Source organism: Grus americana, chromosome 6, assembly GCF_028858705.1.
Source record: "Grus americana isolate bGruAme1 chromosome 6, bGruAme1.mat, whole genome shotgun sequence".
NCBI classification, from domain to species: domain Eukaryota; kingdom Metazoa; phylum Chordata; class Aves; order Gruiformes; family Gruidae; genus Grus; species Grus americana.
The window spans coordinates 41,184,595-41,300,800 of record NC_072857.1 but is presented as its reverse complement, the minus strand read 5'-3'; the positions used below and the strand labels follow the sequence as shown (position 1 = coordinate 41,300,800).

Genomic DNA, 116,206 nt, shown 5'->3' with positions numbered 1-116,206 from the left:
CAGCCCCAGCAGTAATGCTGACCCTCAGCATGAGCTACGGACTAATTCTGCCACGAAGGATGTTCTCCATCCTTAGCACAGCTGCGTCTCCTTAAAACCCTCCCAAGCCTCTGTGCTGAACTTGCGCTTGCAGACGTACCGACAATTGCACGTTCTACGGTAGAGCCAAGACTGGAAAACGCTCAGGTCCTGATCCCAGCGTCTCACTACTCGGCATTAGGACACGGGCTTGGCAATTAAGGCCTATCCTTCATTTCAGAGAGATCATCCAGAGGTCAGGCTGCTTTGTCACCCACCTGAGATTAGGTTGCTGACAGGAGAGCGTATGCCAGGAAATCTCCGCATTCCTTCAGGATGAGCAATAACCCTCCTTCTGACACAGGCTAGGCGCCATCCAGTTTTCACTCTAGATGATCCTCTGAGAATTTTCTTAGGCTAGTTTCACATAGCACTGAACCCCTCTTAGTTGCTGGTAATTCTACTCGCTCCCAGCTAGCCCAAGCGAACAGAATCGCTGTGAGGCCACCAACGCACCAGCACGCTTCCCAAGGTGGCAGGAAGCGTGCCGAGCACTATATGCAGCAACATCACCTCAGGTTTAGCACTCCAAGCAAATTAAACAACGAAGCAACTTAAAACGTGTTTGGGAGGGGAGAGAAGTCCAAATTAACGTAATTCCTCACTTCTTTCCTCATCCCACCACTGCTGCAGATGCTCTGCATTGAAAAGGTGACTACATTTTTACCTTCTGCCAAGGCAAGGCTCAAACAGCCTCCCTCGGAGGGAGCAAGCTCAAGCAGTTTTGGAGCCTACCAGCGTACTTGGAGGCTGGGAGTCCACAAGCGTGAAGGACGCGGCTGAATACCAACAGAACCAGGACCCTGGTACGATTTCAGGCTTCACAGCGAGGAGAGATTTGCTTTTGGATGCGGTTGTGGTATTTCAGACCAAACTCTCAGACATGGGAGGTGGAAGGGAACATCCGTAGCAACTATCAGTTGTACGTTGGAGCAATGAGTGCTTGAGTCAGCGATTTGAGACCACAAAAGACTTGACTAATGCAGACAAAGAAAATATTACTCCCCAGTGCCAGATAAACATCTGCACAGCAGATGCCACATCAGCTTCTAGGTGTGAAGGTATTTGCATGCAGCAAGGAGCTTAAAGTAATCTATTTTGTAATCCATTTTGCTGGGGAAGGGAGAAATGTTTTCTTTGGGTTTTTTGGTGGGTGGGGTTTTTTGGGGGTTTTTTTGGTTGGTTGGTTTGGTTTTTTTGAGAAGCACACATATGATTAGCGTATAGGTGTCCCATATATACTGGAGAGGGCTGGCCTTTCGTTGCTTTTATTACATCAAAAGGAGATGTTACAGCCCATGCACGCAGGAGACAGAGCAAGCTCCTAGAGGAACAGCCCAGGAAGTTCTTCTGCCCAGCCATGCCTTTGCCTAGGCCAGGAAGACATACACATCTATGTGAGAAGACAAAGGCCACAATCACTCGAGCTCAGGAGTTTCAGAAAGCAGCTAGGCTGTCTCTTTCCACCAGCTTTTAAATGAAGAGTCATGGTTCTACCTAAAACCAGCACAAAGGTGTGAAGTCACCCCTATTAGGAAGAAGATGCTCAGCAAAAAAAAAAAAAAAAAAAAAAAAATCACTCGACTGCAGCAGAGAAACAGATGACACAAGGACTCTGTGCATTCACAACGAAGGGAGGAGTGATGTTCCTAATCCTCTTGATGCAGGCAAAGCAAAACCACTGTGAGAAGTGAAAACAGCCCTTCCTCTGCTGGACCTCTGCTCTACACCTTATTGGCAGCTTCCACCTCCTTCTACTCCCTGCTGCTGGTACAGGTAATCATCGAGGGCTCCACGGACTACTTGTTGTCATGTTTGAGAGAGAAATCCCTACAAATCAGGTTACCTTGCGGCAATCAGTCAGGAAAATTAACAGAGTCAAACTGGATGGGAGAGCTGCTTGAAAGAGAAAAATCAGTTTGTTTTGCAAGGAGGGACCGTGCAGAACTGATAAGGAGCCACCGATCAATTCTGCAGCTCCCATGACTGCCACTTACTAAGACAGACAGCTAAGTACTAGGGAGCAGAGCAGCAAAACTGCAAACCAAGCCAGTGCACGTGCGATGGGAGCGGACAGGGAGGGAAACAGATCTTAAAACCCAGCTGATAACTTTTTCCTAAAGGAGACAGCTTTATTATGTCCGCACATTTCAAAGACTTCTTCAGCACTAAATGGCACTGTTGTATTCCACCAGATATCCAGCTAATTTTACAATTTCTGTCTCAGAGCATTCACCTATTATTTTGATCCAGTTTAGCACAAAGCCATCACGAGCACGACAGAAAACACCTAGCTGGGTCACCAGCACTCAGGCAACAGGCATCTCCCCCAGAGGCCTCTTCCCACCTGTACCAGAAAAACTCAGCTGGAAACAGGGAAGGAAAGACAAAAGACAGGGAGAAAAACACAGTTGGTTCCAGAACTGCAACAAGAGTCTCTGATGGGCAGTTTGAAGCAGCCAGGAGACTCCCTGCACACAGGGCTGCTCAGTCCTTCTAATCCTGCTGATCCAGGCTCACGGATGAACCTGTGCTGTTAGCCCAACACACGCACAACACCTCTTCAGTACCTTCACTACGTACGAAAGGCTGTCCTACGTGACTGCTTCTGCAAGAACAGCTCCTGCTGCCTGTTTAGACATGACCTGCATATGTCCGATGCAGTCACATCTGCAGCAGCAAAGACGCAATGGAGCCTTGGGTTCCCCACGCCCAGGATGTTAACTGGCCTGAGCACACAGAGAGGACCACGCACAGAAAGAGCTGCCTGGGCAAGTCTCTAGATTTCTCAAGCACTGAATTGTGAACGATCAGCCCAGTACCTCCTTTCCAGTAGGTCCGTTATCACGACTACACAGATGGATTGGCCAGGGTGTTCTGGAACTATCTAGGCAATTAATGACTAGGTGTGCATCGAAGCACAGCCCTTATACCAGCCTACACCGTAACCAAAGAGCAAACTTGGCAGTAAAGCCTTAAAAACCCAAACCCCATGCCCCCCAAAACTGCACAGTAACCTTGCCCTTCCCAAGGGTCCGTTTCCCAGGAGAGGAACGCATCAAAGGTCTGTGCTAACCTGACCTTCTTCCAAAGCCATCAGTATCTGACAATCACTGTCATTAGCTCCCCGCAGCCCCCTCCAGCAGCGGTCAAGTACCCGTTAAAGTTAGATTGCTGGTGGGCTAAAACTCGAGCTTTTGGATTTGTAGCAAGACACCTTGTCCACAGCTGCTGCACCCCAGAGAACAAAGGAATTAAGTGCCTTTATTACTTTGAACGAATCAATAATTAGCTACAAGCATTACAGAAAATTACAAGCAACCAGAGAGCAAGGCAGAACAAACAGATGGAGTAATGATCCTTTAATAGCATCGTTATGAGATGATACCACACACACTGGACACAGTTAGGTGTCTGAGACAGTCCTCCCAGCGAGCTCTAACACATCAGAAGGTGGCTATGGACTGAGTGCACGCATTTAGCAGCTGATGAGCTCATCCAATGGCCGTTTGACGTCACAGCTGAAAGTTTAGGGAAAAACTGTCACTTCCTTACAGAATCGTTTTCCATCAGAAAGAAAAGGAAATGGCGTCAGGTTCGTTCTTCACACGCTGGATCTTTGAATCTTGATTCTTCTCGTCCTCCAATCTACTTTTAAAAAAAAGAAAGGGAGAGGAGGGAGAAATGTCATAGCTCAAAATTTGTCTCATACTTCAGGAAACTAACCAAACATCCATGGCCTCGGAAAAAAATGTATTCAGCTTCACGGAGTTGCTTATTAATTTGTTTACTGTCAGAATCACACCATCAGGAATCTGTAAAAAAGAAACCCGCAGATGTAAAACACAAATCAGCACATATTGTAAGGTCTCAAAAGCAGAGATGGTTGAGGCTATAAGCTGATGTATGGTCTTCTGAGAAATGTATCTGAATTAAGAGCTACAATATGCAGAAGAAATTTGAGACGTGTTTTTCTAAGGAAACATGTGACTGCTTCTACAGCAGTCTGTAGCCTACACTGTATCTTCAGCAAGTTTGTCACCATGGCAACCTGAAATTTTTCTGTAAGACAATTTTGTTAGTAAAATTTTAAGGATAGATTTGTGCCAGAAAGGAGTGTCCGCACACGTGGCAGTGACAGACACAGCGACCCTCTGAGAGCAGCTTGTCCAGGAGCGCCTGGGTCCTGCCCAGCCCTGGAGATGGGGGATGCAGGCCAAAGAACCAGGACCATCACTGGGCACCAGGTCACAAGAGAAGAAAGAGGAACATGTGTGAACATGGGAAACTCCAGCTCAGTTTAAGGAAAAAAACAATCTTCCCCCAAGAGTGCTCCGACACTGAACCTGGAGCCCAGAGAGGATGAGGGATCTATATCCTGGGATATTCACACCTCAGCTACACAGCCTCATGAACCTGGCCTTGCTTTGAGCCGGGGCTGGGCTTCCAGAAGTCCTTCCCAACCTGCGTGACTCTTTGACAAGCTCATTTCTAGCATTTGCAAAATGCCACATTGAGCGGTAGGCTGGAAGACAGCCCAGAGCCCTTTCTGTTCCTCCAGTGAAGTCCTGTTGATGTTCTCCAGGAATTAGATTAAGGGGCTTGCAACCAGGCCTCAGAGACACAGTGAAGTCTAAGGAATCATCCAAGCTCGGCATCCTCCCGAAGCAGGAACAATGTCCTCAGTGCAGCAGTGGGTCTAATCCTTCAAAACAGATCCAGAAGAGGCAGACAAAAAGCAAGGCAAAAATCACTGCCGTTCAGAACAGCAACAAGAGATTGTCACGGCGATTCTCCTCTCTGCTGTAACACCTCTGCTTTATCGCCGCACCACAATCTGACCTGAGCATCAGGAAAGGTCTGCTTTGGTTTCAGTCCTTCACCTCCGGACAGATGAAAGCATGCTGTCCTCTCCGCTGCAGCACGTCGCAGATGTCCGGTGGCACCAAGGCCATCACAGACAGACTCCAAGGCAAGAGGAATATAACGTAGTCTGTCATTTCCTCCACATTGCCTGAGCGATAAATTGCTCTAGCTCTCACTCTTAAAGCTGATCCGATACAGAGCTCATGCACTATGCAACAGATCCTATTCTGCAGGGATTTTCCTTCCCTCTGATGCTTCGCTTTTTTTCCCCAGAAAGCCATAAGCTGCTTTCTGAGAACTGTAGAAAGTGGAGTGGGTGAATGGAGAGGAATAAAACCCCCAAAGACATAATATATGAAGCCATGAGAATACAAAACTGGAACTGAAATTAAGCAGCTTCTTAATGAGGACACTGGGGATGAAAGCTCTTCTTTCCATGCCCCAGGAGGGTGGTTACGCACCCTGCTCCATTATTATTTTTACAGAAGACAAACAAGCATCCATTTCACTCTGAAGGCTGGATCCTGGATTTCTTGGGTATGAGAAGAGGCCCTATGCTGCCAGTTAGTCGTCCATTAAAAAAAACAAAAACCCACAACAACCCTAATATTGAAGCATGACAGCCTATTTACTTGTACTTTTGCAAGGCTGCTAATCACCTTGTAACAACTGCCATCACCACATCCCCGCCAGCAGCAAGCTATGCCAGGTGAGAACTCAGCCAGAGAGTCATTTTAAGAAAAATGTAGAAAATTCAAGGAGGAAATCACAGCCCCTTGGCTTGATGCAGAAGGAATTTGATTGTCTGTAAAAAGAAACCAAACCAACACACTTTCCTTGTGTGATTAATGACAGTGAGAGAAAATCAGTATTCACAATCTACATGTATATTGCAAGCAAAGGCGGGAGCTTTATTCTTAATTTTCCTGTTCAAGGAAATGAAGCATTGCTGGCGAGACTCCAGACATAAGTCACAGGTCGGACTCCACCCTGCACTAAAGACAACTGCCTTAGGCAGCTGATTTTGGAACAGCGGAGCGTTGGGGCCCTTTTCTTTCGCTAGGTGTTAGGTGAGTTTGAGCCATTTTTTCGGCTCCTTTTTGCGATTCAGAGCCACAAACACCATTAAGCAGATTGCAGCTTAATGGAACCCATAATTCCTTCTACCTGCGCGCACTCAAAAAGCCTTTCGTATTGCATGCGTGCTAAACAGCATCCTTTCAGAGCAGGAGTCCCTCCTCCCCAAAAATTTCAGCAGGGGTTTGACTGTATCACTGACATGCCCTTTGCTGACACAGCTCCAGCAAGCTCTGCGCATACCTTGCAGACCAAGCTAACTAACGACCTTAACGCCTGCTGCAAGCCAAGGTTGTCAACCGGCGATCAGCTGTTCTACAGCAGCTGGCTTTCACTCGTGTGTCCAAGCTATTTGTCGGAAAGATTGGTCCACAGCGTGACATGTGAATTTTACAATCTTCCCAGTTCCAGAGATGCGCTAGGAAATAAATCCAGAAAATCTGATTAGGACTTGTCACTGAAGTAAGCTCATTAAGCATTGATGCGGTTCTTTCACATGCAGTTTGCTAACTCCCATGGGCATTGGCAGACGGGTGGCTCTCAAGACTGCAGACTTGAAAAAGTTCTTCTTTATATAACCGTTGCACTGATTTTTTTCCCCTTGAATATTTAGTTTGTTCTAATAAATAAAAACAGCCTGAAAGCACCAGTGAGATCATTTAGCCTAGCTTCTTGCATAGTCAGGCATAGGATTCCCCTGAAACAATTCCTGTAGCCAAAAAGATAAGAAGATCTAGTTCAGAAAACGTAAAATCCAGCATGAAAAACTGTCAGACACTTGCCTTAGTAATTTTTGCAGCCGTCAGTTACCCATACTGTTGCCTAAAAAAAGAAAAGAATCACATTTCATTTCTTACCTGAACTTGACTAGCTTTGCCTTTGCCAGGTTCTTTGAGTAAGAGATGAAAGTCTTTATTATTAAATTGCTGTTTCTCCAGCCTCCCCCAAAATATTCTCAGCTAGGCTACTGCTATCTCAAAACACAGCATGTTTTTCCCATGCCCCACCAAACTTCACAGTACAGCTTGTAATAATGCCAGCCATGATCACACAGGTAGCAAAACACAGGAAAAAAAAAGCCATGAATAACTTTCCCTGGCCTCAAACGTATGAAATAATTTGGATACGTGTGGCTCCAGATTAAACCCACAGATGAAACCCTCTAATTCTGGATACAGGTGAAATTGAGAAGTAAGACATCTCTCCAGACTTTACAGCTAATGAGTCAAATCAATGAAAACAAAAGAAACAAGGAGTTTTGAGGGGTTTTGAGATTCTTCCTTATCTCCTGTTGTATCTGCCTCCGAGATGTCCAAATCCTAGGACACTGGTATGAAACACAGCTCCACAAATGACACTTAAAACCTCTCTCCAACAGGAAGCAGAAAGTATTAAAACTCAAAGTGCACAGGATTTCAAGAACCATAAATTTCTCCCCATTTGTTTCATATTCCCTTTCAAGAAGATTTTACAGCTTGCTTCTGGTTTAGAGAGTTTCATTAGGCATTAGATCCAGGAACACAAAATGTTTTGAATTAATTTAAGATACCTGGCATTTCCAAATACAAACAAAAGGATGTCTGCCCATTTCGAGCTCACAGACCTCCTTCCCCACAACTTTCCCGGAAGATTGGTTGAAGAAGGTTCAACCCAAATTCACCCAGCCAGACTGAGACAGTTTGGTTCTCAGAAGCCAACAATGGTCAGGCATTTACAAAATTTGTCCCCCTCTTCTCTGGAGGAGAAAGTTAACCTTTTGCTACTCTTCATTGAGCCTCAGTTTTTCCACACTATCTCCTTGGATTAAAGGTACCCAGAAGGACACAGAGCGCACGCCAGAATCCCACTGCAGTATGCACAAGGAAGTTGAAAGACATTTAGAAAAGTTAGAGATTACCATGAAAGGAAAGACAGTGATTAAACCAGCCTATCACCTTTACTGGCTCATGGATAAACTAAAATAGCATATGGATTTAATGAAACCATTTTTACAAACAAAGACCTGACCTAGCAGAATGACTGGGTTTTCCTTTCATATCTAGTTTCTAGGAGAGTAGGGGGTATGTCTCCTTCAGCACATATAGGTTTACCACGGATATGCTTATGAGTAACATGTGTTAGTTTTTGGTGAGTCATCGGTGCTAAATTACATCTAAAACTGTCTTGTTTCCAATGCGGCAGGCCTGAATTGAGCTCCACACACATGGAGCATTCAGTTCTGGCACTCTCTTCCAGGACACAGAGCAGCCAACAATACGTACCCAAGTGAGCGTGTGAAACCTTTTTAATCACAAAGACATAGTGCTAAGTAATTTCATCTTCCTTTCCCAACTACTTTAAAACTGTTTAGCATGCCAAAGAACGATCTCCGTTCTGTGTTGCTAAAACTCTTTCAAAACCACTTCCCTTTAGATTAACTCCATAAGATGGCAAGTAAAATAGCAGCAGCGATTAGAGCTGCTCCCACCCAGAGCCTCAGAAGTAGGTCAGCAAAGGTGGTTTGTGTAAGACAGACCTTGCCAGCTCCAGTGAATCATGGGTGCCTTTCATTAACATTCCCATTAACTGGGCTCCAAAAATCTCCTTACAGCTCCTCTGCAACAAACACTTCCCCTGGGTAAACTGCATCTTGGTTCTCCCAGATACCTTACTACTACAATCATTTTTTGTTTGCCGTACCGTGCAGCCTTGGGGCCCTATTGCATTAGATTTGGCACAAAGACACGGCTGTTCCTCCAAGAATTTGCAATATAAATAGACCCAACTAGCCGTGGGTGGGAGGACAGCACCAGCACAAAGATGGGGGTAACTTACCGAAGGACTGGGGCACCCAACGACTCATGGGTGTCTTTGCCAGCACACAGCCAGGGCATGTTGCAGATCCCACAGCCAAGTGATACACCCCTGCTAAGGGCAACCAGTTTGGATAAGGTTCAAAGTGTCCCCAAAACATTATCCAGGACTCAGGCCAGCAGATTGATATTCTTGCGCACCATTGACACTACCTGCACGCCAGGACACTGGTGTTTGTGTGAGTATATGGGACGGACTACTCAAGACTGAGTGAAAACTGTGAGCTCCGTAGCTGGGATGTCTTCCTAGGAGTGAAGCAACAAGGGGAAAATCGAGAACACCTTCTGCTGCCTTGACAACTGGTCAGGGCCCTGTTCTGTGAGCCCTCCCGTGGGCACCAGAGATTGCCACTCCATCAACATTTGTCGATGGTGCTGATAGTGCTGTTTCTGTCACTGAATTTCCCCATAAGCAAGTCCTACAAATACCTAGAGTAAAATAGCTTTTAACATGCTCGCAGCCAAGAACCACGATCCCAAAGAGGTCCTTTATCCTGAGCAGCCACTTTCCCACCCTGCTGTAAAACCTGCAGACCTAGGGTGCGTAAAAACTACGCTTGGAATTGTACTCACCCGATCCGCATTATTCAATCTTGTCAGAGCTGAAGTAGCTGGGTTTATGCCAGTCTCCACGGCTGCCACCTCTTCCCCTCGAACGGAAGGCGTCAGGAGCAAATACCTCTTTTAAAACAAGAGCATGGAGACATACGTGAGCGTTATATGCTTTCAAACACGTGTTCATTCAGCATGCTGCACACCATCAGGACAACCTCAAGGATGCACATAAGCACTAGTTACAAGAGCACGGATCTGGCAATCCGGAAGACGCATACACAGAGTGTACAAATCTCGGCGCTGCCCTACTTTACAGCCTAATGCCCTCGCCGCTTCCCAAGTGAGACACCCCTCTGCACAGGAAAAAGCAGCTGGCCATGACCTGAGCAAATAGCTGGTCTTCCATATTTTCTTCTCCCTCAGACAGATGACCTTCAGATGGTCCAAAAGGCAAACCAAGATGTGCTGGGACAGTCCAGCACAGCAGAAATGGCTTACCTTCTCTGCGACTGCTGCCTCGCCTGTTGGGGTTCATTATCGGCACACGCATCATCTGTAAATTAAAGACATTTCTTTAAGAAGCTCATCTGTCAAAAAGTCCACCTCTCCTTCACTTCCTCAGGTACTATGTGATCACTGAAGCAATTCCAAACTTTATTATTAATTTCTCTGAAAACAAGATGACTGCTGACACTATTGCAAAGCAGTGCTGTCACTAAGGAAGCCTGCGGTTGCAAACAGGCTCTCGGGTCAAAACCTTTAGTACTTCATACCTTACCTGACCATACTGCAGTGCAGGTACAGCCAGGAGAGCAGAGCGAGTCTGTTGCGGTCACACAGGGCATCTCTCTGCCTCATTTATCCTAAATTACTCTTTTAAAAGCTCTCTGTACTGTTTCGTTGGTGTCTATCCCAGTAACATGAACCCACCACAATTACTCTTCCTACCTAAATGCCACCAGCACTACGGGAGCTATGCCACCTCAGCCAGGCTGAGATCTCTTGAATTGAGTTACAGCTCTAGAGCAAGAACCGTGGAACACTTGCTGCAGCCCTCTGCAGAAAGAAATACTTTCCTTTTCATGTGAAATAATTCCCTTTGGCATTTATTCCTTATTAACATTGCAGGAAATATATTCCCCAGTAGGACTATTGGCAGCCGTACTGAATTTTAAGTGATGGTTAAAGACGACTTGCAGGAAGATGTCTGCTTGTAAAAGCAAGTGTTTATACTGAATGCCCTATTAAACAAGAGTTATGCTTAACCCACAGAGGACAGACTGAACATCCAAGACTACGTTACATATTTCAGTACTTCACACGCAGTCTTTCTGCTCTGCACATCAAGACTTCCTGTGGTGCACTCACTAGCTAGCTCTCGATAGAGATTCTGAACAACTGAAACTGAATTACAAGCTAATTTGCCAATTCAAACCAAAAGAAGGTGACACAGAATCCTGTTTGCTTCAAGTTATTCATTTAGTCACTTGCATCTTCCAAAAGTAAAAGCCGTCCATGACCTCTGGCACCTTGCTGGTGAAACTATCTTTGTTCCTTGCATATAATCCTCGAGTACAACACTCGCTGTAGATCTGTGTTGTAATTGCAGGCACCCAGTTACAAGTGTTAGTTCATGGAAAAAGCGGACACCAGCATGATTTGAAAACAGCTAGCAGGAATTCACAGGTTGGGTCAGCATTTAATCACACCTTAAAAACCAAATAAGAGCTCAAAAAGGGAACACAAATCTCAGCAGAGCAAATGTTCTTCAGCAATACTGTGATTACATGCTCAGCTGAGAGCTGGGTTTGGTAACAGAGCCAGAGTCACCGGTATTTGTTTCTAAGATGTGCCAATCACTTTCTCCAGGCACATACTCTATATGTCAACGAGGAGAGAGCGTTGGAGTTGGTGGATGTGCCAGACTGCCGCAGAGATTCGCACTCTCCCCCGGCATCCATCAAGCAAGGTCAAAGCTCTCAGCTGATGGAAAATGAAGCATTACAGGAGACAGCTGGATTTCAAACCATGTTCAAGTTTCTGATCAAAGCTTCTAACTGCTACAGGAGCTGCACTTCATATATATACACCTGACTTCTTGGAAGAGGATAAGTGGAATTTTCACTCCCCCAGCTAGCAAAAAATCTGTTTTCCTGCTCCTTACCTCCTCGCTGCTCATCGATTCGGAGCTGGATGTGCCACGATGGCACTGCACGATAACGTTCGAGATCAACTCACCGGAGACTTCCACACTACTTCTGCAGAAAGCGGTTGGCTGTAACAGATCAAAATAGAGCAAATCTCGTAAAGCGAGCTACTGTGCAAACCTTCTCATGGGAGTTTCACTGATGGGAGGGAACCTGTACAGGGATTTTAAAATCAAATTTCAAAAGGAAGAAACTCAAGCAAGACTATAGACCTAACAAGTTATTGGAGCTGACTGCAGCCAGGCCAATATATTCTGGCAGTATACAACTACGCACAAGTTATTGCTCCACTTGCTAATACACAAGTTATTGCGTATTAGTTGTAGAAATCTTGAGACTGCTAGAGGCAGAAGAAAATCTGCAAATTCTTGTGCATCACCAAGCACAAACAGAAGAGCTGTGCAGAGCTATGCCGATAGTAGCTCCAGCTCTAGAAGTTAAATTACCTTTAAAGTTGTCTCTACGATTTGACAGAAGCTCCAGCCAAACTTGACACCCAAGTTTGGAAAACAGAGATCCTCACACTATCTTTGGTACCATATTGCCCCAACAAGAAGAAGGACGGTGTCTGTTTAGGATACAGTGATAACTTCGCAGCAGCCAACCCTTGCGTCTTTAAAGAAAACGTAGCAACAACCGCCAGTTCCTTGTTGTCTCATCTACATGCACACAAACTACTTAGCTCCAGAGTGGTGATACTCAGAGACGCTTACCCCACCTCCTGAGGTAGTAGCACGACTCATAAGCTACACAAAAAGCCTTTGTGCCGTCTCTTCAGTGCCTTCCCAGAGTCTCTCCTCTTCCTTAAAGTCCCAGGAAGGACAGATAAGTTTGGCAGCCATTCACAGAGGAAAAAGAGGAGAGAAGAGCTCAGCTTGGAGCAGCACAAAGAACCAGAGAGAATCTCTGTGGAAGTCTGACACACAGTACGGCATCACTGCGCACAGGGCCTCAGGAGCGACTCCATATGCTTTGCAAGACTTGTGCAAACAGTTAGGACACAACCACTCAGAAGCTTGCAGCGGGAGCCACGTTTTGTCAAAAATAACTGCGCGCAGATAAGTATGGATTCAAAGATGATGTATTTACACCAAAGCTGGTCACCTAAGAATCAGAGCGCAGCAAGAGCTATATCAAGAGCCTGATCTGTGTTTATTTCAGGCTGAAAAGAGAGTTGAAGAGCTGAGAAAGATTAGCACTGTCAGCACGGAGTAGGAATCTGCGCTATGTAAGAAGATAAGCCATGATATGGTACCTAGGTGCACGATAGACAAAAGCAGGTCAAACCTTAGTCTTTCGACCTTCTTATCGTAGAAAACAAGCCATACTTTCCTTCCAGGATTTGGTCCCAAAGCACACAGACACTTTCACTACATGCTGCTCCAAGACACGCATCCTCTCTTGCGCCAGCAGCGTTTCAACATGCCCCGAGAACATCCTGCACAGAGCAAGGGCTTCCCATTCACACCAGAGGCACTTACCACGAAAGGCCCAAGTTTGAAGTCACACGTGAACGGGTCTCTCCCTGAAGCTTTCGTGCACACAGTTTCACGGATGCTGAACTGTAGCTCTAGCCTATAAGCGTTGCTGTTCCACATGTCAACCTGGTAAAAGGACGACCAACACAATGTATAATCAGTGCCTGTCATTGTTGTATGCCGACTATCTGGCAACCTTGCTTCTTTGTCAAGAAGCAGCAAGACATAAGGGCGTTATGGGCCAGTGCCTAACTTAGAGCGGATTACTCCATGTGGAAAGGCTGTTTTACTGTGCTCAGGAGTTACTCTTAGGCAGATTTGGTAACAGCAACATGGAACAGCTTTCCACAGGGGTTTCACTTGAAACATCACAGCCATTGCAAAATCCTCCTACTGCTCAGTGTCGGTTGTGGGGGGGACTATAGCTGTCAAAGCCCTGCCCCTGCATGCTACCCCCTCTTCTGTGGGAACCAGGCTGCTAACAGCTCTGCTGTGGATAGCTAGGCTCCTGGGAAGTCTATTGCAAACACATGGCTTGGAAAGAAAAAAAATCACACAACTGCAAAGCCATTGAATTAATGCAGTTTATAGTCACTGCTTGTCAGCTCAGGTGCCTCAGTGGGCAGCATGCGTTGCTACACTGCAATCTTCAGAGAGTTTGGTTGCTTTTGTTGACACATTAGGATTTTCACCTTTCCTTCTCAGAGTCTAATCAAGATGGGAGACTCAACAAAAAAGACAAACAGCAAAAACCCCACTGCTTTCCACCACTTCCCCCCCCCCAAATTAAATCAATCCAAAAGTCATCTTATCATTCATTCTTGCAGAAGACTTGATACACGTCATCTATAGAAAGAGAATGGTTCTGAGGATGTTCAGGTACATGGACATGCTAACTTTAAACTAAGAAGCTTAATTCCTTAACTCTGGGTATCCAATGTATTTCTGAGCAACACAAATCAAACCAGATAAGGGTTTCCTGCCTGCATTTAGACACTAGTAGGCCAGAATTGCTGCATAGAGACAGATGATGTAAATACAGATTGGAGAAAGAATCCTCAACGCAGTTGTGGTGGCATTTAAGTAGCAGTGCAGATGTTCAGCTGAGACCTTCAGATGAATCAGGTTACTTCATGCCCAAAGCAAAGCAGTTAGCTGGAAGCATTTAAAACCAACAGTTTTGAACAAAATCTTACAAGACATCCCTCAAAGATTTCTATTCTAGGGGTGGAAAGTAGAAAATTCAAACTCCTAAAGTATTTTTAATTAAAAAACAACATGCAAGGAATATTTAGGTTCCTAAAGCCATAGCTGCAGATAACGCCCCAAACCCACCCTCTTCCAAGCAACATCAGAAAACTCCAACTAAATCTGGGTTTCCAGAATTGGGTGAAAAAGAATTTTCCACCACGGCAAAGCATATTCCAGGTAAAGGCTCTCCGTTGTCTGCGCACTTACTCTTGTGACGTGGCTCCTGACAACACCGTACAGGTTTGTCCCCCAAGACTGAGAATTGATCCTTGCAATGGAAGCATTGAGAGCCTCTTCTGTGACAGGGAGCTCGTAGTCGTACACTGGAAACCCTGAGGCGGAGGCACAGTTCCATCAGAAATTCAGCGCGGTCTTGTACTTTTCTTCCCTAAACCACGGTAAAGAAGAGGACGTGGCTCCATTCTGAGCAACTTACCTGAACACGAGAAAACGCTCAACGTGAGGACAAAAATTAAGATCCTCATAGTGTGCCTTCCAAAATCCGTTGGTCCTTTCCCTTTCTAAGCAAGGGTTTCCACTGCACGTTCCTCTGTCTTTATATAAACGCAGCCTTGATCCTACACCTGACCTTCCTGTGTCCAAGCTCTGCTACAAACATTGCACTTTAAACAGAATCGATCCGAGAGTAAATATTTGCTGTCAGCTTTTCTCCACTTAGCAGTAGTTCTCTGATAAGAGATGGGCTGCAGTGTCTTTTTCCCAGGACTGCAACTAAAAGGGAGCACTGAATTCCTGATATCACCATAGCCAAAGGCAGAATCTAGTTATTTGGTTCACTTTTAGCCGTTAGTTTTCCATGCGGTGAGTCAAGTCTTTCCTTAGCATCGGACCCAGCACCTTTGCGTCTTGGCAGCAGCTGACAGCACTTCCAAGAAGAGGGGACAATTCCCCAGCACAGCATGGGAATCCACCAACGTAGACCTGACCACCACCACCCTGCAGGCCAAAGCATCCCACAGAAGCCTCCCAGGCACACAGCAGACCCTTGGGACATCCCAGGTCTGCTAGCCTTGCAAGCTCCTGGGACCTCTGCTTTTCGGTACGTGCCAGAAGAGCTCCCACGTTGCTGTTACTCTTGCCCAGCTAACTGAAGAAGCAAGTGGCTGTGGACATTTGGTTTCCCCTGTCAGATCCCCCTGATGCTCAGGCTTCAGTTCCAGCACAGAAATTAACGGGATTTTTGGAAAATTGTGGCCTGACTACAGTACTGAAAACATCATAAGGAATTAGAGGGACGAGCTGGACAGGACACCTCAACTCTTAGCTAACTGGAGCCAGACTGCAACGGGGCAAAGTTATACCCTCTCCAACACACAGCACTTGGTGGTGTTGGTTTCCAGAGCCACTGAAACACTTCCAGGAAGATTCAGAGGTGCACCGGGGTTTTAAGTGCTCAAAGGCCATCCATGGGAGTTGGGAGGGAAACTGCTGCCTTCACGTTCACCCACTGCTGACTGTTCACAAGGCAGAGATGTGTCTAACCATATTCATTTTGGAGAATTGTGTGTGAAATTTCTCCACTAACCTTCGAATCACAGTTCCACTTCAATTATGTGGCACAGGGTCATTTTAAGAACTTCCCAAATGACAAGCGCTCAAGGAGAGACATGGGAGCATGCAAAGTACCAGGCCTCAGATTTGATAAAGAAGAGGATAAAGTTGCCTCTGGGTTGTTAAGTTGTTGGATTGCAGGATGGCAGCTGATCACAAGGTTGGACACTGCGGGGATCTGACTCCTTGGGTGACAGAGGTTATCACCTACACTGCAAGTACTGTAAGGCAAAGACCTGCAAAGGCTTCTAAAGACACAACAGAAACAACTGCCCAGTTGTGGGCCTTGATGGATTCATTTCCCATTGTTGCTGTGACATCCTACAAAAGGAACCTGTTGAGCCACGGTACACCTCAGGAAAGAGTTTGTCCCCCAGCTGGTAGAGCTGCACATGAGCACAGAGGCTGTGCCAGGAACAAGCCATGCCGGCGGGGGACACACACACAGAGGAACCTCCCCGGAGCCACATCAGTGGCTAGTGCCACACCACGTGTGTGCCATCCCACCCAAGCACTGCTTTGGGAGAGGTGGATGTGGGTGCATGTTCCAAAAAGGGGTGGGCGTTTTTTACCAGCCAACTTGGATTTCAGCATTGGGAACATGATCAAAAACGCTGATTGAAACTTTGCCCAGTCACAAGCCGGAGCCTCTTCTGTACATCCATCCTCCTTGTTCACTGCAGCTGAAGACGCTCTTTCCTGGCTCTTGGACACACTGTAGGGTCTGTCCTTCCTGCGTCCCAGTTCTCCTTAGCTGCTGTCCGTACTACGGGGAGACCAGTAGTGTTCTACAGCCGTGCCAGAGCACCACAACGCGGAGGATTTAAACTGAGCTGGAGATTCTAAGAACAGAGTCTGTTGCGCTACGCCCAACTCTTCTGCAACCAGAGCCAAGACCACGCTGCCTCAGATCAAGGAGGAAACCTTCCGATACGCTGTTAGACCTGCTTCTACAGTGGTTTCTCTGCAATCAGTCGTGCTGCCGCTGCAGTAATGAAACACAAGAAGTGAGACGGCTCAAACCACTCGAATGGAAAGAACTTGGCATTCGGAGCCCCAGAGTCCTTATTGTTTTCCAGCATGCTTCACCACCGACTTGCTGTGGTAGTGTGGGTAACATTTAGCTTTCAACTTCATCCCTAGAAAAGGAACCATCTGCCTCTTGCATGTGGGGACCAGTTAATATTCCACCAGAATTCCTAACTGCCGAGCCACAGCGCTGTAGCCAGTCCAGTAGTAATTTTAACTACTCAATGGGGTTTAAAGATTTTCCTCTCAAAGTAGCTACTAGGAAATGCTGCCAGCAGGATTGTAGTAATGCTGAGCAAGGCTTGAAAATAAAATTGTTTAATGAAATGAAAATTCCTCTGCAGAGCTCTGGCTTTGCTTTGCAGCATCCAGAGAACGGAGATGTTGCTATTCCACCTCTCTGAATCCTGGTTCATTAAGTCTGTAATGAACTCAGTAAATATTTCTTCTGTCACTCCACAGATACGTTACACACTCCAGTAGATTCATGTTCCAGCAAAATTGGTTTCACCCACTGTCCATGTCAGAGGCGCATTTGGGTTGAGGGCACTCAACCCAGAGACAGGAGCTGGGGAAGAGACAGCAACTGGGGGTGGGCAGGATGGGAATGGGGAGAAGGGAGCGTCAGTGAGGAGAACAGGCTCGGGCACGTGCTGGCAGGAGGAAAGGCAAGCCTGAACAGGGCACAGCGTTGTCCCCACTCCCAGGTAATGCATCCCCAGGTACCACCCACCGAGTGCTAACAGGCCAGGTGGAACCAACAGGAGAAGGATGGTTTACTTCTCTTTGGGAAAGGGGGGTGAAAAAAGCATTCTTGGGAAATCTCTGCTTTCAGTAGATTTAAACAGTGAAACCAGTTTTATGTTTTCAGACTCAAAGTGTCCCGAGCTCTTGGTTTCTGAGGAGGTCTGAGGTTTTCGCCACATTCTTTGGACTGGAGACTAACTGAAGCGTCAAGTTAGAAATCACCACTAAATTTGCTAAGAGTGACTGGAATTCAACCTGAAATTCAATACTTCGCAAAAGGTCAAATTCTTGAACCCAAGAGTTCAGTTATTGGCACATTCAGAACAGAACGTTGTTGTTTCACCTATGCTAAGGAAACACCACCAATACAGACCAAGGGTGATGTGCTCTTGGAAAGAGCAAAGCATCCTTCCCCTCCTCTGGAGACCAGCCCCTGGCACATGCCAATAAGGACCCTGTCACGAATTACCAGGTGCTAGAAGACATTTTGGTGAGCAGAGCCTTTGCCTCAAACTGAAAACAGGGCAGAACAAAGGGAAGAAGGTGCAAAAAGTGAGACAATAAGTGTTTCTGACGTGTTGCCTGCTGCCGCCTTCCACATCCTCAGGAATTAAACGGGCTTCCATGGGAAAGTGACCCAGACACCACGCAACGCTGGGGAGAAGCCACAGATTTGAGTCTGCAGCTTTACAAAGGCTTCCAATTGCAGTGGCAGAAACGGAGCTCACAATGTCTCTGATCAAGATAAGTTTTCTCCCCCTGATTAACCAGACCGAAGAAGTTTGAGAAGACTTTTAGAGAGATCTCACAGAGCAGACAGAAGCAGCATATGGGCACAGACATATACATCTTTTTAGAAAGGACAAATGTTATAGTTAAACCCCCAAGAATACAAAACCTCTTGAAACTTGAGAGGGGGTGAGATAGAGAAAGACTCTTCTAATTTAAGGAATTTAAGGACTAAACTTTGACTCTACTACCAGCAAGTTTCAGATGCCAAGCAGCTTGAGGTGGAGGGCAGACATTGTATCCACTTTAATCGACGTAGCAAACAGATATACAGTATTTAAGAGAAGAAGAAATCAAAGAGCTTCTGTCAGATGACTATTTCCAGACCACTTTCACTCCTAGCAATCAAGTCAGCTCTGTTCCCAGACAACTGGGAGAACAATAACGTCTCTTTGTGAGTGAAATTTTGATAATTACAAGATGCGTTTTCATTTAAAATGTAAATCGTCCAGCATCATCACATGGCTGTACTCTGAAAACAGCCTAAACAGCATCCCAGGCACTGAGGAGCTATTCCTGATCCCTTGTTTCCTGGACATTCAAACGACAGATGAAAGTTAATGATGTCCCTTCGGATAAAAAGAAAACCTGACTAAATGCAAAACAACATGTTCTTTTTTATTTCCCCCCCCCCCCAGCTCTCACAGCATGGCATTGACAAAACCAAAAGGCTTCCTAAAAGTTCTTCTCCCTGGGTATCTTCATCACACATGCAGAAGACTGTTGTACGGACATCAGTTGATAGAGGTAGGAGAAAGGCTTCTAGATGTTGCTCAGACTAAGAGGGGCTTTGAGACCTGATCCATAGTTCATAGACACCAACAGAGACTCAGCTTTGATTCCCTTCACATCTTGTCTTGAGAAACTAGCATTCGATCGTACAACCAGTGCAGACGCTGCCCATGGGCTGACGAATGTTCTCCAGCCCTTGACCACCTGGGATGGAAAATAAGTCTTTTTTCTTCTAATTTCTCTAACTGCTGTCATAAGATGGGACCCTCTGCCGTGCTGGCTGCATTTCTCAACCCCACATACAGCTTTGCACCGTAAAGCACTTGAAGGTTTGGTGGTCAAAAGGAGAGTAAAGTGAAGACGAGTGAATACAGTGACACCTCAGCTTCCCACACCTACAAAATTAAGGATGAGACCAGATGCATTTCGTAAGTCTGGAGTTTATACCACGGCAATTCTGTACTCTGCAAGGTTTGCTGATGCTCTGGGAGAACTCACTGAGTTCTTCTATGTCAACAGTGAAAACCAATGGAAGTCTTAGTTTTACAAAAATTAAAGGAAATATGTCAGTAAGTGCATAGAGGCAGTGCCTAACCCCTTTTGCACTGCACTTCTGAGGGGCACCGAACACGCTGGTCTAATGAACGCAACCCAAACCTACACGGTTTCTAACTGCTGTCGCTGGAAGTGGACTTTGAGAGTGAAGCAACAGCAAGCACACATCACAGCAAACAAAGCCTCAATAACGCACACTGGGTGACTGTTCCGAACCATCACAGGCTGCAGCAGAATCTCAGGGATCTCACCATTACTCTGAGCCTTTGAAACTTTAAATATTTATATTTCCTGTGCCTGCCAAGTCAGCAGTAATAGCTCTTACAGGGTCACTGACATAACTTTGTAGTTGATGCAAGGCAAACATTACCTCGAGACCCAAAGATTGTTACCTGAAAAGCCAAAGAGCTATTCCTCTTTGTTTTTCTTTTTTTTTTTTTTTTTTAAAGTTTTGCTGACCATACTGATAATTTTCAAGGTTTTCTCCCTATCTCCTGACCATGTCCCCTTCCAGCTTCTTGTGCACCCCCTGCCTCCACATTGTCAGGGCAGTATGAGAAGCCGAAAAGTCCTTGACTGCTTGGCAACAACTAAAACATCAGTGTGTTATCAACATTATTCTCATCCTAAATCCAAAACACAGCACTATACCTGCTGCTAGGAAGAAAATTAACTCTATTCAGGACAACAAATGAATTTTTAGTATGAATTAATTTAAAAAGTTATTTCTTTGAAGGTACAATCTTCTCTCAATAAAAAACCTAGAATATTTTTGTAATGTCACAGTGGCATTAAGATCCATAACCAGAAAAAGCAAAAGTCCAAACAAACTTAAGGATTCTCAAATGCTAAAGCTGTCATTTTCATCTCTGTTTTTTAGAGTCTCCAAGTAGTTACACAAGGTTTTAGGCATTACATAAAAAGTCGCTCAAGCTTTAAATCAGCATATATTTTAGATAATTACTTAGTCGTGAGCAGCAAACCCAAGAATTAACCAAATGGGCAATTCCAGGCACTCTCTTGTCTCATGTCCTGCACAGCAGCAGCCTGGCCTTTAGCAGGGGACTCCAAAGTCTCCGGGTGCACATGAAACCACAAAGACTTTCCCATGCTGAAAGGGACCGATCTGGTGCCCGGGGCTGGACCGTATAGGGGTGAGTTCAAAATAACAGAGCAAAGAAAAACCCAAGAAATCACTTTTGGTCCTGGTTCAATAGATGGTTTCTGTAAAAAACCCACCACCAAAAGCAGGGATGCAGGTAGCCCTTACGCTCTTTAGAGACGCTCCTAGGAACAGCTCCGTTGTGGCGACACTGAGGCAGAGGCGCTGACTGCAGAAGGTGTTTACCTGAGACCACAGAGAACAAATAATTGCAAAGAGTAGAAGGAGAATTGGAGAAAAACGTACAAGGAAAGAGCACCGCTGCACACCGGTCCCTTGGGGAGTGCACACCACGTGACAGAGGCCTTCTGCAAACCCACCTCTTGAGGAGAAGCCCTCAAACATAGAAATCAGGTGCCCAACGTTCCTCTTCCCATATGTGCACGCACCTCCAGGCAACCCAACCGCTGAGCACAAGCACAGTTAGGAGTGGGCACAAAACTCAGGAACAGCTTGGTAGCTCCTTCTGTGCTGATCTACTCTGGATCCCACCACCAAGCCTTGTCCTCAAGACCCCTTTCCACCAGCATTGAGAACACCACAGACCCTGCTCTCCCAGATGAGACATGACACGAGCACCCGTGTCCTCCCTGTTGAAAAGATGCAGCTAAGTGGTGTATTTTTTTTTTTTTAAGACTCATTTAATTACTTGGAGCAATTAGTTTTATGAATTCATTCAAGGGCTGTGCTTGGGCCTCTGACAATTGCTTAAATGAAACAGGCTGAAAGGGACTTGCATGCCTGCTGACACTTCTTCCTATGAATTGCGGAGGATCACACAGCTGAATCAACTCGAGTTCCAAGTACACTACTCTCACAAGAGATATTACCAGCCCAATCTTATTATTCAGGCCAGGCTACCTCAGCTCACGTGTTACAACTAACAGAATTAAAGCCCAAAGCGGGGATAAGGCCTGTCCTGCCCCAGACACACCTCAACTCCAGACTCCTCAGGAGACAGTCCACAGCCGGTCACATTCTCCTTACAGCAGAGGTGAATCCCAAGCAGTCTAAAAATTTACTTTTCTTTTTTTACATTACATTTTCTCCACCAGGAGCACACCTCAGCTCTGGTACATCTTGTTCATTGACAGATTCCCTGCTGGCACCAACACACGCCAGTCCCACCTACCATCTTCTACCTGTGCTACAGCCTCCTCCTGCCTACTCATCACTAAGATAACTAGCCACAGTGAGGAGCAAGCGTCCCGGCTGCTAGCCCGTTGGCGACCAGAGCACGGAGCACTAATCCCGTGCAAAAGCAACATGATACAGAGCGCTGCATGATGCAGACAGACCACGGTGTTGGCCAGCTGCTTCCCACATCTCATATCCTCCTTTTTGACAGGCTCCCTGGACCACCTGGCCCCATGGGATAACAGCAAGGATAATGGTGCTTCTTGGTGCCATAAGGCACCCGCCACAGCCCTCCACGCCATCAGTCTGCCCTAATTCTGCCAGTACTGTGCAAACAAACCCCATCCAAACTAGACACAGGCCGATGTCCTGCAGGGAGGGGGCACAGATGAGGCTCACTATGAGCCCAGGCAGCAGGTTCACAGCAGCAGGGACCACTCCTGATAGACACCCGCACCCTGCAGCCCACCTGGGACCCAGAGCAGATCCTGGCTGATCACAGTCAGCAGGCACTTTGCTCAGTCACCTGTCTTCCGAGACAGAGACTTTGCAGCACTACCTTAACTTCTTGTAGTTCTTCTGTTTCAACCACCTCCCTTGTACATGCACGTACACAAAGATTAAAACCTCACCTGCTGGGGCAGCACCACGGGAGCAGGAGTGGGATCTGGGTTCCCTATCATGCAACACAGCTTTTGCACAGTGATGCTAACTGATCCTCCCTGGTTCACGGTTACGTCCACACTTCTTCCTCCATTCACTCTTGGAGGAAACCCTTGAAATCCTTGGTTTGATTTCACAATAAACTCACAAAAGTTTATCTGCAAGTATCTGTCAGCATCTTCAAGCATCATTCACCACCCTCTTCAACTCTGCTTCCAGCCAAATTGAGCAACCATTTCCAAGTGAATTCGCCATTTCATCACTTGCAGTCCCTTCCCAGGCAGATAATTAATTTGTCAAGTTTATTTAAGTGTCCAAATCATAACATGCTGTACTGGGTCTGACTAGGATGGAGTTAGTATTCTTCATAGCAGTTAGCACAGTGCTGTGTTGAAGATTAGCGACCAAAAGAGCATTAGTGGCACATGGATGTTTCAGCTGTTGCTGAGCAGTGCTTGCACAGCATCAGGGACCCCTCTGCTTCTCATGCTGCCCCCCCCAGCAAGTGGGCTGGGGCAGGCAAGAGATTGGGAAGAGACAGTGAACCTAAACCAACCACAGGAATGTTCCAAAGTAGTCGCTGGTCAGGGACTGGCCAAACTGGTGATGAGTGTTTGCTTTTACACCACTTTTTTTTTTTTAAACACCCTTCACCTATTAAACTGTCTTTATCTCAACCCAGAAGGGGTTAGGATTATTTTTTTTTCCCTTGCTTTTGCCCTTCCCATTCTCTCCCTCATCCCACTGGGTAGGGGCTCAGCTGCCAGCTGGGGTCAACCTGCCACAGTGGCATTCATTGCAATCCATCACCAACTGGGATACTGCCTCTGGTCCCCGAGTGGCTGCCTTTGGCGGAGAAACCTGTTGCAATGGCCAGATCTAAGTAAAAAAAAAAAAAAACCACCAACACAAAAACCAATTACTTTTGGGCTTTTTTTTCTTGCTTTTAAGTGGAGATTCCCAAACTGCAAGAGGCTAGGCCTTAAGGGAAATATGCTGTCTTCGAGCAAAAGTTATCCAAAGCAACTAATTCTATACAAGTACAGCTCCAACAAGGTAGGAGCACTTCGCGTGTTCAAGTTTCCCTGAAGATGACATTTGTGGGAGTCAGCTATCAAGTGTTCCCAATCTAAGAACATCAGCAAGTATTTACAGTGATGCAGTTTTACATTTACACCCCAGCATAAGTACTAGGGCCCCATCAGCACACGTATCCATGCTGAGTAGAAACATCCCAAACGCTTCATAGTTCAAATTCTACACTGATACCAGTCACAACACAAAAAACCCAAAACTTTTCTAATATCCATACAAAACCTCTTAGATATAATGTCTATTTGCTCACTATTTTCTGAGCAGAAAAAGAAAGAAAGATGAAGTTTGTGAATAAATTATTCATGAGAAATTAGCCCTTTCTTTTAGCCAAAAGAGGTTTTGTAGAAAACCAAGAAACGCTTCACCTCTAGCAGTTCTGCTGCAGCCACAGCTGTGCGGTCACAACCTCATTCTGTGTTTTTGCTCCTGCTGAAACAATCCTGTATTTATAAATCTGAGATTTCACAGAAAGCAAATTTATTGCAATCAAGGTTTAATTACAGCCTGTGATTAATTTCAAAATTACATAAATCTTTTTTCACCATACCTGCATATCAGCCACCAGCCTAGGCAAGTAGAACGCTTTCAACTTTCACTTATATATCCTTGCTTGAGCCACTATTTTTAACTGTATGTCATTTTAGTGTCTCCGAGACCAAGTCCACACTGCAGATAAAACACACTGTTTTTCAGCTATTTACCATAAAAAGTAAATCTATGTCTTTTAAGCAAATACCTAAAAAAAAAAAAGGCATTTTCTATGATCTCGTTAATATTCTTTTTCACAAGAAAGATTTCCTGACAGCAGAAAGCTTGTATCATAAATTAACAGGGAGATTATTAGATTTACATGTTTCTTAGATGACAGTTTTACAATGTTGTTATTGGAAATACATTAACGTCCTACACACAAAAAGTAATAGGAATGGAATGAAGCAAGAGCTACTACCCACTTAAATGGGGGATGCAGGCAAATAACTTGATGAAAAGTTGCCTTGAGACAGTATCATATCAATGTTTTAAATCAAATTAATAATGGAAAAGCAGGAGACAGCCAGGGGCAAAAACATGTAAGTCACCTCCTTTGTGAGGCAATACAGACTGCTTTATTTACAGCACCCAGGCACTGCTTTCACGCCGAGATTCCTACCGCAGATGTCCCTCCTGACCGAGGGGAGCAGCCGCAGGCATTGCCCGCTCCCCAGGAGCCTCAGATACCGGCAGTGGGCCAGGCTGCATCCTCCCATCCCTGCCGTTCTCCATCCCGTGCCAGGGCCACCACCCCTGGGGACAGACGCGAGACGTTTCCACAGGAAAGTGCTTTGTACCATGAGATGTGGAAGGCATCCGTGAGGTTGGGGAGACCCAGGAGGACAGGTATATCCTGACCGATATCTGAAGGAACATCACTGGCCTTGACGTGTAGGTACCCAGGAGAGCTTAAAAGCAGCTGCCTCAATTTCCAGGACAGCCCAGTCTCGACCAGCCATCCGCATGCGGATGGAGGACTGCGAGGAGGTTTTGCTGGGACCAGGGTGACGGGACTGGCTGTCTGAAGGCCGACTTGTGTACATGTAGTAACCCCTCATATACCCACAACAGTCCGGTGTCACCCTGAAACCAGGCAGACAGACCCGCACATGCCAACAGAGAAGAGCAAACAGCACCCAGCATCTTTCAAGATGTCCAAGTCGTGCTTGTTCAAGAACATATCCTGATTTTCAGGTCTGCTAATGCCCAGCAGTAACAGCTGCCAAAAACGCCTCCCTCATTCTCTCCAAGGTGCACAGAAAGGGCCAGTTAGCAGGAAGCTTTGGGTGCCAAACCTTCCAACCCTTTCCCGAGGCCAGGGACGCATCAAGATCAGCTGGCACCATAGAGAGAAGGACTCTCCAAGGTGCCTGATCTGCACGTCCCAGCTCTGTGCTCGCTCTGGGGCAGAGCAGCTCCCAAGGAAGAGGCTGTGCCTCAGAAGAGGCGGCACAGGCCCAGAGAGATCGGGTGCCGGAATATCATGACATGAAATTTATGCTTCCCCAGCTTTGTTAGTGTGTAAAGGAAGTAAAAAGCAGGATAGACCCATCACCTCTTGGGACACAGCAGTAAAAGCCAAGCAAATGTGTATTGCCATGGATTAAAAAAGCCTAAATAGAAAAGATGTGCGTAAGCGTGCAGGTAAAGGCCTTTTAACTCTCAGTTTGTGCTGCTGTATTGAACTGACCATGTGCCAGGAGCTGGTCAGCCACCAGTGAGTGTATTTAATGTTGAATAATTGAGTAACAACAAAGCAGTCATTTCACCCGGCAGGATTTCTTTTGTTGTGACGGGGTTGTGTACCCCCCCCGCCTTGCTTTGGGGCTCTCAGCTGGACAGAGATGCTCAGCCAAAAGGTGGGTAACAGACCCTGCTGGCGGGTGCTTGGCACGGACCATGTTTAGAATTATAGAACCATTTTGGTTGGAAAAGACCTGTAAGATCAAGTCCAACCATTAGACATTTAGAGTTGGTCTCTGCATCTGCAAGGAGAACCCAAGCCTGCTTTTCACAGCAGCGGCTGTGAAACGCGTTCTCCCCTCCCCTGCCCCTCTCTGAAGTGCAATGGGCCGCCATGTCAGTGGAAGAACCACAGAGAGATCAAAGAAAAAAAAAAAAAAAAAAAAGGCATTTGTACCTAACTGACCAGGAACATTTTAGGAAGCCAGTCACAAACCCACAGCGCAGCTTCCCCACGACAGCCCCGCTGCACGCTTTCCTGCCCTCGGCAGGGCTGAGCCCAGGGCGTTCCAAGGGCAGGGGAGGGAGCGGGTGGCAGGGAGCCCCGCAGGCCCTGCATCGGGTAGTCCGGGTTCCACAGCCACAGGGCCCATTCCTGCTGCCCGCGCAGCAGCCGCGGCTGGGGCTGAGCTGCCGTGGGGCAGGGAGGGACCCCTGGGGGGTTGTGGCTGACCAGTGAACGCTGGCCTCCCCTGCCAGGGCAGGCATGACGCCCGACCGGCAGCCAGGTTGTTCCGGGGTTTGGAGGGAGCAGAGGGCTGGGTGCTCCCCTGGGAGCTGTGGGGCCACCCTGCCGCCAAATCCCAGCTGGGCCGGGGCTCTGTCAACACCTCCAGGCTCGGGGAGGAAGAAGAGACAGGAGGAGAGCCCGCGGGGCCGCACGCCTGAGGGAAGGCAGCGTGTGTGGGGTGCAGGCTGGCGGCGATGGGCTGCAGCAGCGGGCAGGGGTGGATTCCAGGGTTCTGAGTTTTCAGAACACGGTCAAAGTTACAATCACCATTTTGCAAGAGAACAGATCACCGGAGCTGCTGGCAAGAACACTGCAGATTTTATATATGAAAGGAATGAACTAAAAAGCACAATTTTCACATTCAAGGCATACTTATGACATAGGAAAACATAATTTCTAGAAAGGAAACATCTCAATTTATGATGCAAGCTAACTGCCAGAGAAGTCAATGAAAACCTGAGTCCTTTATAAACTTTTTAACAGCAAAACACAAATATTTCCACATGTAAACAAGTAATACTGCTACTGGTAGTGCTATATCCCCCCAGGATCATGCAACACACGGCATACAGTAAAGTTAGGCAACATGACGCAGCAAGAAGAGAGCAGCAACCTTTCCGATAACACCTCATCACAGTTTTCCCTGTAAAACTATTCCATTTTCAGCTACAAAGACAAGCAGAGCAGCAGCTCCAGTAAACGATGCATGCACATGCTGGCCACCTCGGTCAGTAAGCTGCACCCTAAAGCAGAAACATTCCCCACGTGCAACAGCGCTTCATATCCCTGTACTGAAGCAAACACCAAAACACACAAAATGGTCTGGTCTTGCCTTTGCCATCTCAGATCAACGTGTTTTCAGAGCAGACACAGACTGGGACATGCTGCTGTGCCCAGGGGCAGGTCTGCACTCCGGCTGCTGTCTCCAGCCAGGCAGATGGTTGTGTTTCCACCGGTCGAGGTGACTCACCTGGGGAGCGTTCTGCTGCAGCAGAAATTCCCTCTCCACCTCCCTAACCACTCATCTGGAGAGCTCGTGCGGCACCCGTAGATACTGCCTGACAGCCCTCAGACTAGCTGCGAGTCATGGTAAAGCGTATGGACTACGACTCATCGCCAAGCAAAAGGAAAATACCTAAACCTTCAAAATCAGAGATCTTGGGAGATCATTCCTAGACACTGGGGATGAAGACGGATACAATGCTTTGCAAAGTAAATAAATGTCGTGGCTTCCCTTCAGCTGATAGTGCACCCAGTTATGCCAGACAAAATGCCACTAAATTCAGCTGCTGTTTTAGACAGAAAGCAGAAGTAGCAACCTCAGCATAGCAAGCAGGACAATATTGAAAGCTGACCAACAATCTCTTCTCCACTTCAAGAAGCAAGCAGATGTTTGAACGAGTTAAACAAATTGCAGTGCTTCAAGTATACAGATTATCACTAAAGAAACAAACAAGGACTGCACACAAGGCCTTTGGAAACTCTTTCTGGATGAATTAAATCTCTCCCGTGCGGGTTTGTAATAGCTGAGCTTCTGCATTGCTACACAGTTCCAGGTAGAGCGGGAAGAAATCCACCCTGTTCGTGCAGAGTCCGAGATGCGGGGGCATGGTTGGACCAAAGGCTGTCTTTCCTCCAGGGGATGATGCTGAAATACATTTTATTCCGGCATGCCAGCATTACAGACTTCAGCAGGTCCAACAGACAGACCATGCAAGTAACAAGCTAGATCTGGTTACTACACGAAGGAGAGGGGAGGGAGATTGATTCGTTAAGACAAGCAATTAGTGGCTAAAGGAAACCCATGAACAGGCCCCTTTGAGTGGAATTGAAAAGGAAAGTGATTTTGGCAGCAGCGGCAGAACTCTTGGAATTAGGAGTGCTTTTTAACAGCAGCTGACAAGGACTAATTACTGCCATTGAACATCAGGGGACACAGGAAAAAGGAGAGCTTGGGTAACGTGGGAGTCCTGCCAGGAGATAAACAGTCATCTTAATGTTTTACCATCATCTTGCAACAAGCAGAAAGGGCCATTTTATCAAAAAAATGGAAAAAACAACAAAAAAAAATCCGAGTAACTCCTGCTGAGACATTGACACTCTGGTGGATCAGTTACCATTTGCTCGGTGGTTACTGCCAGCTCAGAGAAATTATTCTTGATGAATTGGTACCTGTGTGAGCAAAAGAAGAAATTTTAGAGTAGAGCTCCCAGCCCACCTCAACATTTTGCTTTCATCCTCATGACATCAGCCCAGAAAATCAGATGTCTTGTGCAACGCTTGGGATCAAGAAGCTCTTTGCAGCACCCATCCAGACCACGGGGTCTTAGCGGAGTAGCAGAGATACTAGTTGTCAGGAAGCGAAAGCAACACCTGCAAAGTACCTGGAATGGCCAATCCAGCATCACCAGGATCACAACTGGGATGCCATCTAGATAGTTTACCAGGCATAAAGCAGAAAGGGACTCCATCTTTTCAAGGCACTGGTTATCCATAACGAGAGGTTGGTTCCATAAGCTCCATCACAAACAGGTCTCCTCTTTGCCAGGCCTCCTAACCATAATTCATTCACTCCTTTCTACAGAGCATTTGTTAAAATTTCCAGTCCCACTTGTCACCATTCCGTACACTCTCCGGCCACTCCATGATTTTCCTTGAAGTTTAATGGTAACACTGGATGCTGTACCCAACAGAGGATTCACTGCACTATAAGCAGCAGGAGGATTATTTCACACATCTCTCAGACAACAAAACACCAGCTATTTAATATTCCATTTCAGACACTTTTCTGCAGAACTGCTGTCTCATCAGGTTTTCCCCCATTTTGTGCCTGTGTAGCCAGTAATTCCCAGGTAACTGAAAAATCTGCATTTGTGCTTACTGAATTGCAACCTATTTTTCAGCCAAACTGCAACTACCTTTGATGTGAGCTGGCACTGTTGGACTAGATGACCTCCTGAGTTCCATGATTCTACAGCCTACTCTCTAGGTGACTTGGAGTTTACTGCATCCAAGAAAACGTCTGGGAACTGGCCATCCTCATAGATTTTTAGTAGGTGGTTGCAAGGCATTCATAACTCAACTGAACTTCAGGCCAAGAGAATATGAAGTTATCCCTCAAAAACGATGAGACAACTGATTCAGGAATGTTTGGCGCAGGTATAAGTCATCTTGCAGAAAAAACCTCTATAGGAGAAGGAGCTGGGTTCTAATGTTCAGGCTGATCAGATCGTTCCAGATTATCCTTGTCAACAGCTACGCTTCTTAACTTGCTGTCTTTAACAAAGACAGAGTTCTCTGCATCCATCGATGTTCTGCCTTCCTTTCACATCCCACTGGAACCTGTGGCTCCGACTCAGTTCTTCTGCAGAACACGATGAAAAAGGACACAAGGCTCACAACTAGACACTGAACTGGAGCTCTGGAGACTTTGGGTCAACTCTTCACTCTGCGGTTTATCGTACAGGACACAGGAAGTCTATAGTGATCTGCCATAACGCCCCACTTTGACAGTGGGAAACTAAATCATATTCCTACCCACAATTCTGTCTTTTCTATCTGGTTTTTAATGTTCTTCAGAGTTAAAATGAACCAACTGTAAAGGATCCAGCACAGCAGCTCCTAATTTTCCAGAGGGCCTCCAGCACAAAGACAACTGAAATAACCTTGGGTTATTCAGTTTCTCAAAGGTAAGGGAGCAAAACAAGATATTTTAAATCGTGCCAAGAATTGTTAGAAACACCAGATGGAAAATTATATTTTTCAGGAAAAAACAAATGAAGAAGAGAATTTAGCTCTTATTTCTTTTCCAAGACAACATCAATGCAAGCATCAATAATTCATACTAACTCTTCTTCCAGAGATACACCAATTTAACATCACAAATGCTGATATAACTTATCCAAGTCAGAGAACGGATTTAAAGAGGGCTTACCCTTTTCAGGTAGCTGCTCTTGGATTTCAGCTGCATTCATTTGATTTTGTTGGAAATCTCTTTCAGAAGGCCTTTCAAATCAGAGAGCTTAAAAATAATAATAAAAAAAGAAGCTTTGTTTATGTAAAGTCAATCTAACACGTTCCAACAGATGATCACAGCTTGGGATGAAGGGAAAGAACAAAACAAGCAAGCAGTAGCAAGTACCTTAAAATACCGTACGACATCAGCAACAATAGGCATAAAACCCCTTATCTGAGCTCCTGCCTCCCCTGTGGACGCCAGCCACCACTTTGAAAGCAATAACCGACTGCTTTTTGTATTCTGTAGTCACACTGCGGTGGCAAATGAAGCAGTGTTAATATTGCTTTTCACAGGAAAGCAATGCTAATAAGTAATATGAGTAACGAGTAATTGCCTCTCCAAATATTATACCAAATGCAACAGTGCTTGAAAGGATACTCCCAATTACAGTTTTCATCAACGCAATTAATGCGGTGAGCCCTAATGCATATGTATTTCACCTAGTTAACAAGCAGGCGTCATGACAGCTACAAGCTCCCAACTCTACTCCATCTCCTCGCACTCCTTTTCAAAGCAGAGACTGCAGATCCGCGGAGTTTCATGGAGCGTTCCTTCACGCAGAGCTGCCTTCAGACCCTCCCCGGGCCATAACCAAAGTCCATTTTTCCTCACAAGGTCCGCGTCAAGTTTAAAGAAAAGTTGAGCCCATGACCAAGGCTTGTGCCTAGGACTTAGTTACATCCTCAGACTTGGTTTTAGGACATCGTCTCATGTGAGAGCCAGTGAGATATCCCTGGAGTGCCTTGCTGCTCCTAAGCACCGGCCTCAGTACATTTCTGGCGCTAAAGCTGAGGGCATGAATAGACAAAACAGTTTGCTGGAGGGCATTCCCTCACAGAATAAGAGGCACAATTTGAGTTTCACTTTTCAGTAGAAAAATTAAGGTTATCTCATTTCCTTTCAGTTTCAAGAGGAGCATCACCACACACATACTTGGTGACTTACCATTTCCATTTCAGTCTTGAAATCAAGCTATTATTTTGCAATCTAAATTACCTGACAGCAATCAAAAGAAGTATTTTGAAGTATATGTGGGCCTTTTCACCCCTGGACTTCTAAAAAGGCTGTTCTTCACACCAAAGCAACTGCCCACATCAGAGGCAAAATACATAATTCAATCAAGCCTCAAAAAATACCCATTGCAAAAGTTTTTTTGGTATCACAGTCCTAAAAGCTATACTTGTGTGACAGTTCTGATAATGGTGTGCTCTCTAGTAGATTGGTAGCTTTATATTGCTTCAACACAGGATGTTTCTGTGAATCAGAAGAGAATTGGTCATTTTAATCCTAATTAATTACCCTGCAACACATATGGAGCATCCTTTGTTTACCTAGGAGATGCTATCTGAAGCACCACCAGGCTTGCCACAATATATCTGAACTGCCGCTTCATTTTATAAGCGGAAGTTAAACGACAACAAAGTAGGATTAATTACCTCATGCATGCAACACTAGAAGCTAAACTTGACAGAACACGTGTTTGAGAAGGGTATACTCTTAAGCGTGTAATGCCCCTTCTTCCCATCTGTGTTGCATGGGCCTGTTACACAGCAGAATATTGCAGTTTTATAAGAGTTCTTTTTTCTTCTACTCCATCCAATAGGGAATACTGAGAAACGCTTCTTCAATGCTAAGCAAGTATCTTTCTACTTCATTTTCCAGCACAATATGAAGCTATATATAGAATCAAAGGTGCAAAGGAGCACGTTAAAAAAGCCCAATTAAAATGAGGTCCCAGCGATAGTAACAAGGACCACACGTGACTCCCGGTGATGCTCATTTTCCTTGTGGACCACTACCTGCTTTACCAGATAAAAGCACAACCCCCAGAGCAGTCAAACACAAGTACCTTTGCATCCAGTTGTCGGAAACGATGCACCATCCTGAAAAAAGAAAGGACACAGAAGAAAGGACTGAGTCCAGCTGTTAGAGAAGCCTTGGCTAACCACCCCGTCTTTGCAAACCTGTGTGGTGGAAGTCTATCTGGAGCTAAGAGATCTAGCCCTCATCTTTGGCCAAAGAGCGGAGCTGAGGCAACTACTGAGTCTCAAGTTGTCAGAAGACTGCCAGTCTTTCATCCTTCCAAGGAGGCAGGGCTGCAGGCGGTTTGGTATTGGTTTTATCGCAATATATTAACTAACATACGAATTAGCACTGCGCTACTCCATCTGCCTTGTCAAGACACTTCTGCTTCCAGTATAAAAGCTATTTTTTGTATTTATTTGTTGTTTTATCCAATGCTGAGTGCCTCAGGGCAGTCTTAACATAAACATTTACTTGCGGAAAGGAATGTTCGCAGCAGGGGCAGAGGGGCATAGAAGAGCCTGGTCTTCCCCATCCATTCTTAGCAGCTTTTCTCTTACATTCGATTTAGGGAAATACTCAAGCTGCTGGAAGCTAGCCATAAAATCATGCCATCATACACAGCAGGTCACTGTTGCCGTTTTCTAGCTCTCTTTACGTTTCTCTTTCCTGCAAGAAAAATAGCTTTTCTTTCTCTTTCTATCACTCTGTAAACACCGAGACAACTCCCAAAGATAAAGTATCATGATCTGGCAGTCAAAGAAAAGTAGTCCAAGCCACCAACCTTTGAATACCATCATTCCAAATAGCATCTTCCCCTCTCCAGAGGTCTTTCCTACTTACTGTATTAAGTACAGACCTCCATAGAGATTGATGCCATGGGAATACTTGGTAATTCCAGATGTAACACTGAATATTCTCTGCTAACAGCATTAATGTTACAAAACTGGTCAGCTATAGCACTGCTTTCCACGATGAGACCTCAAAACACTATAGGAAGACTATATTTTCTCCCCTGGTGGTAAAATAGAAAGACTCAAGTGCAGAAAGGTGAAATCATTTGAGAAATACTGTGACAGACATTTGGAACAAGCGTGTTTAATACATCTATCCAGCCACTGCGTGCATAATACACCATTATAGCTCCTGCAATAGTGCCATTAGCATTTCATCAGCCCAATCCATTATTTCTGAAGACAGTTTGCAGCAGCTGACAAGAAGAGCCTCATTTTACTTAAAAAGAAAAGGCACATTTATGCTGAGTTTATTTATCTACTCATTAGTTTGTAAACATTTAGAGCTGCTGAAAAGTTGCCTTCTCTAAAAATATTGAACAGAAAGTTAAGAGAGTGAAGACAAAGAAGGGCAGACGTACTCTTCTGATGAATCATTTGCTTTGGTATTGATTTTGACAAGGTAATTTTCCTTCATGACGGCTTCCCATGCCAGAATTTCATTGTCCTCATTTTTTGAGCCTGGAAAACGTACGGGAAGAAAAACAACACTAGATTCAGTTCGTTTGTCTTTCCGATATTAAGATGCAAAAAGGCAGGGTTAGTGCTGGCACTCAGAGGCTAATGATTCCCTTCTCTGCATCCAGGGCACTTGCAGCCCCACTTCCCACCTGTGACACAGCTCTGACAAACACGACATGAATGCATTTTACTGTATACTCCTGGCAACCAGAGTTGGTTAAAAAAAAAAAAAAAAAAAACCATGAACAAAAAACACCCCAACAAGCTCCAAAAGTCTTTCTGTAATTTTTTGAGTCTTGGTTAACACAAGCGCTTTGGGAAACGGCAGCCGCTTCAACAGGCACACGACATTCCAGAAAGTTCTTACCCGGTTTTAAGCTTTCCCTTTGTTTCTACGTTATCCCATATTGGATCATTAAGAGTAACACATGTTAAGACAACGTGTTGTATAACTTATTATTGAACTAAAGCATTTCAAAATGATGAAGCATTGCCTTCTTTAAAAAGCATCTCTGCTCAATGCAATTAAAGAGTGACACAGAGCAAACTCTGAAGCATCAAAGTCCTCCAGGATAATACTTCTGCATTTTAGCCTGTTCCAACAGGACAGCACAAACCACACAGGTTTTAATAATAAAAAAAAAGTTGGCCAAGACAAAAGAAGTCCCATTTCCTCCACCCAGTGCTCCTCTGACCTCTCACAGCCTCAGTTGTTCTCCCAGATTCCAACAGGTATTTAAGCACCCAGATCCCAACCATTTCCCTAAGAGTTAAGTGGGGAAGCCAGGATTTTGCAGTAGTCAATACATTAGTGTGCCTTCTCCATGCAGCTCTCAGTTCCTGTCACCAGCTCAACCACAATGATATTCTGGCTCTAATTAATTCTTTCATTTCCTTTTAGAACTGTAACATCAACTGTAAGTCACTTGGGCAGAAATATCTGCAGTTAAACAACCTCCCTAGCAAGGAAATCAAACAGTGATTTGGCCAGCCAAAACAGTTTAGTCAGTGCTAAGGAATTTTATACCCCAAAGCAGGCATCTTTCTCCTAAACTAGTAACAAATCCAGCCTGTGCTGCAGGGCAACAGTCAGGTTGCTGATGGATGGGAATAACTCTGTCAATTAACTCAACTTATCTTCTCTCATCTGCTTCTGAATGGCACTTTATAAAAAAAACCAAGAGAAAACACTCCATTTGTTGGAGGGGAGAAAAAAATTCTTGTTAAAACAATTCCTATCTGTGCCCTCAGACAGAGTAAATGAAGGGGAGGACTCAGCCACTCCTGCATTTTTGAGGCAGGTTGCCCATTTGGCCATGCCCAGAGGGCCAGGAGACTCTGCATTCTCTTCCAGTCACTCACCAGCAGGCAGAGGAGCCTCTGAAGATCATTGTGCTCTACCAGGCTGCCCTACCAGCTGCATTAGCTGGGAGACTGTAATGGCAGGACAAAAAGAAATGTAATTCCTGAAGGCTGAGTGGGAAACGGAACTGAAGATCACCTCTTGTGCAAATTACCTAAACGGTCAGAGCATGCAAGATCAGGGATCTCTGCCACCTGGGAGCAGCGCAGGAGGGATGCGCTGTCAGGTGCTAATGACAAATGGAACGGTTTACTTTTTTCATGCAGACCATGAAGACAACTTTCAGCTGCTGCAGGCTCTGGATGAATTTATTCAGCGGTCTAATACAAAAGATAAAAAACCCAACAAAACCCCAAAACTGCTACGAAGCAGCATAGGCAGCCCTAAACTGATAGGATTAATTTGAAAACTTATATGTACATGAGGTAATTCTGCCTCAAAATGCCTTGGACAAGAAAGCACTGGATAACTGTGCACAGCACTCACTCAAGCAGAGCAGGTCTCATGGTAGAACACAAAAGCGCTCTAACCAGAGCAAAACCAAAGCTATTAGAGGGTGGCGATCGTGACAATGCGCAATTGGAGTTTTAGCTTAAGGAGTTAGGAGTACAATTCCCCAGATCCCAGAGAGGGTGCGCCTTGAGAACTGAAGGAAGATTATGGCTGAGCAGCAGCCAGGGGCTTTGATTTGAATCTTATCAAAGAGATTTCCAGCAACACAGTGGGTTTGCATTTGATAGAGAACAGGAATGAGCTGCTCCTCATTTCCAGTACAACCACCTCCTCCGAGGACTATGTTCCCCTTGAAAATTCCCCAACACGCTGTTGTAAGCACGCCGTGCCGTGGAAGAGTTGCAATGCACCTGCCACAGAGCTGACTTCTAGGCAGTAGGGAATAATCCTACTCACAACAAATAGATGGCTCTTCACTTTCTTTCTTACAGCAGCATTTGAAACATTTCCTCATCACCATGAATATGTAGGCAAAGATGACAAAAGGGAAGGGGATAGTCAAGCGACTGCAGTATTCTTGGACCAAGAAGTAACGCTGAAACTTCCACACCTGGTCGTTGTTCTCTTGTACTGATCCAACAGTGTAACTAACAGGCAAAGAAAGAGAAAATACATACAGCATTAGTTATTCACCAAACAACTCCATCAGAGGCAAGTAACACAGCGTTTCTCTTTATTATACCAGGGCATGTTTTCATAAAGTCATCCTGGAGCTGGTAATTTTTACTCATGAGAAGGTTATTGAGTCTGTCCTCCTTTTTAGAGAGGAATTTGAAAATGAGAGGAACTAAGTAGTGAAAAACACCCCTGAAGTTACAAATAAACTAAAAAAATAGGGACAGGGAGAAAATACTCCACATACTTTCTCTACCTTTGCTCTAGGCAATTTTCTTCCAGCCTAGACACATGAGAACAGGATGCTTCTTTGCAAGATACTGTGGCTCATTAATTCATCAGCTAACTTCTAAGCAAAAAAACCCCACCATCCTAAAGACAGAACATTTACAAAAAATGAAAAGCTCCTGAGGTTTTTAGTAGAGGCATTAAGAATGCTCCAGGCATGGATCAAACCTACTGTACCAAGCACTGTACAAATCCCGCAAAGCAACAACCACAAGAGCAAACAGCTCTCAGACAGCCTGACCTTTCATTGCTGACATTAAATGGCAGATGGATGTTTCCAAAACATCTGTGTTGAGATCCTAACAGACCCTTAGATGTGATAAGCTAAAACCTTCACCTGGTGGAAATTATCTTTTGTTTTAGAAGATAAATACGATCCTGAATTTCAGAAGTATCTAAAAATGTAATATTCATCCTTTTCAGCTAATGCATACTGGATGCAGAGAAAAAGTTGGATTCTCTGTTGTTAAAACAATATAGAATTGAATTACAACATATAGAGACACTGATCCAACTGGTGTGTAGACATCAGCATTATTAAAGATTGACAAATACTATGGACACGCTGGTCTTGGGAGGAGCCATCACAGATTCACACGTTTCTAACTGCATCAAGAAAAAACCACCTGGGACCGCTGTTTGCCCACCAGGCTCCCTGAGTTCAAGTACAGTGCTGCTGCTTGATCAAATCATCCAGGCTCCTGTTAAACTGAACTATGCAAAGCTCCGAGAGCGTCATTAGAGAATTCATGCTGGGTCCTTCCACAAAATAAGCTCAGCTGGCAAAAACTAGCTTTTTACTAGCATAAGTGTATAACCCAGAGCTTTTACCATTAGGTGCTGTTAAAATAAGTGTTCTAACAAATATCAAAGGCTTCTAAGCTAGAGCCGGCTTACTGCTATCCTTTCCTTTAGCAATGTGCATTGCTTTCACCCTTTCTAGGGAGTATCAGCATTGGCCTCTGTGCCCAGGTGCTGTGCAGGTTAGGAAAACACATGTACAATAAATAGATATGCTGCACCAGTCCTACCTGCCTTGCCAAAAATCACATTGCTGACCGGCTTTGGAGCCTAGGTCAGCATGGGAAAGAAAGGTTCAGAGCAGAGGGGAGAGCAGATCCCAAAGCTGAGGGGTTCTCAACTCATCACACTAATACATCTCTCCTCAGGCCAGGAAACACCGGCACTGTCATTCAGAAGGGAGGTCTCTCGAGGCAAACCAAGAGTCCTTAGCAGCTCCTGTAAAAACTCTGTTGCCAAAGCAAATTCCTGCCAAGTCTGTCACTGCCAAGGTACCATCAAAACACACAGAAAAATAAACATGATGGACCTCAAGAACAATGCCCAGGGCTTGTAAGTATTTTTGTTACGCTGTAAGGGAGCGTAGAGCAGAAAAGCAGCAGGGCTGTGAAGAAGAACAGAGCCACAGCACCAATCCAACTGCGTTCACAAGTCAGAAGTGAGACAAGAGGGCAACACACTCCAGAAGTCTCACACGAAGGACCTGCCATTATTAACTCCACTCTGTGTCAGAGCTTGCAGTGTAAACAATAAAGATTTCTGGAAGAAGCTGAGAAGACTTTTCCCTGCTCTTGCTGGTCCCAGTGCAGTCAATATATATTCGATAACACACGCAACAGCCACCATTTTTATTTGGCAGTTCAGTGCTGGCGACGCGATAAGGTCAGCAGTTACCAGCACCACATTGCAGGTGTCTGATCCATCCGCATGGTGTAACACCTCACAAGACACCCCAATAGGCCTCCTGACCGGTAGACCCACAGACAGATAAATTACCACGTAAAAACAGAGCTGATGGCATTTTTCGAGACAAAGTCCTTTTGCATGTCCCAAGGAGATGCGGCCCATTGCCTGCGGTACAAGTCAGAACAATAAATAGGAGGTTCACCAGAGCAGTAACACACCCATCATCACCACGCAGCAATTCTGGTTAATAAAACCATCGTGTCATAAAAAGACTGCGATAACAACTCACTTATTCAGTCTTGCAAGGTCAGTTGTGCAGCAACTCATACTTGGTAAAGCATTGACCCCATGTGAACCACTGCGGTTTGTACTCAGGCCACTGTGCAAAGGATGCTTAGAGAAGTAGTAAAAGGACAGGCAGCAATCCATCCCCAAGACAGTGTCCCAGTTTTGATCAGACTTCTCTGAGAAATGCTGGATAACCCTGCCTTTGGTCACCTTCCCACACTACCCTTCACTTGAGAGGTCTCTTTCAAGCTGGGAACCCTGTTCAGACTACTCCCAGCAATTCCTCTGCAAAAGACAAGATGACCCCAAGGCCATTTTCCAGGACTTTATTCTCTTTCTCAGAGGGATATTGATACAGAGATGACAAGCAAGTGATCGTTGCTTTATTACGTACCCAAACATGGCCACAAGCAGGTTCACAAGGAGGATGTTAGTGGAGAGCATGTAAATGCAGACAAGGGGAATGGTAATCCATTCCGGGAAGCGGGGTTGGTTGTTGGCATCCAGCTCCACGCACAAGGGCTTGGATTCATTCCCAGAAAAGGTGCAGCGGTCAAAGTTGTAGGTGGTACCTCAGAGGATGAGAGAGGAGAGCAAACAGTGAGCCCTCTTCCCCTCTTTCTGTTGGGTCCAGCCTCAGATATTGCCACTGACCACAATACGTGCGGCGGCCTCCTCCTTCCCCGCCCTCCCCATCAGACATAAAACCTTGCCTTGTTGCTGCTTGGAAGAAAGGGTTCAACACAGGACAGGACAACCACTGAAAGGACAGAGCTTTCCACCTGCCCAGGAGAGCTTCCCACAGAAAATAGGTACCATCAACATCATCGGGGTACTGGCCAAACATAGCCAGGTATGGCTCGTAGATGACAGATCGAAATATCCACTCCCAGCGGTGCTCGTTCTTCCTCAGGATGCCTTGCCTGGCCACACCAAAGGCCACCATCCACACAGCAAAGAGGAAGAGGAAGAAGAAGACATCTATCATCTGAAAAAGGACAACAAGCAAATGCATCAGCACCCCCCTGCGTGCCTGCTGCAAGACACATGCCTTTTTTTCTCCCCGATTTGATATTTGGGTGGAAAACAAATATTAGAAAAGCCTACACAGCATCATTTTAAACCTCATCCCTTTTGAAGATGGCTAAACAAGAAAAAGGCGTACAGGAAACAATCCTGTGTTGTTGCTTCCATATCGTAAGGCACTCTAGGACCAGGCAATCTCTGGATTTCAACTTTGCAGCAGTGGCACAAGGCAAAATAAAGGCTTTCTGGGTAAGCTGCAGACCATGCTATTACTCCTATTGTCACCACACAGCTGGTTTTTAAATTCCACATATGTCAGTCCTTTGCTATGGCACGAGACAACCCAACCACTGCAGAAACACAGAAAGACAGAGAAAAACCTCTCCTAAGGCCCTCTAGCAATGCTCACTTCACATGCCCTTTGAGTGCCATTCCCCGAATGCTCCCCATGTTGACTGCACTTCAAATCTCTCTTTTTTGGAGTGTATGTGGTGCGTGCAGAGGTACCCCTGGAAGGAAGATTCAAGCAGATGTACTCCAGCTCTCCAATGCTCCTCATTCCCATACCTACAGCAAGCCATGTGGGTATTATCTGGACCCTCACTCTCTTCCTGTCATCCTTCCCAGTCTGCTAGCAAACATCCCCTCCAGCTACAAAGGACAGAATCGGTCAGGCCACTCCATGAGAGGCTCCTCACCGCTCGCTTCTCCAGTTACTAGTGTGATGGATGCAGTGGAAGACAGAAATCCTCCTCCTATACCATTTATCATCATTGCTTTGTTTGGGAAACGCTCATGTGAGCAACAAGAGCGATGGACTACACCACTGAAACATTTGAGACATGCAAGACAAAAGCAACCAGGAAATAAATCTCTTCTGTTCTTCAGCCTGATCTTTATTCTCTCCCTGTGCAGAGGGAGAGAAAAAGGCCCTGCTCTTAATTAGGTCCTATTTAAATCTTAATTAATCCTGTTTAGCAGATTTAAGAGAACGGGAGAACTTGCTGCCATCATCAGAATGGTGGTGATATTCACTCTTGAAGAAAAACAAGGCATCACATCATTTATTTAGACTCTCTTGAATAGCTGCCAGAATCTTACCATCCTCTGCAGCATAATAATTTTGGGTCCTAGATTCCTGCTAACTGTGAAAATATGGATCAGCCTCAGAGTAAAAACTATGTAGTCCAAACAGAAAATGACTCTCCCAGAATACCAAGAGCTTTCATCAGATGAGTGAAGCCTGATGGAGACAGTAAAAGAAAAATGAAGAGAAGCGTTGGGTAAAGCATGCAGAAATCAGGTAAAAATACACTGAAACAGGGAGTGGAAAGGAATAACTGGAAAACAGAGCACTGCTATCCAGGGCCCCATGCCCTCTCCCACCCACTCCCACCTGATGACAAGTGGTAGAACTGGTTAATGCATGGCTTCTAGCTAAGGGTGTCATCATCATCACTGTGGCTCTCTTCCCCTCTGCAACTCTTAACAGCAAAGAAATCGTGTACCTCTAGCTACTCTCACAGCCCTTCAGAACCACCACGGTGCAACGACCACTCTGCTGCACCGAGGCAACAAGAACGAAGTTACAGCCGACTGAACAATGACGCTGTAAAATGCGCTTCCATCATTTCTTTGGTTAACTCACCTGTTCACGTAAAACAGTTTATGTGAGCTAATGACATTGTGTTAGACTACTGTAGGTATAATTACAGTCCCCTTAAATACAACACACTAAAGCTCAGAAAGCCCAGATGACTGTCCTAAATAATCACTAATAGGAGTCAGGGAAAATCCCAAAGAACTTCTGAATCTGAAATATTAGCCACCTCACCCTGCAACTCCCTCTGATATGCTCTACATAGCCAGTCGTGAAGGCACTGTCAGGAAACCTAAGCCTAAGTCACCATCTCCTGAACACACTCATCCAAACCTAAGCATTAAGAAGGGCGGTCACGCTGGCCCAGAAATATCTGAGTTTAGGAAAGCCACCCTTAGATTCCAGGGATAGACTCAACTTCCAGCACACAAAAAAGAGAAAATATTGTGTACAGGTGTTCCCTAATTATTTTATTTATTTGCTTTTAAAGATTTAGAGTCAATACTCAGCAGTACTGGAGGCCTTCATAAAGAACAGGGAGTTTCACAAACACGTCGTTTCCCAAAATCTAGTTACAGGTTTTAGTCAAAACTCAGAAAGGAAGCAAAGCCATTAGACGGCCACAAGAAAAAAAAGCCCAAGTGCTACTCACCTGAACACAATGCCTGCTATGAAGTAGAAGATTGCTAGCGTATCCATAACATTCCAGAGATCTGAGAAATACTTACTGCCATTCATGTACCACTGGAAAGGAAAAAGAGCAGAAAGTAACCACCACACAGCACTGGCCAGTGACACGGGGAGCTCGTCCATCTCCCCTCGTCTCTCCCCACTGGATGTCCTCAGGGGTAAATATTCCACCCACTGCAATAGTAAGGATTGTTTGCTTGCCCAATTAATTTTTTGTCACACATAACAGGTACACCGGGGTTCAGATTGCATTTAATTTCCCCCCAAAAAGAGGGTTGCATATATCCAGCAATGCCAGAAATTACTGGCAATACGTTTTTACTGTTAGCTTCTAATAGAAGTATGGGTCAAGATTTTCTATGTTTAGAGCTGCTTAACACCTTTTCTCCTGCAGTCCAGATATCAAGCTAACCAGTCCCAGCGCGAGAGCATTAACCACATCGGTGACACAAACACTGCACCATAGTGCGGGTTACCGTGCTCAAAGGACATCACCCAGCCGCATGGGTGCTTGCACGCAGGGAGAGGAAGGAGTAATCCTGACACAAGCCGGGACTGATGTCCTTAGTGCTCACGTGTGCACTCACGTGCTGCCAGGGGACCTCAGGGCAGATCATGGCACGCTCCGGCAGAACTGCTGCCAGCGGGTCAAAGGAGTCTCGGTGCGACCCGCTGCGAGCGGATGAAACAGTGCGGGAGGCAGGAGGGTCAGCGTTTCGGGGCAAAGTATTCTGGCTTCTCTTTCTTCACAGAGCTCATTCAGTCATCTGTCCCTGGCTACACACACATGCTTTTGATCAAAAATGCAGATTTAATCGATTCTTTCAATTACCTGGCGCTCTGTTTCTGAATTGCAAGTCTAGTGAGAATCTCTGCCCATTCCGTGACTGGTTCTGCACCCTGGATCCAAAGGTTGTGCAAGAACCAACTTCGGGATCCAGTTCAGAGTAGTAACTTAAACAGGAAAAACCTCTGCCAGGCCTGAAGAAATAGACTGAATCCCTGATCATAATTCTTTTTTATTTTCATTGAAGTGATCAAAGCTTAGTAGAGTACTGATCGGCAAATCTTTCTCTAACTGCCATATCCAAGGAAGGCAATTCTGCTCTTAGTACTTGTACAGGAAGCAGAGATCGAGGAGAGTTTTCTTCTAAATGCAGAAAAAACTACAAGTAGAGAGCCCCACTTTGCTATTCCAGTTGCACAACTGTTGCATTTTCTTCACATGATAGGATGCATTGCTAAAGATGGACAGTTTTGGCAGCTACCAGGGTGTCAGGCTCAAGATATTACCAGACACTATTTCAGCATCTTGAGACACACACACACACCTTTCTTACTCCTTAAGGGACATTGAGCACTGAGTGGGATGGTGTGTCTGACACCCATGCCATTGGGTTGTCTCTGTCTAGTAACTCCCTAAATCAAACATAAGTTGTCTTGCTATACGTGACAGCGAAGCAGTCTTTCATGTGAACAGCTAGACATGTAAGGTCCAAACGTCTTTCACAAAGCATATCGCTGCACTACAGCTGTATTAAATGCAGCAGGTTTAAGCCTGATGCCTCTTCTCTTAAGGGCACAATTGTGGATGGAGAAAAGGAAACAGGTTTTGGTCTAATGCAGGAACAGCAAGAAAACAGAGGCGGATGCATGTAAGCAAGCGAGAACAACCGAGACTGCAGTACAGTTCAGTCCTTCAAACATCAAGCAGTTCCCACTGCTAAGAGTTAACGTGCGCAGAGGTTCTGTCCAGGTTCCTTCTCTGTTTGAGAAGACGAGCTTTCCTGAACACCCCACAAGTCTACCCACTCACCTGGCTGGAGGCTACATCCTTGTGGCTAAGAAGGTAGCAGGAAAAGGGCATCTCCGATTTCACTATTGCCATGACAGCTCTAAACGGGACATGAGAAAGTAGCTCTGCCTAGTTAAAAATCTCTAGGACCATCAGAAGGGAAAACAGGGCTGAGCCAGGGGCTTACAGTTCAGATACAGTTCAGTTCTCCTGAATGGTGAAACAATCTGCTTTACATTTGGAGCAGTGTCTAGTAGCTGTCACTTCCACAGACACACCACTCTGATCAGAGGGCTGATTTCTCCCCAAAACTAGTTATCCGACTGCAGCGGCTGCAGTGGGACCCCAGGCAACGTTACTCATGCTTTTCCTTTGATGTGAAAGCAAAATCTGAGACATGCCTCTTTTTTTTTTTTTTTTTAAACATTAAGGACACAGCTACTATTTTGACTGGAGAGTTAGACTAATGTACACACAATCTATCTCGGAGGAAGCCAGGGAGAAAGTTTCTTGAGAAGCTTAGAGGATTGGGACACTGCTCTGTGTTCTGCCCCTTAGCAAAACAGGTTTGAAGCCAGGACACTGCTTAAGATAACTTCAGATCTTCAATAAAGTCTCTATTTTAGCTGCCTCCACTCCTACAATCAAATTGGTACAGCCTGGTCACCAGCTATTAATGGGATTACTGGGATCTGAAGCTGTTCTACCTGCTCAGGGTAGTGAGAACTAGAGACATTGGTAGGAAAAAAGGTTTCTATCCCTAAGGCTTTCCCCAGGACTTTTGCTGGGTACACACGGAAAGTGCAAGGACAGGTCCAGAGACACCAGAACCTAAATCAGCAGAAACAAACACTCCATTAGTGTTTTCATCACAACAGAGTCTTTTACTTTTCCCCCATTTTCCTTAGCAAGTAAAGTTGCCTTAAGCAGGGTACCACCTTGACTATTAAAAAGGAAAAAGACCACACAGCAAGTTAAGCACAGCAACATCACCGCTCCGCAATGTCATTTGAGCTCACGTAAGAAGTGTAATTGCAGGGTGGTCTGATCCAGATCACCCACAAACACTCATGCGGAGACTAATCCCTCGCAGGACAATCAGAAAGCAGCGCAGCACTGAAACCACACGCTCATTTCTCTTCCCATTTTCCCAGCATCTTCCCACTATTCTGAACGCTGACCGGTAGAGACCAGCTTGCCTGAAAACCAACATATTTCATATGTCCCCTTACACATGAAGTGAGAAGAACATCAACTATGCGGCTGGCTACATAGGCAGTGTCGCACGCTGTTCCCGCACCACACCAGCACAAGCAACGCAGACAGTCCAAAGCTGGTCCTTGGGACTACCTGAAACTAGCAAAAACTGTATTTATGATTAAAAGATAAACAGAAATACAGAATGATATGTTGCTTATTGGTCAAAAAAAAAAAAAAAGAAAAAAGGGGTTGGGATGTGGAAAAGAGACAGCAATCACTTGATCTAGAGGGATGCGTCCAGATAAATGCCCTAAACCTCCTAATGTCAACCGCTTTAGTGATCTAAGCCAAGCACTCCCTGAGAAACATCTCCACTGGCATCAGCTTATCCACACAGCTTCAAAGGCAATACGCATTCCTCTTGGTGCACAGCCACTGTAGCTACTGGGGTATAAATAGGAATTAAACATCATGAGGGGAAAAAAAAAATTTAAAACATATCCATTATGCCTTGAGTTGCCTGAATATATCTCCAAGAAGTGGTTCCCCTGTAACTTAGAAGCAGCCCTGCACTGCCTTACACTACTAGGGGGCAGAAAAATAACCACAAGGCTTTTAATCTAGCACTACACATTTTTGGTTTGCAAGCGCTGCCTACTTGTCTCACTTCATCACAAAGCAGAATGAAGACCAGCACGTAAAGGATGATCTCCAGGACGGTCGGTTCCTTCTGGAAATCCATAAGCAACACGTAGGCAAAGAGCAACAGGAAAGCGATGTAGAAGATGACATTCCAGGAGAAGACCACAAAGGGGGAGGTGAAGAAAGACACATAATACAAGAAGAGTTTCTTACTCTTCTCCACAGGCTTTTTCCTGAGGAATTAAAAGAGGAAAGAGGTCTCAAAACATAGCTTTTATGCCTGGAAACATTTGTGCTCTTCAAAGTGAAAATTAGAAAGGCACAAAGTCTAGCACAGGACATTACTGTAAAGGTAATGCCATTCCGCATCCACTGATTTCAGGCACACAAGTACATTGGCACATCTTAATTCCAGATCAGAGTAAGGACATGATCTGTCAAAAGCTCATTCAGCCATTAAATATCTTTATTGCCTAGAATCTTGGAATGGTTTGGGTTGGAAGGGACCTCAAAGCCCATCCAGTTCCAACCCCCTGCCATGGGCAGGGACACCCTCCACTAGACCACGTTGCCCAAAGCCCCATCCAGCCTGGCCTTGAACACTGCCAGGGAGCCAGGGGCAGCCACAGCTTCTCTGGGCAACATGTTCCTCAGGGCCGCTCTCAATCTATTCTCCTCCCAGCCTGTAGTTGTGCTTGGGATTGCCCCAACCCACATACAGGACCTTGCACTTGGCCTTGTTGAACATCATGTGGTTCATACAAGCCCACCTCTCCGGCCTGTCAAGGTCCCTCTGGACAGCATCCCTTCCCTCCAGGGTGTTGACTCACCACACAGCTTGGTGTCATTGGCAAACTTGCTGAGGGTGTACTCAATCCCACTGTCCTTGTCACCGACAAAGACATTAAACAGCGCCAGGCCCAATGCCGACCCCTGAGGAACGCCACTCGTCACTGGTCTCCACAATCTGAGAGTGATTGAACACTGGAACATGTGCCCCAGAGTGGCTGTGGAGTCTCCAATCCTTGGAGGAACTCAAAACCCAACTGGACACAGTGTTGGGCAACCTGCTCTAGCTGAGCCTGCTTTGAGAGCACGGGATTGGACTAGATGATCTCCAGAAGTCCCTTCTGGCCTGAATTGCCCTATGATCCTATGATTAATTGACTTGCTTTGCTTCTGCTAATGAGAAGCCAGTTGATTACCTGAATGAGATGAATCCACAGCCTATTAAAGGGAAGAAGAACAGACACAGTATAATCTTCCAGTTCTTAGTATCTCTTGAAATCTCTCCATACCACTGCTTGGAAAGGAAATTCTGCAGGGAAGAAGAAAATATCTTCATTAGTTCTAAGAGCAACAAAATAACCTAGGAATGTTATTAGAGGACATTTGATTTAGTAAAAAAAAAAAAAAAATAAATGAAATTGATATTCCCATCAAAATAACTGAGATTCCTGCTTCAACAATACAGAAAGCTTTCTGCATCAGTAACAGTGTGCTGGTTCCCAAGTCCGGCCATCTTGCAGTCTGCACGAGGAGGAGTTCAAAGTGAGACCGAGCAGGACCTGACCTGATTCAAAAGGCACGTTACGCTAGGCAGTACATCCACACCGTGCGTACCCGGGAGTTGTGCCAAGGGAGAAGTCACTTCAGGCAGTCATTATCGTCCAGCTCATTATGATTTACAGCTCTAAACCAAGTCTTCCCCTTCTGACATAGCATTTGTGGGCAAATAGCCACCTCCTGTTTCCAGGAGGGGAGTCACGCCAGCCACAGTCAGTGCTCTCTGGGATGCATTTTGCAGTACGGCAGATGCTGGTTCTGTGAGCATGCTACAGGACAAGGTTTGCACGCTGCTGCTGTGCAAAGCTCAGCGTTCACAGGGCTGGGAAACCGCAGCCGGGGGCTCTCACTTCCACGAGGACAGCGTGGCCTTTCACAGACCGTTCGCGTGGATGTAGCATTTTCACAGCAAGAATATTCACTTTTTTTTAAGCTACCCAGCTCACGAAAGTTACAGTAATCTGTGCACCTTCTTTTCACTGACATTACCTGCACCCCTGGCTGTGCAATGAACTGCTGGTCTTTAGCTTCCACTGCTAGCTCCAGACAATTGCTCCCTCCCCAGGCTTCGCAGGAATAAGTCAGCAGCTGCTCAGCGAGATCTTCGTCATTGCTATAGCACTCAGTGAACAGCTCTGGAAGAAAGAGGCAGCCCCACACTGAGCTCCAACTTCGGACTCAATTTCCAACCAACTTGGGTGCAATGTTTTCAATGACAAGAATTCTTTCCACATTTTCAGCATGGTAAAACAATGTGTGCATTGCTTTACAACCCCACTTGCATGTATTAAGCTTTCATACAGAATTCACATGTGGATGCAAAACTGTAATACTGAATCAGCTCACGCAGAGATAGCACTGAGTTCTGCAATAAAAAATTGAATAAAAAAATATTAACTTCTCCTACTCAAATGATTCTATCTACTTGTTTCCTCTTCTTTTAATTCATTTAGCACTGATCTAATGACTTACAGTCAGTCTCAGTAGTCCCATATGAACAGGGTTGAACAGCAAGGGCAGAATCTGATGCTTTGTCACTGGGAAAAGCATTGCAGACATAGGTGTTTTAGAAGAGCCACGAGCATCTTATTCTGCCCATAGATTTTTGCCACTAACAATGCATGTAGAGTGAAAAATTATTTCTCTTTCCAGATCTGGACGTTGCCCACTCAAAGACAGTCCTGTTGGGGTATCTGTGACAGAGCACAACTGTCCTGAAGAGCGATCCAGCCTCTGATAAAACACACCAGCCCTCACCAGAAGCTCTTCTCTTCAACAGCACATTTTCCCAGGCATTTCACAAACAGCAGCGTTACCATAACCACGAGGATGCGCACAAAGCAATGCTTTTGGCTGGTGTTACCACATAGGCTGCAATACGCAGACAGATCTTGACAGTCAGACTTCAATGGAACCCGTTCACTTCGCAATGTCTCGCTAAATAATCAGGCCTGAGGGATGTAGGTACCTTAAATAAAGTCTCTTTAAACAGTTTTTGCTTTGTGAAGTAGGAGATAATGTCTGGTAACAAGCAAGATATTTTCACTGTAGCCTTGTGCTGCTGCTTAGTGGACAGTGAAATAGCTTTGCTGATATACACACAAATAAAAATAAGGCTCAAGTTCAACAAGTCAATCTAGTCTCCATGAGCCCCAGAAAAGGAACAAATACGGTCTGCTTTTAGGAGCAATAAAACAATAGCCATCTGAGGAGATTTTCAAGATTTGGCTAAACGAAGCCATGACTGAAGTGATTTAGTCCTGGTGATGACACCATCACAATGAGAAGACCGGACTCCAGAAGCCCTTTCCAGCAAGGTTTCCGTGGTTCCCAAGTCAATGTGCGGGGCTATTACACCTTAACCGTCACCTAATCTGACTTATGGTGATGACAACAAATTGCTGGGTGGCAATACAGTTATAGACCCACCATCTTCTGCACCAGGCAAGAAAACACGGCCATAACCTGCAACAAAGCCCCAGAGGCAACAGCATAATGTATTTCCTTCCGAGTTGAGGAACCAGGGTCCTGCTCCACAGGGTGTACCACTGATAAACTCCAATTTGTAAGTTGCGGGTGCTACAAATTAATCCCTGCTCTGGTATCTGCCAACTGTGCTGGCTTTCATTTGCATGTTTCCCTGAATAATTTGCAGAATAACTAGACACTGAGAAAACATTATTGTTCACAAAATGGAAGTCCTAAGAAAAAAAGAGAACATCTCCCTGCTCTCTTGTCACCCATTACCCTCATTAAATATGAAATTATTGGTCACTCCAGCCCATGAGATGCAGGGCTCAATTCTGAATCACTGACAATCCTTGTAAATGGAGAAACTGAAGGTCATACAAAGGAAAAAAGAAAAAACCTGAGCTAGATCTGCATTCTCAATAAGCAACAGTATTGCTTGTCATCTTAGAATAAGGTATATGACTTTGCAGTTCAGAATTTAGGAATTCAATCCACTTTTTCCCTGCAATTTATTCTCAGTCCCTAAAACTACTCCTGCAGATTTGAAGGATGGCCCTTCTCAACCTGAATATTACCAGCACTCATGCAGAAAACTTCTCTTATTCTCCATTCTCCTTGCTATTTCTGGGCACCCTTCTTCAGCTGTGCCATTAGAGCTAGGTGGCTTTTGTTCCCAACGAAAGCAATTCTCTACCAACCCCCCCCCCCCCATTTTTGGAGGCAAACTGTTCAGACAGGACACACAGTTTCTACTGGGAACAGATGGCATGGAAGAGATTTCCAAGCAGCAAAGACACATTTTGACATTAAAGGGAAGCATTTAATGTTAGTTATCTAGTTTTCTAAATAAAGCTTTCTTTCTACTTCCTTTTGAGATGTCATTTCTCTTCTTTATAAATCAGGCTGAATTTCTGGGCAGCATTTCAGGCAAATTGAATGAATTATCATGCCTTGCATTTCGCTGAATAAAACCAGCAGGGTTATCAGTTTGTTTTTCTGCATATAAATCAAAACATCACTATGCAATCATTGCTACACATCGGATCTGGAGATCATTAAAACAAGTAATGTTCCAAGAAAGGAAACAATTTCCTGTCCCCTTCTATTAAGTTTCTAAAGGACTTAAAGGCGGCACTTACCTACTGCTCTTGTCTCATACTCATTAGCGAGTTCCTCAGACTCACCAGCAGCGTTTATATCATTCTTCACCTTCGCCATGCTTTTCAGGAGCTTACTGGCCCCGAGGGCTGCCAAAGTGCAACCTCTGGTCTATGGAGAGAGAATCAAGTCATGCAAAGCCCTCTGTGAAGGGAACGTGATAGATTCTTTAAAAATTATGCCCTTGTAGTCACGAGCCACACTACTGTTTCACTGTCCACCAGTCTGGACCAGTTGGGTGTACCCTGAACTGCCCAGACTACATTAGGCCCTTCCATTCAAAACATCTGTTCTGAAGCAGCACTCTGTTATGGACACGTAGACCAACGTGAGCAGGAGCATGCAGTAGCTTTGCTTGCGTTAGCCTCACACTCACAGCCTGTGAATTATTTATTTGATACAACAATCACTAAATGTACCATCTAATTAAAATTAGAAGTGGATTTCCATCAAATACCTGGGATCAGAACACATGCATGTTGTGGAATGGGTGGGAACTCAGCACCCAAACTTCAACGTAGATGAGAACATACAACTACGGGTAAATGCTAGCTGGAGTGCTGACTCAGACATGACATTAGGAAAGTATGAAATCCACACCCAAGCACAAAATGGGTAATATTAAACCTACGTACAGAGCCATCTAGCAATTATCTCTTGTGGTTTTGTGTTTGAAGATGGATCCAGAGCCTTCTAAGGTCTACAAGCCAAAGACAAGGGAACACCACTGTGCTGTTTGCAAAGAGGATGTGTTGGGTTTGCGTGGCAGGGTTTTGGTAGCGGGGGGGCTACAGGGGTGGCTTCTGTGAGAAGCTGCTAGAAGCTCCCCCTGTGTCTGACAGAGCCAATGCCAGCCGGCTCCAAGACAGACCCGCCACTGGCCAAGGCCAAGCCAATCAGCGCCTCTGTGATAACATAGTTAAGAAGAAGAAAAACACTTAGGGAGAGAGAGCTTTTGCAGCCGGAGAGAGGAGTGAGAAGATGTAAGAAACTCTGCAGACACCAAGGTCAGTGCAGATGGAGGGGGAGGAGGAGCTCCAGGCGCCGGAGCAGAGATCCCCCTGCAGCCCGTGGTGAAGGCCATGGTGAAGCAGGCTGTCCCCCTGCAGCCCATGGAGGAAGGATGAGGGGGTGTAGAGATTCCACCTGCAGCCCGTGGAGGACCCCACGCCGGAGCAGTTTGCTCCTGAAGGTCTGCACCCCGTGAGAGGGACTCCATGCTGGAGCAGGGGAACGATGAGAGGAGTCCTCCCCCTGAGGATGAAGAAGCAGCAGAAACAATGTGTGCTGAACTGACCGTAACCCCCACTCCCCGTCCCCCTGTGCCGCTGAGGGGGGGGAGGTTGAAGCCGGGAGTGAAGTTGAGCCTGGGAAGATGGGAGGGGTGGGGGGAAGTGTTTTAAGAGTTGATTTTATTTTCTCATTCCTCTACTCTGTTTTGCCTAGTAATAAATCAGATGAATTCCCTCTCTAAGTTTGGTCTGTTTTGCTTGTGACGATAATTAGTGAGTGATCTCTCCCTGTCCTTATCTCGACCTACAAGCATTTCGTTATGCCTTTTCTCCCCTGTTTGGTGAATGAGGGGAGCGAGAGAGTGGCTCTGGTGGGCACCTGGCCCCCAGCCAGGGTCAACCCACCACAGAGGAATAAAGGAGAATTCAACTTACTTGCTCCCAAATGACTTTAGACAACTCTTTCTTGTTCTGAAGAACTGACCAAATAAACAGAGCTTGCAACGGATGCCTCGTGATAGGACACTCATCCTGAAAGAAAGCAACAACTCCTCAGACCTAAACTCACTAAACTCTTTCCAAATGGAACAAATCCTAGCCTGCCACACTCCTGTTTTCCTATTTTATTCCTGAGAGAGGATCAAGTGGACTGGCTGTCAGCTATCTGTCCCTTGCCACACACTAAATTGTATTTATATTAAAGCCTTCTCTTTTCCTATTTCCTGTAGGAGAATCAGCCTCCTTGTTTTTCCTTAAGTGGGTATTAAAGGACATTTGGGTCAAAGTCACTTTCTGCTTTAACCCAAGTAGTTCAGATGGCCTCATTCCCAGCTTGCCTTTGTGTTTAGGTAACACAGATTAACAGCCTCTAAAAGGAATACTAACTGTATACCAATACACCTTCTGTGCTTAAGCAAGATCCAGAACTTCACAAAAACTTAATCAAGGAGGAATTTCTTTGCATTAGAGCAATTAGCACCTCGGGATGGCAAAGCCATCACAAAATGACTCCTGAGCAACACAGCTTTTCAGAACCACAACCTTCAGTGGAAACTCTCAAAGCTAACCAGCATTTTCAAACCAAGCTTCCCCTGAATGTCACACGTGTGGCATCGCATCTCTGAAGTCAACAATGGATTTCAAAAGTTTCCTATCTGATGCCTGAGCTCCAGTTTTGAAACTCAGACCTGGATCTAATGTTAGTTATCACGGTACAGTAGGTCTAAAGAAGTCTGGTTCTACCTGACAATGAAATAAAGTCCAGAAGGTGCCTGACACCCTTGAACAAGCAGCATTTAAAGTACAAGAGTCTGTACCAAAATATAGGGGTCCAAAGTTCCCATGCCCAGCTGGCACCTCTGTACCAGACTCTGAATTTATATCGGTAGAAATTACAATCATACCAGAGCATTGATCACTCTAATAGACAATATTTTAACTCAACACCCAAACTCATCCATTTTTCATGTAGTTAAATGACCCTTACACGCATTTGTAAAACAGGGCAGTATGTTAAACATAAAACAAGGCTGAGACTGTTAAAGCAAATCCTGCTACACCAGAAATAAAACCTAATTTTTGTTTTTTCCTTTCCTGGGACGCATAGTGGAATCAAACCATTCATCACTTACTGAAAGATCTATCTCCATCTCATCCTTGCTATTTTTGTCATCTCTTTTGAGACCTCTTCGGAAGTCTTCAACCATCTTCCACACAAATGTGAGAAGTGCATCATTATAGGAGTTCTTTGCAATCTGCAGGTTCTTGAACACCAGGCTGCTGAAGTTGTTTGTGTACAGCTCTCTAAGGACCTCTGTGGTAAGGAACTTCCTCAGGTTCAAGCCATTTTCCAGGAAGAGACGGACAAATTTGGGCCTGTCCTTCACTAGGGCTGTGAACATGACATCCTGTAGGTCAGCAGACTAGGAAGAAATGGAAAATCAAATATTAGGGAGCACATAAGACATGTAAAGCTTACCTAATGGCACAACACATGTGGCCAACTGCCACATTTTCCTTCATGCTGCCACATTTTCATCAGAATCAGTTTTTCTGTATGCAATTGCCTTTGTTGGATGGCCTAGAGTGCTTCTGGCATGGGCAGATAACCTTTGCAATCAGTGATGCCACTGTAAGGAGGAATAGACACTCTTACTTATTATCTGAGAGGTTGGGATGCTGAGATAGCAGCTGCTGTTACGATGTCTCTTTTCCCACTGCTCCCCTGTCCCACATCACTGTACTCAGAAGCGGTCCGTACCTCCCAGTTTCGGTCATTGGTGAAGATCTCATCACTGGCCAGGTCCAACTGGTTCCACTCCAGCAGCAGCTTCAGTTGCCCGTTCCAGTTATCTCTGTCATGTTCATTGGTGCTGAAAGCTGCAGAGGAGGAACAATCCTCTAGGTAAAAGACCAGAGACAGAAGAGCTTCTTGGCATACTTATCCATCTCTGCTTTTCACACTCTACCTGACAAGACCCCTACCAAGTGTCTGTCCCCAGACTCACGCACGTCTTCCTGAGTGGGTTTTAGAGGATGCTGGAGGCTTAGAGACATACCTATGGTCCAACATGGGCCACAAACAAGCTGCTAGGCACACCTCATCAACCAAAATCAGCACAGTATTTCCTCCACACTCCTCAGTGTCCGGCATCCACTACGCAAAGGAAATTCTGCAGGATTCCCACTGGGGCCTGACACAAGAAGTGTCATGAGAAGCTGTAATGTTCATAGGCTTTCTCCATGCACAGACAGGAAAATGAGGTCAGCCCAGTGACCTTCACGGAGTACCAGCTCTGCTCTGTTGGAGTAGTAGAGAGCCCAGGTCTGGATTACTCACGGTAGTAAGTAACTGGGATTTGAGTTAGGAAGCAGCCCTGCACTTTGACTGTTAATTAACCAGTTACTTCTCTCCCTGCTGAATGCCAGCCAAACCTCTTCAATCCACGTATGCCAAATGATTTGACGTGGCAGAACGCCGAGTAATCCACTACTGCAGTATAACCAGAAAAGATCCTTTGCCTGGCTTCCCAACTCCCTGTTGCAGTCCATACTCGTGTGCTACTCTCCGAGATGCGATCCCAGCATCCCCAAAGCTCTGCTGAATGCCTCCCCAATTATATGGACTGGGTTTCGATCTCACCCACGCTAACAGATCCCACCACACCACTTCAGGTGAAGACAAGCTCCACACTGTGGCAGGAGTTTAACTCTAGAGAGATGGCATTGCTCTAGGGAAGGCTGTTCTAGAAAATAAATAGCCATCTTTATCTATTAAAAAAACCCAAACAACAAAATAAAACAAAAACAATTACTTGCCTTTGTACAGAGCAAAAGAAATGGCATTGCTCACAATTTCATCTCCAGCTTCTTCTATTTTGATAACTGTCAGTAAATGAGGGTTCTCAAGGACTTCTTTGATCTACAAAAAGGAAAAGTTTAATTTCAAAGCAATCTCAGCTGTTTAGTAGTTGATCTCCTAGAGCATCTTTAAAGGAAATTTCCCTCACATTGCAGCAAAGCTGCTTCTCATCAGTCCTATTTCCACATGCAGTTAAAATTTAATCAAGTCCAGATAGAAGTAGATAATGAGATTTATTTTAAAGTCACCAAAGTACAAGATTAATTATCCTCTGAACATACAACAAATAACTGTGATTCCCTCTATGCAGAACATCATAACCAAAATGATATAATCTCAGTAATTAGAAACTACTCAAAGAAAAGACAGCTTGTGACAGTACAAGTTTCAACAAATATCTAGCAGTTTATTAGAGAACAGTTTCTACCTCCTCGTGCTTTGTCAAAAACAGATCATTTCTCACATAACCAAGCCTTGCAAAGTTACTTTCATTCTAGGACATGGAAACCAAATAACCTTAGCCGTTCTTGACTGCAGGACGAGGTACGCTCCAAGGCAGCTCAGCAGAAGTTGGGAAAACCATGGCCCTGTTTCCTAAGCAGGGAAAACTGCCTTCAGCAGCTCCACATTCCCCAGTGCAGAGCTCCTCCTGGAAACCAGGGGTTCATGGTCCACTCAGAGGGCAGTTGTTGTTCTTCAGGTTTGGATGCCACAGCCCCCAGGCTCAAAGTGTGAATTCAGACTCATTTTTTTCCGACTTGCAGGACTGTCTCTGCAGAAGGCCATGCCCTATTCCTGCCCTTTTTCCTGCAAGCTTCTTGCTACAGAAGCAGAAAATCATTGACGTTATAAGATAGCTCTGGAGATCCCACTGCTCAAAACAGGCTCAAGTGGAGCTGGTTGCCCCACAGAACTCACAGGTTGTCCCATGGACTCACCCTGCCAAGCTCTGACCAAGAGTTTTGACTCAGGCCTTACCAGAAACAATAGCTCCTTAAACTTCAATACCAGAAGCTTTGTTTGGTTTACATCAACGAAAATATACACGGGAGTGAGCGTCTGAATTCCTCTCCGGGGTCTGCAAACAACTTGCAATGACACTTTCATTAAAAAAATTAAAAAAAGTTAAGGGGTAGGGGGGAAGCTGAGAAAAGGGGCCTTAAGTGTACCGAAAGCAATATAACATTTTCCATCCCCCATTACGAACTGCAACTGAGGTTTGAATACGCAATCACTCCCCACTGTCAGCGTGGGTATGAGGTAATTAACCAAGAGAGGAGAACAGAATCAGACCCCAGCATAAAGCATTGGGCAGTTAATTGAGAAAGTCAATTAGCTCAAGTTAATGGATTGTTCAGTGAGCTGAAGCGTTGTTGGAACTGAGAATTCTGAAAAATAACAGAACATTAAGATCTTTCTGAAGCTCCATTTTCTTCTGTTCCTATTAAGGAGAGCAGAAATATATCTAAACCCAGGTCCAGCTGAAGGTGAGGTAACCAGAGAGTTACAAGTTTCCTGAGACCGGTCCAAGCAACCCAAGATAACAGATGCTCTCCTTAGTTCTCCAAAAAACGCTCTTGTAATAAACAGTTACATATGGGATCGTAACAGTGACTACATCCTGAAGGCTCTACCTCTGCTCAAAGAGGTTGTGTTGGGTTTGCGTGGCAGGGTTTTGGTAGCAGGGGGGGCTACAGGGGTGGCTTCTGTGAGAAGCTGCTAGAAGCTCCCCCTGTGTCTGACAGAGCCAATGCCAGCCGGCTCCAAGACGGGCCCGCCGCTGGCCAAGGCCAAGCCAATCAGCGCCTCTGTGATAACATATTTAAGAAGTAGAAAAACACTTAGAGAGAGAGAACTTTTGCAGCCGGAGAGAGGAGTGAGAAGATGTAAGAAACTCTGCAGACACCAAGGTCAGTGCAGATGGAGGGGGAGGAGGAGCTCCAGGCGCCGGAGCAGAGATCCCCCTGCAGCCCGTGGTGAAGGCCATGGTGAAGCAGGCTGTCCCCCTGCAGCCCATGGAGGAAGGATGAGGGGGTGTAGCGATTCCACCTGCAGCCCGTGGAGGACCCCACGCCGGAGCAGGTGGAGACACCTGAAGGAAGCTGCGGCCCGTGGGAAGCCCACGCTGGAGCAAGTTCCTGGCCGGACCGGTGAACCCGTGAAGAGGGGAGCCCACGCCAGGGCAGGTTTGCTGGCAGGACTTGTGACCCCGTGGGGACCCCACGCTGGAGCAGTTTGCTCCTGAAGGTCTGCACCCCGTGAGAGGGACTCCATGCTGGAGCAGGGGAACGATGAGAGGAGTCCTCCCCCTGAGAATGAAGAAGCGGCAGAAACACCGTGTGATGAACTGACCGTAACCCCCATTCCCCGTCCCCCTGTGCCGCTGAGGGGGGGAAGGTTGAAGCCGGGAGTGAAGTTGAGCCTGGGAAGATGGGAGGGGTGGGGGGAAGTGTTTTAAGAGTTGATTTTATTTTCTCATTCCTCTACTCTGTTTTGCCTAGTAATAAATTAGATGAATTCCCTCTCTAAGTTTGGTCTGTTTTGCTCGTGACAACAATTAGTGAGTGATCTCTCCCTGTCCTTATCTCGACCTACAAGCATTTCGTTATGCCTTTTCTCCCCTGTTTAGTGAATGAGGGGAGTGAGAGAGCGGCTCTGGTGGGCACCTGGCCCCAGTCAGGCTCAACCCACCACAGAGGTAAAGAAAAGCAAAAGAAGAATTTGCTGGTGTATGTCCAGTGTTGCACCTTCAGCTGCATCCCATGTACGCACTACTACTAAGTCAATGCTTTATTTAGCAAGAGTGTCCCAATAGAAATGGTGTAGGGATGCTGCTGTGATGAAATATTGACAAAATATAGTAAGGCGCTAGTCCTGAAGGCCCTGCTCCTAGTCTGTAAGGGAACTCTGTCCTGCCTGATATCTTAAGGGATGCAGGACAACAGAGAAAAACTTTTGGAACAAATGAGAGAATCCTGAAGTAGATTTGCTAAAATCTGGAAGTCCACGGTGTAGCAAGGATAACCCTTTGTCGCCAAGCAATCCAGCAGGACTTAGCAGCACAAGGCCTGATTCACCAAATACTCAACTTCTCCACCTTCACAAAGCACGCAAGAGAATCAGGACACCAACCAGCACATCAGCCAAGAGGCACATCCAGCAGGAACTGCAAGCGCCCAGGGAGCAGACCGTTAAAAGACATCTGGCCTTAGCTCTCTTGTGCCCAGATCTAAATCCAGACACGTGCTGGTTCCAAAATAATGCGATTTCCTGCCCCTTTTGTTCCAATTCCTATAAAATAGAAGAGTTTGGAATTTTTCTTTAGCTCCTGTTACACACACACCTCAGGGATACGTCACAGCAAGGAGCCCCGCACATTCTATAGGTATCACCAGACAGCAACATCCCTGATTTGAAAGTCACTGGCTGCTCCTGTCCTCCTGTTTCTTCTACCCTTCTCCCAATTTCAGCCTCACCCAGCCATAGCACAGACTTACCCATTTGATCCAGCTTTCAGTCTCCTCTTCCGAGAGCCTTGAAATAGTGCGAGGCAGATACCTGAGCAAGCTCTCCTTGACACATGAAGAAGCAAGAGTGCCTTCTGTCTCCATCAAGCTAGCGATAACATCGGCAATCCGGCCAGAGCCTTCCACCACAACACAAGGAATCTTACTCTTGATGGCCACATTGATAGACTAGGAAGCCAAAGAGAGAGAGGTGATGACTTGAAGGATGACTGTGTTATTAGAGCCTACTATTCAGTAAGAAAGCCTAGAGATGGTAGGTTTGACTTAAGTAAGATAAAAACACTGCTCTGGACCATGGGTTTCTATTATACCACCCACTGATACCTTACCAATGACAGCTCTTTAAAAACAGCATTCATCTAACGACAGAGGGCTGTGAAGAACCTCACAGCAACTGAGACACAGAAATGACCATCTGTCAAATTTTAGAGTTGATTAGCAGATCAGGAAAATTGCACACTGGAAATGGCATTCAGGACACATTACAACTCTGCCTAGTTACCATCACTGCTGTTTCATGGCACAGCATTGCTCAAGTAACACCACAGCTGAGGACAAGGGCACTGGATTTATTTGCTGGAGATACAAGCAGCAGTCTTTTACACAGAGATCACTTCTGTAGCATCATGAGAACATTGAACTCCAATGTTACTGAATGTCTCCAAGTAGCTACTTATGTGATTTCTCACACAGCGATGTTGTATGTGGCTTCTCAGCAAGAAAAAGAAAAGGTGTTGAAATCATGATGGAAGAACCATTAGCCCTCCTGTTGCAAAGACCACAACAGGAGACATTTATTTCATTTGCATGACTACCATTGAGAACAAGCCACCAGAATATAAGCTGCCAGCAAACTGTACAAAAGGAGTCAATGCAAGTTATCATCAACCACTGCAAAGACAGAATGTCTATTAGCTATCTAGAGATACAGCTTCATGAGAACAAAAAAAAAAAAATATCAACCCAGAGTCATCAAAACTGTGAGCACATTACTCCCATCAATTGGATAGCAGGTCTGTGATAAAAGCAAGATGTTTTTTTCTTACCAACTATATCAAAGTGGTTTTCTTAAGAAGGGTCCAACTAAAGTGCATGCTTTACATCACAGGGAGTTTAAAATGGAAGCTTGAAACAGTTTTACTTCTCCTCTGCTAAAGTTGATTCCTGTCATCATGCACAAGCCAAAGAAACAGAAAGAGGGAGTCTTTCCTGGCCAAAACCACTAAGATCAAGGCATGGCAAGGATGGACGTCCACAGCAGGGAACCTGCTGTGTCTCTTTGGGCTGATCAGAGACTATTTACTCCTTGAGAAGATGGCTTCACCTACAAACGAGCAAGGTGGCAGACACAAATTTCTCTGTACTAGTAACACCAATAAATAGCCAAGAGACCAGCATGAACCCTTAACGGAACTGCCAGTTACTTTTCAGAGGAACCCCTTGCCAGTATTTATGCATTTGATTTAACAATGTTTTTATTCATTCTGATTAGAAAGCTAGCCAGTCTGTGTTACACATCATTTCTTAACAATGGGTTTGAGGTCTCCATAATATACCTGTAATCACAAGGCTGCCCAAGTCACTACACTGCATGGCGTATAGAAACAGCTCCTTCAGTGACTGCCAAATCCTCTCTTAAATAGTGGTAATTTCCAGCTAAAAGGAGAAATGGGCATATTCCACATATCACTTTCAGCAAAGCTTTGCTCTGAAACCTGAATTGATGCCTTTGTTTCATCTTAGGCCCTCTGATTAACACATTGAGCTCTGCATCTGTATTCATCTACAACCCACCTGTGGGCAAAGCTCAAATTAATCATGTGAATGGAACCAAAACACCCAGGAAACATACAGGGAGGCTGGGATAATGATCTGAAAATTTACAGAGTGGTTCAGACTAATTGATTAATGTTAGCCACGAAGTGGGAACAGAGACGGTGCTTTGAATTCACATTGTTTGTCATCCTGACAAGCAAAACCTCAATTAACATCAATACTAACAGCATAGCTGTGGTCAGAACAGGTAGTACCGAGATCACCTCTTCAAGAGATAATATAAATATCACCCTGCTTCAGTTTTACCGGCCTAAACACTGACATACTCCCTTCATTGTACACTACCTCTTGTAAAACCCAGCCCCTCTCCCAGCTCCTTCATCCCAGGCTACGGCAGCTCTTCTTGCTGATAGTCAGAGCCATCTCATCCTCCCTGTCGCTGTTCCCTCCCCACACAGCCCCACTGCATGCCCCCTCACTTTGAATTCCCCGGTGCCAGGTCCCTTTGCTCCCCCAGTCCCACCCTCCTCACTCAGGCCACTCATCTTCGCTCTCACAAGGTGGAGGGGGAAGTAACAATCCTGGGTTTTAACACCGAGACCGGAACTCATCTCTTTTTCCTCCCTCCCTAAGTGTTACTTAGACATCCTATTTCAAGAAACTTCTTTCTGCCTTCTCTGTTCCATTCATCCTCTTCCTACCTGTTGTCTATTTGAAGACGATGCCTTCTCCCTTCCCCTTGTAGGCTGAGAAGGGTCAGAGTCAGCAGAGCCCTCCTGCCTTGCTCAGCTGCCCAGATTTAAGCTAGATGCAGCCTACAGTTCTCAGGAGCAGCAATGAAAAGTCAGTTTAAGCACGCTCTGAGCTGGAGTATCTCCAGAACAAGCTAATCCTCCCCGTGTATTACAAGAAAGCACTAATATCCCCTGAGCATGGGTAAGCCAAGTTTTCCCAAACCAAAGTTGAGGCAACTTTGTATAAAAAGGATCAAGAGCTACATGGCTGACAAGATTCTTCTGACTCCTACTCAAATAAACACAAGAAACAAACATTTTTTGTGCTGGATTTGTTATGGAAGAATTGAGGCAACTGAACTGTCCCAGCCTAAAGTCTTCCAGGATGTTGGGCTGAGATAGAAGCTTTGCACAGAAAATTTTAACTGAAACAAACTCCATAAACTTAAATGCAATTACAAGCAAGTTTTTCTATAGCAAGTGCCAGGCAAGCTTCAGTAAATAATAGGACTGGCTATTTATCATGTTGTTTGTGGAGTAATCGGTCTTAAACATTAGAGCAACGTCCCTACTGTCACTCCTGGAAATAAGTAAAAGACATCAACTTACTTTCAAAGTCTCTTTTCCTCCACCTTGGGCAAAACACACAATCGGAATCTTCCCACCATAATTAGATTCTGTGAAACATGCCAAAAGAGAAAGGGAAAAAGATTCGACCCACTAATGCAGTTTGAACAACTTATTTTTCCTGAGTACAATGAAAGAATTTCCAAGTAGTTCATGCAGACACTCCGATACCAGTTTACTGTTGATTTTGCCAACTCTATTAACAGCTCTTCCTGTTTTTAATGAAAACTTCATTTTCACTAACATTCTGTATAGCTGGCTTCAGACACCATTCTCCAATGGATGCTTTTGCCCTCCTAGGAATCATAATTTTTACTAGCTCCAAAGTCCCCCAAAAATGTGATTTTATTGTATTCACCTACTGCTGTGGCCATTTTGACTCTAGGTGCAAGGTTCTTCTCACAAGTTGAGGATTCAGAACCTCTGACTTCACATTTTCAATCATAAAGGAAAGCTAAGTATCCCATAACTCTAAGAGCTAGTGTTTGAGACATGCCAAGTTTCACAATGATTCTGGGTTGCTTTGTCATGACTAACAGCAAGTACGCTTCAGCTGAGGTAGACAGTAAAAAAAATTAAAAAAAAAAAAAAAACACACACCACAAAAAACCCCCACACAAAACAAACTTTAACTAAGAATTTCCTGACAAGGCTTTTGATTTTTTTTCCATTTTAGCGAAGAAGGAGTTGAAAGAGAAGTTATTTAGGAGCCAGCTGCAGATGGATCAGTCACCCTGACAAATTAATATTTTGGAAAAAGCCCAATTTCATCTCCTGTGTTCTTGTGCTTCAGCTACCTGGAATTCAGTGCCAGGTGGGAAATATGCAGAAGAGTCAGTCTCCAACAGACAGCTCAGCAGGAGAGGGCTGCATGGCTGAAATGGATCATTGCTGTGTCCCACAAAGGACTATTGTCACATACAGAAAGAAAGATGAGGGGAAGGGTATTGCTCTGAAGAAGCCTGACTGTGCCTGGAAGTACTCAAGATGGAATGCAGTTGACACATCCCTTTCAGCTCAGCATCCAAAGGATGCTGCCACTACTCTTCTGTTCCCAGCAAACCACTGTGCATCAGCCCCAAAGCACGCAAGGACTAAGGAAAAGGAGGTCTGCACCCTGACGTTCACACCTACCTGGGATAACCCGCTCTGAAATGTACTTTTCTAATTGAGTTCGTACTTTTGCCTCAATGGTGGGGTGTCCGTGGGTGCCGTTATCAACCAGTAAGAGATGGGTGTGATTATTATCCAGGCAATAGAGGGGGTCTCTCTTGAGATCGTCCATTATGTAGTGGGCCAAGTAGTATCCCTAGAAGAACAAGCACAGCGTTTAACAGAGATGCAAGGGCAGAGCATGCACAAGCCTTCAAAACCAAGCCAGTGACAGCTGAACCCCTAGCCACCAACTATTCCTCGTTAGTTAGGAGTCTGGATTTCCTGACTCAAGACAGCACTCATGGCAGTCCCAACAGCAACAACAGACAGTGAGAGAAACCCCGTGCAAAAGCACAGCATAAATATTTGCAGAGGAAGTTGTTCTTTACAAGAGTGGCCTGATTTGATATGATCCTCTCCTAGCTTCACCTCAGCCAATGGACCAGTGGATGTTATTTGCAACAGTTCAGTCCTTTCAGAGATCCTGTTAAGCAATGCGTGCTTCCTTCAGCCGCCAGAAACATTAAATCTGCGGCAAACTTATTTTCAACACCTCACAAAATTTTTTAGGTTGGAAGGGACCTCCTGAGGTCATCTAGTTCAACCCTCAAACCTCCTTATAGCCCTCAGTAAATTAAACTGCTTTTCTTTATCTAGCAGGATGGTTTTTAGACACGTTCTATAACATTTAGTGGACAAAAGACAGGGGTATCTGACAGACAGGGCAATAGTATCAATGAGCAAAATAAATAGCAGCAGCAGCAGCTACAACATGTCTTAGCTCATGAGAATCCCCACTATGGGGAACTGCGTAGGGATTTCACAGCAGCTATAATAATAATAATATCCCCTAATAGTCTGCCAGATATGAAATTAGAGCAGCTTAACTTCCACACAGACATGCTGAAAACACATGCTGGTCCCCCCGACCAGACCTGACACATGTGACCATCTCAAACATGAGAAGACTTTAGTTTCCTCCTGCTCTGGGAAGAGCACGTGATGTTTCGTCTCACTGCTACGTACGCTGAGGAAAAGCTGGTCCCAGGTTAAATTGTTTGGGACACAGATCAGGCTAAGTGGACAGACGTGCTTCTACATTAACACTGCACTGGAAAACATTCTGCTGAGCTCTGCTGTACCAGAACATACAAGCAGAGCTTGACCAACCGCTCAAGTCAGTCATCACACGGCTGACAGCATCAGCCTAGCACGAATACTGCTATCGCTGAGAGCAGCAGTCAGAGACATAATCTGTGTAACAAGCAGCCGAGCCTCCTCTTTCTTTCCTCCCCAATCCATACACATTTCTTACATCACTATCACCACTGCGAATCAGACTTTCTCGGTTGGAAATCATGCCCCAGGCTGCTATGCCGATAGCCACCACATTCTCCTCCGAGCTCCGACTGATGGTGTTGTCTCTGACCACTTCTCCGATGTACTTCATCAGCCCGTAATGCGTGCCTCCTGTGAAAATCCAGGCCCCTGGGGACAACACACAATAACTTGGGACAACGTAGTGGAATATCCACCCTCTTCGTGTCTTACCTCTGAGACACAACCACCCCATCCCCTCTCAAGGCCTTACCTCAGCCATTTATTCTTCGGTTAAACACAAACGATATGCTACACAACTTACCTTATGTTATCATGGACATCCTGATGACTAGCTCTCAACCCTATTACTTCCAAACTGTCAGGTCACATTTGCCCTGAGTGCAGCAGCCAAGCAGAAACAAACCGAATGCTCTGCTTCCCTGCTGACCCTTTGAGCTGCCACCTCTCCAACAGTATTACACAGCGATAAAATAATACAGACATATATGCAAGTCTTTACCTTTGGACTGGGCAATGTAGATCAGCCTGCTGAATATCTTGCGCATCCGGGGCTTGAGTGCAAAGTTCTTTGCACCTCCGGTGACGGAGATGACGAGGTTAGGGGTTTTCAGGTGCCAATGCTGTGTCATGAGATCATAGAGCGTTTCGGTGTCTGTGTCGCATGACAAACGGATGTACTTAGGTGAAAGAAAAGAGGAGAAACAAAGAAGCAAGAGATAAATAATCATAGCTGGGAACGGACCAGGAACTGCATTTTCTCCTCTAACACACAGTCTTATTCCAACAACTGTAGACAATGGGTAAAGTGATGATGAACCAGAGCTTAAGTCTTTGTTTCTTTCTCTAAAACATCTTTATCCTCCCCCTACAACCAAACACCCATTACTAGGGGTTGCAAGGTGATCTCCTCTCTTGACAGATCGGTGCTCAGGTCTGGAGATAAGGCACAGTCTTACTGCGAGCAGAACAAAAGCGCTAGTGTCCAACCAGCTGTGACTGCTGGCCCCAAGATCTCCCAGCTCCACCGTTTCCAGGTTCAGCCCAAAATTGCAGCCTGGTCAGGGAGTACCACAGCGCCTCAGGTTGTACTACCACCTTCTGCCATGTACATCTTTAATTTGGCAGAAACTAAATTGTATAGTCCCAGAAATAACATTTTTGCCATTCTGTGTAAAAGTCCATAGGCTTTGTACTGATTCTCAGGATCTCTTTGGCCTGAGTGGAGTACAGTCGTGACAGCCATTGTCTAGCAGTGTAATAACTATTGTCTACGTTTGATTTGCTTTAGGTTAGAACAGTAACAAATAGTTATTCCGTGGAGATTGAACAATTTAAAACCAAAATAAAAGGTGGCATGGAAGAATGCAGACACCAAATGACAAACGTCTCAGTCTAAAAACAAATCACAATGGCCAATAACAGTCATTATTTGAGTGCAACCTCGTGAATCAGGTAAAACTAGTTTTAGAAATAACACAGTTCTTCTGGTTGTATTTGTAATTCAGAAACACTGAAAAGAGCGAGCATAAGCAGACTGTCTTGAGAGAAACCTATAGAAAGAAATCCAAGCACACCAGGTCCAAGGAGGATGGGATCCCCGTGATCAGTGCTGAAATCATCCCTTCCAGACCTCAGGAGTCAGCATAAAGCCTCCAAACCCTCCTTCCACAAGACGAAGGCAAAAGCACTGGCCTTGGGATTCAGAGGAAGACGGGAAGGGTGAACAAAACACCAAGGAAGTTTACGGTATAACAATTTTAACTGTAACAAAGCTCTTTAGAGCTTGGATTATGGATTAGTGGTAGCATTGTCATAAGTGAACTACTAATCATTACACTATTAAAGCCTTCATTTGACTAGCTACAGATTCCAGGCTCCATGAGCATGGTGTCCCTATCATAACACACCCATAACAGCATTTTAAGTTATCACATCACAACTTGATCAAACTTGTAGTAAAGCTTGAACACTGTATGAGGATGCCATAAAGCACACTAGATACATAAACTGGCTTCAGAGGGATCTACCGGCTTTCCACTTTTGTAAAAGGCTCCCTGGCTTTTTTGCTATGCTATTTAAAAGCCCCTTTGCAATTTCATCACTGTTAATAGTACAGTGTAATGGACTTTTGGAAGACAATCATGGCTTTACAGTCCATATCAGGGGATGAAAAGGAGTAACTTGGACCTGAAGCATAGTGGATTTTGTGTGGATTGCCCAGTATTCGCAGGAGAGTAAAACCAAGGGATTAGTTTGAGGAAGAAATGTCTGTCTGAGAGGCATTTAACCTGAACTAAAGAACATATTCATCTGTTCCGGGACGGGTTCCCGGGAGGAGTTATTGCGTCTGGCTCAGAACAGCACATTACAGAGGAAGCCTCACAGGCTCCAGCAGCTACACGGGAGAGCTAACACATCTTCTGCTCTCAGAAGCATCAGCCACGTGAAGCCTTGGATGTTTTTCAGGAGAGGGTCCCCCACCACAGAAGAGGAGAGCCTGCCAGAAATATTAACTGCTCCACAGAGTCGGGAAGCCATCCCCACAGCAAATCTTGTTAGCTCTGCAGTTAGAAGGCATTTCTGCTAAAACCTACTGATAACACAAAGTACCGTCTATCTGTATGACTACCTTTGTTCCATCAACAGTTAAGGTTTCCAGTTAAATGTCTTGTTTTCATCTATACAAGTCGTTTGCACCTATATAAAAGCAAGTACCAAAAGATGAAGCTGAGTTGCCCAAACAGCTTAACTCGTTCTCATACATCATCACGGTGTATAATTGCAAAACCACTTCAGTTACACCTAAGTTTCATTCAACGTACCAGCAACTAGACATCTGGCACTTGCCACCTAGAGCCCTTTGCAGGCTCTACTCAAGCAGGTGAACCCCTCCATTCAGCCACTTTCTTTCTCCAAGGTACAACGGTGCCATCTCCTGGTGCAGCCGGCTGGTGCACCCCAACCATCACGGATCCAACCCTCAAATGCAGGTGATGCCAAGTGTATTTCAGTAGCTGAACCCAAGGGTATTCAAGAGAAGCATTTTTTTTTTCTCTCAGATTAAGGGCTACCAGAACATAAAATACAGCAACTGCAATGTCCTTGGATGTTACAGGATCTGAGCAACACTGCAAAAATAAGAGTGTGCAAGCAGGACTTATCAAATGTAGAGATTTTATTGGTCTGTTCACATCTAATATTTCTGCTCCAGACTTTTTAGGACTCGTCCATCCTAAAAAAAAATTACAGTGCAGGGTATAAAACTTCCCACCCCTCATTGATAATATAGTCTGCAACTCTTCAGTTACCTTGGGTTTGAAGTTCTCCCCACTGTGCACAAGATAAAGAGAAAACATTTTGCAATGTTTAAGACCAGCAGGTGCCTTGCAATATAAGGAATGAGAATGGGGAATAGAGACATAACTCCAGCAAAAATATTTAGGGGGTGGGTTAGACTTACATACAGCATTTCAACAAAGTATGCTTTGAAACATGCACAGTGGCCTTGAGAGTCAACAACTAAGGGCACCCAAACCAATCTGCAGGGTGGAAAGGGGGACACATCAGGTAAGAACATTTAAGCTTTGAAAACTCATCAATTTCGCAAATAATTTCTTTCAGTAAAGGTACACAGCAGTTTACAGCAGCAGTATGAAGCTGAAATATGCATATCAACTAATATGTGCAGTACTTGGATCTGTTTAAGCGTGATTCAAAACCATCAGTCTTCCCACCCAAATGCCTCTCATTTCTGCTACTTTGCATAAAACAAACCCAATTAATTTACATAGCATGCTCTGATTTTCCTCATTTATTTTGATTGTCTCAAGCAAGCTGCACTGGTGGTAAGTATCAGTCATTTAGAAGAGGCAGATGAGCTCAGCCACATGTGACTCCTCACACACTATCAGTATAAATCATCAGAAACAGCAACACCCACTATTTTCTTCTTTCTACCCCTCCACTGTCCCTACACCAAGGAAAAACAGAGAGGGTGTGGGACACAGAAGCCCCATTCGCAACATCCCACAACATCCTTCAGAGTGTCTGGTCCAAGGCCTAACATACAACTGTACAGGAAGGAGCACTGTACATCCGCAGACTGCGATGATCTGCACGTAGAACAGCTGGGGAGGAAGGGAATATAAGGCAGCAGACTCTGTAGGCAGGCGTTGGATGACATGCCGTGCAGTGTTAAAGCCATTAGAAAGCATGAGTGATGATTTTACGGAGTAGCAAGCAGGTATGCGCAGCTTCTGCACCAAAGAGTACAGATCCTCTGAAGAAAGGTCTTACATCCCTACAGATATGAAATCCCTACGGATATCACCTCATGGACCCTGCTGCAGCTTCAAAGGCAAAGCGTGTTACACACGCTCCCATCCCAAGAGCTGCACTGGTGCACACCCTCACATCATTTTCTTTCTAAAGCATGTTAGTCCATGCTAGAAAAGTGCAACGTTCCAAAAACCAGCCTTGTCTTGGCATTAAAGTCAGACAGTCAGGAACAAAGCATCTTTAGCAGGAGCTTGATCATTCAGGCACTCAAGCTTAGTGGTGAAGCCAACGTGACAGAGATGGGTAAAAGGCTACGATGCTGCTCCTCAACACCACGCGGTTTCAGCATAGACAGGGACTACAAAACAGCCGCTGTAACTGCACACCGACATAGTCAGGGCACAGAGTCCCAGTGAGAGACATCACAGATCTAGTTTAAAATTATTTCCTCCTAGCCCAAGACCTTCAGAATTGTATTACAGGGCAATTACAATAAAACTAGCTACATAAAAAAAGAAAAATAATTGAGCATCACCCCCATTCACCCATTCTTCTGCCACGCCTGGAAACAGATAACCTCTTTTCACTCCCATCACTGGCCTACGAGACAACACAGAAGAAGTTATTCTTTGTTACCTATTATCAAGGCTTGAGAAATCTGCTTGTCTCCTTTGTAGCCTAACTCCTTCCATTCCTATTAGAATAAAATCGACTTAAGCTTCGCCTTCCGTGCTTTTCAGGGGCTTCCACTAGCGCTGGATCGAGGACTCTGACCATGGCTCACCCAACAGGGGCTTGACCCATACCCTTAATACAATGACTTACCTTTCCTCTTTTTCCCATGTTTTCAAACTGAATGTCCCCAAAGGCATCGGTAGGAAGTTCCTTAGTGTGCTTCTTGTAGTTCCATTTCTCATTGGTATTAATCTGAGTGCCCTCTATGTGTTCGTTTTCAGGGTATCCGCATTTGCACAAGTTACCTCTGAAAGAAGGATGAATAGACAGGAAACCCCGGAGTTATCACCCTGAGCTCCGAGAAGTGAGCTCTGATATATTTATTAACAAGAGACAGAAATTTTTCACAACTGACACCACCTTCAAAACTTCTGCTCGGTCAGGACATTGCCAAGAAGAGTTCCTCTGAGCAAACGCGAGGCCAGCAGAACCCGGGGTGCCTGCAGCAGCAGTCACATCCAGCGCAAAGCCTGGGAGCAGGGTTGTCCAAACGCAACTCGACAAGCCAAGCAGCAGCTGGTGAAGCTACGGAACCAGTTGTGCACGGGACTCTACGGGGATTTGCTACCTAACAATTGAGCTAATACCTGACAACAGCTAAGAGGAACCAATTTGTAGCTGAGACCAGCTCCTAATCCATGCTTCCTCTCCCTGTACTCTGCTTCTGTCTAGCACTGGGCAGCGGAGTGGACTACGTCTCAGGAACCAGACTGTGCTGAGAGAGGAGCTGACGCTTCTGCATGGGCCTTACCTGTGTGACCTCTTTCGTTATCACTAGATGATCTTTAAGGTCATTCTGACCCAAACCATTCTATGATTCTATGATTACAAACCAAGTTAGGTCACCAGCAGCTTCATGTGAAACCCTACAACTGCACAAAGAAATGAAGAAAAAGAACCAGACTTTGGCATCAGACACCACCAGAAGTGACCTCATCCGCTGCTAACCTGATGCATACAAATGGTTTCTTTCCCTTTTTGTGCTCTCAACCAGATACGAAGAGTTCACCAAGATGATTAATTACTAAGTGGAATCATTTTCCATGCAAACCCAGGGCCTGACTGGCATCTAAGCATGCCCAAGACATATTCACGTCAAAGGGAACAGACATCTGGTGTCCGAGCAGATTTTGCAGGCAGTCTGTTGTGTTCCTAGCACACTTCCCCCCCGCACCACCCCATCCGCTGCACGGCATGGCGTGCAGTCACTACCAATGCCCTCCTCACCAACACCGAGAAATCTGTACTTTGGTTGTGCACGGCTAGTTGGGAAAGCTAGGAGAACTCTTTTCCTAGAAAAGCTGCAGCCCAGACCATGAAATCTTCTGCACAGCCTATATGCACAATAATTAATGTACAATAAGTACAATAAGCAATGTCAACAGCAATAGGAGGGAGCAAGTGAGGCCCCTACGCTCTGAAGTTAACAAGCACCATCAGGTAAACACTTGCACAACGTTGATCTTACTAACAGCACAAAAACAAACAGATGGGGAGGCAAAGCAAGAGGAACAATGCTTTTAACAGCACTGTGCAATTTGGCAAGATACAGAGGGGAACAAGAAAAAAAATAAAAATGCATCAGCCCAAAAGGATTAAGATGAGGACATTAATTTGTGTGCTTATGGTGACAGTTATAGTCAGCCTGGAGACTGCAAACATGAGATTGAGTAGTGCCCTCCTGTGAAGATTGCTGTAAAGGTAAGTCACAGCATGCCTCTCTGAGGGAGAAAAAGCCTGTACCGTTTCTCCTGCTCTGCTGTAGCTTGCAAATAAAACCAGCTTACCTTAAAAATAGACAAAAAACCCCAGCAAGTGATAAAGTATGACTTGCAATCCTTTCCCAGTGGGCTTGTAGGAAGAGAACCAGCTGATAAGAACCAGCTCTCCATCTTTTGTTGGTCCTTTGCCAGACATCCCATTTTAGATGGCAGAAGAGGACCCTAAGTAAGACTTTCTGAAATGAGACTAATTTCCCTCCCTCCCTCTCTCCAAGGCATTTTTCCTCCCAGCTTCAGAGGAGAATGGAGTTACTGAGCGCTCTCGGAGCTCTATATTAGGACTTCTGCAGCTGCATTAGTTTGATCACTTTTCTCCTGAGATTACAAAAAAAAAAAAAAACCCACCAAAAGCAATGTTACAATCCTCAAACCTACATTGCATAAGTACTTGTGCCTGAATACAGAGCAAGTATAACATCCTATCTTAAGGGAACATCAGCCTGAGCAAAACCTAGCAGCTGTATCTCTGCTGTAAAGGCTGCCGCATGGAATTTATGATTTGGGTTTAAAAGGAAAATTTAAATTATGCAGAGATCTGATACATGCATACATTGTTATGCAGCAATACCAGTGCTGGTACTGCATCCCTAGAAGCGTTATGTGTTGCCACAATTATGTTTCAAATAGGGAATTTGATATTTAAGCCCTTTAAGAGAGCTGCAGGAAAGCATGTTGATGGAGTTAGTGTGAAGGGTGGGCCCCTCGTTTTGCACCAAGTTTGTTGTAGAGTAACTCAAACTGATATATTTACAGTTTTTACATGAACTCCTGATGGTCTAGAGCAGTGGCCTCCAAAGTGGGGGGGCGCATTAAATAAACTTAAAAAAAAATAGTGTTTGTTTCATCTTTATCTCATCTTTTTTCAATTGCTATTTTTGTGTTTGTTTTATAACGTACGTAATACCAGTACAGTAGTGAATGTATATAGTTGGTAAATAAACATATATTGGCAGGTATGCTCAATTTTTTTTTATTGATGGGGTGTGCAATCAAAATAGTCCAGCTCTAGACCAGTGGCCTCCGAGAGAAGCACTCCAGGTGCCAGACTGACCATCAAACTTCCAGCTTTTTTGAAAGCACGGCTGCAGAATACCCCGGGGAAATGCAAACAAGCAGCAACAGCAAAAAGAGTTGTGCAAGCGAGACTGAGGTGAGGTTGCACTGTTAGATTCAGACTCTTAACAAAAGAAACCAAAGAGTTTGCTCCCTGCCCAACGGCTTTGCAGGCAGAAATACCCCTGTTCCCCCCACCCGTAAAACAAGAGAAAAATGTCTGCTTACGTTGACTTGGTGTCTTTTGTGAAAAAGACACATTCTCTCTTCTTAAAGTTTTCTTGGATGAAGTTGACCAAATCCTTGAAAATAATTAAAAAAAAATTACTTCCAGTAATTCATAAACCAGAAGAAACCTCAGTAACAGCATAGTCAGTTTAAACACAAACTGGTGCAAATTCTTAAATCTCCTTTCTCAAAGTGGATGGTGAGAGGCAACTAGAAAGCACTGATGGGAATTGAGCAGACACAAAAGACTACTAAAAATCACCAACAGGCATTCCAAAAACCACGTGATAATCATTTTTTTCATATCTATCAAGCACAATATATACCAAAGAGGCAAAAGTTATGGCTTCCCCCTCCAAAAAGAAATCTTGAACAGCAAACCAGATTCGATAGCCTAAGAGTTGCTGGAGAGCCTATTTTAATTTCAGCTTTTAATCCAAAAGGCCCACGTAGAAAAGGTCTCACATGAATTCAGTGGCACAATACGGTTTGCTGTAGTCTACAAAGCATTTCTATTTGCGTGCATTGCTACGTTTCCAAATAACTTGCAGCACTGATGAAATTTTTCACACAGTGCTGAATTCTGGTCTAGATACTGCTTAAAAGACTAAGGCAAACACTGTTTCTTCCCAAGAAAAAAAAAAAAAAAAACACTCACGGACATTAAAGTTCTCTGGGTAGGGGCTATTTTAATTCAACACACAAAGACCCCAGCAGGAGACCTGACCAACTAAAGTCATGCTTTATGTGAGCGCAGTGGAATGCAAAGTCTCTCCAGGTTGTTTAACCATTAACTCCCACATTAACCTTGAAACTCTGCAAGCGCAGGGGAAGCTTGCAAACTTGGGAGATGCAAATTCACTCCTAATCTGCCTCTGTAAACTAGGAAAGCAGAAATAAGGCTTCTTGCTTGCTGATAAAGGTTTGGATTTGCAAGTTTTAGCTTGGGATTAAAAGGGAAGACATACAGCTATACGGTTTAGTTTGCCATTTTGACAGAACACTTGTAGTTAAACAGCAGTTAGAGGAGGTTATTCCAAGTAGAAAAGCATTCTTTGAAAAGGACTATAATATCCAAAACAAAGAAAAATGGAAGAGAATATAATTAGCCAGTAAAAACCACAATGATATAAGACCCCAAAAAAATAAAGGGAGGGGGAACCACTTGCTAAAGCCCTAAGAGCTAGTCATTAGGCCTCTTGCAAGCCCATCAGAAGCAAGAAATCTGCCAGACAATCGCTGTGATCAGCAAATGATTGAGGCTTTTCAAGGGATATTTAACATAATTAGATGTTGTCTGCCTTTGCCAGCGAGTTGCTGAAGAGGTTGGGATTCCTCTTTGGAGAGACAGATAATTTGTCTCTAACTGAAATGTGAAAAAGGATTTAAACCCAGAAGCGATTAAGAAAGTACAAATAAAGAGTTACAGGGATGGAAAGGAAAGGAATACATCCTTAGACTTTCACCACGTCAACAAAGCACCGCTACTGCTTGAGGGGTCACGGGGTAGGAAAACTCCATAAAGGGAAAACGGACAAATCAATCATCCTTCTCCTGACACGACCCAGTTCCTGACCACTGTGGCCCCCTCCCAAGACAACACCCGAGGATGTACCAGATACTCACGGCGTCACTGCAGGACACATCTATGCTGCGAGACATGCTGGAATAGAGGAGTCTGGAACTCTCAAAATTGCCATTTCTTCGGTGTCGCATGGTGCCCATAGAAACCTGAAAGAGCATGGCAGAGGGGGAGATGAAGGAGCAACGGTCATTTCTTTCACTAGGTAAAAAACCAGCAAGGACACTTCGTGCCCTAGGAAGGCAAGTGAGAGGTTATTTGAACCCAGCGAGAATAATTAGGAAGTATTAGGAATTGATTCCTAAAATGTGAAACTATCAGACAAAATTTTTTTCTCTTATTTCACACCACAAAGAGACTTTCCTCTTTCTTTCCCCACTCCAAAAGGAACTCCAAGTCAACGTGCTTTGAGAAAGGAACACACTGCATATGCCATCCCATTCAACTCACTGCCACGTGTTAACTCTTTCCCTTCCCATCTCTGATGGGCGTGCTGAGGAACTCCTGCTATTCAATGAGCTGCCCCTAATCCAGCCTGTTTACAAATTAAAGGGACTATTAAGAAGAAACATTTCAGTCCCAGAGAAAACGAACTGCAGTGTACAAAGCAGTTGGTCTGACAGTACGCCAGAAGCTGAAAGTAGATGCAGCACCTGAACACGGATCCCTCAGGTCTCTGTCCACTTCTGCGACGAGGTTAGTCAACATGCGCGATCTGAAGAGTAAGTGGATTTAAAGTTTATTGGATCCAGAAGTTAACAAGTCACCCTTGGAAGCAAACACACTTCAGTTGCCCTCTAGAGCAGATGCCTGCATTGACCTCACTGCCTTTGAAGGAGCATCACTTCATTTGCACCAAGGCACAAACCAAAATTTTATTTAGGCTAACAACAAATACTTCAATTCCCTTTACATTACTTTGCAAAATAGCTACTGGAAAAAGGCTTTTCCTGAAAGGAAGACTGGCAGCCAGCTAACATGGTGAGCTCAAATTCTACTTCTCCTTCCAACAGTTTCCTCTCCTGCCTCTTCCTCTCGCTGTGCACACTGGGCTTGCCTCTCAGGCGATGCTGCTGCTGCATGGCAAAAAGCATCCCTCCCACAGGAGCACGCGTTCTCCAGCTCTGATGAAGCATCCCTGTGTAAATCTATCATTTCTGAGATGCAAAAACCCACAAGTGTGAAACAATTTTCTTGGTGCACTCAACAAAGTAGGAATGGCACAGGCAGCAGGAAGCTGCTCCCAAAGCAGGAAAGAAAAGGCAAGTTTCCACAAACACATATATTTATACTTCACATTATTGTAAAAATTCTTTGAAAAACATTTCCTTTTAAGGGGGAGCATGATTGACTCAGCGTTGTTTGCTGTGCATGGTAGAAGCCCACAGCTACCTCCCCCCCCCCCAAATTCTGTGGCAAGCCTGGGATCTCAATCACTCTCTATCAGCATTAGGTGATGGAAGAGCGTGGACAAAGCCCTCTGCCTCCTTCCCACCTTCTGCACGTAATAGGAGCGATTTAAACACAAGAAAAAAGGCTGGAAAGCGCATTGAATTACATCACAACCTGAGTAATTGGCACAATGCAGTTGTCCCTGACTTCTGAAGTTGTTTAAGTCTCATTTATTCTGCACTGATTTAGTGTTGTATCAAAGCAGGATGCCTAAAAATGTCCCTGTGCTCAATTCAGGCACAGGTTTTAATTTGACCACATAGAATCAGTACCTATGGAAAGCCACCGATCACCAAAACTTTGGAGGAACAAATGGGCATGATGAGGGAACAGCAATGCCCATCTCTCCAAGAATGGCCTAGAGGACAATGTTTCAAACGGGGCTGGCATTATTGTTCCAGAGAGAAGACCCTACTCAAAAGCATGGATCCCTCCAGAAAAAGAAGGAAGGCTATCTACCCTCTGCAAAACATAAAACCAGTTAAAAAAATCTCATCTCGGGCCTCCCAAGGCAACACTGAGTTAGCTTGCATGCTACATGAGAATCATGTAATATCACAATTCAGGCAGAAACATAAAAACCTGGTACGTGGTCTGGCCGTTTGGTTACATTTCACATGGACTCCACAGGCACCAGAGCTTCTAACCACCTTCTACAGACCCCAACCACAAGGATTCAGGATTCTCAGCCCAGAGGAATAACAACCGAAAAAAAACCCAACCCTTTCCTTGGAAACCCAACAGTGTATAATCTCTTCACATCTCTTCTGAATTTGTTAGAGAGGAAGTATTCTGTGGAGAAGTCCTCCATCTCCTATCACAATCTCTCAAACACAAATTTTAACTTCAAAATACTGATCCAAAAGTAACTTCTCAAAATACAGTTGGGTTGGCCTAAGCCTTCTGTGTGGGAACTCATTTCAGCTGCAGATAAATGTCAGGCTATAGACACTTGCCCGAGGTTTCCTGAGCACAATTTATTTCCTCTTTCGGCACTGCAGAAAGGTGTTATGCTGTTTTTCTCAAGTAGAAACTGCAGAAGAAAATAGAACACCCTTCTGCTTTGAAGTTCTTCATCTCCTTTCCGTGGCTTTATTTGCCCAGGAACTGCAAGGGTCCGTGGAAGGAGAGAGCATCATGTTCCTTTAAGGGTATCTGCTCAAGGGCCTTTGCCATGCAAGAAAGGATAAGAAAAGGAGGAAGCCATAAACGAGAACAAATAGAGAAGAAAACCTGACTGACAGGCAGTAAGGGAGGGAGTGCCAAGACCCAAACCTCCTCAACCACACTGATTGATAAGAATACTTGGAATGTGGGAATGTTTATTCTAGCAAGGTTATCTGATGGGGCGGACTTGGGAAATGGGATACTAAGGGAAAGGGGGAAGCCAAACAAAATATACAGAGGCTCAAACCTGGCAAGCAAACATCACGGGGACAAAACCAAGAAATACCACCTTGTCAGTCACAACAATTGACGGGTTAGCAAGAAACTTCACACAAAGTGGGACTTCACAGCTGGTAAGGATGCAAACCTGAGGTTCAGGAATGTTGGAGAGGGGTGGAGAGGAGAAGGCAGACAGGGAAGAACAAAGGAGGAACAGGCAGAACGGGGTATAAAAGGGGCCCTTTGGGGCCGGTTGGTGCACTTGTCTGGCTGAGCCCTGCGCCTGATCACTGCAGTCTCTCCTGTCTTCTTAATAAATTATTTCTTAATGATCCAGGCAGCAATGCTGGGCAGACAGAGGCCATGCCAGTGCTCAAGGGATCTGCAAAGATGCTGTGCTTGTGAACCCCGAGGGTGTCGTGTGTGTGCCTGCACTAGTGACCTCCTATCTGGGCTGGCTGAATGGGAAGATGGGCTGTTGAAGGAACACCCGATTGCCATAGTCGAGAGCTCCATTAAAGGAGTATGAAGCACTAGAAGCTTGCCAAAAGCAGTCAAATAACCATTTTAGCTGCCGTTTCAGGGCCAGTGGAGCCCTGTGCTGGGCATCCATGAAGTGAGGTCCAAGGAACCACCTGTGAATCAGTGAGGGACTTGGCTAGCATCACTCATGCACCAACAGTTGCAAGACCAAACACAGTGGCTCTGGCTTTATAGTCTGACTCCAAAGTCTGGTCAAACAGAGCCTGGCTTTACCTCCTCTAAATATGGGACCATCTGTTGTTGGTCCATAGGCCTGCCTGGCTTTTCACAAACCCTCCGAACACCGAACAAGTCGAGGGTCCTGCAGGTAATGGCCCCCTTCCCTGCATGACCCTGACTTCAGAGCAGAAAAGAAAGGACCTGGTAAACAAGAAGTTCTCCAACAAAAGACTGGTAGCTCTTATGTTGCATTTCCAACGGGACAAGCTACAAGATGACAGCTGACCTTGGAGTTGGGGTTACGACTGGTTTCACTCAGCACCCCAAACATTTTAGGATTCCTCCTTCCCTCCGCAGGCAGCACACGAGCTTTGCACACTTTACCTAGTGCAAGGGTGGTTCCCAGGCACGAACTGGAAGCAGAGAAGCAACTATCAAAGCTCTAGCAGCTCCTACAAAGACACGCTGCTGGAGCAATTTAGATGGCTACAGCCACAAAGCAATCATCCTGCTCTTGTGAAGTGTTAACCGAGAGAGTATCGTCTTTAAGAACACCAGATTGTTTAAAATAAAGCAAAACCATCCCCCCACCCCCACTTATTTAAGACTAGCAACTGTGCATCGGGAAACATATTTCCTAATAACCCAGTAAGCAATTCTTGTCATTTCATACAATTTATGTTTGGTGTAAAGATGTTATTAAAGCTGTAATTCAGGATAAAAGTTCCACAGGGAGAAATACATTTTGATCTGGATGTATGCAACATTTATTGGCAGTGTTACTTGTTGATTTGTTTAATAAGTTAACACTGGAAAAGTGACTATGGACATGACTGTACAGAGAGAAGATTAAAAGGAAACAAGGGCATTAAATTATTCAACACACTAAAGGATTTCAAGTTTGTCTCACTGCATTTGTAAATAATTGATAAGAATGAACGTGCTGCAAACAAACTGAAAAGAGTTAGTGAGAGTGCAAAGGAACCCTGAAAACCCTGGACTTAATTTTAAATCAAAGTTTTGAAGAGCTGCATGGATACCTCAGTCTTTAGCTGATATTTGTGAGCGAAGCTCATTAACTCCACGAGTGTTAGAAATAACGCAGCAATCGTACATACTTTAAAAGATGTGACACAGCTGCAGTCTACGCAACAGGCAAACGCAGTTCATTTTCCATCATGTTTCCAACCCGTTAAATATATAAGACGACATCTTTAAAGCACAGACCAGTGCATTAAAGCATAACCTTCTTAAACTAGCACATTGTGAGAGTAATAACCATTAGATAAACACCAGAATAACCCTTTAAATATGAGACTATTAATACGACTTCCACAGCACTTGAAGGAGCATATTCCAAGGACAGCTTCAGCCTGGAAGTGATTAATAAAAAAAAAGAAAAAAGTGACAAAATAACTAGTTATAAAGAGACTTTAATAAATAGGCTTTTAAAAACTTGTCTGCAACTGAAAAAGCAAGACTAGCTTCCATTCTCAGAAAGGTTTCTGATAAATCTAACCACTATTTGCATTAACATAATTCTAGCAACTGGCTTTATGTGAAAGCTTCCAAAAAGAAAAAGGATGCTGCCAAACTTCAGATGCACAGCTACCTCAATTTCAGCCTATTAAAAGTATACACTCTTAAGTACAGAAAACCCAATGCCTCATCACCTACCACTGTGGAGCACTTACCAAAGTCTCCAGGCTATGCCCCAGCAATCCTACTGAAATCATGACTTGAAGAGGAAGGTTTTGATATACTTCAGCTTGCAAAGCCCCACCTTTTTTATGTGTGTCATGCTTTCCTTTTAAGGGAGGCACGGAGAAAGAGATAGTGCACAGGAGCAAGCAACGGCAGGATTGTTCACCACTAATGAAGGCAGGCATAATTGCAGCAGGATGCAGGAAATAACAGTTGCAGGTTATTTGTAGGAGAACAGCGATGCCTCTGTCCCACCTGCTGCCAATGCACTGTAAAACCAGTAACAGTACTGCAGCTAAATTTATGCAATCAACAGCACTATTAAAAAGCCAGAAGTATTAAAAAATGCTTGTGGGAATAATTAGATTTTAATGTATCAAAAGATAATGAAAGAGTTCTAAAATCAACACCTATTAATTTAGTTTACTACAAGGTTGTGGAAACACTGGTGAATACAACAGAGGATTTCACAACAACTACTATTTTGACCCAACAAACATTTTACTCTCAATTCCTTAATTTTTTGTCTGACACACATTGGTGTAAAGTCACCTGGTTTCCTTCTGCCTTTAACTTCAAGCTATTCATTTTGGTAAGAGTCATTTTACTGCTCTGATATTCACAGCGACTCCTTGGGGACGCAGATTGTTCCCAGTCCATCCTCCTTGCAGAAACCAGAGCTATCCGGTGTGCTGCTTGGAGAACCTTCTACATCCTTCTAATCACCCGCTTTGGACGGATGTCTCCACCTCCCACCAGCTCAAGCACTCCCCCACAATCTGATTTTACTTTCCACTGCAGCAGATAAGCACGCAAGGAGAACATGCATCCAGCTCTGGGTCCATAAGCAATCCCAGAGCAGTGGAGGGAAAGAACAAAGGCCATACTGTTCAAAAGCCCCAAGAAAAAACAATTATCTGTTGTAACTAAAAATCTGCCGTTGAAAACACAACCATTAAAAACAAGCTGAAGTGTTTTGAGGTTCTGTTGATAGCCAAATGATCGCAGTGCCACTTCCTGGTAATCAGGGGTGTCTCCGAACTCTGCAAGTACATTCTGAAGTGTGATCCCAGAGCATCCAGACCAAAGAACCTGCTGCCACGCACTGGGCTCCCTCCGCTCACCCAGCTCCAGGCTCTTCTCCCCTTGGAAGACAATTAGAGGGAATCATGCACATAGGAATCCTTTCCCAGCACGCAGTCAAAAGGCTAGGACATATAACTGGCTAACCACCAAAAAAGCTCAGGAAAAGTACTTCTGCAGTTTTTGCAAGTGCAGGAGATGTCTTGGATGCGCTTCTCTCCGCAGTCATGGTGAGGCAGGTGCTGCTACTCTGCAAGGACCTGCAGCACAGAGGCGAACCAACCCGGCCAAGTCCTTATGCCAAGGGACACTGGCAGAAGAGGGAACAGAGCTGGATTTTTCCAGCTGGCAGCCTGGCCTCAGAGCAATCTTTCCTTCTGTGATGGAGATAGCTTTATTTACCTTGAATCTCATGTTACCTTGGCATATACGCATCTGCATTGGCAGGAGTTTTCACTTAGGGGCTTAACTTCACACCGAGCATCTAACGGCTGACTGCCCTACAATACACACTGCCCACAGCAATTAACGACTTACAAACACGCACTTCATTGCTCCATCGTCTTTCCCTTTGGCTTAGTTATCGAGTTGGTTCAACTCTGAAATAAGTAGCAATGGACTGAAGAAGCTTACACATTAAATGTTACTAGGATCACAACACGATAACCACACAAAACTAAGGCTTAACTAAAGCCACAATGCCTGTGATTTCACACACGTCTCTCCGCTTCCCCTGCCGTGTCAGAGAAGTTAGCACACGAAACCTACCTGAAGCTGAGAGTAAAAAGCGGTTAAGAGTTTAAACCATTGGAGGCTATTGCAGTTTGCATTTTAGTTGCTGCGTGCTGCCAAACCAACGCAAAAAGTTTTATTTCATTTCCTCACTCAACCCAGACCCAACAACGTGGGATTGCAGGTTCACCATCCCCAAAAGAAACTTTTCCTAGAGCAGTATATGCCAGGGACCTTCAAGTCAGGAGGGACCACCATCCTGCCCACCTCTATCCCGTGTGTGTTCAGCCCAAAGACACAACTGCTCCACTGCTCTTAAGTGATCCACTGCTCCTAAGAAACATAACAAAGACTTGCAGCTAATCCTGAGAGGGAGCTAAATCGCTTCTGTCCATCAGATTTCACAAGAACAGAGTTTTCAAGGGCAAACAGCAGCAATATGGCCATGCATCAACATTACTGAAGGACTGAACGTGGGTCTTCATTGTGGTTTATACCTGCAGTAAATCCCTTGGTCACTGCCCCGTGAAACCAGTCCGGCTGATAACTCTAAAGAAGAGAAACTACCGAATACGTAGACGGGGAGCTCAATCATCCCTTTAAAAAAACGTAGCTGCAGAGTTGGGGAACAAACCCTTCTGCCTGGTCCTATTTCCATAGCAAACCTGGAGAGCAGATGGATTTTTGGGGCCACTTTACTGTTCTCTCAAGTGTAGCAAATCCCCTCCAGACCTCAAGTAAGAAATTGGGCACCACAAGCATAAGTCAGAGATGCTCTCTGAATGCGTCGGGAAGTTTTTAGGCTATCTAGGCAAAGGTGATCAATATTTTTCAAAGACAAGAACTCCTCCACTGGCAATAATTCACACTTCCCAGCATTCCTGCATTCTTGGTCTGAGAATACACATGCGAGTATTCCAAACCTATAAGTAATTATACCAAGTGATAGCAAATACACTAATATTTACTGTATTCCAGCAAAATCAGGTCTGTCTCCACCGCAAAGATTTCAGTAAGAACTTGTCAAACTGCACAGAGTTTGCTGTCTTTCCTAATTCATAGGAAGTATGAAACTCCAGTTTTGGACTAGAGGTGAATATTTGCGAACAATAAAAAAGACGTTACTACGGATCCTGGCTGAAGAACTACGTTTCTCTCACCAAAGAGGAGCGAGCCCTCATCCTCAGGATCAGCATTCAGACCACCGGTGTTGTTATCTATGCAGGAATCAAAACACGGCAAGCGCCTGTATTACTAAGAAATGAAAATTCACATAGATATGAAAACATTTTCCATTGTACTGAGAGCAGAGACTGTAAGGAAGAAAGATGCTTCTGCATGCAAATAAACCTTACGATCCTTTGAAACAAAAGAAAGTATAAAGTAAGAGAGCAGATTTAAGGCAAATGGTGCCTGAAGAGCCACAGGGATTTGAGAGCCCTGCAGCCTCTGCTGTGCAGAAAGCCAGGTATTACGGGATTCATTTCAGTGGTTGGCAGTAAATCACTTGCTATCCCAGGACCTATAAGGGCTTAAAAGAGGCTTTTTATCGGTGAAGGCAGAATTGACAGTGCACCTGTGAAGTTAACCAACATATTAAACCTCTTGTCAAGTTTGTTTTGTGTGTGGTTTTGTTTGTTTTGTTTTTTAACTGAGGTAGTCTCACTTTACCACACCAAGTGAAATTTTTAACACTAAGGAGACTGTCATGGGCTGACAGCATTAAAGTCACCTGTACTGGCCATGAAATCCTTTTTCAGAAACAAGGTTGTTTGGGTTATCTGTTCCCACCTGAAACTCAGAGAGGAGCCCAAGCAAAAATACAGACGAGTTTTGCAGCACAATGGATCAAATGGGCAAAATGGTGAAATTCTTACTGACTGCTAATCACCACCCTTCCCTAGTCTAAATTCTCCCCATGGATCACCAGAGAGAACAAAATGCCAAATACCGTCATAGACCAGCCAGGGTACTGACTAATTACAGAAGCTAAAACAAAGTGTTACATGGAGATTCACAAAGAACATTTCTATCATAGAAATCCCTCTGGATTTATTTTGCTTTGGCTACAAGCTGTTAACACTGTTCCTGATTCTGAGCAGGAAACAGACACCGATGCAGTCACACATAGAAGTTCATTTACTGTGTATGACCTGCCTTCTGTACCTCCTTTTATTGCTTGCTAGAACGACCCACTTTTTCCCTTTTTATCCAAACTGCAGAAACTCACCTTGAGCAGGGATAACAGCTTGTGTGGCTCCTTACCCTTTCTGTGTTGTGATTTTGGATTCATAACCACTGGGGAGAACAAAACTATTTCATCATATTTCCAGCTTAGATACTGCTTTTCTCAACAGCGTTAGAAGAGAAGGGGGAGAAAGGAATGAAAATTATTAGATGTGAACTATGAGATAATACTTTAGCACCTTGAACATAATTAGCATGAGCACAACAAAGCTGGGGAGAAATAAAAAGAATTATCTGCCATTCCAACTCCATGCCCTTTGTCTCTCTACCTCACCTGGCTCCTTAAATGCCCAGCTGTTCTCAGCAAAGGTGAGAAGTTCCCTGTTTGGGACTTTTACCACTTCCCAGCTCTGGCTAAGGAGAACATCTGAAGTTGCTCCATGGGTGGCAGATCAATACTCTGGCAAACCCACAAAAGGATTGAGGTAATGCAGAAGAAACTCTTCAAGTCAAGCAAAAGGACAAGGACAGGCTTCCCCCCTCCTCTTTTTTTTTTTTTTTTTTTTTTTTTTTTTTTTTTAGCAAAGACAGACATCCAATTCCTATTTCTCTGTGTGTGGACCACAGGGATGCACCTACCAGCCACTACAACAAATCTCTTTGCTTTCAGGTAATACACAGAATTTATTGGCTTAACCTCTGAGTTATATGAAATCCCAGTAAAACGAGGAGCTGCAGAAAGTATTCTTCATTGCAAGAGAGATCAACAAACCTATTCAAACTACACCCAAGTCCTACCTGACACGTAGGTGTGCTAAGTCCCATTACAGTACAACTTGGGCAACAAAACCACTGATAGCAAAGCTTCTTTGGGGATCGGGTCTTTAAGAATCTTGGAAAAGCCTAAAGAGCACTTCTCTGTGGAGACAACCACTCAAGAGACACGGTTCTGTGAGCAGGCAACACTTTCTGGTTCCTCAGTTCCTCCTGTATTCAGGAAGGCAGGTGCACTGCTGGAGATAAACGAAGGTTCATAAAAGATACCCAGCTCCAGTGATTCTTAGTCATTTTGAATGGAAAACCTTGTAGAATGGCATATTTCCGGCTGGTTGCTCAAGTCACAAGGATTTAATATTAATTACCGAAAGCAATTTTGTTATTTTTAGCCATTTGCCTTTCCAAGGTACGTAACAGAATATTCTATCAAGTCTACAATGCCACACTAAAGAGAACAAAAGCTAGTGCAAAATGGCAATATTTTGGCAATTACAGCTATTTGAACTGCTCAAAAAGGGATTATCGATAAAGTCCAAATCTATTAGAAGCACTTCTTTTTAGTCTGAGTGCCCAGCTAGGCTCAACTTAAAGAGGACAGGCTGCTAGACAAATGTGTGACCTTGCAAAGAGAGAGACCTAGCATTATGGGACCTTGAAACCTGGGTTACAACAGAGCAGAAAGCTACGGTCCTACCCTCTCTTATTACCTATCCTGCTGTCTCACAAGCATTTAAAATCCTTTTTAACAATTTAGATTCCTAAATGCGGACACTTGTATTTAGTTGAAGTGTGAGTGCACTGCATTTGGAGAACAATGGGTGAAATCATTCTGATATGCATGTTAGCTCAGAAAGCTTTAAAAGTGCATTTTGGTGTGAAATATTAATAGGTATGAACAGAACACTGTCAGATTCTTTCTGTAAAAGCCTTAAAAATAAAAGAAATCCACCAAAAAGAATTATGTAATTTTCAGCTTATGAATGTTCAGAGTAACTAGCAATTGGGCACCTCAGGCTTTTATGCACTTAATTTGATGGAAGTGTTCTGAGAAAGTGTTCATCAAGCTTCAAAAATGAGGAGAGAGGAGAAGAAAGAAAAAGCTTAAGACACTGTAGATCAGCTAAAAAAAAAAATCCCCCCAACAGCCCGCAGCCTCAAACACAGTCTCAATCGAAGACTCGCTCCCACCAGTTTCAACGCAGTAGGCTCGCAAACTGCGCTTTGCTACAGCTACACGGATTTCTTTGCATTTAACTAGGATCAAAATAAAAATGTGAATTAACCCAGAATAATCCGGTTGATGACTATCACAGGGAAGTCTACTGCAGCTCTTCAAGACATGGACTCAGCAATGAAAGCTTTCAAAACCAAAAAAACCCTAGAAAACCCCCCCAAATTGAAAGTAGTAATAAATTCTCGTCACATTTGCATCAAAACTAAACTTAATCAAAACCACCTTCTTTAAAAGGAACCACATATACTTCAGGAATAAAGTATATTTGAATATATCCAGAATATTTAAGAAAAATATCAAGTTAATTTTTTTTTTTAAGGCTTATTGTAACATTGTTGTAAGATTCAAAAAGTTATCCTTAGTAATAACTGGTATCGCTCCCTGTTGTAAAGCTCATAACCGTGACACGCTAAACAATATAGTTTTCTATTTTGAGAGTGGTTTTATGCATAATATTCATAGGCCTATTTTGCACGCACTGAGATCACGTACATAAATCAAAGCTATGTGGCACAAAGACAAGTGGTAACACCGAAGAAAAAGCTTTCATAAATTTGGATTTAATCAAAAAAACCCGCTCCGTTGAAGAAGTACATCTTTTACAGAGACATATTACTAACATATGCTGTCAAATTCATCTGATCATATTCAGTCAAAGTGAACATACGCTTGTGACTATTTCAGTCTGCGTCCTCTGGAAACTGGATGTAACGTGCACACCTTGCACATCTATTCACATTTCACACCACTATGCAGATAACCATGTGCATCGCCAGTAGGCATTTCATTATCCCCCACTTAATCAGAAATCCAAACACAGTATCTTGGATAAAATGCCTTTACTCCATGGAAATCACAGAATCAGAGTCACGTAAGTGGAAAGGTACCTCTAGAGGTCCTGGTAAATCAGAACTGAACTACGCACGGCTCAATATCTCAAAGAACATAAATCCCACAACCTCTCAAGACCCTTCTTCTAGTGTTTGACCACTCTCAGGACAATTTCCCCCCCCACACACACACTATCTACTTGCAATTTCCTTTGTTCCAACTTGTGTCCACTGCCCTATTCCTGCACATCTCTGAGAAGTCCGGATCCATTTTCTCTACACCCTCCTGTTGCAGATACCATTAAGATCCCCCAGCACTTTCATCTCCACCTCTCCTCATGCATTATGTCCTCCAGCCTCAGCCACCTTGGTGGCCTCTGCTTTGACTTGCTTCATTACATCCAGGTCTTTGGATGAGCCTCAAACTGCAGCTAAGGACTTTTTTTATTAACCTAGGACAGGATTTACCAGGGAGAGGACCAAAACCACGCAGTCAGGTAGGTACATACCCCTTGGCAGCTTTTAGGAACACGCTGCCCATCACCAATCCCTGACCAGGTGACAAGTCCACCAGAAATAACTTGTCCAAGGTCTGTTGATTTCTGTTTCTGCTTTCCTGCTGCCACAGAAGAAAAAGGGACAGCAATCATCCATCCCATGGGGGTAATACGAAAAGAGTGCCTGGAGACTTGTTCAGCTGGAAAGCATGGTTGGAAACACAGGTCATCCAGAGTGATAAATTCAGGGTGCCCCAACTTTGTGAAACCTGCATTTCTAGTAGCAGATGCTGGACTATTGCTCCAACAGCACAGAACAGATGTTGGCACAGGCTAAATTCACTTCCCAGGCTGCAGTGCCCGTTGGAACTAGCCCAGGTGCAAATGCAGCTGTTGTAAAAGAGTGGGACTGTGAAAGACACTGATGTTTCTTATTCATTTTTCCTCAATTCAGTCACTGTCTGGAGGAACCGACCCTAACTTGCATCCATCTCAAGCTCTTCTGTACAATAACACAATTCCACTGTATATTTTGTGGGAAGCTGTAACCTGCCCCCAGACACTCTAGGATTCCAATAATCGGAAAGACAACACAAGAAAGAAGCTCATGGATTTATAGTTAACCTGGGGCTGATACGCATAGGAGGGAGAGAATAACGTTAGACTCTCTGAGGCAGAGAAACCAATTTCTTCGATGCTGGCAGACACCCATTAAGGTGTGTAACCACAGACAGCACCCACCTCTGCATTGCAACAGCCCGACCACAGCATCGCACGCTCCGCCTATCCACGTCCTTACGGCCTCCCGGTGACATTTCCCAGCGCGTAGTCCGAGTGCACACAGTAAACACGCATCTTTTCAGGTACTCTGTAGTTGACACCTCACTTGCCAGTGGCTCTATTTACAACATGGGGACTCCTGAGCAGACCTGCTGAATGAAAAAAAAGAAAATAAATCAGATGAAGTCCCTGCTCATCGGCCTGCCAAGCCCCGTATGTTTCACAAGCAAAACTGGGAAAGGGATGATTTGACAAACCACCCTTCACGCTTGCTTTGGGTTAGGGAGCTCCTGTTTCAGAGCAAGTACCATATCTTGTATCGACAGCGGCCTTTTGCCTAAGGAATTTGACTGCAGAGCCACAACCATCTCAAATCAGCTGTGTCATTCACCCCAGATCACTCTGAACAACTTGTTTTCTAAAAACAATGTCGTGATGAGAGGTCAAGGACATCTTTATGTTTTGCAACAGAAAAGCTGAAATAGAAATAAGGAAATAGTAGGTGGCAGGGAATGGAGAGAAGACAAACAGACTACAAGAAGCTTTGCCAAGTCCACAGGGAAAAAAAAAAAAAAAAAAAAAAAAAAAAAAAAGAAAAGCCACACTCCAGGCTTGAGGTGGGAAAACCTGACTGAATTATCCACTTTGAGTGGTCTTCACACAGAAGACCTGACTCTGCAAGCTCTCTAAAATGCTTTACATTACCTTGTATTTTGTTCTCAGCACAGCTGCTGCTGGAAAGTCAGTCTGAGAAAAGTAGGAGGACAGGAGAAAACTGCTTCCAAGAAATTTAGCTCAGGTCAAAGTCAGCAAGAACTGCCCACCAAGACAGGAATGTTCAGAAAAGTTTTGAGCTAAAAAGAGTCTGAAAATAAGCAGCACTAAAGGCAACATTAATAGACAGAGCTAGCAGCTCTGACAAGAATTTCAGCACGCAGGGAGAAGCGAGGAGGAAGGGATACAGTCAATGGAAAAAAATCCCCTGGAGGCTGAGGTCAGACTGATTAAGACGCTGTTTCAGTCAATATCCGCTGAAAACCATAGTTGAAAGCAAACAAACACTAAATATACTTTTTGAGTCTTACAAGGAAAAGACTCTCATGGAAAATCTATGAAGAAGCTTCCAAGTAATTATAGATTAGCAAAGGTATATTTCTTTCATTGACCATTATTTTAATTATTAATCAGCTGCCCGCTGTCAAGCTTATGTGCTTAAAAACACTAAGCAATCTGCTCTTCACAGAGGTAGTTTATAAATTTGATTTTATGTCCATCACGCAGCATTGTAATGAAAGATAAGCAATTTAGAGTAAACCATGAGTTTGATCCACTCACTTACATATTTCATTGTTTTCCAAAGACTATAAGGAGCTTGGTGTCTGGGGAGGTGGGTGCCTTTGGCGGACTTTAAGGAGAAGAACAGCATAAATCTAAGGTTGGGCACAAAGGTGAAGTGTACGACCTGTCCATAGTTTCACTTCTGCAGAGGTTGCCACTTCCGAGACACCCCCTGGACTTCACATGCAAGAGTGGAGAAGAATACAAAGCATCACTTTAATCGAAATCAGAATCTCTAGTTGCAGTCAGAAGCAGCAGCAAAAAGGGGATCAGAAACACCCCTTTTACTCTCCCAAGTCTGAACAGATACCATCAATCCTGCCCATAAACGACTCTCTAGAATGCACTGGTATTGCACACACATTTCTGTTAGGGTTTGTAATTCCTCCAACTATTTCAGTACATCTTTAGCAACTCAGCAGTACAAAGCATTCACTTATTCTTTCTCCAATACGCTATATGCACAAGCTTAAAGATGACTCAGAATCCCAGGACTAGAAGTTTCCTACTAAGGACAGTAACTAGGATTAAGCGTGCTATAGTCTGGTGCTGTATTTATTCAGTGCTCTATCTATCCTGGTGCATCAGTAACCTGCAGTGAAGCTAGGAACAGCTCTCTGGCTCCCATGCTCCCATCAACCTGTGTCCCAGCTGGAAGCGTTCCCTGAAGAAAGAAGTTTCACAATACAGCCACAATACTGAAGAAGGTATCATCTTAGGGTGATCAACAGGGCTGAAAAAAGGCAAAACATCCCCAGAGTTTAAAAAAAAAAAAAAAAAAAAACCAAACAAACCACAGCTGCTTCTCAGTTATGTTCTCAGGGGCAACATAGTTCCCTTCAATGCTCTCCTGATGTTTCTTATCATTGTAATTACTTCTACAACTAGAAGAGACTTTAACATAGCAGGTTCATCACCCTCAAAGTTGAAGAGGAGCCAAATGTGCCTTCAAGCCAAGGATTTGGGTTGCCTGACTGCCCACAGAGCTCTGGGGGCAGCAGTCGGGGACCCAAGGGGTGTTCAGTCCACCGAGGGACACGATCTGCAGATAAGCTTCTGCGGGGGAGAGATGGGATCCACTACTAAGTAGGGCAATGGTATTTTTGCCAGTAGAGTGGAGGAATTGGTAAAGAGGGCTTTAAACTAGGAATGACCAGGGAGAGAGAGAGAATTACCAGCAGCCCTGGGAGAGACTGATGGACAGGGTTGATGAGAAAAGGCCAAAAAAATAAAATTAAAAAAATAAAATTAAAAAAATGAGCAAACCTGATCAGTCACACCAATTGATGAGGGCATGTGAGAACATTTACTCCAGCCAGGTTATCTGACTGGGGGCCCCGTCAGCTGGGAAACCAAGGGAAAAACGGGGAAACCTGGAACAAAATATAAACAGACACAGACCTGACAAAACCACCATGGAGAAACCAACCTCACCAGTGCCATTAATCCATGGGCTGGCCAGAAACCACAGGCACCGCCTTCCAGCAAGTTCAGCATGAGGCAGGAACCATGTGTGTCCCAAAAATCAGCTACTGGGGGGGACACCAGTGTGAGTGAGGAGAGTCAGAAAACTGGTGGAGAGGAACAAGTTACAAATAAAAACAAAACATGGGGGAAAGGAGTTTGCTGGGATTAACGTCCCTGCTTGCAATAGTAGACTTGGCCTGTAGGGAAATAACCCAGTTGATTTAGTTACCTTCCCGGCCATTAAACCCTACGGTTAAGTCTATGAACTAAAAAAAAAAAAAAATACTTTAAAATGTAGATAGGGAAAGGCTGAAGTTCTCTGGGCTCTTTAAGCCAGAGAAATATTTTAAATGAGTGTTTACCAAATTCTGCAGAAATCGCTGTGCATTCTAATGCATAGCAAATATCAAGAACTGTGAAATTATATAATACAGGTTCTGGATAATGTTAAGCAACTATTTCTGAATAAGAGCAAGGGTATTAAAATGGACCCTTTTTACAATTGCGAATCCTTCAAAGATTGCCAAATTTTCCAAGGCTGGGTGGATTCCTGCCTTTACACCCAGGTGTCTCCCCCTCCCATCGCCCTGTGGACACTTAAAGGTCACATCTTTTTTTGGCTGTTTCACCGCAGTTACCACCAAACACCCCAGCTTTGTGACTCTCACTGCCACTACACAAAGTTTGAACTTCCAGTTCTACATTGATTAAAGTCTAAGGACCTCAAAGCAGATGAGTCGTCTTCGGTTTATGCTGAGAGCTGTGTGCTGTGAAGACTTTTTGAAGGTAAAGCATATAACCGGGCATTAGAGACTATTTGGGAAAGCCTAGATCAGGTAGCCACTCCGCAGAGATCCTATGGCAAACAGAGCTTTATAGCACCCCTCCACAAAATGCTGAATTAAGGACAAAACGTCCTGATGTATGGCATAGATATAAATAATCTGAGCACACAGAACAGCAGGACGGCTCCATTTATTCAGCTTCCAAAGGTAACTGAGAGTATCACAAAAGCTGCTAGCTGTAAAGCGTAGCAACCGCCCAGTCTTTCACTGGAGCATCCTGACCCACCAAGGCACCAAGAAGCCCGGCAGTCCTTAGTGAAACTTATTTATACTGCTACAGGACAAAGGTGATCACAAACAAGCAAACCCTTCTGTCCATCTCATAACAGAGAATCTCCGAAGGAGAGAACGTCTATCACCTTTTTTTTCCCCGCTCCTTCCCTCCATTTATCTCCTTGCATACCTCTGATGCTGCGGGCTCTAAGGAGAAGGGAGTAATTGTGCTAGTTCCTCCTTCCTCCCTGTTTGCAAAGTGGAAGCTGCAGCAGATGTTAAGATGGATTCGAGTCAAATGTACCCCTGAATCAAACTCTTGCGTTACAAACTCTCATACTACTCTGAGCAGCGCTAAGTCTGGCAGTGAGCAATAATAGCAGTAATTGTTCAAAGATTTTTTTTTTCAAAGACTTGCAAGTCTACAACCTATTGGTACTGGTAACATTTTTTTTTAACTCTCAGCAAAACATACACACCCCAAAGACACGGCCCTGAATTTGATAAACGATTGCAATTATTGGTAATTAATAAGCCTTTAGGAATCACAGAAAGACCGACAGACAAGGATCATTGAGACGTTCCACACAGAACTATGGAAGGAAATGAGAAGGGCAAGAAACATTGTTAAAATATAAAATGGATATTTAAAGACAACTTCAGATACATAGATTATAAATGCATATACATCTGCTAGCAATTTTTTGCATCTCAAAGAGAGTCTCAATCAAGTCAGCATCATTCAGCTTTTCATGCTGCAAGTGGCAGTATTAGAAAGATTCGTTCTAAACTTTCACATCATCTTCAACTCTCCAGCTTCTCCAGTCTATCAGATGGCTGAAACCACAAAAATCAAGCACGCGTTTGGAGCTGCCGCTCCCTAATTTGTGAGAGAATACATTCTTGATCAATTGAAAAAATAATGAAAACGTTTATGATTTCCAGCTTCTCTGAAACTGCAGAGAAAGGTTTTCACTCTAACAACTTGTATTAGCTAGCCTGGAATCTGCAACCAGCAACATTTAAAAAGTAATTTGAAACTGAAAGAGTACTTTTGGGGAAAGCGTCTCAAATGTCAGACAGATCTATTAAAACAGCTCTTGACAGACTAATCTATAAGCCCTTCTTTTTTAGTGTGATATTTGTATCGATTTTTAAAATAGCAATCCCATTACTACACATTAACAGCATGGATAAGCATCTCTCAGAGTATTTAGTATTACAACAGGGCAAAGGGAGAACATGAGGGCAGTAATTTTCCATCGCGTAGAAGGTGAGGTTAAATGGCGAAAGGACCAGCTTAACACTTGGCATCTGAAAAATCAAGTCCATCCCTAAAGCAAGTTTTCGTTACCCAAATCCGCTCCATACATGTTACTCCACTCCCTTCCCAGCGGTCAGCTCCAACATCCCTTATGCTGTTCTGCCTCTCCTGCCGTCAGCCACGGAAATTCCCTTTCTAATGCGTCCGGTTGTCACGATTTTAGGGGCAATGGAGGAAAACCAGGAGCGAGCGTACATATACGTGAGGCTGAATCAGCACGAATGCATGAAAAGAAACATCCTGGCAGAAGAGAAATGGGAGAGGCAGGCGTTTCTCTTCCTAGGAATTAGGATTCCCAGGGCCAGAAAGAGCAGTTGCTCCTCTCTCAGAGCCCATAAGCTGCTCCACAGACTTGTCCCAGTCGTCAGAACCGTAAGGCTGACCTGAGTCCCCACAGCACCCTTGTCACAGCCAAAAGAAACATATGCCATTGCCTTAAATCCTGCTGTTCTCTAGTCCAGAGATTCCTTGAGCTCACCAGGCTCGTGGGTGTGATAGCCTCACAGTAGGTACACACTTGCCTCCACCAGCTACCAGAGCTGCATAAGGACAACTTACCTTACTTATCCTGGTTTCCAGATATTTTTGTGCAATACGGACAACCGGCAAAACGAGTCCAGTTAATATGACAAAATTGAAGAACTCAGCCTTTGAAGTGCTAGTTCAGAAACATTTGCCTAAGTTTTGCAACCAGATCAAACGTATCAATAAAAACCCCTCGCATCAGCTCAGCTACCACTCTCACCCTAGGAAGTCACTTCAGTTATGAACGATTCATCTCTAATCACGTAACAAAACGCCCACTGAGTCCGCTGCAGCCTCTGTCTCAGGGCTTTCTCCTCTCTGCACCTTTACAGTCTTGCACAAACCTGAGGCACAAGCAAGGGAGCTGCAGAAGTGACAGTGACACATCAGCAACATTAGGAGAGTGCTTAAGGTTCCATGGGACTAGACTCCACTTTTGAAGAAGATTCGGTAGAAGAAACAAGAGATTCTAGTCAGAACAGGGCAAGGGGGAATGGCCTGAAGCTGCAGGAGGGGAAATGGAGATGGGATGTGAGGCAGAAATCCTTCCCTGTGAGGGTGCTGAGGCCCTGGCACAGGGTGCCCAGAGAAGCTGTGGCTGCCCCTGGCTCCCTGGCAGTGTTCAAGGCCAGGTTGGATGGGGCTTTGGGCAACGTGGGCTAGTGGAGGGGGTCCCTGCCCATGGCAGGGGGAGGGAACTGGATGGGCTTTGAGGTCCCTTCCAACCCAAACCATTCCAGGATTCTATGATATATATGACTATTATGGATAAACTACTGAAATTTGAAGGATCCCCTCTCAAAACCCAAGTGTTCAAGTTATGATGTCATTCATACAGGCTTTCCCCAATACGCATGCATCTAGAGCTCATTTTCAAACAAGGCTTCATAACTATAGTTTGGATAATCTTAAAATACAACTCACAGACTTACAGATATTCCTGGATATCAGCACATTAGACAGCAAAACAAAGAACAGCCTAGGGGAAGCGTGTGGAGCAGATCTGAAAGAACAGGGGGGAAAAGTGCAATCTGCCAGACTGCAAGGGATTTCCTTTATAGAAAGATAGCTACTGAAAAAAATGGACAACCAGGCATTTATGGAGGTCTACAAGAGGCTTCCAGCAGACACTTCTGCACAGAAATCTATGGAGGTCTGTAGAGGAGGGATGCTGCTTTATCCAGACAATTGTGTGACTAGATTGCCTCTGAAACACGAAAGCAGAAGACAACCCAACTGCTTCAGGCAGGCAGAAAGCTGTCTTTTTCCTAGTTTTGCTATGGATGACACAGAGGCAACAGTCCACTACAGGCTTATAGAGGAAGAAATACTTACTCCAAAGGGGTCTTCATGAAAAGCGTTCCCTCCTGTCATCAGAAGATGCCACAGTACCACACAGTTTACCTTTCTATGTGCACAACCAGGTACAAGGTGGAGAGGTACAAGGAGGAAAACACGGAGAAGCAGCTAGATTGGCTATAGGGAACACAACTACCCAGTACATTCAAAGCCAACCATGTCTCCGAGCATGAGAAATATAAATTAAAGACTTGAACGACGCCTGAAGCTAGTCTGCAGTAATTTGCTCTTCACGTCAACAAATCTTAAGCTTCCTAGGGTGAGAAAGGACATACGTTCACAGTGCTGATTACAAACCCTCATATTTTAAGTGCCTCAAACTCGCTCACTTCAGACAGACAGGTGCCTGCTGACCATCGTGCTGGTAAAAGCAGCGCTGCCGTGAATCCCGTAAGACTAGAGATTCATTTGAAAGGCCAAGAGTGTCTCCCATCTGCTCACTTTCCCCCTCTAAGTAATACAGGAATAACCCTAAAGACTGAAGCCCAAGAAACCTCAGTTGTATAAAACCTGTGACAACGTGGCTGAACCTGGGTCAGGTCAGGTGAGTTAATCTAAAACATCCAAATAGATTTTAAACTGGAAAAAATAGGCATTATCAAAGTATGATCTAGGATTGCTACCTGATCAACTAGAGGAGACAGAGTGAGTTAGAACAGAAAGAGGGTTTGCAGAGAAGTCTCTCTTCACCCCCTCTGTGCTCTGGGAGCTCCTCTTCCACGTGTGCTCCGTGGCTCCATCCTGCAGAGCCACACCATTTCTCCAGAGGGCTGAGGCAGGACAGCCTTCCTCCCCAGTGTCCAAACAGAACCAGTAAACGATACGACACAGAGCCACAAACCATGCAAACAGACCTGGTGTCTCCATCACACAGACTGAGAGGTGGGAATACACCTTGGGGGCCTGCATAAGTGCAGCAGAAGATGGGCTGGGAAGAGAAACTCCTGCTCCCTGACACACATAAGCTATGTGCAGCAACTGCATTAAGGAGAGAGTTGCCTGGCTCTTTCAGTGCACCACCTGAAACACAGGGTACTTTGAAAGCCTGGCCCTGCTAAATCAGAAGATTCCTGTCAGTAGAAAAGATATCTTGGCTCTGCTTTCACGTGACAAATCTGAATTCAAGTCCAGCTGCCCTGGTATGGAACTGTCAAAGTTCAGAACAACCCACAGAAAAATCTCCCGCTCCTTGGGCTCCCAAGTATGGTCTGTAGGAGTTCACACCATCTGAAAATAACAGTAGATAATTTACAGGTCGCACCACAGCCATGCAGTGCAGAGCTCACATCTCACAACAGAGGACACACAAGCTATAGCTGTGCTGCACCAGGTCTGGGGCACCCAGAGGCAGCATGCTGCACACACGCCTTTCCACCACCTCCAGTCACACCCATTGCAAGTCACCATTTTACCACCAGGATGAAAAAAAGCTGCCATTCCCTATGCACTTTCCCAGCTGAGCATGGAGCACCATCTAAGGAGGTAGTATTGCCCACTGGGCCTCAGTCACCCCGGCTCCTACAAGCCTGCTGCCACCCAGGCACACCTCTTTCCTACGTGCAGTTCCCTCCCTTTCTCCTCAGACCACCTCTGCTCATGTCCTGCAGTTGCTTTTTTGAAGCCCCTTCTTACAGAACCAGAAAAGGGTAATAAGAATGGACCTAATTGCTCTGCTTTATCTTGGGTAGCAAATACCCTTGAATATCAAGCTGCAGACAGCCTAACACATGGATATCCTGCCTTACACAGCTTCTGCACAGGTTAGTAACCAGCGAGACTACCTCTGCTGAATACAATTAGAGTGGCTGGATTGCCTCAGAGCCTGCTCTATGTCTGACCGGGATGGAGTTAAAGTTCTTCGTAGCAGTCCATATGCTGCTGTCTTTTGAATTTGTGACTGTAATGGTGTTGACAACACAGCCGTGGTTTCGGTATTGCAAAGCAACGCTTGCACAGCATCAAAGCTTTCTCTTTTTCCTACTCCGTTCCCCCAGTGAGTAGGCTGGACTTACACAAGAAATTGGGAGGGGACACAACCAAGATAACTGACCTGAACTGACTGAGGTATAGTCCACATCATGTAGCATCATGGTCAGCCTAGAAAAAGAAATGGAATCTTTTGCTTTTCCTATTTTGTTCCCCAAACAAGAGAGAAAGAGAGAGAGTGCATCTGTGTGGTGTTTAGATGCCTACTGGGGTTAAAGCACAAGAGAGTCTTGCTGGGCTCCCAGGTCTTCCATCCTCTTCAAAGATGCTAACCAGCATCTAAGTGTGCATCAGCCCATATTCGGTGGTGTTACGTGGTATGTGCCGGTTGCAACGGGTAGAGCTGTGACCTTCTTCAGAATTTGAAGTGGAGAGACCTACTGATAGAGCTCAGAAATGCTGAGATTTTTCAGCTAATCTTTCCATTAGGGCCCGGTTACATAAACCCCCCCAAACTTAAGGTCAGAGGAATATCAATTTGCTTTCTAAATGGATTCTGTACCCTTAAGGCTACAGAACATAATGGAAAAAAAGAAAAACCCTCAAACAGGTCATGTACTAGAAAGGTGATAAAAACCACACCATTAAAGCATAGATTTAAAGGCAGTTACATTAGTCTACAGATCTGATTCTACTATGAAATATCTGAGGCCGTTATGGAAGTTCAGATTAGCCCTTCCAACTCAAAGACAACAGTTTGCATGGGCTTTGCCAAGAAAAGAGTTAAAAAAAGAAAACAGGGAAGAACATTCCACTGTTTCCATAATTATTCTCATAGAAACCTAGGAAAGAAGTGGAGCAGCTGAACAATACCCAGGAAACTTCTTGCTGTGCAGGCTCACTACCATGCAGAACCCCAGGCTGCTGTCTTTTAGAAGACACCTCTTGCATCCATTATTTGGACTGCACTACACCTCTCCCAGGCCTGGAGAGGGAAAAACAGAATGGAAAAGGGAGATGTCCCATCCCATGTTGTACCTGTTAAAAGCCTGAGCTTCTTTCTGCGAAGTATTTCCAGCAGAGGCTACCCAGCAATACACTGAATATCCTGCAGGTATAGCAAGACTAGCGAACAAAACATCTTTTCCTGCCCCCGCCTCGCTACTCACGTGTATTGCACAACGCTTACAGCCACGCTGAAGTCTGCTCCAGCCGCTGAGGAGCCCCACATCTACTTTTAGCAACCTTATGGCCCGCAGAAGCATGTACTGGAGACAGAAACACCAACAATGTAAAATAAAAGGTATAAATGGCTACTGGAAGGAGCAGTTGGTGTCACAAACGAGGCAGAGGTAAGCTGGAACAAAGGGCAATCTTATTCAGGTAAAACTGTTTCAGCAAATCTTGAAGCTATTTCTCGATAGAGCAGTGCTAACAAAAGCCGCACTTTGTCCCTGCTGCTTCCACACAAACTGCTTTTGTGACTACGAGCCAAAACTGTTTTCAAATATCAATACTTAAAACCCACACAATTCTTTCAACCTTATAAACCAACATGCAGAGAAAAATCAAGTTTTTTAAATACCATTTTACCTTCCGAGCTTCAGTCTCCTTTCTGCCACTAGATGTCCTGCAAGTCAGACGAGAACACAGAGGGGAGCACTGTGAGCAGAGATACCCAGTAAACATTATTTACAGCAATAAATGCGGGGAAACATGCTGCTGTGTTTACATTACCCGAATAATTAGCGGCTCAGACACTGCAGTAACAGTGTGCATACAGAATATGCGATGCAGAATTCTTGCCGTGGAAATCCTCACAGTTGGAGATTGTCAAACATAGCAAAGTGCAATGAGTAGCACCTCTTAAAAACATGGCCTGTTGTGGGGTTTGGTTTTGCTTTTTTGTGGGTTTGGGGTTTTTTTGTTTGTTAAAAAGCCCCATATCTTCAGTGAACGCAATGCACATATACATTTAAGGAGCTATTCTACAGGAACATCAGATTTACTGTTGCTTGTTTGTAATGTGGATTTTCAGTCAAGTTGCTTTGTACTCAGAGTCATTATTTAGCTCAGTAAAAGTTTCCTCAAATTTTGATAAATACAACAAAAGGAAAGATACATTAAGATTCTTGCCCTATTGACATATTCATTTGACAGTCATTTTGATGGTGTAATATTAGATACTCATCCCATATTCAGGTTATTTCTACTCTTTTGTAATGTAAGTTTTAAATATAATACAATTATAGCAGGAAGGCATTATAATGAAGGTACTTCTCCCCCTCTGGGAACACTGTTTTGCTGTTTGCTTCAATATTAAAATAAATTGTCAGGGGCTAGAACTGTAAGGCATCATTTAAAAAGCTATTCATTAGAAAGCTAACACTGTAAGGAGAGAATAGTACAGATAATTGTATGTCCCTTTAGATGCTAGGAACTGCAGGTGGTGGAGCATCAAACTGCCCTCCAAGCCATGCACTGAATGCTGAGCAGACCCCATCCATAGAAGATGTTCTCCCATTTTGGTTATTTGAGGTAGCATAAGGTTTTCTTACAAGAAAACAACTCCATGCATTGTTTCTACAGTCAAACAGAAGTGACAGTCACACGAGAACTTCGTGCTGCACTGAGAGCTGAAGGCAAGGCCAGGCAGATGGTACAGTCACCAGTACTGAGTGGTAGTTGCTTGCAGGCTCCTGTCTTACAAGGAGGTGGTAATTACAACACAACCAAGGGATCTGCAGAGCACAACGCAGGCTTGAAGGCCACGCTGGACACACAGCACAGTGCGGCACAGGCCTGGGCAAAAGCAGGTTAAGTATTCTGCGGATTGCTAGCTCCTTCGCGTCTTCGGGTGAGGATTGCTGCAGAAAGGCTGTTCAAAACGCACAAACCCTCTTTGGATTTAAGCTTTCTGCTGTCCACAAAGGCACAAAAGTTAAGAGTGAAGAAAATAAGCCTTCTCTGCTGTGACTGCAATTGCTCTAGCCTTCCATAAAAAGGCGCTCTCATAGTCTGGCCTTGACACCATGCACAGAGTTGGTTCTTCTGGGGTCCTTTTCTAGACCACACTTCAAAAGAGAAACCCTGCAGTGCTGCACATCTTGCACCTCACTCCCTGTGAGGTGCCTGGCCCTTTTAACCTTTCTGAAAAATCTGGGGAGAAGGAAGAGACACATTTTTAAGATACTATCTTTTATTATCTTTTCCAGGCAAGCAGCTTTTCATCCCTGCCTGCCTAGCATTCCAGGGGCCTCTGTGTGTCTTTCAGTGAACCCCAGGGGCCCCATGGAAAAGAAGGGACAGAAAAAACAGTCCAAGTGACAACAGAAAGCTCGACCCCAACTCAATCCACAAAAGGCTAGAAAAGGATGAAGCTTGACTTGAACTGGTGAGCCTGGCATATGGCAGTGACATTACATCTCACCGCTCGCACAGCCCTGCACGCAGATATTTTCTGCTACGAGGGGTGCATAATTTCAGTCCAGTGTGGACACCAAACATTTGACAGCCACACAAATAAAGCCTATTTTTATTTCACAGAACACACTCCTGATTTTGCTTCTGTCACCACTCATGTCTCAGCTCAGAAAACACATAAATAAAACAAGGAAGGAAATATTTTATTCATGAGCACAAAGCCCAGCTGAGTTCTGAGAAAGCTTACTGTTGCTTTTAAAGGTGTCTCATCTCAGGGCATGGAGCTGTACAGTTCATCACATGGAAAGGGTCAGAAGTCCCCAGCACAATAAGCTTGGCAGAAGATCCACAGCCAACCACCGGTGTTTGAAAAGAGGCTTCTGTAATCTATTGTCGGGCTGGAATTTTGTCTCTGCTCTGTATTTTGTGTGTTCTAGCTGTTTGAGCCAATTATAAGAGATGACCAGCTAAGGATCAGAGGAGAAGGTAGCCAAGGAAGTGAGCCTGGGGCCAGGACTCAGCTGACATGCAATGCACTTGGTAAACCTGGATTTATTTCTGCAACAGCTATCTTCAGGTGAGAGTCCTAGCCACAGGACATAAACAACTCCAAAGCATCTTCAGCTGAGGAGCTTTGCCCCCAAGACTATCTATTGTTAAAACACTAAGCTCAGAGAAATCTCAGACTTCATTAAGTTGGGGTGCTGACCAGTGTAAGCAACAGAAAAGGCTGCCTGTTATATTTTCTCCTCAATTTTCCAAGTGATGCTGATAACCTTGCTTCAATGTGGAAAGTCAGAAACCAGGACTTCATTGCCTAATCAATATTTACCTGTGAAAACGTTTCCCACTCTTACAAGCTTGGGGAGCAGCAGCTTTGCCGGTACCATCAGCATAGGGAAAACCCAACGAGGATACCGCTGGAAGGAAGAGGCCGGCTGAGTGCAGAACCACAGAGGTGAGCACACTACAAATTCACAGGACCCTGATGGTACCTATAGGCCTTCGTCGCCCTGAGCAGCCTCACCAGGAGCCTCTACCTGCAGTCCTGCCCGTGGCACAGGGGCTCCCTTTCAGCTCAGCGATGGACACCCAGTCTTGGCCTGAGCTATACGGTAGGTGGGCTTGTCTCCAGCCCCATCTCTCAGGTGACCCCTTGGGCCCTTGCAGAAGCCTTGCCTACACCCCAGCTCCTGCTGCTGTCTGGATGCCCAGACGGTCTATCCCCTCACACTTTGTCTGGAGCTTTCCATACACCCCGTTACCCGCGTCCCCGTGGGCTCACGGTCTATCACAGCCCACAGAGGAAAGGCACAGCAGGACAGGGAAGGTCACTTCGCATTCGCTGTTCCAAAGCCGATGCCAGATCTGTGACAGCCAGACAAACACCCAGCCTGGCAGCCTCTTGATCCAAATTTCCCTTGGGCCCACGTAAGAACAAGTAACAGGGGACTGGCCAACAGCTGGAGCTCCAACACCATGCTGGAGTACGGTTCCTTATTTGCTGTAAGAAAACGGGCTGGGTTTGTTTGCACTACACATAGTATGCAAGTATGAGATCGGTGCCTTACAGACAGAATAAAAACACTGTATTTGGTAATAAGAGCAGATTGGATACATATTTCAGTCTCTCTTGCCAGCTCTACAAGCTGAATGGAAAAGTAGGCAATGAATATTTTGATAAATATTCTAAAGGTTGTACCAACACAACCTGATGGAACACACTTAAATAGGAAAAAAATGTATTTCGCATTATTGCTTCCTTAGGAATAAGACAACCGCAGATTTGCTAGTTGAACTCCTTTGAATAGCGTTATTTAAATTAAGTGCTTCAGTTACAGTTCCAAAAGCTTGATGATATTACATACATTTAGCTGTCCCCTCATATGCATACACTATGTATTATAACAAAACCTATCATTTCTTCAGGGGATTATTTTACCTTCAAAGATAGCAATGTGCGTCAGGGAAGGTCACTGGTCTGGCAGTCCTTAAGCTTAATTCAATTTAAGCCACAAGCCCCAAACCTTATTTTTCCGACTTGTCCAACATCAGATTTGGCTGAAGGTGGAGCTATTTGGGTACATGTGCTAACTCGCCTGTGAAGCAGATGGCATTTTTCTTCCCCAGCTGAGACAAAAGGCATTCCCCTTCCCAGAACAGTAAATGCAAACTCTTTCGTGCTGCCACCCTCTGGCAAAAAATGCATTTGCAATATTAATGATCACTATTTTTGTCCTGTGGCACATTCGGTCCTAGAAGAATAGCATCAATCTTTTCCTAGTTATTCAAAATCTTTTCCCAAATAAAGTGCTGTAAACTAAGGAAAAGATCCACTAAGTTTTACTAAAAAAAAAAAAAAAAAAAAAGAGGGGTATTCCCCCATCCAAGGTGGGTAGTTCTTATATTACTTTTCTGAAGATCAGCATATAGCTATCTGTATCTAACGTACAGTCAGGGGTTTACTTGGGGATGTCTGACCAGAGCCAGATACAACATGTACATATATGTATACGTACATATCTGGGGGTTGCTCCTGCACAAGAATGAGAAGCAACTCAGTCAGGACCAGCTGGAATTTGCTGTAGACTTTGGCGCTTGCACGATTACCTAAACTAAGCTAAAATCCTGTGGCTAGGTGGCATTACTGAAGTTATCAGCTTTAATCCAGGCCGCCAACAGAAATGCTGGCAGGTCCCGCCTATGGAAAACAAGGCGGGCACTTCCTCAATCACAGACAACTAAGCAACAGGGTTTTCTGTAAAGCCAGCTACAGCAAACATACATTAAGCAATGCTATACTGTCACTCTCAACTGCTTCACTCGCTTTTAAGAAACCAAAATACGAGCTTAAATATATGAACCAGCGGTACAGCTAACAGCTGACAAGTATGACACCACATAGACATTATGTCAGCAGAAAAACAGTCTTTTCCTGCCAGCTGAAGAGCCACTTGGGGAAAATAAGAGCTTCATCTGAAACCAATTACAGCAAGCCCCTCCAGCCGAGAGCTCCCATGTTCAGTCCCAGGCAAGCGCTAGCCCTACCGTGCTACATCACACCTGGCACAGTGGCGTGCCCGTATTTCGGAGCCGTACGCTCAGCTGCCCCACCTAGAAGCACTCCCCGGGAAGCTGTCTGAGGGTAAGCAAAGCAGAAGAGATGGAAACAAGCCAAATGCAGAGCAGTTTATTGGCACCGAAATGAGGAAGTCCGCAGCTTAGCCAAAGTAGCTCCACACAAGCTGCAGGAGACATCAGTTCAGAAAGCTCCAGTTTCCATCTCTACATCACGTATCACGTTGTGAGGGCAGATATCCCACTGGATCTCCCCCAGCAGCCACAAAAACCTTACAGCCACTTCAGCCTCCTTCCTCCCAAACCCATTGGCCACCAAGGAAAATGGGAACCTTGCAGGAATGGCTAGAAGTCATCTCTTTCAGCTCAGAAGCTATTCCAGAGAGGTTTCAGAAGCCTGCCCAGTGCATCAGATGAGGAAAGCAGTTGGTTTCACAACTTACTTCACCTCCTAGATGTTGGCAGCATGCTTGCAAGGGGCTGGAGATTCCTATTTCTTAACATTCTGTGGTATTCCTCAAGAGCTGTACTAAACCATTCGTGCTGAACTAGGAGTGGCAATGACAAACACACCCTCCAAGTGGGGAAAAAGGCAACGTAACAGGCATACAGGTGCCAAAAAAGTATGGTTTGGGGTTTTCTTTCCTCTGTAGGAAACAGGCTGAAGCAAGATTTAGCTTTGTCCCACAAGCAGCTGTGGCTTGAGCAATAAACATTCTGTGTCCCTACAGAGCTATTATTTAGGCCCTTTAATTCTCCCAGTTTACCCCAGAAGAAAGTGCTTCTGGAAATACCAGGCCTTATGGTCATATATAAGGTTTGAAAACACAACGAGGTCCTTTCTGAGCTAGTCTAACAAGTGCCCCGATACAGATGTTTTTTCCAAAGCACATAAAGCTGTTTTACAACTGCCTCCCATCTGCACTACTTTAATATGAGGGAGTTTTCCATGCACGTAGAGCAGCAATAGCAATAACTAAGCAGGGAAAAAATACATGGAAAGAAGCTTAATAATAATCATCACGTCTTTGTTTAGTGCTCTCCCTTCAAATCTAAAACCTGACACTTGTCAGTCCGCTTCCACTTCTGAAGGGCAAAAGGGATTTCCACAGAGCTTTCTTGTTCCACATGGTGAGGGATTTTCAGCTTTTATTTTTTTTTATTCCCTCTGCCCCAAAGGAGGAAGAAAATTTCAGTGTACACAGCCGTATTATTTTCTTAGGAGTATTTTAAAAATCCAGGAGTAATATGATGTTATCAGCTGACAAAATAGAAACCAGATGCCAGTCACACCTACTTTCTTTGAAACCAATATTACAGCTACTTGCATTAGGAGCTTGCCGAGATAAAAATGAAACCAGAGCTCAGAGCCAGAAGCCTGCACTCGACATTAGGGGCTTCTTCAGTCACACAGGGGCAGTTTACCCTATGCTATGTAACCAGGAGCAAAACCACTTTCATCCACCATCACGAGATACCATTGAATTGGGTCTCAGAATAAGCATTTCCTGGCCAGATCGGAAGGAATTAAGCAGGTGTACAGTTACCTTCTGAGAGGCTTTGGGCATCTCCATCTCAAAGCTATATAGAGTTTCCAACTCTAAATATAAAGCTTGCTTTCCAGAGGGAATCCTCTTGCACATATCTGGGCGCAGAGCTCCTCTCTCTGACAAAGGAAGCCTTGCACAGTCAGCACAAAATAATCCAGAGCCCTGATCAGCTGAGCTAGTAATTGCACACAAAAACGCATGCCATTCCAGATGAAACCCAGCAAAAAAAATTCATCTCAGCTATATCAGCCTGCACACAGGTTCCCCCACAGTAGCCAGAGATAAACTTCCAAATATTTCCTGGAATTGTAAGGACTAGGCAGGCAGTGAAGTTAACTGTCGCTGCTAACCTGCTTTCTTGCATTCCTTCCACGCTTTAAAACTCTTTCATAGATAACCCAAAGATATATAGATGTATATTCTGACTTCAGTAAAAGATGAGCAAGCTGTATCTGTCTTTTCACTCGAATTCAAGACAAATCTCATTTTTCGGGATTCAAACTACCACTTCATGCCAGCTTCCATTTACCTGGATTAGATCCACCTCATCCAAAGCCCACAATGTCTGTAATGATACGTATGCCGTGGTACCTACAGAAAAGCAGTCTGGGCATTCAGGATTATCAGAGTTAATGTCCTCGAATAAGAAGTTGCTTCATGTTTTCCATTCAAAGCCTTGCTGCCTGCACCCAGTTGCACGCTAGACACACACGCGCCTCAATTTTAATGCACGTTCTCCCATTAGCTTGCCATGAGACATTTTAGCAATTAAAGTCCTGTGTCATTCATCCTTTAAGTTTCATTACAGACATGTAATGCAGAAAGTACATTCCACTGTGGATTCCCTCATTCCCTTGTGTTCCCCTCATGTTAAGAAATCCCAGCAGGCCCTGCTGTAGTGAAAATAAATTTACTCCAGGACTATGTCCAGGCAATACTGTCTGCTACGACCTCAGAAATCAAAGTGGAACCTACATCAGCGAATGAAGAAAAAAAAAATCAACCAGTGCCATGATTCTGCAGTGAGAATTGTGGAAGTGTCTACCTTCGTGCCATAAGTCAAATAATTCTCAACAGTCAGTAGCAAGCACATACCAAGACCCCATTAAAAACCCCAACACCTGCTAGGCTTTAAGTAACATGTAAGTAATAACCCAGGTGTTATAGGATGCATAAACATGCTCAAGTCAGATGATGTGTAGTGATTGCTTTCTCATTAATTCTTGAGTCTCACACTCTGCCAAAATTCGGGAGCAGTCTGTTGGTGCTCCCCTCCTGACATCAAGGCTGTGAACCTTGGTAAGCTGCATGAACGGGCTGACAAAGAGTGACTCCAGGAGCCTGGACCAATTTAAAGCCACAAGATATATAATTTACAAAGCCAGAGTAGCACTGACAGCAATGTGGGCATCTACTTCTGCGCAGGTCTGGTGCAGCAGAAGCAATTCGCATTCTCCTTGGGGAAGATCAGAAATCCAGAAGTGTGCCACCAAATCTCAATGCAGAGTCCAATGATAGCCCTGGCTCCTAGATCATGCATGAACCCACTTGCTAAATCAGTTTTCATTCTAGGATTGCATGTGTTCGATAAAGCTAGGGGACTATTCAGAGAAGTGCGGGCCCCCACGCTTACAGCGTACAGTATCAATTTGCAAATTTAGTTACATTCAAGAGCTGAGACCTTAATTTGGCATTTAAATCTGCTGCATTTGCTTTGGTAGTTTTCTTATTACTGTTGTGAATAGCATCTGTGCTCCTACGTAATTAAAAGCAGCATAATGCCTACTGAGCATTTCTAATTTGCTAGGCTGCTTTTTCATGCAAGTGGAAAAAAAAAATGTAACCAGATATTAGCAAGAGGCAGAACACCACACACGCTGCCAGCACTAGCAACCTTTAGTCTCTGCTAATCTGAAATGATTAGCAAACTGCTTCACTGTTCAGCTGCGAAGCACCTTCAGTCATCTCAACTCCAATTGCACTTGGTGCCTTATACATTTCCACTGCAGTATCAAGAAGGGACCAACTAGGTGGTTCAGCATACAAAGTTTCAACACACACCTCGTCCTCTCCACCAAAATAGTCTATGAAGCAAGAACCAACTGACACCAAGTTCTGAAAAATGTGCGCATAAAACGTGTATTTTCTCCCTACATTTCTGATGCAAATTGTTTAAATCAAGGGATTTCTTTGCACTGAAAGATGAGTCCATCCTCCTATGGTATGAGACCATGAATGTGGTCTAGCCTTCAGTTTTGACACCGAGACACGCAGCGGTACATACCCTTTATAATGCTGTAAGCTACAGACAGATGTCCCATGGATGTCAGATGTCCCATCTGTCCCCTTCTGCCCCATAAAGGTCTCCTTGGCACTGTCCAGTGTCTAATGCTGGTCCAGTCACTGCAGCAATTCCTGTTTCCCCAAATTAAAGAAAAAATGAACAGATTCAACCTCCCCATCTCAGGGCTGCTCCTTCTTTTCAGGTGGCCATGCCAGTCCCGTCATCTGTCACCCCTCCCCAAGTTTAAGTTCTCCCACGAGGCAATCTCTTCTTATCCTCCTGCCTCCTTGAACCTCTTTAATAAGCCATTCTCTTTTATGAGAATCCTTTCTATCTTTCTGCACTATGTGTGCCCTCTTCTCCCTTGCCCTCCCCTTTTTTTCTTAACTGTCAGAAAAAAAATTTTCACCTAGAGTTAAGGCTTCCCTAGTGCAGCTGCATTTAACTACGGATTTTGAATTCTGCAAGATGCTCTGGCTTGCTGTGGACAGCATAAAAACCCAAGCCTTAAAAAAAGGTGGAAGCAGGACGCTGACAACACTATAAATTCAGAACCACGCACACAGACCCTATATATACACTGCCTCAAATAATTCACATGTATAGCTAATATAGCTGGTGTTTTGATACAGCAGTGAGATTTCCTTAGTCTAGGAATGAAAAGCAGCTACTGCTGTGTGTTTATCTTTTGGCAGATGTTCATTCCCTTCAGTATCAAGCACACTTCTTTTTAACTTCCCTGATAACAAGTACATTGTTTACAGCAAACATTTGCACAGAAGAATTTAGCTTGCATCTGAGGTCAGGCTCTGTGTTTATTAGCACAACTAAAAACAGCTGAAGGGATGTACAGCAGGTAATTCTGGCTCTATTTTTCTCTAGTATGACACAATACAGAACTATATAGATTCTTAGAGGCAAAGTTTCATGTCGTTCCCTATGAAAGTGAGTTTTATCTGTAAAAAAAATTAAGCAAAATGACTGCTCAAATGCTTCCAGCTTCGTTTGTTTTACCAAGGAAATAGATCTTCCAAGACATGAAAGAAACCTGGCACCAGTTGTCCAATTAGCACAGCTCTTTTGGGGAAATCCCACTCTCAGGGCCTTGCACAAGCAGCTCCTGTCCCGAGATGGAAACCCAGAGTTCCCAATAGAGGAACCCCAGGGGAGCTGGACAAGGTGACCTCCGGAGGTCTCTTCCAACCTCAACCAGCCTGCGATGGCTCGCGGATGGAGATAAAGACAACTTTATGGGGGAAGCAAACACCACACACTCAAGGGAAGCAAAACAAGGAATTTATTCACTACTCCCTGTCAGCGGGCAGATGTTTAGCCACTTCCTGGGAAGTGAGGCCTCAGCACACCTAACTTACTTGGTAGGGCAAATGGCATAACCATGAACAATCCCCTTCCTCCTACTTTCCTTTAGCTTTTATTGTTGAACACAACATCATACGGCACAGAATATCCCTTCGGTTGGTTCAGGTCAGATGTCCCAGCTGTGTCCTCTCCCCATTTCCCACCCATCCCCAGCCTACATGCCAGCAGGGGCAGAGCGAAAAAAGAAATCTTTGACACTGTGCAAGCATGGCTCAGCAATAGCTGCTGCCTTGTCAACACTGCCTTAGTCACCAATCCAAAACACAGCACCATACAGGCTGCTGGGAAGAAAATTAACTCCATCCCATCCAGACCCAGTACAGCAAGACAGGCATCAGTACCTTCCTTTTATGCGCTTTACACTTTTGGTTTTCTTTAAATAAAGGTAGTCTAGTCTTGCCATTACTTTTATATTTAATCCCTGATCTTTCCAAATGAACACTGGTATCACAGGCTCTAAAAAACATTCCAGCCCAGAAAAAGAATTTAAAAATAAAAATCACTAAATATCTTTAGCACTGATTTTTCAAGATCACTGCAGTTGCAGTAGGGATTCCCTGCACGGCAGTGCTTTTGTGCAGCACCTTTGGCAATTACCCTGTTCCTAAAGAATGAGCACAGCAGTAAGTACCAGCAATAGCCACCTTCCTCACCTGGTGGAGGTCCATTATCCTCAAAACAATGAGCATTTAGTTCAGTGTCAGTGCTCCACTGCCCTGAGCAGCCCCACCTGGGACCTCTACTAACAGGCATAGTCCTGGCCTAAGTTACAGCAAAGGTGTGTGCCAGGATGAACCTCTTGGACCCACATTGTCTCTGTCTCCAGCCTTCTCTCTACCCCATCTGCGACTGCTCGTGGCTTGACGCAGCTGACCCCCTCGCCCCGCCTGCAGCAGCCAATGGACCCCCTTTTAGCAGGTAGTCCCCTGCCGTGTTCGGAGGCTGCAGGACCACAGCCTGGGGGTGAGGGCACTACCTCACTGGGGCCCCCCTTGGCTCCTGGCTCATCCCCTGCTCTCACTACTCACTGACACAAGTTTTTCAACCTCACCATGCTTCAGTTAGTATTTCTTTAGTTTAAGCTGCAGTTTATTTTAGGGATGGTCTGAGGCAATTCCTCTGTACTAAACTCTTCTAGTTGCCAAAGGCAGTCACGCTCAGATTAAAACATGACTAAAGCATCATTTCCATCCAAGAACCTCTGCTCCTTGCTGCCACCATCTCCACACATGTTGTTCATAGACTGATGGGGCCAACAGCTCAGGATTGCATCTTAAGAAACTCTTCCCAGGAAATGCTTTAGCTCCTGAAGGGAGCACAGAGCGTGGCTGCATTAGCACGCCTTCATGGGACCATCTTACAGGATGAACCGCTGAACTCTCTAGCTCACAGTGATCGATCTCGCCTGACAGCCACTCCGGTGCAACAAGCCAATTAAATCCCCGGAGCAGTGCTCCTTCTGGCTAGGGTCAGCTGTCAGGCAACCTGCCAGCCTAGCAGGGATTTGCCTTAATATCTTCCCATCCCACTAATGTAACGGTTGTGAAGCAAGAGGGGATGTGCCAGGGATGGCTCCAACAGATTCAGTGCAAAGCTTGTCAAAGTACATCTGACAGCAGGCAACAAAAGAAGGCTTTTCAATCACTAGAGTGAAATAGAGCCCACGTCAATGTGATTTCTTCAGCCACCCCAAATCTTATTACAATAGCTCTTTAACTATCAACCCAACCACACACCTCTCCTTTTCTGGCAGGCTGAATTCTCCTCTGCACCACAGACCCAATCTAAGCAAAATTAAATTCTGTAAGAGTAAAAATAGCCACACAACTATCCTCCTCCAGCAAACAGCATCACTATTCCATACCTCCATGCAGTTCTGAGAGCAGCTTTGTCTATGGACGAACATGCATTTCTGTAACCGTCCTGCCTTTAACAAATGCATAGAGGCACACACATTTGAAACAAGGCCCCTGCACAGCCACATCCACCCCGGGAAGAGGATGAAAGAACAAACAGCATGTGACAGAAGTTACTCATGTCACCCAACACGTTGCTGGGATGGCGCTGGGATACTGCAGCAGCAAGCACAGTCCAGGAATGCATGAAACAAGTAGTTTTGGAGTTTTGCTTTTCATTTCCTTCCCACGCTGCAGAAAAGACATCGGGATCTCCAGGACTTCAATGTCTCCCTGCAGCAAAACGTGACAAGATCAGGTACTTCACTGGCCAAGCAATTACAATGATCCCCCAAAGTGAAATTGTATCTTCAGCCACTGCATTCAGTCACTCAGCACGCGTGACACCAAATGTTCAACTAGGTAATTCGGACTCAATCTTTCACATTACGGGGAAAACAATCCCCCTCCTCTGCCAAGCTAACAAGCTTCCTCAGCCAAACATGCCTGAACTCTTAATTATGGTTTGAAAGTGCTGAGGGCAGAGGTTTAGATACCCTCTTCAGGCTCTGAAGCGATGGCATACCTTTTTTCACCATTAAGTGTCTACATTTACAAACAAATCCGGTGCAGAGCTTTGGAGCCTGCTGTTTTAAGCCTTTCACTGCAGTCAAACAGATGAATCAAAGGGTATTAGCGCCTTGGTTTAACAAAGCTGGACTACAAACCAGCTGACAACGCCGCTGTCAGCAGACTCATCATACTGAAGAGTGGAAGAAGCAAGGATTTTTGTAGAATACAGTAACATATTACAGATAGGACTGAAGAAAGATTGAAGAGAGGATTGCAGTTTAAGGAAAAGTGCCACTCCAGCTAGGGAGCAGCCTGGTACTTCCTGTGATGCTCTGTTGCAAAAAAAACACAGCTCTGTCCCAAAGATGTTATATTTGTGTGGATGATCTTGTCTCCACTTCGGAAGCACTAAGAGTTGGGACTCTTGCTTTAACACATTCCCAGAATAAATGCAGCTTCCAAAAAAAGATGTTTTTAAGCCCGGATTTGGTACCAGCTGTGTGCCTGCAGAAACAGGAATTTTACATCTGTATTGTTAGCCACCCTTGCAGCTTCCCCCACAGGGCAAGACACAGCACACTGCAATGGCACCTTGGAAGCCCAGGCTCCTCCAGATGCATCAAATCTGCCATTTGACTTCTACCCTTATTTTCTTCTACCCAGCACATCATTGGCATCCTCCTCCTAACTTGCTCAGTAGCTTAGACTCAATTTAGAAGAGCCTACATCTATGGAGTACTTGCGTTCTTCTGGGATCCTGAAGCTTCCTATGCCATTGACCCCACCAAAGTTAAGAGGTAGAGGACATTCCCAGAAGATGGTCTGTCAGTCTAGAAAGGAGGGATTTTAGGCTCAGAGCTATTCAACGTTGCTATCTCCATCAGTGGGTCACATCTTCAGAGCTTGTCTCTGCTCCAAGGCAGTAACAGAGCCCAACACATCCAGGCAGCTGTTTGCTCACATACCATCACACCCCAGTGGCAGGCAGCCACCAAGAAGGTCTGAATTCCTCACACGGATCAGTCTGTGCTTGTTCTTACCTTGTTTGCTTCACACAGTTGTCATTATCTTGGTTTTCCTTCACTGAGTCCCTGCTATTTTAGCCATTGTTTTCAATGCTTTTAGTAAACCATGTCACATGGCTTGCCTTGAGGAGAAGCAAGTCATCATCATCTATGCCAACAGAAGCAAGTCATCACCTACGCCAACATGCCTACTGCTTGAATTAAGAACCAGCCAACAAAGCACCGCCAGAAGTCACTTCAGAAAGTTCTAAGATGCTTTCTTCTCCACTGAGACCAGTCTAAGCTTTCCAGTTTGGAACAATAATTCCCACCTAGAAAGATGCTTACCTTCTAGGTCCCAAATCCTGAGTCAAGGCTGTTTAACTAGTTCTGAAAGAAAACTTGCCCCTTTGCATCTTCACCTGGACTGCCTCCAGTATCCCCTTACAATATAACACTGGAGTAGATTCTCCTAGACAGGCTTCCTTTGCTTCCCTTATCCTCTGCCTTCCTTGGAAATCTAATTGCACTTTTAATTGTAAATCCCAGGAACACCAAGTGACAGTCACAACAAATCTGTACGAGAAGCCACTTGGATTTCTTTCTAATCCCTCTATTTTATTCTTAGCCTTTTCAAGGACATGGTCAACAGATAACTAGATGTTTCACCAGATGCACACCACTCTGGCCAAACAGCTCAACTTCTCTAGTTGGCAGCAGGGTCTCTCTTCTCAGAGCTCTCCAGGACCAAAATATCCATGCTTCATTGCTACACAATTTTTGATGGCGTAGCCTTCTAGCTGCTTAGGATGCACACTGCAAGAAAAGTACTCAGAGGCACTGGCCAAGAGGCCTTCCCTTATAGACAGTATAGAGTTTTTTAGACAGTCTGTAGTAAGCCAGAAGAGCCATACTCCTTACAGCCGCAAGTGCGCAGCTCCAAGTGAAGCACACTACTGATCCTGGTCCTATTTAAACCCCCTCTGTAGGCAAGAGTAAAAACATTTCAAGTCCTTTCCACTTCAGCATGTTTAAGCTTCATGGTCTAACTACTAAACATTTACACTCATTAAGAGATGGAAATCATGGTGGGAATCATGCACAAACGTAGGACAGCAAGTCCCCCAATGTTTCAGCTATGAGCTCAAGATGCAGCTCACGTGAAAGAGCAAGACCAAATGGCAGAGAGCCCAGAAAGATGGACGTGGGTTGTCACATTTCACTCTCACGTAGTCACTAAAACTGGAAGACGACAGCACAGCAGACAGGTGCCCCAGCTCCCCCAGAATGCCACTAACTTACATCTGCACAGTGATTTCTCAGAGTTATGTGAAAAGCAGTTATTTGTGCTTAGCCACACTTAGGCACACTACTGGAGCGTGCCACAGCAAGTTAAAAGTTTGGTATAGTTGTCACATCCATGAGCTCTGGTTAAAGCAAGGAGTTAAACTCAGTCTCTCCTCCTATAGCAAGATACAGTAAGACAGTTTATTCACATTTACAGAACAAAGATCTACCTTAAATCCCAGGAACTGAGTTAATTGATAGAGGCTACAGTAAATACAGCTAAGCTCTTACCCGTGCTGAAGTACAACAAACTCCACTGGGTAAGATCAGTGCTGAGCACGGGATGGCTGGGCAGTGGTAAATTGAGCTTTTTTTTCCATTCTTTTTTTCAAAGCCAACTATTAGAGTCTCACTGAATCCTCCACTCCTTATCTGCAAGTTAAAGGATCACGTTCAATGTATATTAGGGAAAGAAGGTAAGCAGCTGCTTGTTTTAGTTGCTTTTTTCCCAGCTGTGCCCTGAAACTCTAACATGTAAGAGCCAAACTAGCGTCTGCTTTTCATGTCTAAAAGTGGATTAAAAGTCTCTTACCTCTGGCTTGAGCATAGCACTACTCAGAGCTCACTCCCCCCACCTCCTTTATTAACCATTAGTGCATGTAAAAGAAAAAATGCTCAGCTTGGCCACCATTATTTGTAACAATTCAGGCTCACAAAACATGGTGAGGATTTATGCTTGCCTGGGTACAGAAGTGATATAGTACTGAGCCCTACTTAGAACACATCTGACACAGGGCTTAAAATATTTCTTAGTACTGAACTCCAAATCTGAGCTGTGTCAGTGTTGTCAAATCCTCCTAAGCCAGTTGGCCCTTAGCAGAGGTCAGTCTCCAGGTTTAGTACAGGGACAAAAAGTTGACCCAGTACAGAATTTCAGATACACTGGGCCGCAGAAGTACCTTTGTCTAAGTTGGCCCAGACACCATTAAAACAAGATCTAGTGAAATATCAGACACATGTTGAAATCCTCAGGCAACAGTGTGCTGGAAGATGAGAGCTAGGCAGAGTTAGTCAGTGCCCTCGCCCTTACCTCTGCAACCTGGGGCATGAGCTCCCCTGCCCACTTTGTGTTACAATAAGCGTTCTGACCTCAAACTCAGCATATATACATTGAGATGAGAACATTCAGACTTTATCGTAGCTGCCCTCCTCCTTCAACACACAGCACTCCCACTGCAGGTTCTTGTTTCAGCTGTTCACCAAGCTAGGTTTTCTGTTAAGAGAGAACATAAGCAAAAGCCCCAAAGACCACACACTTAGAACAGACTATAAAGGTTCATGAGCTTGCGGCCACAAGTTTAAGTGAACAACCCATACGGGTTTAAAAAAAAAAAGGCACAAAATAAGTAATTACTCTACTACTTCCCCAACAGGGAAAGGTGATACAGTTTAGTAGTTTGTGCTGCTGAACAATGAAAACCTCAGCCTTTCCTGTTGATCTGATGATTCTGATTTAAAATCCATTCACATGAACACAATTCTAAGACTACTGTGCAGACTGTATGAGGTTTGGTCAATACTTGCAACTCGTATTTAAGTAAAACACTCATATCCATTTATCCAAACAGCTTGTTCAAGCCAATTAATTGATATGCCTGTTCTCACACTGTCACTAAGCTACGTGATATAGGCTAGTTAAAATACCTACTAGTTGGCTGTCATTTGAGGTATAGTACAATGGAGCAGCTTCTCTCGTTGGGTTTTACTGCTTGTTGCACAATTATGATCATGTATCACTAATTGCAGCAAGGCCTGTTCAGATCCTACCAAACCATACCAGCAAGATAGTCCCGCTTCAGAAGGTCTTGCTTCTAACCCCTGGTCCAGCACCAGGTCCAACCCGAAGTACAGTAACTGCATGCTGTGCAATCCAATTAAACCGCAGCTACTTCTGCTGACAAATCCTATCCATCAGCTCATAAATTCTGTAGATTTTTTGGTTTTATAAATCACTTGTCTAGATATTTGGCTTAAGGATAATGCTTTTTGTTAAAGGGATCTATTTTGAGTTCATCTTCCTCATTCATGGGTAAAGAAAAAAATATTTCCAGAAGCCTAATTGACCTGCATTAACCTCAAATTTTGAACTGCTTCAGATATGTGCTTTTCTGCAGGCACGTCAAAGAGTCACAGTCAAGATTTTTTGTTTTCTGCCAGCCTGAAAAAAAACCTACTCAGTTGAACTAGATTGTGAATGCTTCCCGAGAAGGTTTAAACTAATTATTTTCAAAGGCAAGGGGAAAATAAACAACAAAACTACCATATTTTAGTGTCAAATACACACACATCCTGCTTCAAACCCAACTCCCCTCCAGGGAGCAAATCCCTGTGAATGTGGCAAGACCTAGTTTTCAAATTCACTCAATCAGCAGCTTCTGTTCCGAGCTCATAATACAGAAAGGGTTTTGGGGCAAAATAGATACCGAGGCTCTCTTAATATTTCAATGATTTCTGAATAACGCTTTTGCAGACTCATCAGCTGGGTGCCATTCGAATTGCAAATGACTGGAGGAGGGTGAGAGAGGGAGCAATATAAAGCCTAGCTAACCATTTCAAAGGTGTACAGCTTCAATCCACATTGAACGCTTACAAAAAAAATGGTTTGATTCAGCCGCGCATGACCTATTTGGCATACTTGTTTTTAATATTTGGGACTGGAAAGGAGATGGCATCAGAGCTGAGACATCTTTATCCCCAATATGAAGGGGGCTTTTGCTTACATCTAGCAAAAGCAGCAATTAGAGTAAAAGGAAGGCCAGGTTGTTCTCTCTGAGAGTCATTCCAGACCACAATGAAACATCTGTCTGGGCAACAGCTAGGGATGACTTGTAGAAGCAAAATCTCCACTGCAAATACAGCCGGTAAGGACAGGTATAAGACACCCATGAGAATCAAGCCACCTCTGTCTGTCTGCTGTTAAGATTCCACATGGAGCCCTATCCTTCCCAATTATTTCATTCTGAAGCAACCACACTCAGTTTCCAAGGGTTAGCTATCTAAGGCATGCCAACACAGATCACATCGGACCACCATCGCCTTCCTAAAAGGATACTGTAGGAACTTTTAGATATTAAGCAATCAAGCCGGACAGGCAACCTTGCAACTTTGGGGATACAATTGCATTGCTTACCATATGGAAGACATCTAAGAATAATTTCACAAGTTGGAAGGGTGCAATTCTACCAGTGCATAGTCTTGTACCCGATAAAAACTACAAGAACCAGGAACTGCAACCTGCAGTTCAGAGTACAGGTAAAAAATAACAAAACAGCTTAATGTGTTCACTCCAACATTAGATGTTTGCAAACTACGTGGGAAGTTTACTGAAGTAACT

The 116,206-nt window shown here is 44.7% G+C and overlaps 2 protein-coding genes across 5 annotated transcripts; both read right to left on the bottom strand.

The window, feature by feature from the left end:
* Positions 1–3,321: 3,321 nt before the first annotated feature.
* On the bottom strand, positions 3,322–14,953 carry SPP2 (secreted phosphoprotein 2). Of its 3 annotated transcripts, XR_008577692.1 has the most exons (8): positions 14,801–14,953; positions 14,572–14,696; positions 13,117–13,239; positions 11,593–11,703; positions 9,927–9,981; positions 9,447–9,554; positions 6,804–6,843; positions 3,322–3,726 (listed from the first exon to the last, which is right to left on the bottom strand). XR_008577692.1 is itself a non-coding variant. In XM_054830444.1 (7 exons), the coding sequence occupies exons 1-6, from the start codon at positions 14,847–14,849 to the stop codon at positions 9,457–9,459; spliced, it is 561 nt and encodes a 186-aa protein (XP_054686419.1). In that variant the 5' UTR covers positions 14,850–14,953; the 3' UTR covers positions 3,322–3,729; positions 9,447–9,456. The 3 variants fall into 3 exon arrangements, 2 of the variants coding, with proteins under 2 accessions (XP_054686419.1, XP_054686418.1); XM_054830444.1 differs by lacking the exon at positions 6,804–6,843 and having other exon boundaries at positions 3,322–3,729; XM_054830443.1 differs by lacking the exon at positions 6,804–6,843.
* A 12,194-nt stretch (positions 14,954–27,147) lies between these two features.
* On the bottom strand, positions 27,148–106,798 carry TRPM8 (transient receptor potential cation channel subfamily M member 8). Of its 2 annotated transcripts, XM_054830441.1 has the most exons (27): positions 106,674–106,798; positions 87,303–87,490; positions 74,022–74,126; positions 72,396–72,469; positions 69,424–69,580; positions 64,820–64,997; positions 64,295–64,467; positions 62,959–63,133; positions 61,807–61,874; positions 58,658–58,855; positions 55,118–55,220; positions 54,060–54,178; positions 53,431–53,721; positions 52,235–52,330; positions 50,549–50,678; positions 47,928–48,073; positions 47,078–47,190; positions 45,889–46,105; positions 42,198–42,289; positions 41,047–41,188; positions 39,736–39,907; positions 39,314–39,491; positions 36,418–36,608; positions 34,046–34,145; positions 32,717–32,750; positions 30,784–30,870; positions 27,148–29,021 (listed from the first exon to the last, which is right to left on the bottom strand). In XM_054830441.1, the coding sequence occupies exons 2-26, from the start codon at positions 87,330–87,332 to the stop codon at positions 30,820–30,822; spliced, it is 3,333 nt and encodes a 1,110-aa protein (XP_054686416.1). In that variant the 5' UTR covers positions 87,333–87,490; positions 106,674–106,798; the 3' UTR covers positions 27,148–29,021; positions 30,784–30,819. The 2 variants fall into 2 exon arrangements, with proteins under 2 accessions (XP_054686416.1, XP_054686417.1); XM_054830442.1 differs by lacking the exons at positions 45,889–46,105; positions 47,078–47,190; positions 47,928–48,073; ... (13 more) ...; positions 87,303–87,490; positions 106,674–106,798 and adding an exon at positions 42,823–45,802 and having other exon boundaries at positions 27,173–29,021.
* Between the last annotated feature and the right edge of the window lie 9,408 nt (positions 106,799–116,206).

Coding starts and splice junctions, on each gene's coding strand:
- SPP2 (XM_054830444.1), bottom strand. CDS start 14,849: ATGAGGATCTTAATTTTTGTCCTCACGTTGAGCGTTTTCTCGTGTTCA. Junction 9,982..11,592: donor AATCGATGAGCAGCGAGGAG/GTAAGGAGCAGG, acceptor TTTAATTTACAG/ATGATGCGTGTGCCGATAAT. Junction 9,555..9,926: donor AGGCAGCAGTCGCAGAGAAG/GTAAGCCATTTC, acceptor TTGTTTTAAAAG/AGGTATTTGCTCCTGACGCC.
- TRPM8 (XM_054830441.1), bottom strand. CDS start 87,332: ATGCTGTGGTCGGGCTGTTGCAATGCAGAG. Junction 41,189..42,197: donor ATAGCAGGCATTGTGTTCAG/GTGAGTAGCACT, acceptor TGTCTCCATCAG/GCTTCACTCATCTGATGAAA. Junction 34,146..36,417: donor TGAAGAGCCATCTATTTGTT/GTGAGTAGGATT, acceptor TACGTTTTCCAG/GCTCAAAAAATGAGGACAAT.